The 144,179-nt window shown below is 33.7% G+C and overlaps 8 protein-coding genes and 1 pseudogene across 10 annotated transcripts in view; 4 read left to right on the top strand and 5 right to left on the bottom strand.

The window, feature by feature from the left end:
• Nucleotides 1–6,610: 6,610 nt before the first annotated feature.
• LOC129889556 (protein TRI1-like) lies at nucleotides 6,611–10,052 on the bottom strand. The gene is made up of 2 exons (XM_055964916.1): nucleotides 9,713–10,052; nucleotides 6,611–7,121 (listed from the first exon to the last, which is right to left on the bottom strand). The coding sequence occupies exons 1-2, from the start codon at nucleotides 9,938–9,940 to the stop codon at nucleotides 6,996–6,998; spliced, it is 354 nt and encodes a 117-aa protein (XP_055820891.1). The 5' UTR covers nucleotides 9,941–10,052; the 3' UTR covers nucleotides 6,611–6,995.
• A 5,738-nt stretch (nucleotides 10,053–15,790) lies between these two features.
• On the bottom strand, nucleotides 15,791–16,815 carry LOC129889558 (60S ribosomal protein L2, mitochondrial). The gene is made up of 2 exons (XM_055964917.1): nucleotides 16,681–16,815; nucleotides 15,791–16,595 (listed from the first exon to the last, which is right to left on the bottom strand). Exons 1-2 carry the CDS (start codon nucleotides 16,751–16,753, stop codon nucleotides 16,060–16,062), a joined length of 609 nt encoding a protein of 202 aa, XP_055820892.1. The 5' UTR covers nucleotides 16,754–16,815; the 3' UTR covers nucleotides 15,791–16,059.
• Nucleotides 16,816–22,210: 5,395 nt separating this feature from the next.
• Nucleotides 22,211–29,544, bottom strand: LOC129890728 (uncharacterized). Its single transcript, XM_055966220.1, has 6 exons — nucleotides 29,463–29,544; nucleotides 24,821–24,940; nucleotides 24,317–24,430; nucleotides 22,763–24,265; nucleotides 22,595–22,663; nucleotides 22,211–22,263 (listed from the first exon to the last, which is right to left on the bottom strand). Exons 1-6 carry the CDS (start codon nucleotides 29,542–29,544, stop codon nucleotides 22,211–22,213), a joined length of 1,941 nt encoding a protein of 646 aa, XP_055822195.1.
• A 3,678-nt stretch (nucleotides 29,545–33,222) lies between these two features.
• On the top strand, nucleotides 33,223–38,132 carry LOC129889559 (F-box protein CPR1-like; annotated as a pseudogene).
• A 728-nt stretch (nucleotides 38,133–38,860) lies between these two features.
• Nucleotides 38,861–47,702, bottom strand: LOC129889560 (uncharacterized zinc finger CCHC domain-containing protein At4g19190). Its single transcript, XM_055964918.1, has 7 exons — nucleotides 47,387–47,702; nucleotides 47,099–47,161; nucleotides 46,697–46,857; nucleotides 46,461–46,571; nucleotides 42,210–42,411; nucleotides 40,497–40,611; nucleotides 38,861–40,401 (listed from the first exon to the last, which is right to left on the bottom strand). Exons 1-7 carry the CDS (start codon nucleotides 47,600–47,602, stop codon nucleotides 39,224–39,226), a joined length of 2,046 nt encoding a protein of 681 aa, XP_055820893.1. The 5' UTR covers nucleotides 47,603–47,702; the 3' UTR covers nucleotides 38,861–39,223.
• Nucleotides 47,703–55,186: 7,484 nt separating this feature from the next.
• On the bottom strand, nucleotides 55,187–58,309 carry LOC129889561 (ABC transporter G family member 14). Its single transcript, XM_055964920.1, has 5 exons — nucleotides 58,037–58,309; nucleotides 57,113–57,905; nucleotides 56,588–56,764; nucleotides 56,292–56,479; nucleotides 55,187–56,083 (listed from the first exon to the last, which is right to left on the bottom strand). The coding sequence occupies exons 1-5, from the start codon at nucleotides 58,169–58,171 to the stop codon at nucleotides 55,439–55,441; spliced, it is 1,938 nt and encodes a 645-aa protein (XP_055820895.1). The 5' UTR covers nucleotides 58,172–58,309; the 3' UTR covers nucleotides 55,187–55,438.
• Nucleotides 58,310–103,302: 44,993 nt separating this feature from the next.
• On the top strand, nucleotides 103,303–114,083 carry LOC129889562 (conserved oligomeric Golgi complex subunit 6). The gene is made up of 11 exons (XM_055964921.1): nucleotides 103,303–103,642; nucleotides 103,744–103,796; nucleotides 105,523–105,670; nucleotides 105,772–105,879; nucleotides 106,831–106,898; nucleotides 109,848–109,971; nucleotides 110,057–110,203; nucleotides 110,315–110,575; nucleotides 110,663–110,947; nucleotides 112,948–113,094; nucleotides 113,488–114,083. The coding sequence occupies exons 1-11, from the start codon at nucleotides 103,433–103,435 to the stop codon at nucleotides 114,010–114,012; spliced, it is 2,076 nt and encodes a 691-aa protein (XP_055820896.1). The 5' UTR covers nucleotides 103,303–103,432; the 3' UTR covers nucleotides 114,013–114,083.
• A 7,449-nt stretch (nucleotides 114,084–121,532) lies between these two features.
• Nucleotides 121,533–132,676, top strand: LOC129889563 (WAT1-related protein At4g19185-like). The gene is made up of 7 exons (XM_055964922.1): nucleotides 121,533–122,046; nucleotides 122,854–122,916; nucleotides 123,020–123,136; nucleotides 124,217–124,502; nucleotides 128,213–128,368; nucleotides 131,713–131,864; nucleotides 132,185–132,676. Exons 1-7 carry the CDS (start codon nucleotides 121,847–121,849, stop codon nucleotides 132,366–132,368), a joined length of 1,158 nt encoding a protein of 385 aa, XP_055820897.1. The 5' UTR covers nucleotides 121,533–121,846; the 3' UTR covers nucleotides 132,369–132,676.
• Nucleotides 132,677–136,726: 4,050 nt separating this feature from the next.
• LOC129889564 (WAT1-related protein At4g19185-like) overlaps nucleotides 136,727–144,179 on the top strand; it is an 11,855-nt gene continuing 4,402 nt past the window's right edge. The window contains exons 1-4 of one of the 3 annotated variants that reach the window (XM_055964923.1): nucleotides 136,727–137,220; nucleotides 139,272–139,334; nucleotides 139,456–139,572; nucleotides 143,696–143,981. In XM_055964923.1, the coding sequence (XP_055820898.1) occupies nucleotides 136,979–137,220; nucleotides 139,272–139,334; nucleotides 139,456–139,572; nucleotides 143,696–143,981 (708 nt within the window). In that variant the 5' untranslated portion in view covers nucleotides 136,727–136,978. The remainder of the gene's footprint in view (nucleotides 137,221–139,271; nucleotides 139,335–139,455; nucleotides 139,573–143,695; nucleotides 143,982–144,179) is intronic. The other 2 variants (XM_055964924.1, XM_055964925.1) reach the window with 2 other exon arrangements.

A 144,179-nucleotide genomic window follows, 5' to 3' on the forward strand; every position in this document is an offset into this window, starting at 1 on the left:
ATAAAAAGAAATTACTTTAATGGCGGCTTTTAGAGATGCTGATGAATCAAATTCTTAGGGGCTAATTGACCTGGAAAGAAAGAGTGACAAGTTGATGCCTTAATAAGATGTTTCCTAATGTATTTTGGAGTAATTTCCCTACACAGTAAGTCATGTTTGAGAAATAGAAATATCACTTTTGTTTTTTTTTTGGTAGGACTACGATATCACTTAATTATTTATATTTTTTCTTAAAATATATTTGAAATAATAAAAATATTTTTTCTCTCCTAATGGAATAATATGTCATATTATTTCTTTTGTAAATAATTATTATAACTATTTTAAACCATCCATACTTTATAACTAATAAAAAAAATTAATTTTCCATATTGTTGAGAAAAAGAATTTTTTTATTTAAAAGTCATATCATATTTTTTAACCCCGTTTACTTTTAATAAATTTACTTTTCTTTATTTATTATATTAAAAAAATTATATTTGTATTTATCTATTTTATCATATAAAGAGAATTAAAAAAAAGAAATGTTATTTTTACTTTTAGTTATGGGATGACATGTCATATTATTCCTCTTTTAAATAATTTTTTAACTAGTTTAAATCATCCATATTTTATAACTAATAAAAAAATTATTACTTTTCCATATTATTAAAAAAATTATTGTTATTAAATGTCATATCATATTTTTAACTCCGTTTACGTTTAATAAATTTAATTTTATTTATTTATTATATTAAAAATAAATTTGCATTTGTATTTATCTATTTTATCATGTCAAGAGAATAATAAAAATGAATTTTATTCTTATTTTTAGCTACCAAAAATGGGAAATAGATAACTAAAAATGGGAAATAATTTAGAATGAATAGTTAATACTAAAAGAAAAAAAAATTATCGCTCTCTTGATTGTTAATATAGATAAATACATATGCAACTTTATTTTTAATAAAATAAATAAATAAAAGTAAATTGAGTGAAAAATATGATATGACATTTTAATAACAATAAAAATTCTTTATTTTAACAATATGGAATAGTAATAAATTTCTATTTAGCTATGAAATATGAATGGTTTCGAAGAGTTAAAAAAGATTGTCAAAAAAAGGAATAATGTGACATATCATCCCATTAGGAGAGAGAAAAATGTATTTATTGTTTGAACTATATTTTTGGGGAAAATATAAAAAGTTTGGTGATATTGTAGTGTCCTAAAATAAATAAAAGTGATATTTTAAGGCATTTTCTCAAATATGGTGATTGTTTGGGGAAATTACTCAATTGTGTGACATTGTATCGTTTTAATAAGTACAACGTTTGTATACATGGGGATGGCAATGGGGTGAGGCGGGGCAGATTTAGAGCTAGGTGGGGTAAGGCGGGTTTAGAGTTATGCGGGGCGGGTTGAAGTAATTATCATCAAAATTAATGTGGGGCGGGGCAAGTTGAAGTTTTAAGATATCAAATAAGAATCCGAAGAAAATAAATCTTTGTAATTAGTAAAAATTAAAAATAGAAACTTTTTATATTAAACTTTTACTTTAATTTTAACTTCTTCTTTTTAATAATTTAAATTAAACAAATGTTAATCAGAGTTAATTAGCGATTAAGAAACAATTGTTGAAATGTTAACTAGAAACAATTAATTAGTTGTTGAGATGTTAATTAGTAAAAAATGAAAAAAAAATTGAATTTTATTTTTCATATTAAACTTAATTTAAAAAGGAAAAAATATAAAAAAAATTGCGGGGTAGGGCTATATGTGTGGGGCGGGGTGGGTTGAAAATGAACAAAAATAGTTACGCGGGGTAGGGCGGGATCGTTTAAAAAAAAAATTGCGGGTTGAGCTCAACCCGCCCCGCACCCACCCCATTATCATTCCTATGTATACATGACATCTTTGTTCGTCATTACATAGTGTTATTTATTAACGGCCGAATCCATCAATGACCCCCTAAAGTTGGCACCAACTTTCACTTAGATACCTCAACTAGGCTTTGTTCATTCTAGACACCTCATGTCGGATCCCATTGTGTTATTTTGACATTTTTTTACAATCAGCAAAAATATATGATGTGTGTGTGTTATACTCGCGAATGACATGTAAAGCGACGAATTAAACGACGATATTTGTCATTTTTGTCAAAAACAATTCTTAAATAATGAATTTTGAGTAAAAATAACTAGTGACCAATGAATCAATGACACATGCTATTTTTGAAAAATAAAAAGATTTAAACTATTAAAAAGTTGCACACCGTCCCCCTTCTTTTATTGTCTTCTCCACATACCCCCTACCCCTTTGCAGAAACATCTGCTCACACCCCCGCACCCCACCCCCCGGCGTTCTTCTCCAAATACCCTTATCCCTTTTGATTAATGTTTTGCTGAAATAATCCCTACCCTTTTATCTTTTTCATCAAATACCAAGTTCTAGATAACTCTAGAATTTACCAATTTTTTTTTATTTTTCTGTAAATAATTCTTTTAAGAAAGAATTTCATTAATATTTAATATTTAAATCTTGAAATGGGTCTATTTCCATTAATTTTTACCATTTTGTTGTAACTATCTTCGTTCACCATTGATGGAATTTAAGTTAGCAAAAATGGTGGATGAAATGGGGAAGAAGAAGGGGAAAATATTTAAAATGGACTAAATCAGGTCTTTCACGCGCGGTCAACGAGTGTATCACACTTACTATGCCATGTAAGCAAAAAATATCAAAATGACACAGCGGGATTCGACATGAGGTGTCTAGAATGAACAAAGTCTAGTTAAGTTATCCAAGTGAAAGTTGGTGCCAACTTTAGGGAGCAACCGATGGGTTTGGCCTTTATCAACAATTTGAATGATAAATTTACAAGAAAATTAGTACATGAGTAGAGCTATTATGAAAAAGTTGGATAAAGAATAAAATGTGATTATTAAATACTCCTAAGTAAAGACAAATAAGAGAAAAATATTAAGGTTACGAACTTACGATACGATCACACCAAATCAGTCGTTTCATTATACGATACAATAAAATTTAAGTAACTATTAAATCAAATATTGTATTTAAACGAACAATACAATACTCATTCAAATAAGGTGTTGCTATTACTCTCTTTATCCCATATGAGTTGTCGCATTATTTAAAATAGTTATATCAAATTACTTATCAATTCATAAAAGTAAGATAAAATTAATTATTTTTTTTTCATTATTTTTTATAAAATTTTAAAAATAATTTTAAAAAATAAATTTGTAAAATTATTATTATTATATATAATTTTTAAAGGGAAAATTGTCTGATATACTCTTCAATTTTGTGAGTTAAAATTGATATACCATTTGTTATGAAAGTGACTCATATATACCCCTACTGTTATAAAAATGACTCAGAGGTCGAAAGTAAAAAAAATGAACAATATGAGAGGCCGAAAGTAAATTTCTTGCCGAAAGTTAATATATATATATATATATATATATATATATATATACTATATTAAGAAAATATTTATCATTTATAGCAATAACATTTTTTTCATTGGACACTTATAATATATTTATAATACAATTTTAATACATATTACTGAAATTATATATAAAGCACATATAATACAAGTTTTATTATGAATAATATATTTATCACACACTTTAATATATTTATAATACATTATGTCAATTTCTTACCAAATAGACATAATATATTTTAAATAGTTATAATACATTTATATTGCATACATAATTTACTTTTAATACTTAGCATATTTATAATATTATTGCTATTGATGATAATAAATAAAAAATATCACTAAAATCGATAATTATTTTAAAAAAAATGTTCACTCAAGTAATTTTTCGATCGTGGAACAAAATGGGAGGTGATAATGGCACAATAGCAAATTTACAACAAAGAATGGTATAGTTATTATTTTTGTGAGTATGGTAGAGATGGGAGAATGCTATTAATTTTTCTTTTCTTTTTTCAAGAGGATGATTCGAATTCATTGACAAATTAGTTTTGGCTATATACTTATTTATCATTTTAATTAAATTAACAAAATGCATTAGAAGGGGCAAATTTATCAGGTTACAATTTTTTTTTATCAAAAATAAACTAATTAAAAGATAATTGCCAAAAAAAAATGATAACGGTAATATGTGAAGTAGAAATCATATTGGCTTTATGGTGCCCCGGTAGACGCTCAGGCCGAGTGAGTTTCCGCCGATCCAAATAAGCCTCCGAGAGAAGGATCATATTTTTGGAGGAAGAGTTCGTTCTGTTTATTTAATCTTTTAATTTTTGTACATAGATTTTGATAAGTGTGATATTTGGTGAAAAAATAGCAATAGGTATAAGATCTTTTATGAAATTTACTCGTCAAAATAACAAAAAATAAATTAAAATTCATAAATTAGAATTTCTAACTTATAATTTATGAGTCATAAGTTCGTCCAAACAGACTTTAATAATCCTTAATCATACAACATAGTATAATTTTAGTTCAACTTTAACTATGTTGTTAAATTTAATTGTTAAGGGTCATTTGGTTTGAATACAAGTTATGATGAGATTAGTTATGACGGGATAAATCACGATGGAATTAATTATGATGGGATAAGGTGTGATGTGATTATTTCTTACTAAGAGTTAGGTCTGTTGCATTCAAAATAAAATGTATTATATAAATTTTAAGAATAAATTATTTATTTACAAAAATACCCTTTATGAATGTGAGAAGTGATGTATAAAAAAAGTTTAAAGGGATATTGTTGTCATTTACCTACTTTATCCCAGGATAAGTTATTCTGGTATTACTATATCATCCAAGGGGAAGGATAATTTATTCCGGTAATAATTATTAATCTCATGATAAGTTATCCTGAACTTACCAACCAAACAACAAATTGAGTGGCACTATAATTTAATCCCGGGACTATTTAGTGTTATCATTCACACCAAACGACCCCTTAGTTTCTTATCCTTTAGAAAATAATGCCTAAAATCCATACTCATTTCATTTCAATTTATTTTTTGATTTTGACTTGGCACATAGTTTTAAAAAAAATATTTTTTTGAATCTTATGGTCTTAAACTAAAGACATGTAATATGTATCAAAATATTTTTTAATCTTGTGGTCATAATCATATCAGATGAAAAGTTGAAATTAAAGAGTTGCCAAAAAAGAATATGTGCTCTTGTTGTCAGCATTGATAGATTGGAAAAGAGCCAAAAATACCCCTGAACTATAGGAAAAGGTTTTAAAATACCCCTATTCTATCTTTTGTTCTAAAAATACTCTTCCATTCATCTTTTTTGTTCACTATAACCATTGAAACTAACAACCCTATCTTTATTTTTTAAAAATATTTATCATGTGTCATTTTTTTAGTGAATGAAATAAAAATTCCACCTCTACCAAAAAAAAATTCACAATTTATTTAAGCCAAAAATAATATACCTCTTCAAAACCCCCACCCCCTCCCCTGTTCCAATTTTTTATTTTAAAAAAGCTACATTGATAAACAATACTAATTTTTTTATCCGGTTAACTAGAAAAAAAGGACTATTTAGTTCTTGGCTTGATTTTTCTTTTTTGTTTAATAACTGATTTTTTTACAATACGTATAAATAAAATAACTAAAAGTTTTTAGTTATACGTATAACTAAATTATTTTCTAGTTATTACAAGATAGTTAAAAATTATTTTAAACTAAATTAGTTATTACAAGATGGTTAAAAATAAATAAATAATTTTTTTAGTTATTACAAGATAGTTTTTAGATAGTTATTGTAAAACTAGCTTGTGATAATACGTATAACTAAAAGATTTTTTAAAAAAGTTTTTCAATTTTTTTCTAATAATTTATCTAAACCAAAACATTATACCTACTTGATGACCATAAAAAACTAAATTAATAGAAAAAAACTACAGTAAATATAAAAGTTAGTTTGTTTTTATATTTTTCCTCATAATTTATTCAAATCAAAATAATATCCTTCTTCGTGATCCCAAAACAAACTTTAAAAAGAATAAGAAAAAAAAAACTACAGTAACAAAAAACTATTAGATTTTTTTTAAAAAATAAAAATTGGGGTATTAAAGAGGTATATTATTTTTGGCTTAGATAAATTATGAAATTTTTTTAGTGGAGATGAAATTTATTTCATCCAATAAGAAAATAACACATGATAAATATTTTAAAAAATAAAAAGAGGGTTTTTAGTTTCACGGGTTACAGTAAGCCAAAAAGGTGAATAAAAAGGTATTTTTAGACCAAAAGATGAGTAGAAGAGTATTTTTAGATCAAAAAATAAATGGAGGGTGATTTTAAACTTTTTCCTATAATTCAGACGTATTTTTGACCCTTTTCCGTTGATAGATTGATGGATCCTATAAAAACTCCAAAGTTAAAAGAGTGTTTGTACAAGAATAGTACTACTAGTATAAGTGACTTCCTAAGAAGTCCTTGTGTTGCATAACCAATAAAGGATACGACGGGATGATTGGGTTTTCCTCGACTCTTAAACAAAAGTCTCGAGTTCAAACCTTTGAAATAGAGAATATTTTTGGTAAGAAGCAATCTCTATCGAATATTTAAACTGAAAAAAGAAAACACAAGTAAATAGGCTAACTTTTGTCAGCAAAATGAAGAGAACTAACCGCAATAAGAATTTTACATTTTCAACCGGTACAATTTGTGTTTCAAAAGTATGTCATCCTACATACCTTGCTTAACTTCAAATTGTGAAAGGGATAAGGAGGGAATTTTGGGGTGGAGGAACATTGATGGTAGTAGTTTACCATTACCCTGTTGCTTTTTGTTTCATCTTCAAACCGTTTGATTTAAAGAGCATCTGGATCGACCCCGCTTGATAATTCAAACTAGGGTGAAGGCAAACAGAAGAGCTACTAGAAACAGAAAGAAGCTAGCCAGCTAGGTAAAGAACAATGTCCAGCATCCAGACGGTGCCTAATGTTTACAGAAGTTACCGCCTAACTAGAACTTAAGCAGCCTTATGAAAATGCTGGGTTAATAGCCTTGCAATCTCTAGAAAACCAACCTTGTCCTTGCCATCAAATATTGTCTTCAACTTGTCGTCACAATGTATCTCTCTCTTGTTTGCAGGATTCTGCAAACCATGAAGTTACAATCACCATGTCAGTAAAACCATGAAAGAAAAGTACCATTGAACCCCAAAAAAAAAAGGAAGGGAAATCACAATCAGTTGGCAATGATCAAATTGACAAACTCAATTTCTTCTTGTACACATGAGATACAGATATCTCTTGGATCGAGTTGAGTCCATAGATGAGAAAGGCCAAACGCCAAATGCCAAATGCCAAATGTCATTTTTTATAACACTGGTGTTTGGGCCAAGTTGCACCCAATTCGACTACTCCACTAGGTACCTCCTACCTCTTACCAACATGGGTACCAGGTAACTCTATCAACCAAGGTTCAGACAGATGCCAAGAAATCACCCAACATAAATTGTCGGATACCATAAATTGTCTAAATACCATAAAAATAATTCAATGATCTAAATATTGGATACCATAACTTGTCTTGAATTATTTTTACGGTATCCGATAATTGATCTAAATATTTATTAAGTATTATTTTCACTAGACAATTTATAATATTATTACTATACATAATATTATAAATTACTTGACTATTAATTTAACTTTATTTTTATTTATAAATAATTTATTTTCAACTTTAAACTTATCCACATTTTTTATAGAAAAAATGCTTAAATTACTATAAATTACAATAATTAACAATATAATACATAATATCACATAAAATAAATAGAAGAAAATCAATTATTTTTACCTAAGCATTAGGTATAAAATAAGTATAAAGTAATGTTGATTGATACAAAAAAAAAGTTAATTAGCGTGTGTATGTATCCACAAAATTTTATGTGTGTTTTATGGAAAAGGGGGTAAAGGATTGAAATGTAAAGGGGGTGGGGGGAGATTAGTAGAGGGATATAATTTATGGAAAAGAAAAAACGAGTTAGAATGTAAAGAGGGGTGGGGGGAAGGGGATTGGGGCCGGCAGTGTAGGAAAATTGCAAAAAAGGAGGACCCACACAATAAGGAAAGGCGCAAGGCCCTGTGCGCCTTCCTTTAATTCAATTAACGCCGTCAACGGCGTAAAGGGTAAAGGCGCAAGGGCTGGTGCGCCTTTACCCTTTTGGTTTTACACAAATTCTTTTGCCGTTTTGGAATTTTAGCTTAATTTTTTTGCTCTTCTGGTGCCGGACTCGTATTGCAGTTCCCTGAAGGTAGGGATAGAAAATAGGAAGAACCCAGTCACGTGCAGCTATGACCTATGTACAGATTCCAAATTCAGAAAGTGGTGAAGAAACTTTTTTCCAGGCAATCCATGGTGATCCCAAAAACTTATTTCCTCTCAGACAAGAGACTACAAAACAATCTTTAGAAGCATAAATGGACTTGTAGATAATTCATAATCATGGCTGCCTTCATTACGAGTCCACTCAATGCTATCTTAGAAAGATTAGGAATTCTAGTCTGTAACTCATACCTATCTATGCATAATGCACTCTTTGATCTTCAACACTTATCTCGGAAGTGGGCCAAAAAGAATTTTATAGCTATATGCCTTTCTAGGTCGTACAAAGGGTTAAAATAGTTTGAAAACTTGGTGATAAGTGATAACAAAAAAGTAGGATATCATAGTATCATTGGGGCTAGGCCATGACCATTCTAGCTCTTCATCATATAACGCTATAGAAGTATGTTTATAAATAGAAAACAATCATAAAAGTGAATATACATATATGATGTTTCACTCTTGATAAATATTTTGAACCAGCAGAAGAAAACCTCGATACAACTAGCTTATTCATTAATCTGAAGTGTGCTAAATCTCTAATCTGGACCAGACACTTTTTACCAGCCAAAACAAACCCAACTCTGAGTATAATTGATAAGAAAAGGAAGAGTCTGTCATGACAAAAGTCACACTAGCCCAAACAACCCCCAAAAAAGAAGAGATGAATAATGAACAAATCAGCCCATATCATGTGTAGAGAACCTAACAGATTAGCCTCCAAAAATAATCTTAAAGCCCTAAATCTTATCAACCACCCTCTCACTTGTACTCTTGCACTCCAGCTTATGAATTAACAACTTCCCTTCTTCATTCGATACTTAAAGACCTTCAAACCATTCAAAGTAAAAAAAGGAAGGAAATAAAAATAAAAAGAAAAGCAAAGAAACAAAATCATCTCAAGAAGCAAGAACTATCAACAAATTCAAAAGAAGCCATCACATTTTATATTTTTTATTTTTGAAAATGGTAATGTATAAACAATTTATTGATCAAAAGACGCCATCACATATTGATTACTAGCCCCGATGGATGTTATGCCTACTGGATAACTAATCCAGCATTCTACTATCCATAAGTACTGTGACTGAGTCTGCAAGTATTCAGCTTCTCTAGCTAGACTATACTGTGTGTACCAAATTTAAAATGTTTCTGTACGCAAAATAGAACTATAATGTCTTCAAGGACGACCATAAAATTCTCCACCAAAGAGATACAGCAGAAATGATACGAGTTGACAATAATCGAGGATCAAAAGTTAACAGGCAAACACAATGAAGTAAAAACGAAAATGAACATTGCAACTAATGAACTCCAAAAAAAGAAAATGAAGAAATAGCAAAGGAAAGAGACCTGAAGATTCTGGGTTTTAATGTATTCCCAAACCTTCTTGACGGCATCAGCGCGGGAGGCTTCTTTAGTACCTAAGAAGCTTCCTAGTGCAGGGGAAACTGGTTGTGGCTTCAGTATTCCAGTGGGACGACCTCTGACTTTGGTCACAGTAGCTATTGCTGCGGAAGTCTTAGCAGCGGCCATTAGAGCTCGACAGCAGTAGCCGAAAATCCGAGTAGATGACGCCATTGATTACTTTTGTAAAACCCTAGGTCTGATCAAAGAGGAGAATGGAGGGTTTTGGAAAGAATGGCAAAGTGCTAAATATTGCTAATTCTTTGGGGAGAGTCAAATGATTTTTTTACCATGATTTTGTCATGGTAAATACCTTTTTAAAAATATACCAGACTTTAGAGAGTAATGATTAAAACCACATTTAATATATTATATTTTTACATGTTTCATATTTGAATTATATGAAACTATCACCACCAACTATTAATCGAAATATACCTTAATTAATATTTGAAGATGCATGGTTCCCTAATGGATTTGGATTAATATTTATGATGTCGATTATTTTTAGATGTGTGCAAAAATTGAACCGAAAAAATATTATTGGGTTATGACTATTTAATTATTGGGTTAATAGATTTTTAATGATTTTATAAAAAAATTATCGGGTTATTGATTCGATATTGATTTTTAATATTGGATAAACCGATAATTCATTAAGTTTATTACTTTAGCCCTAAATAAATATTAAATGTCAATATCAATATCTTATTAGTTACTATCTTTGTCCGTTAACCATCAATTCACATTATTGTCTGAGTTTTTTTATTTGTGTTTCACCTTGTAGAGTTCTTTTCATGTTAGTCACTATTGTTTCTATTTTATGAGTATTCGGTAAAGTTATATTATTGTATTGTTGTGTCAAATTATTGGAAAAGTCATATAATTATTTTATGAGTATTTTTTTATTGGTTAAACCGAACCGTTAAGGACCAAAATCAATAAGCCGAAAACCGATAAAAAATATTTTATTAATTTGTTATTGATTTAGCATATTTCAAAATTAAAAACCGATAAATCGAACCAATAATACATAAAATCAAACTAAATCAATCGATACATACCCCTAATTATTTTCACCGAAATGTTGATAAATAAAGAAGGTTGAGAAAATCTACGATAGACAACCAGAAATGAAGAAAAATGGTTTAAAAATGATTAGGAGGGAGAGCTTAGAATTTTAGAAAAATTAATTGAATTTTTTTTTAAAGAAAAAAATGGGTCTAACTCATAAAGTTGTTACATCATGCGGCCGAAAATTTATGGCCAAATGAAGCTGGTACACATATAGCGTCGAATATTTTGATAAACATTTGATAATAATTTTAAAAAATTCACAATTTAATAGTTCATGTATTAAACTCGCAAAAACGTGAAATTTCTAGTTGATTTTCACCATTCACTCTAATTTATGCTCCTTTCATTCATTCTTACTTGTCTACTATAGTAAAAAATAAAGATCCACTTTTATTTGTTCAATTTAAAAATCAAAAGATAATTTATCAATTAAAAAATATTTGGTACGTAGGATAAGGGATATCTCGGAATAAAATGCAAGATTATTTTATTCAACATTTGATTAGGATATTATGAGCTCTTATTAGGGGTATATAAAACACAAGATTATTTTATCTCAGTATTATCATAAAATAGCTAATAATAGAAAATATTTGAACTCCAAACCCATCAAGCATATGATTGTAATACCAGAGTCCAGAAGCCTTGGTCAACAAGCCCTGTATGGCTGCAAGCTGTTAATAAGTTGATAAATGTGACCATTGACGGAGTAAGTTCCGAATCAATCATCTTATGAAAGATTTCAATTGCTTTCTGAGCATTGCTGAGGAAACCATATGCAGAAATCATTGAATTCCAAGCTGCAATAGATCTTAAACACTGGAATACCTGACGAGCAATGTATAACCAGCTGAGGTCTTTAAAGCTAGGGGATGAATTGACTTTCCTTCACATGTCAATTCGAGATTCCCACAGGCTGGTATGATATTGACTAGAGTAATAGTATCATTAATGATATTAGATTTGAGTCTCATTGACTTTGCATCTAAAGCTTCCCAGAAGTGACCATTCTGTGTGCAGCCCGAAATCACAGTATTCCAGCTATCCACATCAGCAGTATAAGTTATTTCCTCCAGCAATTTGAAAGAAGCTACTAGATCACCACAACAAATATAAATGTACATCAATGAACTTACTAAGATGATATTGTTTACAAATCCCAACTTCACCTCCCACTAATGGATCGACCTTCCAAATTGAATCGAGTTGAGGGAATCACAAGCCAGAAGAATTCCCAGAAGAGTCGACAGGCTGCATTCTGAGTTCCCACTACGGAACATCTTAAGCAACGACTGAGCTTCTCTACACCAGCAATTCTGGGAATACCTAAAGATAATTGGTATTCCATGAAACTAGATCTTTCTGTTGCATATTCAAGAAAAGCTGCTCAGCGTCCTTGACCCTTTCGCAGTTAAAATACATATCCATGAGAGCATTCATCATCGAGTGTTCTGCTCCCACCTCTCTCCGGATGGTAAAGCTGTGAATAGGGTTATAGTGGCACTATGTTTAAATCGACTTCCCCTCCCTTTCAACCTGCCCCAACTCCCTATAATATTATAAAATAAAGGGTCAAATATAATAAATGCAGTAATCCTACCCATGAGAGCTTTCCCTTCTCTCAATAGCATGAATTCTGCAACTAGTGGAATAATACAAATTAATGACACAGTATCCGGTTCTAGGGTCCTCATGAACTGCATTTCATGAAGAGCATCAAATGCATCACTGATTTTTCCATTTAAAGCAAATCCACTTATCATTGAATTCCATGTTATTATATCTTATACTCCATTTTGTTAAAAGTACAGTCAACCGCATCAACGTACCCAGATTGAGAATACAATGAAATGAGACAATTTGCCACTGAAAGGTGGCGGTTTTCCTCATATCCTAGCTCCCCATCCATGGTTACTATATAACTAATCACGAAAGCATTTGATTTATCCCCCAAAAAAACAAGAACTATCAAGAAAGTGCTCCAATAGTTAAAGTCCACTAAATTGTGTATCGCGTAAAAGCCCTGGAAATGTGGACAAAATGAACACAGACATTTGAGCAACATTTGGGAGAAAGTACTTCAAATAATAGTAGTAACCACATGTTACAGATATGCTTGAGTTATATCTGCAAAATAGAACTATACTACAGTCTAGTCCATCGGATCAAATAAAACAATCACAACCAATAATTCTTAAGAGACAGATGGACCACAAATTTAATGACTGAAGTTTTGTTAACTCTAGGCTTCAAACACAGCCAAAAGTATCGCATGCTCTAATCTATTAGGAGCTACTTAGTGATAGGCTTATTAATAAGGAGAGCTAATGAGATAACACCTTATGAACATTTCCTATATTGTAGCTATCAATAGTTATGTTTCTTTGTTGTCCCACTTCTATATGCCATCAAACTCCCTGACAGCTCAAGGTGCATATGAAATACAAACATCTTTATCAAAATTTAATTTAGGTAATTCAGCTGTATTATTCAATTGCAAAGAAAAATATTGTCATATATAATGAGGTCTTATTTATAAGTTGACAGGTAAAGGAATAGACATTTGTCCAGAAGAAACAAAAAGACGATTCAACAAGGAGGAGAAGCACAAATTCATAGCGCTGAGTCAACAGACAATTGCTACTGCTTAATACTGTATAATAAGAAGACATGATGAATTAGAGCTTTAGTATACCAACCACTCTTGAAGAAAAACAAATATTAATTCAAATGCATCTTTTGGAAGAGTTACACCAAGTTCTTCTTGAAGCTCTCGCCTGCAAGAATATGTAAGTCACCAACAGTACAAGCCCCATCAGAAAAGCATTAGAAGTGCGATGTATGCAATCACATGAGAGAGAACATTCAGCATTTCAAGGGGGTGTAAACTTTCACATACAGACAATTATTCATGAGTTAGTCACTGGTAGAGAAAAACTCTCTTTACATGAGAAATGTGCATTACAGAAAATAACATATTTAAATATTTCTACATAATTACAGAGGTTTAGAAGTTGCAGTTCGTGCTTTTACTAGGACAGTAGAAACCAAATGAAATCGATGATACTTGAATGATCATATGCACTCCAAAATTGTAACAACTGACCATTACTTAACAAAACAAATACGCAAGTTGTAAGAGATGAGCATTTGTGAAGTGTGAAATTTCATCAGCAAAGCTACTCCACTTTACGCAGCACGCAAAGTGTTTGTATAAATTAGCTTGACAGCAAATCAGAGGAGTTATTGGTGTGTCATGTGTGATCCATTTCATTGTGAAACCGTGTCGGATACTGCATCTTTAATGACACATGATATATTTGGACAACTATGAGCTTAGATTTGTTAAATTCTGCCAGTCAATTTAATAAACTAACTATCTTGCCAAGATCCAATGCACTTTTCTACTGTTTATTTCATTTGGAAGAAACTATAACAGATGGAAAGCTGCTTTCTCCTACTCCAGTCACAGACCTGCCTTTAACTGATTTCATTTCGAGACAAAAGGGCATCTTAGTCTTTGAAAATTGTCTTCAAATATTAAGTAGAGAGAAGGCTCTCTTCCTGATTAAAACAGATTGGAAAAGAAGAGAACTTCAAAGATTCATTAATCATTATACGATGTTCGCATTCCACTCAAAATAAAATCCATAGTATCGTCCACTTTACATGAATAACAGGCAATAAACTACTTTCTTTTCTATTACTGAAGGATCACTGCAGTCACACAAGGGTTCGCACACTGTCACCTATAAAAGAGTGCTTCTATCACCAAATGCCACTAAAAATTGACAGACCAACATTCTCAACAAAAAAAAAAAATTGACAGACCAATAAACATGTAAAACCAAAACTAGCATCTCTCAGAGAAAAGCCAAAAGTATACATTCTTTTGCGGGTTTGATCCATACTTGATATCCCTAAAAACATTACGTTTACCAAACTACTCTAACTTCAACTTTGTACAAATGAAGATATTGGCAAAGATGTCCTATATACACCAAAATTTGATTCCTACAGCTTAAATAAACTAAAAACATCCACAATTCAAGTACTCCAATACTGATATCAACATTCTTACTCAGCTAACCATTTGCATTCCATTAATCTGACAAACCAATAGACACCACCAAAAGATATTGCTCTTCCCAATCAAGTGGGGGGAAAAGAGATCAAGAAATGAAGAAAGAAATTCAAAAGTTAGACCACTTTTTCCCTTCATAATTATAAAGCACAAAACAATGCAGCTATCAAAATAGAAACTCTAAGGTCCGAGAAACCAAATCCAAGCAAGTCATCAGGCATAAGAGAGTTTGTATTGAATTAGCCATTTATTATGCCTTCATGAAGTAAACCCTTCCACCTCCAAAACCTACATGACCACAATAGAGCAGGTGAGAAAGCCTAGGCTTTCTGAGCAAGACCATCTTAAGGGAAGCAAGAAGTACAACAGCAGAAATAACAGCCACTGCTCAATCCCCCAATCTAGTTGAGGAAAGGAAGCAATAGTAACTTACGTAAAATATCGAGCAAAGAACAGGGGATGGGGAAGACCATCCCAGAATTACTAAGAGAAAACACTTGATTTATTGCAGGAAAAGCAGAAACATCAACTCATTAACTACTCAGAGCAACTCAAAATTATATTGGAAATGGGAACTTCACCATCAGATGCTATGGACATGCAAAAGCAACAGAAATACATATTTATTCCTGCCTGGATGCAAACAAACACAATGGGCTATGAGAGGGAAAAAGATCACCATACCTTTATTTCCTTAAATGCAGAGCAAGAATCAATACTATCCAAGTTATCCTCCACATTTAGGAAAATAAGAACTGTACAGGACAAATAATAATAGCAGCATGGAGAAAGAAAATTATATTAAGCAAATGAAATGTAATCATCTTTACCTATTCCCAGGTAAAAATAACAAAGGAGTAATATTCAAGGCACAATAAATCCTCAGAACTTGCAAAAACAATAGCTTACAAGGTAATTTTTCTACTGATCCTTCGAGTAACCATTAGTTTGAAACAAACCTGAAGTAACACAATTTTTATCAAACCAAAAGGCAGGAAAAAACTCTACCATTCCTAAACAAATTTCAAACTTGATTTGCTGATAATTATTGTCTCCTCATGAACTTCATCAAGAAAATGTAACATGGACAAACAAGTATCCATCAAAATACCCACCCACCCCAAAAAAAGAACTACTTTTTCCTCTTAAGCGGCCCAGTTTTATACCCACCCTTAGTAGGTTTTCCCCAAGGTGTCAACGAAACTCTTCCATGACTTCCACTACTCTTACTCCTCCCTTCACCACCACCATGTGGATGATCAACTGGGTTCATCGCCACACCACGAACAGTCGGTCTCCGTCCAAGCCACCTAGATTGTCCAGCCTTCCTCAACTTCTTCGTCCCATGTTCCGGATTCGAAACTTGCCCTATAGTCGCCCTACATTTAACATCAATCAGTTTCTTCACACCGGAAGGTAACTTCACTTCACAGTACTTCGTAGAAGCGTTGGGTTCCGTAAGTATCTTAGCAGACGTCCCAGCTGATCGAACCAATTTCCCACCTTGTCCAGGTCGCATCTCGATGTTGTGAATTAGGGTTCCGATTCGCATCATACCTAATGGCATACAACTTCCGATTTGAGAACTGATGTCTAATGAGAACTGTTCCATCATTGATTCCAGTTCCTTCGATGGTTTCATTTTGGATATCATTGCTTCAAATGGACCTGTAACATTGTTTTAAAAAAAAAATTGGGTTAAATTGTAGAGATTTTGTGTTGATTGAAATGAATATAGAGAAATATAAAGTACTTGTAGAGAAAGAACGATTGATGACATTGCGAAGAAGGGAAGATGAAGCCATTCGAGCTCTGCAAAGAGCCATTTTCGTTTGTGTGTTCTTGCAGGGGTAGGGTTTAATAATTAACAAATTTGGGCCAAAATATACCTATGATTTATTTTAAAATCTTATAGTAAAATTTATCTCAAATTTTTAATATTTTATATAAAAAAAAGTCCATCTAGTTATGACTCTAAGTCAACTATTTCTTATCTACCATTTTCGACCATTTCATCATAAAATACATGCATTATATGAAGAAATTGTTTATAAAATGTGGAAAAATTATATTAAAGAATAATTAGTTATTATTGTTGTTATTGTTTATTTTTTTACTGATAAATTTTCGTAATTAATTGTGAATTTGACGAATTGTAGTAGCTAGTAATTGTGTTATTAGTAGTTTTTATTAAATATCGTATTATGATTTTAGGATAATATGTTATTAGTTTATTATTAGAATGATAATTTTGTGCCAAATTTATGGATATTTTTGAAAAAAAATTTAGAACTCACGTGTATAAGTCACGTTTCTTGATTATATTTTTTTTATATAAAAAAAAGTGAAATATGTTTTCAAATAGTATGGTCAAACACATTTTGAAATTTTAATTCAAACTTCATTCAAATCTGATGGGCGTTTGACCATAAAAATTAAATATTTTACATTTTATTTTAATTGTTTTTTTAGTTGGAGTTAGAGTTGTGTTTGACCATACTTTTGTCAAAAAATATTTAAAGATGAATGTATTTTCTAAATATATTTTATACTCCTTAATTTTTTTAATAATTGGCAGAATCACCTACTTGACTAATTTACTTGATACATACGATCAAATCTGATCTAAAAAAGATATCTCAAAATAGATAATCACATAATGTCACAGATTAAATTCTATATACGAGCTACTACATACTATTACCCAATTTTTTATTTTTTTATTTGAACCTTTTGAAGTTGAAGTTGAAGATAGATAGAATTGTGTTTGATTATAATTTTTACAAATAATATATGATTGTTTGAATGTACTTCTCCTAAAAAAAAAGATGAAATATCAGTTAAATAGAGTCATCTTTATAAAAATAAGAAAATTAGGTGAAAAAAGATTTTAGGTATTTTTCAAATTTTGAATATAATTTTTAAGTTGTATTTTAAATTTTTTATGATCAAACACTGATTCTCAAATAAAATAATATATTTTTTTTAAAAAAATAATCATGGCCAAATAAGTCCTTGATTTTTCAAAAAAAAATTAAAAATTTATAATCAAACACCAGCTAAAAATGCGACAAAGTGCTCGAACTTGGGTGATATAAATATAAATGAGAGATAATAAAAAATATAAAAAACAAGAGAAATATTTATTAAGATAGAAAAAATATCTATTATTGAGATATGAGAAGAAGAAAACACTAAACTTAATATGGAATATCCTAGAGTTTATGGCAAAAAAACGTTCTTAAACTATATTCCCAATTTAAGCTATATTCTTAAATTATCCTTCTTATCAGAAAATAATTTCAAGTATTTAAAACTTAACAATTTCTATTATTTTTTCAAAATTTGTCAAAAAATTAATGATTTTCACACAAAAACATGTGCAGTTCACACCAATCTGAATCGTTTTAAAGAAATAAACTTATTATGAAATATCCTATTTTCAACATATGGAATATTGGTGATTTCAAGTTTGGACCCTGAATCATTTTTTATAAGGAATAATTTACCTCAAAATGAGATTTTTCGATGTGAATTTGATTGGCAGTGTTCCAACGAGCCATAACACGCGCATTAGAGCATTATGATTGCCAATCAAAATGTTTTTCTTCTTGTGGAAAGTGTGGCATGCAAATTTCCTTTCCTTTGAATGACATTATGGGGAGACTTGGCCATACAATATTCCGAAGATCTTGATTTTGTAATTGATCGTGTAAGCACGGATGCTCTCGAAGTGGCCGACGAGGCGCAAAGCGAGGGAACTCGTGAAATCCCTCTTTGTCTATGGCCTATGCCAATTGGTCTTATTCGGATGAGTTGCATTTCGTTTTTCTTTTGTTAGTTTATCAGTTAGGGCCAAATCCAAGGGGACCGGCCAAGGCTTCGACAGGACCTGCATCTCGAATGAATCTTCCGATGTCAATGAGGTCGAGATCCCCCTTCTCGGGCAGGAAAGAGAACGAAAATGGACCACAGATGGTAGTCGTGGTTGATTTTGATTCGAGAATCTTACGGAAGATCCTGCAGTAGTATATTCAGTTGTTTGCGGTGGAATAAATTCAAACGTCCAGGCCAACAGATCCACAACAAATAAACATTGGAAATCATGAATTGGACGAACTTAAAAGTACAAACAACTTAAGTTGATTTTTCACGTTTTTTTTTTACTATTTCGCCATTTTTAGCAGTCTAAAAACATATCCATTCTCAATTTTGGATTTTGATGAAAAATACTGTTGAGATTGTTTGACCATCTCCAATCCACCTCTATTTTACTCTCTATTCTCTATATTTGAAAAGTAAAATAGAGAATGGACACTCCAACCACCCTCTATTTTACTCTCTTCACTCCAAATATAGAGAGTTGACTAGTAGTTCTCCAAATTTGGAGAACTACTATTCACACTCTCTATTTCACTTTTTGAATATTTTTTCATTATAACTCCTAGTCACACTCTCTATTTCACTTTTTGAATATTTTTTCATTATTGTATTATTTTTCTACTTCTATTATACAATATTTGTAATTAGCATATTATAAATCATATAATATCATTAATTAAATCTTTAATATTCATAATTCTTTTTTAATGTAATACAACATTTTAGAAATATATTATTTAGTATATATTACTATCATTCCTGATTAATAATTTTTGTTATTTTTTAAAAATTTCCATCACTTTAATTTTCGTCAAATATTTCAAATATATTATTCGATATAATTGGATTAAGGAAGTACTACATGATATAATGACTACATGTATTATATTGCACAACATGATAATCGAGGATGAACGTGATCTTAATGCACCAATTCAAAATGTCGCAGAGGCTCCAACTCCAACGACAAAAATGGTGATAGATGAACAATTTTTAGCTAGACATAAAAAATTAAGAACGAAAATGCTCATTTTGAACTCAGTAATGCATTACCAGAGCATTTATGGGAGCAATGTAATAATCTTGAAAATTGAGTATTTATGTAATATTTATGTAATTGTATTTCATTAATGATATCACTTTTATTTGAATTGTCCGTTAATATGTATATTATTTAATATTTTCTTGCCATTTATGTTATTTAGAATTTTTTTTAAAAAAATTATATTAAATATTAAGTATTTGAAAAAAATATTATATTATATGAAAATTAAATATGGTGATTATTTGAAAAAAAATGATTTATATTATGAAATAAGAAAATAATAATGAAATAGAAATAATAATATAATATTGAAGAGAGAAGAAGATTCATTTTTAGAAAGTAAAATAGAGAATTTGATTGGAATTGATTGTCATCGATTACTCTCTATTTTCTATATTTGGAGAGTAAAATAAAGCGTGGATTGGAAATACCCTTGATAAGTCCAAAGCGTATATCGAACACTGTATAAAAAAAAAAAGAAAAAAAAAGACAAATTATCAAATATTTAACAAAATCAAAAAGCTTAAGTCATCTACAACCCCTCAAAGTTATTTGCATAATTCATTTAGACACCTCAATTAGGACTACTGTCTATTAGACACTCTAATATTAACAAATATGTGTCTATTGGACATAAAATGATAACTAGCCTTAAAAAAAATTGTGCGTGTAATTTACACACATTGTGTTAAAAAATCACGAATAAAATTATGACATGTGGCACATGGGCCCATCTAATAGTAAACTATAAATCTTCAATTTTAATAAAATGAAAAATATTTTCAGTTTTAATCGTCCAAATAATTAATTGACAAAAAAAAAAAAAAGGAAAATCTCCTTCCCCCTCCCCACACAACCTCACCCACCTATTTTGCCCTTTCTTCTTCACCATCAATATCTGGCGATAACGATTCTTCCGGCAAATAAAAAGAACAAAAAAGAAAATATCTTCCCCTCCCGGGCTCAAATTCACCCACCTAACCCTTTGCCCCTTTTTTCTTCCCCTGTAATCAGCTATACTCTATTACTTCGATGATTATTGAGGTTTTTGTGAAAATAAATCAACCTCAACAATTTTTTTTGAAATCGACGGTGAAGAGAAATCAAATGTATATTGAATTCTTTTATATTATTTTTAATAAGTTTAATGAATGATAATGTTTGCTCGATCGGAGTGACGAAAATAGAGATGGAGAATATTGGTCAACTTTCTTCACTCTAATACACAAATTTATTTTTTCTTCTTGGAAATTCAATTAACAAGTTCAATTTGTTTTTTTTTTTTAAAAAAAAGAAGAACCAAAACAAAATTAAAGTTGAGAATTTTAAAATCTTTATAATGATGGGTTGAAGAAGAAGATGAGGGATACAATAGGTGTAGGGTGAGGTTGTTTTCTTTTTGAATTAAGAGATTAATAATGTTGAATTAAATTATTTTTCTAGTTATTTAGGTGATGCATGCCAAATGTTCAAAAACTATGTACAAACTTATCTAAAAAAAATAAAATTGAATTCATTCACGCTCTCAAATGCAGTGAGGTACACTTATTTTGTCATATCAATATTTTGTATTTAATAAACACATATTTTAAATAATTTAAATATTTAATAGGTATAAATTCTAATTAAAATGTCCAAGTAAATTATGACCACAATTTAAGGGCTATATCACTTCAGCTAAATCAAAACCTTCATTTCCAAAAACGGTTAAAGAGACGTTTTGATTGATTTATAAGTTGTTTTCAGTTTTTTTTTAAGTATTTAACTGATTAATTTAAAATTATTTTATGCTTAAAGTAAATCCTAATAAATAGTTTTTTTTTTTTTTTTTATGGGAACAGACCCTACACGAGGCTCCCACCTCTCGTGCACAGTCAGGGGTTAAGCAACACCCCCAAGCCTTAACATAAATAATCAAAATAAAAATACAAGGAGGGGGACATAAACCTTACCTCCGATCTTATGGTGGTTCATAAGTCGGCTAACCTATTAAGGTCGGCTAACTCATCCCCGATACAAAAAGAGACTAACTATAACTAGAAAGCAGTAAACCTGTGAGAGGACTCCTCCCGGTACAATTCAACTATGAAAGCATAAATGAGGGAGACTCTCCCCTTCCATGAGAAAAAAGAAAAGTAACCTACACTAGTCCTATTCCAACTATGCTACGTACCAGACATAGCTACATTGAAGAAGAACAAGTATACGAAACTTCTATCTCGCATGGGATGGGAAATTCTTTTCATCTTTGCTCTTTTTAGTCTTGTCGTACCAAGAAAATCCAGGTGAAATATGCCTTTGTATCAGTATCATGATTACCAGCTAAGGAGGCTGAAAGGATAGGAAATATATGGAACTATAGTAGCCAACAACCTTTGATTTGTTGTGGAAGAAAGTGTAGCTGTGCACCTGCACAGACAGACAAAACCAGAAACATGCACAAGCAACCAAGTCTGGAGGTTGCTGTACGTGGGTGTGTTGGTTTTGGCCTCTGTTGTTGCTGATGCTGTTGAACTTCATCTTTCAATTCTGCACTTTCAGCTTCAGCTCTGTGGTTGAGTTGTTGTTTGGTGTGTGGCTGAGTAGTTGTTTGGTGTTGTGTTTCCACAGTATGTATATGGAGTTGATGGAGGTGTATCATTCTACAGCTACTCATGATATTGTTGTTGGTTCTTGGATGTTGTCTCTGAGGGTGTTGGAGTTCCTTCTGGGTTCCACTGTTGCCTGTATCTCCAACAACCATTAGCTTGTATTTGTTCCTTATCTGCTTCAAGTTGGTGTAGCTGTTGCAGCTGTTGATGGAATGCATCTGATATGTATGGAGAGGTGATCCATGCTTTAGTATCCAGTTGTTTACAATTATGAGGATCTGCACCTGCACAGACAAACAACAACAAAAACAACAAACCCAAGGCTGCCAATCTGCAGGTTCTGATGGCTGCAGTCTCCCTAGGCTGCTTGTTGGTCTTTGTTATGAGGTGGTTAGACTTCTTGGAGTACCTGTACAGAAAAACAAAACAAACAAACTTGTATATGTTTCTTGTCTGCTGCAGGTGGATGGAGTTGTTGCTGGGGTGACTGCTCTTGGGGCTCAATGCAGCTTCAAGGAGGAAGCTGCAGCTGGGGTACCTGCATAAATCAAAACGACTGCACCTCACAACCAAGGGGATCTGCAGGCTGCTGTACCCATGTTCCTTGTGTGCTGCCAGTTGGTAGAGTGTTTGCTGTGGTGTGTTGATGTTAGAGAGTGTGGATGTCCCTAAGAAAAAACAATCAGCCAAAGACAAACAGCCAAACAAACACAAAAACCAGAAGGAAGTTGCATTTCTGCATAGTCCTTGTGGAGGCCTCTTAGTAATTGTTTTGGTATTTGTTTTGGTGGTTGTAGCTGTGATGTGTTCTATGTAGGTGTTGGGAAGACATGTTGATGAGTCCATCCTGACATCTGCATCTACACAACAAACAAGAACCAGCAAGAAAGGAGCTGAGGTTAATAGAAAAGATCTCAAACAAGTGTGCATCTTCTTGTTGCTTCCTTTGTGATTAGGTTGCTTGTTGGTGTCAGTTACACAAGAATGGATGTCCTTTGTTGTGATCAGGTTCAAATTCTTGGAGTACCTGCACAGACAATCAAAACCAACAAACCACACAACCCAAGAAATCTGCATGCTGCTGTAACCAATAGTAGTACTATTAGGTTGTATTTGTTCCTTGTCTGCTGCAGGTTGGTGGAGTTGTTGCTGGGGTGTGTTGATAATAGAGAGTGTGGTTGACCAGCTGAGTGTGTTGCTCCATAGAAGCCCCAGGACATTGCATCCCTCATAGCAGTTCCAAAGAGGGCCTGCATAAGTGGACAAAGGCCATGTCCAAAAAGATGGAGAAGAACAAGGCCAAATACTGGATTGGATGTTATGGGATTGTGTCTGTGAATTCCTGGTGATCAACTCCAATTTCTGATGGAATAGCTCCCCAGTTTTTGATGTCCCTAAGCAAAAACTAACAGCCAAATACAAACAACCAAACAACCACAAAATCCAGAAGGAAGTTGCTGCTCTGCACAGTCCTTGTGTAGGACTCTTAGTGATGGCTGCAGGTTCCCTAGGCTGCTTGTTGGTCTTTGTTTTGAGGTGGTTAGACTTCTTGGAATAGCTCTCCAATTTCTGATGGAATAGCTCTCCAGTTGTTGATGTACCTGCAGCTACACAACAACCAGGAGCCAGCAGGACAGGGGTTGTACAATGGGCTGCTGCAAGTGTTGAGCTTTTAGAGAGTTCATGGATGGAGTGGAGAAACTGCTGAAGGTTTGTGTGCAGCTCCAATTTTGTGTTGGAGCATGCTTCACAGAATAGAGGATCCTCTCTTGTGATCTGGTTCAAGTTGCTTGTGTGTGGCTCCCCATTAGTTATTGCACCTAAACAAAAACAAACAAAGGAATACATACAACCAAACAAGTACCAAAAACAATAGGGGGCTCCATTTCTGCACACTCCTTTTGTTTCAGTCATGGAGAGTCCTGTAGCAGTGTTGTCCTCCATGTATTTGTTGTTAGAGCATGCTGGTGTATATCTCCAACAACCTGCAATTACACAGCAAATAACCAAAGACAAGCAAGGACCTGTACAGGTTAATAGAAGAGAAAGGATCTCAAAGAGAGTTTTGGAGCCTGTTAGCATTTTCCATGTCGCTCGACTAACGTCTCCTCTTATCCGTTTGAGCTGGAACTTTCTGAAGTTTGCATATATATTCTCTCCTTTATCCATGCAAAGTTTGAAGGCTTGTTTCCCAAGATGGAGCTTCAATTTAGCAAAATTCTTCCTTTTTAACTTTAAGACAGCTGATTGTTTCAAGCTCGCTCGCCTAACGTTTCTAATTGTCCGTTTCAGCTGAAATTTCTTGGGCCTTGTCAAAAAAACATAAGCTACAATCCTGCAAATTTTGGGAGCCTTTGGACAGGCCCACATGATACCCCTCACCCTGCACCTGCTGCCCTGCTGAGGCTTAGAGGCTGCAGGGGGTTTGGAGGATGTATTTGTGCTCTTCTCTATGTATTTGTTGTTGAAGAGTGCTGCTATATCACTCCAAACACCTGCGGTAATACAGCAAACAAACCCAAACAAGACATAATATACACAGACTAGCAATAGAGAAAGGACCTCATTAAGAGCCTTGGAGACTGTTATCATTTTCCAAGTCGCTCGACTAACGTTTCCAATTCTCCGTTTGAGCTGAAACTTTATGAAGGTAGTATATATATCCTCTCCTTTAGTCCTGCAAAATGTGAAGGCTTGTTTCCCAAGTTGGAGGATCCAAATTACTAAAGACCCTCTCTTTATGCTTAAGGCAGCTGAATGTTTCCATGTCGCTCGCCTAACGCCTCCGATTATTCGTTTGGGCTGAAACTTTTTGGGACTTGTCAAAATATTATATTCTACCATCCTGCAAAGATTGGGGGCCATTGGACAGGTCCACATGTTACTCCTCACCCTGCACCTGCTGCCCTGCTGAAGCTTAGCGGTTGCAGGGTGTTTGGAAGTTGTTTTTGTGCTCTTGTCTATGTATTTGTTGTTGAGGAATGCTAATATATTACTCCAGACACCTGCAATAATACAGCAAACAAGCCCAAACAAAACATAATATACACAGACTAGCAATAAAGAAGGGACCTCAGTAAGAGCTTTGGAGAGTGTTATCATTTTCCAAGTCGCTCGACTAACGTCTCCAATTATCCATTTGAGTTGAAACTTTATGGAGTTAGCATATATATCCTCTCCTTCAGTCCTGCAAAGTTTGAAGACTTTTTTCCCAAGTTGGAGGGTCCAAATTACTAAAGACCCTCTCTTTAGGCTTAAGGCAGCTGAATGTTTCCATGTCGCTCGCCTAACGCCTCCAATTATCCGTTTGGGCTGAAACTTCTTGGGACTTGTCAAAATAATATATTCTAACATCCTGCAAAGTTTGGGGGGCATTGGACAAGTCCACATGCTACTCCACACCCTGCACCTGCTGCCCTGTACCATCCTGCTAAATCCTAAATCTATTGGTAAGGAGATTATCCTATAAGAGCAGTAAATTAGGGAGACTCTCCCTTTTTCAATGGACCTAATTATCATTATTAATATCAGTTAATAACTCAATGTATGAAGAAGTTCCTTCAATGTGGTTGATTGATCTTCTTCATCTTGGTTCTCCTGAAGCTAGCCATGCCAGCTTTGTCCATTTTGTAATGTCCCTTGGTCTCTCTTGGAAGCTGCTGAAAGCTGTAGTAGTGTTGTGTATAGCTTTTCATGTGGCTTTCCTTTGAGAGTGAATCTGCAGTGTAATTAGCTTCCCTAAAGATATGACTGAACTGGAAATTCTCCAGTTTGCTAACCAATACCTGCAATTCAGTAGTATAAGCAACAATGTTCCATGGAGGTTTAGCCTCTTGTTTGAGCCACTTGATTAGAAGTTCAGAATCCACTTCAAGGGCTACCCTGCTGTATCCATGTTGTAGGCACCACTGAATACCAATAATTGCTGCCTGCACTTCAGCTTGGTTATTAGAACCACAACCTAGTGGAGATGCAAAAGCATATATTAACACTCCATTATGGTCCCTTAGAATGCCCCCTGCCCCTATCTTCCCTGGATTGTTAAGGGCACTCCCATCTGTGTTTAGCTTGATCATTGTAGGCTGTGGTTTAGTCCAGCATACTTTGGTTATTCTCAATTCATGTTGGCTTTTTTCAACCATGGTAACCAAATCTGCCCAATTACTTGGCAAATCAATATATGGATACACAGTGGAGATAAGCATATATAGATCTTTGGATATTGAGAATATTACTCTAGTTGCATTAGACTTCTTGCCCCCATACTTGCAGGCACATCTATTCTTCCATAGATTCCAAAACACAAAAATGGGGGTGGCCTGCATTACTAACTTATGTAGCTCATTGTTAGTTTTGATTAGCCACCACCTCATCAATAGGTTTTTTAGATGAATGTTGCTGTGTTGCAGACCCCAGTACCCTGAGAAGTGCTTCCATATGTGTTGTGCAAAGTAACCTGATACAAAGATATGCTCTATATCATCAAGACCTGCTCTATAACAACAGGAGCATGCTGCAGGAGCATGTCCAAATGCTACTATTCTGTCATTTGTGGGGAGTTTAAGTTTGAAAGCTCTCCAAAGCAGAAAAGAGGCCTTGAAAGGAATACTATTGTGCCATATGTTGCTGTTAGTGGTTGATCTTGTCTTTTTCTTCCTTACCAACTCCCAGGCTGATGAACAAGTGAAATTACCATGAGAGTTAGGCTTCCAGTAAGCTTGATCCTGCATATTTGGATTGTAGCTGATGGGAGTGCTGAGAATTCTGTGCACCAGCTGAGGGGGTGCATGTTTTCTTACTTTCTCTTCATTCCATCCTCCATTTTCCATGAATTCTGATACAATAGAGTTATTCAATCTGGGGAGACTTTCATTGTGGTAAGCTAAGGGACCTACCCCTAGCCAATCATCCCACCAAAAGCTGCTTGTTCCAGACTTAATCCACCACTGTATATGAGGTTCTATATCCTTTTTGTTGCTCATCATATGCTTCCACATTAGGGATTGTCCTGTGTTCCACTTTTTAATGACTGGATGAGCCCTTTGGCAGTATTTTGCTTTAAGGAATTCCCCCCATAGTGTCTTCTTTGATCTGAAAGTCCACCACTGTTTGTATTGGAAGGATAAGCACACATCCTCTAATTTTTTAACACCTATACCACCCTCCTCATAAGGATAACTGAGAGTATCCCAAGAGGCCTAGTGATATTTTCTTCTTTCAGTATCCCATCCCCAAAAGAAGTCAGCAATTAGTCTTCTGATCTGATTCATGGTGGTCTTGGTAGGACTGATAGCTGACAGCAGGTGTATAGGAATGGATTGCAGCACTGTTTTCACCAAGGTGACTCTACCTCCATAGCTTAACATTTTAGTCTGCCATCCCCTAATCCTGCTTAGAACCTTAGAAACCATACTAGAGAAGTATATGATCCTTTGTCTTCCTATATATAGGGGGCAGCCTAGGTAAGTGATTGGGCCATGAGTGCATTTGTATCCTGTGATCATGCTGACCCTATCCACCACACCAGAGGGAGTATTTAGTGGCATCATGATTTGACTCTTATCTTTATTGATAAGTTGTCCTGAAATAGCTTCATACAGTTTAAGAGTTTTGGTAATCAGTGTAAGTGAAAAGTTGCTGGTAGATGTGAAAATGATCACATCATCTGCAAAGCTCAAGTGATTTACTTGAGGACCTCTTCTTTCCATCTGGAATCCTGTGTATAAATGATGGTGATGAAGATTGTTGAGAAGCCTAGACAGAACTTCAGCTCCAATGATGAATAAGGTAGGGGATAGGGGGTCTCCTTGCTTGAGTCCTCTTGTAGAGTGGAAGAAGCCATGCCTTGCACCATTAATGATGACTGAGTACCAATTGTTTGACATAATCCTCCAAACCATATCAATCAACACTTCTCCAAACCCCATTTTCCTCATGACCATACAAATGAATGACCAAGAGACCCTATCATAGGCCTTGGCCATATCCAGCTTTATCACCACATTATCCCCAGCCTTTGGTCTCTTAATATTGTGGATGATTTCTTGAGCTAACATTATGTTCTCAGCAATACTCCTACCTTTAACAAATCCAGATTGGTTATCTGAGATTAGCTGAGGCAATATAGGAGCAATTCTGATGCTTATCAACTTAGAAATGATCTTGTTAGTGAAGTTGCTGAGAGAAATAGGCCTGTATTCTGATAGGCTGCTGGGATGCTCATTCTTAGGAAGTAGAGCTAAGCATGCATGAGAAATAAACTTGGGAATACCATGTCCATTGAAGAAATACTGGACTAATCTCAGTAGGTCTTCACAGATGATATCCCAGCATGAATGAAAGAATTTCCCATTCATTCCATCTGGTCCAGCAGCTGATGTAGGGCTCATAGAAAATACAACTTTCTTCAGCTCATCCATAGTAGGTAAGGCTTGCAGGCTCTCATTCTGCTCCTCTGTAACCATCCTTGGAATGCACTTAAGAACATCTTCCCTGATCAGTCTCTCTTCTCCAGTGAATATTTTTTCAAAGTGTGCTGTGGCAGCTCTTGCAATATTGTCTTCACCTTGAATAGTATTGCCTTGTTCATCACTAATCTGATGGATGAATAACCTTCTTCTTCTTCCTCTGATAATAGCATGAAAATAGCTGGTATTGGCATCTCCATCTTTGAACCAATGAAGTTGACTTTTCTGCTTTAAGATAGCCTTCTCCATCTTCAGATATCTGATGTACTGAGCATTGATCTGATGTAGCTTGGACCTGTTCTCTTCAGTATTGTCACTGATTATTTTCTCTTCAGCTTGTCTCACCTGCTCTTCATATTCTTTTACTGAAGCAAAGATGTCCCCAAACTCATTTCTTGACCACTTACTAAGAGTATTAGAAACTCTTTTCAGATTTGGGTTCCCATTGGATTTCCTTCCACAGGATTATCCCAACATGCTTTTACAGTGCTAAGGAAATTGTCATTGTCTGTCCAGGAGTTTAGAAATTTGAAATACTTGATAACATTACCTTGTTTTGCCCTGCTTTCCATCAATAGAGGGCAATGGTCAGATCCTGTGGAGGCTAAGTGACTGACAGTTGTTACAGGCATGACTTCTAACCAAGAATCATTAACCATGGCCCTGTCAAGTCTTTTCCAAATTCTAGCATCTTTGTCCCTATTGTTGCACCAGGTGAACTTCTGCCCACAGAACCCCAGATCAGTGAGTCCACATGCTTCTATCACACTAATAAACTCAAAGCTCTTGTTCACATTATATGGCTGGCCCCCCATCTTTTCTTCAACATCTGTAATAACATTGAAGTCTCCAATGGTGCACCAAGGCTTCTCCTTACTGGAGAACTGCAACATCTTGTCCCATAAGTCTCTTCTCATGTAATCCTTGCACTTTGCATAGACAAAGGTAATGAGGTAGCTATTAGGACAAGCCACATGATTGATCTCACAAGTGATCTGCTGCTCATCCTGGTCCAAAATGTTGCAGGCAATGTCTTTGTTCCAGAATAACCAGATTTTGCTATTGGAGTTGGACATAACATTATCCATACCTAGCTGAATTCTGTGGAACTGAATTTGAGATTTGTTGGAAAAAGGTTCCAGCACTGCTATGATAGACAGCTTATGAAAGTCTTTCAACCTTTGTAACCTATCAAGGGTCCCCTGAGTATCAATACTCCTTGCATTCCAGCAGATTGTACTAATCATCAGGGTTTCTGAGTTTTGGACCTAGTGTTGATGTTGCTGTTGACAACAACATTAGCAAAACTGCTGATGATACTTTGTTTAGTCTTCTTCTTTGTCTGCTTACTTTTAGAGGGTGGCTCCTTCTTTTCCTTGTCTTGCTGACTTTCCTTCTGCAATACAGCTGTCATTGTAGATCTGAATGCCTCCAGGTGATCTTCTTTTTGTGCCTCTTCCCCATGGTCATGGTCTTCCACATCTTCAGAATGAGTGACCCTATGTGCATCAGATGATCCCTGGGACTTAGCAACCAGTTGGACCTCATCCTCATGCACCTTGTCCCTGGATGGGCTGGAAGCCTTAATTTCACTCACAGCATCCTCATCCTCAGAGTCAGTCATTGGTTGATAATCACTGTCCTCTTCATCTTCCAGAGGCTGGTCATCAGAATCTTCCTCATTCTCAGACTCACACACAGCATACTCATCTTCTTGTATGTTGAGGGTGTAGGTGAGCTGAGGTAGATCAGTAGCTCTCTCAGTGATGATTTCAGCTGGATTTCTGGGAGATGTAGGAATGCAGTGGGCTTGGAGAGGAATGATATTCATCCCCACCTGGTCATCATCTAAGACAATTTGTTGACACCCCTGCTCCCCTTGCTGTACTATCACACTGTCCATTTTGGGAGTTTGACATTTATCAGTTGAGTTCATTTCTTTTATTTTCTTTTTGATGGCTTCTCTTCTTTTCTTGCTCAGCTTATTCTTCTGAACAGTAGTACTTTTACCACTAGTACTGGGATGAGATCCCAGATCTTTGGCCATGGCACCTTTGCTAGCTTGCATGGTAAGTTCAACAATACTCTCATGCATAGCATGAGGGGGTACCCCTCCCCTATTGGTTTCCCCATCCTGCATGTTAGTGGGGTTCTCATGTACACTTCCAGCCTTTCCTCCTTCAACTACCAGATCAGCAGCAACAATATTAATCTTTGGGAGGTTCAGGGGTATTGGGAGTGATAAGTCAATACCTGAGTTCCTTGCAACATTGTTCCCTTGAGCAATACCTGTTAAGATAGTACTTGTGCATTCAATATGGGGGGATGGGGTTTGTGGGAGAGATAAGTCAATACCTTGTCTCTGATTTGGAGTGCTTTCCTGCATTGTTGATGAACTCCTCACTATTGAGTTCTTTTGAATGTGTGTGTTCCCTGCAATTTGGTTAGTGGGTTGGTCTTGCATAGCAAGATCAACATGAACATTTGGAATAGAGATAGAAGTAGTAGTTTTACCTGGATTTACTTTGCTTTGCTGCACTGCAACATACTTACCTTTGGTTAATACTCCTGCAGCTCTTATTTCTTGGTTCAGCTGGCCATTAATGTGTCCTTTGTTCTGTTTCCTTCTCTGAGTTTGCCAAGCATTTTCCTCCTTGCTAGTCTTATTGTTCTGTGACTGTTGTGGTATATTGGATGTCAAAGGATTTTGGTGCACCTGTAAGTTGTCAGGTTGAGGTTGGTTGTGCTCTTTGCTCTCTCCCTGAGTTTGACTTGTATTTTTTGTTGTATTTTCAGAACTTTTCTTTTTCATTTGTTCTTCATCTCTTCTCTTGATATTACACACATGCACCTTGTGCCCCTGATGCTTGCAATACATGCAGTACTCAGGTACACTCTCATATAAAAGTTCCTGCCATCTTCCTATTGTAGGATCACTTTTGTCATGCCCAAGCCATACATGATGGGGTCTTTCTTGTGTAAGGTTGACCTGCACTCTTACCTTAGCAGTACTTCCCCTAGTCTTCTGAATAGAGGCTGCATCCATGAAGAGTACTTTCCCCACAGGAGCAAGGAGAGTGGTCAGGAACTCCTTATCATAACAGTGCCAGGGGAGTTCAGGAAGGGCAACCCAGACTGGGACAATGGGAGTCTCCTCCTCAGGCCTAAAAGTTGGAGTCCATGTTTGTATCCTCATGGATTGGCCTTCAATGGTCATTCTTTGCTTGGTCCACACAGTTGTGTAGTCCAATTCATTGTCCAAGTCAATATACACATGTCTGGCATTGAAATGGGCAATTTTAACACCCCCTACCAATTGAGTTTGGAGAATGAAGCTTCTCCTTATTAGCTCCACCTTAGGCATAGTGTTGCTGAATTTTCCAACAAGGGTATATTTACACTTTTCAGCCAATTTCACCATGAAATCCTCTTTGTCATAAATGACAGCTGGTAGGCCTTGTCTGGTGGTGTAAATAGGAGCAGACAAATTAAGAGGGATATCATTTTTTGCTTGGTTCAGCCTCAGTTTGGAAGCAAAGGTTTGGATGACTGTATATGGGGCTGGCTGAGGGACCTGTTCCTTTCTATTAGGGAACTGGTTCTTTGGGGGATTTTTAGTCATGCTTTCTATTGGCTGGGGCTGGTTACTAACAGGTTTGGGGCCCTGGTTAATGGGGTTAAGCCTATCAAAATTGGAGGAGACTTTAGGGAAGCTATTTTGAATACTTACAGGCTTATGCATTTGCATCATGTTGTTGGCCCTGTTTTGAGAGTTGGTATTAGGCTGGGGATTAGTATGCTCAGTAACCTGCATGACCATACTAGGAGCAGTACCAGGGAGTGCACAGGCTCCCCTGGAGTTCAACAAGTTAGCATCAACAATTATAGGATTAGAGGGATGCCCATCTGCACTATGCTTACCAATGTGATGGCTAGCCTCATTAACATTAGGCACCACATTATTATTCAAACATTGCACAAGATTATTAGGATTCTCAATATGCTTAGACTGTATTTGCATATACTGACCCTGCATATTGAGTTCAAGAGAGTGAGAGGACTTACCTTGTGCTCCTGTGGTTGAGCTGCTGCTGTGGGGGTGGTTCAATCCTTTTGGCATTTGATTCGTTTGATTATTTTGGGATTGAATACCATTGGCAAGGTACTGAGATTGATAATTTGCCAATGTAATCTCCTCAGTTCTAACATCACTGTGACTGTAGTTGGATTAAGTTGAAAACAGGTAAAAAAAAATAAAAATTGTCTGTAACTTTTTTTTTTTTTTTTTTTAGTTATTAGCAGTTGTTTTTAATTAAATCCAAACAGGCTAAAACTCCGGCGTGATCATTTCATCTCCGATCAACAATGTCCGCCGGTCCGCCGGAAGTAATCAGTGAAATCCTTACTCTACATCCGGTGAAGTCATTACTGAGATTCAGGTGCGTATCAAAATCATTCAAATCCCTTATCGATAGCCCACAATTCATCAAAGCTCACCTTAACCAACACACGCTGAAACCAGCTCAGATATGAAGCTTATGCTCAAGACTCACAACCTATTCTCGCTTGACTTCACTTCAATCTGTAGCGGAGACTCGACCCATCATCCAACAGAGCTTGAAACACTCACTCAAGCAACACTATCGACCATTTGAGGTACTGGGTTCTTGCCGTGGTTTGATTTTGCTATCTAACAACTTGATTAACAAGGTTTTTCTGTGGAATCCATCTACTAAGATGTTCCGTAAATTGCCTGTTTGTCAAATCAACTCTCCAAGTAGAATTCCACAGAGACAGCGTCCCGGGTTAGCCCAAATTTGTGGTGGTTTGGGGTATGCTGCTGCTGCTGCTGATTATAAGGTGGTTAGAATATCCCAATGGTACCACCCTGATGATCAATCTTCCCTAATCTCTGAGGTGATGGTTTATGGTTTGAAGTTGGATGTGTGGAAGAAGGTTCAAGACTGTCTTTACTGGTTGGTTAGGGAAGATAGTGGCACGTTTGCTGGAGGTGCATTGCACTGGATGGCAACTAAGGAACTATTAGTGAAGGGGAGCTCTTTGGTTCTTGTTGGTTTTAATCTTGTAAGTGAGAGGTATGCCATTTCCTCAGAATGTGGGCAAGCCATTCCAATTGAATTTGTCGGTCTTGGGAGAATGTCTTTGTTTGATTTTAGGTTACGTTACTGATGCAAAGAATAACGTGTTAAATCATGTTGACATATGTGATGGAGGACTATGGAGTGAAAGAGTCTTGGGTAAAGTTTTCAATTGAGCAGTTAGAAGGTCGTCAACATTTCAATTATCTAAGGCCAATATCATATTCAGTGACTGGTAGGGAAGTTCTTCTGGAAATGGATAATGAAAAGTTCCTATGGTATAATCTTGAGAAGAAGGCACTCAAACATGCTAAGATTAGTGGGGGATTGGACTATTTCGAGTCCTTTGTCAGTTTGGGAACCCTTGTCCCCCCTTATTTGGAGGTGGAAATGAAATCATGGAAGTTCAAAGTAACCGAAGAGAAGTTAGACAGGTGAGTGAATGCATATTTTATCTTATATTTCGGCTTCATTGTTTCTTCTCCCGGGCAATAAAAACTGAGCATGCAGTTGCAGTTTGTTTGATTAACATGTATAGTGGCAATCAAGTTTCTGCTAACTGAATATGAGGAAAGGCAGTATAGTTCTAAGTCTTGATTGTCTTTTCCTGGTGTTTGTATAAATTGCATTTTTTCATTTGTATTTTACTAGGTGATTTGGCGCAGTCTGATAGATTACGGGACTTTGGGTGCTGTAGGTGTATTAGGGTTGAGGAGGTTAGATGCACTATTAGCAGGATGAGAAGGGGAAGAGTGACTGGTCCTGATGAGATCCCGGTGGATTTTTGGAAGAGCACAGACAAAAAAGGTGTAGAGTGGTTGACTAGGTTGTTCAATACTATGCTTAACACAGCAAAAATGCCCGACGAATGGAGGTAGAGTACAATGGTTCCTTTGTACAAGAACAAGGGCGATATCCAAAACTGTAATAACTACAGGGGTATCAAATTGCTAAGCCACACTATAAAGGTCTGGGAAAGAGTGGTGGAGGTGAGGGTGAGGAAGTGGGTGTCTATTTTTGAGAATCAATTTGGATTCATGCCAAGACGTTCGACTACTGAAGCCATCCACCTTATGCAGAGATTGATGGAGAAGTATAGGGAAAGGTAGAGGGATCTTCATATGGTGTTCATTGACCTTGAAAAAGCGTATGACAAAGTCCCGAGGGACGTTCTCTGGAGGTGTTTGGAGTCTAAGGGTGTCCCGATGGTGTATATTAAGGCGATAAAGGACATGTACGATGGAGTGCGAATGGTGGGAGGAGACTCGGAGCACTTTCTAGTGGAGATGGGGCTACACCAGGGATCAGTCTTCAGTCCTTAGTCCTTTCCTATTTGCCTTGGTGATGGATGAGTTGATGCAATCTATTCAGGAGGAGGTTCCTTGGTGTATGTTATTTGCAGATGACATAGTATTGGTTGATGAGACGCGGGACAAAGTTAATGCTAGGTTAGAGGTTTGGAGATAGACTCTGGAATCCAAAGGATTCAGGTTGAGGAGGACCAAAACAAAGTATTTGGAGTGCAAATTCGGTGGTGTGGTAGATGAAACAGACGCAGAAGTGAGGCTTGCCACACAACCTATTCCCAAGAGATAAAACTTTAAGTATCTTAGGTCTGTAATCCAGGGTAGTGGGGACATCGACAGTGATGTCACACACCGCATTGGGGTAGCATGGACGAAATGGATGCTTGCGTCTGGAGTCTTGTGCGATAAGAAGGTACCGTCCAAACTTAAAAGGGAAGTTTTACAGAGTGGTGGTTAGACCGTCCCTATTGTATGAGATGGAATGCTGGCTAGTCAAGAACTCTCATGTTCAGAAGATAAATGTTACGAAGATGAGGATGTTGAGATGGATGTTTGGTCATACTAGGAGCGACATGATTAGGAATGAGGTTATTCGAGAGAAAGTAGTAGTGACCCCTGTGACGGACAAGACGAGGAAAGCGAGACTGAGATGGTTTGGACATGTGCGAAGGAGGTGCGTTGACGCCCCAGTGAGGAGGTGCAAGAGGATGGTTGTAGGGGGGAATCGGAGGGGTAGAGGTAGGCCGAAGAAGTATTGGGGAGAAGTGATTAGACAAGATTTGGCACAACTCCATATTACCGAGGATTTGACCCTAGATAGGAAGGAGTGGAGGACATGTATTAGGGTAGAAGGTTAGTAGGGGGAGGGAATTAGTGGAGGATCAACATTTTGTGTATGTAGTGTGTCTATATTATCACTTTTTTTGCCGTGAGTTGTTTCTTCATTGTAGACTTTCCTATTAATTGCTATGTTGTATTTATTGTTTATTATTCTGTTACTTGGGTTTGAGGCACTTGAGCCGAGGGTATTTCGGAAACAACCTCTCTACCTCCTCGAGGTAGTGGTGTAAGGTTTGCGTACACTCTACCCTCTCCATACCCCACTTAGTGGGATTCCACTGGGTTGTTGTATAAATCTTATTAACCTGCTCTATTGATGAATCTAAATGCAAAGAGCCTGCTGTCTAATTTCCTACTATTGGTAAGGGAGAGTTTGACCTCCCTCTGATTACGACCCAATGTTCAAGTTATACAATTTTGGTTAAGGAGGGTATCACGTAAAGCTTTGCCTTTTAGTTATCACATGTTATACATTTGACGCGTGAGTATGTAGCAAACGTTTTGGTTGTTTTGTCATCATCCGTTCTCATCATTACCACCGCTTCCTCTGTCTTCTTTAAGCCAAATTTTGATATTTTCTGGTGGATTCTTTCTGTGTTTAGCTTTGCTCTTCTTCCTCAATTTTCTTGGTACTTACTGATTTGCCTTTACCAGCTTTTGGGTAAGTTTAGTTCATACTATATTGATTTCAATTTCTCCCTTTTTGGTTTTCTGATCTGTTATATTTTTGTTATTAACAATTTTTTCAAGGTATCGGCTAAACTGCTTGGTCAAGCGAGAATTTGGAGACAAGTTTTTTTTTTTCTATTTTGTGGGTTTAAGGTTTAGAGTAAAGAAGTTATGATGCAGATTTACTGAAAGGGGATATGACCTTATTTTTTACCCATGAAAAAAGCTAAAAGACATTCAGTTAATAAGTAGCCCCAGCTCAATAGCTTAGCCCATGGAGAAATAGAGGAAGTTTGCTTGGCAAAAGTATGGTGCAGAGAATAAATTTTACCCATAATTAGAACCCCTGTCTCTCTCTATATTTGTAGGATTATACAAGTTATGTTGTTGTTGTTTCTATATGTAATAATGTGTACTGTTCTACTAAATCAATCAGAAGGCGTATTGATAAAGTTTTGACAAGAGAATGGTTAATAGTTTGCAGAACTTTCTATTTCAGTTTTCAATTTGTATTTTATTTGCACTGTAGAATAAGAACCTATTACTGAAAGAGTAAAGGAGAACAATTAGTTTCTAAATGAAGCATTAGTATTACCAAAATCAATGAAGCTGGATGAAATGTCATCTCTTTTGATGTCTTGTTGTATTTTCATGCTTTACCTTCGAAGTGTGTTTATATTTATTGTAGCTTTGTTAGTCCTTCGCACAGCTTACAAATTTCTTCTTGGATGTCATTACATCTGTTCTATTTGTAGATTGCTTGAATGCATTACTATGGAAGTTAGGTAGCTTTCTTGCACATTGCAGTTTTCATTCTGAATTTGTTCACCTTACCATTCCCTGTCTTGATGACAAATTGGATTTTGTGATGTCCAGAAAGCATGTTATGTGAACTCCTGTAACTCATTCTTCTTCAAATTATTAACTTCAGTTCTCTTCCTTGGGTAAATAAATCTACCTACAAAGTACCAGATTATATGATTGCATTCTGGCCATTCATCTCAACTATTTGATATTTTATCTTTGTGATGCACTATTATATTAGCTTCTTATCTTTTACATTGTTTGGCCATATACGTTTGAGGTATAATTTATTTTTCCTTTTTCAGGTATGAGAATGACCGAGATGTCCTAAAAAAGTTTTTGGGTAAAGCAATGTGTTTTGTTGTTATACTATAAGCATGGTTCACCAGTGTCCACCGAAGGCAATGTGGAGGTGACTTGTGAAATGTACTATATGTTTTGGCTCTTAAACGTAAAACTGTTACCAGTTTTATGCTTATTGCACATAAAAATGTCTCACCAGATACATCGGATGAACTCTCTTCATTTCTCTTTTTGCCTCTTTACTATTTGTTTTACAAAGAAGTACAGTAATAGAAGTTACTATCTAGACAAAGATTGATGGGTGTCCAAAAGTATCGAAGCAGATATCTCTCAAGTAAAAAGGGAACTCAACAAAGATCCAACTCCATTTGAAAACATGCTACTAATTCAAATGCAAGTTTTTGTGCTTAACACAATGTTATGAGTTAAATGACCAAAACACGAGCTAGAAAATCAGAAATCATTGGGGGGCTATTAAGAATGCACGGTGGACAGATTGAAATTTTCAGACTTGGCCAATGTTTAAGGTCACAACTGGTACATACCAAGTAGTTTCTGCTTTCCTGCAAAATTTATTGCAATGATTCTCCAAATTCCTTAAGCTTCTTGGCTATATCAACTCCCATTCTTTCTCCAGAAAGCTAGCGCATCAATCTTTCTTATACAACCACTGTATACATATAGATATCATCGCATAGCAAACTAACTTCCACAGTCGTTTTTACTTGATAAGAACTCAGTTGAGGGGATAGCGATAATAATATCACTGCTTGATTGAAAGCTGATTATAGCTGGTCAACCAAACAATTCCAGAAATAGAACAAACGCCACCCACAAAAAAATTGGCATTATCAATTTGACAATCATAAACTGGAGGTGTTTTATATTTTTAAGAATATTGGGAGGATCTATGCAGCTTTGTTAAATAGAGTGACAAGAGTCCAGTAAGTAGCAACCTCTTAACATTACTTCTGTTGAAAGAATCACATCACCTCGGTATTCAGAGACAAACTACATTAAAAATTCGCATTCACTTAGCCTATAGGAAGAACAGGACTGGTAACCAAAAAAAAACTAAGCCAAATAATACCAAATTGATAGCCATACGAAATATACACTTACGCATAGACAGAGGTGCATGGAGCTAACTCCATGATTGGACTGATCACTTTCTTTTCACTGGTTCTACACGACCATTTCTTCCTTTACCTGTTTTGCATCACAAGTGGACCTAAGAACTCTTAATAGGAGGAAACACCTACATACTATAACTTCATGGTCATGAATAATCAAGAATGATTGTACTGCTGCCGACTGTGATGATGACGGTGGTGATGATTCTTCTTCACGTGTTCCATATCTTCAGGCTCAGGTGACCTTGATCGCGAACGTCTGTGTCTGCTACTCCTTTTCTGATGCCTATCATTATCATCGTCATCTCTGTCATGATAATGGTGGTGATGATTCTTCTTCATACTGTGTTCCTTATCTTCAGGCTCGGGTGAACGTCCGCGTCTGTTACTCCTTTTCTGATGCCCATCCTTATCATCGTCCTCTCTGTCATGACGATGGTGGTGATGATTCTTCTTCTTACAGTGTTCCTTATCTTCAGGCTCGGGTGAGCGTCCGTGTCTGTTGCTCCTTTTCTGATGCCTGTCATTATAATCATCCTTTGAGTCGAGATAATGGTGGTGATGATTCTTCTTGCTGTGATCCTTATTTTCACGCTCGGGTGAGCTTGACCGTGAACGTCCGTGTCTGTTACTCCTTTTCTGATGCTTGTCATTATCATCATCCTTTAAGTCGTGATAATAGTGGTGATGATTCTTCTTCCTGTTATCCTTCTCTTCAGGCTCGGGTGAACTTCTCTGTCTGTTACTCCTTTTCTGACGCCTTCCATTATCATCGTCCTCTGAGTCATGATAATGGTGGTGATGATTCTTCTTCCTGTGATCCTTCTCTTCGGGCTTGGGTGAACTAGACCGTGACCGTTTCTGTCGGTTACTCCTTTTCTGAGGCCTGTCATTATCATCATCCTCTGAGTCATGATAATAGTGGTGATTCTTCTTCTTCCTGTGTTCCTTATCTTCGGGCTCGGGTGAACTTGACCGTGAACATTTGTGTCTGTTACTCCGCTGATACCTGTCATTATCATCGTCCTCTGAACTCGACTCAGAATGCTTTGCCCAACTTGACCGTGGATGCCTCTGTCTGTTACTTTGTCTCTGATGCCCATAAGAATCATCAGAAGACTTCGATTGCTTTAGAGACTTCTTGTGCTTTTTCTTCTTCAGTGTTCTTCCTCTATCATCATCCGAAGATGAACTAATTTCTTTATCACCACGTAAATCTGTTCTGGTTGGTGAAGACCGCTTTCTGTTCTTGTTTTTACTGGACTTCTTTTTCTTCTTTGGTTTGCACGATAAGCTGGCCAGCAAATCAGGTACATTATCCCCAGTAAGAAATCCTGCTCAACAAACAAGGGATTAGGATTCAATGTACCTAAAACACTAATAAAGAAGTTAAGCTCAACAACCATGAGCCACAGAAAGAAGAATTTACCTCCGTACTCATCAAATATGTCCTCAGCAACTATCTGTTGGTTGGGGTCGTCAAGTTCGAAGCCACCCCTTGGAGGACTGATTCCAGGCTTTTGTTTGAGCTCCCACTTCAAAGGCTGCAGAGAAGGCCGCACAACAGACAAATGAGACATTAGGATCTATTAGTTTGGTGAAAGAAATTTACACACTTTTTCTGAAACACATAGGAAGAGAAAGTCCCTTCCCTTGTTTGTTTGAGTAGAAGAGGAGAACGAAATATTAATGATAAAAAAAAACTATTTTTTCCTCTGAGCGCCTAAAAAGTAAATTCATGAGAAAGTCAAATATTTCCCGTTTCCCTAACTTTCCAATCAATATTCATTCCTAGTTTCCAATTATAGGTTGGACTCTGTATCAGCTTTTCTTTCAAACATTTCCCATTCAATACCATCAGCTTTTCTTTCAAACATTTCCCATTCAATGCCCTCTGGGATTGCAAAAGATGTTTTTCAGCATTTGTTATTAAGTCATCTTCCCATACCAGCTCCAAATGACTTCTCTAAGAAAGTTCTTGGCATCACTAACTAAAGCCCAAAATATTGCAAAAATGTATATTCCGTTATATATTTCGTTTCACTTTGGACCGTCTCAAGGTGCTTGACATTGTTACATTTCTATACAAGTTAACTTTGATGTGATATTCTTTTGATAAGCCATTATATTTTCTCTATCAAAATAAAATATTTGATTATTTTATTTTAATATTATCTTCCACAATTACTAAAATATAATATAAGTCAAATTACTATCTCAGGTCCGTGCACAATCATATCACTCAGACAAAACAGGATGAAGGGAATCCATATCTTGTAAAAAGAGAACATATACTATAGCATTGCAATTCCAAACTACGCAAAATAGGTTATTTGCATCCATCTGCTGCACAAATGCAGTCCCTATGCTCAAGTGTTCTTGTGCTAGACAAACTTCATGCAACCAAATAAGATATTGGGGGCTTGGTTTTTCCACAGAATTCCTTTCCAATTCTCACAGGACAGGTTCACCCCTTAATTAAGAATCTTTATAATTACTGAAGTTTAAGACACTGGTTTTCCAGGACAACTACACAATTCATACATTACTTTTACTCCATTTCCTTTAATTTCTTTTGATGAGCTTGTGGAAAAAATGTAGGTACCCGACCAAAAACCTCAAGCGAATAACCAAAGCAGATCAAGACCTTTATAAACCCTTCAAATCGTTGAGGGCCCTAATATACCCAATGTGGGATATCATATACTTCAACATCCTCCAGCACATGGAACCAAATTTTGAGGTTCACGTGTGGACTTGATGGTAAACAATAAACATACGCGTCTGATTCCCACTTCCTTCTAGTGACAAGTTCAACAAGTTATTTCTGTTTGAAAAAGTGAAGCTTTCCAGCAAACTGGATAATACCTGATTCTTAATCTACCTCCATTAAGTTCACTGTTTTAACCAATCTCCCCCAAATTTTTCTTCTTTCTGGGAGGTCAGCTGGTCAAGTCATAAAGGCTATGTTAGACATCGGTCCATTACCTCTGTCGAACACGCAATTCTTTTGGCATTGGACCCTAAGAATTTGATCAAATTTCAACAGATAGAACGAGACTTGTGTGTGTGTTGGGGGGGGGGGGGGGGTTACCAAAAAGAAAGAGTACATGCGCACACACACATACATAGACCACTTTACCTCAGAAGCATCTGTCTGAGCCAGGATAGCAGTTAAAGGGTCATCTCTTTTTATTCGACTCTCTTCATTTGGCATTATAGCATCTTTCAATGGACATTCACGATCACCACTCTGGTGGCCAAAGGTTCCACATCTGACGCACTTGACATTACGTATCTCAATTCCAAAGGGTTTGGCCCTTCCAACTACACCTGTTTCCAGCCTAGAGGTGAAGAACAATCAATTGTATTAATATATCTTGGTAATCGGAAGGCAAAAGATGCCATAAGTTTAGTTACACAATATTAGATAGAAAAAATAAAAAAGGACAGACGAAAGATGAATATCTGTTAACAGGAAGATCTCAAATCACACAATCACATTATTTGCAGTATGTTTTAACTCAAAAGAAAAGAATTGATCATGCATTGGAAAGTATTATTTGAGTAACTACCACAAAGGAAGCCAATCAAAGACCAGAAAAAGGTTAGGACAACAACTCTGTTTCTTTTATCCTCTAAGTGTGCTGGTTGTAATTTTACCGAACATGCTCATTTCTAATCTTATCAAATCTTGTATGACCGCACATCCATCTTAACATAAACACTCTGCAACACTCATCTTATGGATACATTGGACTTTAGATGCACCACACTCAGTCTCAGATACGAATCAGAGAACTTTTGAAGATAAGAGAAGGTCCTGTGATAGTGTAGCCAGAGAGGTAGCATACATGTGTAATATGAAGGCTCCTATGGCCATTGGCACTAGACTTGACCATCTTCTGTTTAAGTTTCCTCCCTTAGAAGAGGTTGATGTCTTTTGAGTTTTTACTCTGTTTGGATAACAAACTGTGATTAGGTTTGTTATGGTTTTGTATATACTGCTTGGTGATTAATGAAAAAAGTTAGTTACTGTTAGAATAGGAATAAATGTACATAATCCTACTTAGAATAGGAATAGAAATAGGAATAAGTTATAGTATCCTACTTGGAAAAGGATTGTTTTATAGTGTCTATAAATATGATCTTTGTGTAATAATGTTCTTATGCAATTCAATAATATTTTTCTCCTATATTTTTCACATGGTATCAAAGCATTGGTGAGAAACTTACAAGAAAGAAAACCTAGTCAGTTTCGGTGACCCTCAAAGGCTGGTTTGCGTCGGTTTTTGTTTTGTAAGTGTTGTGCGAAAACCAACCACGAGGTGCGGAACACTCAGGCGAGCCACAGATCTGCATCGCCACGCGCTTCACGAGCCGGCGCGTGTGGCAGTTTCTGGCCAGTTTTTGACATATTTGTTTTTTCCAGTGAGGTCGTCTCTGCATCCCGAGGCTGACCATATATTTATATTTTGATTCCAACCAGTTTCCGACAGTCAGATTTATCTTCCGGCGACTGAACCTTCTTTTCTAGATTTCGGTAGTCAGATTCCTTTTTTTTCTGTGAGAATTGTAATTTCATAATATGACTTTCGAATTGATATTTTTGGTTCCAAAAAGATCGGAAGTTCAAGCCCTATGATTACTTCGGAACCATTAATAGGAAGCTCAAACTATTTAGCTTGGGCTTCCTCGGTTGAGCTGTGGTGTAAGGGTCAAGGCATCCAAGATCACTTAACCAATAATGTTTTGTGTGGTAAATGAAAAGGCAAAGGCTAGTGAGGAAGATGGAAAAGCCAAAGCACAATGGGTGAAGGTTGATGCTCAATTATGTAGTCTCCTACGGTGATATATCGATTCCAAGTTGATGCCCTTGTTTCACCCATCCCAGACATGTTATTCAGTTATGGAAAAGGCTCGCGCTTTATACACTAATGACATATCTCGATTCTACAATGTGATATCTCGAATGACCAACTTAAAGAAACAAAAATTTGATATGCCTACTTACTTGGGACAGGTACAAGTAGTCATGGAGGAATTTGAAACGTCGATGCCAGTTACTACGAATGTGGAAAGACAACAAGAGCACGGACATACGTTGTTTCTAGTTCTTACACTTGCTAGACTTCCTATTGACCATGATTCAGTGTGTGATCAAATTTTAGGTAGTCTTGTAGTTCCTACAATTGATGAATTATTCTCTTGTCTACTTTGTCTTGCCGCACCTCCCAATCACAAAGGAGTTTCATCACCCACCATTGACTCCTCTGTTCTTGCATCTCAACCGCAGAAAAACGAACATATCAATCTATGGAGAATCGACGAGGAGGAGGGCATTTTTGGGAAACCTCGATCCAAGTGTAGTCATTGTCATAAACTTGGGCACACTCGTGACATCTATTATATTTTGCATGGTCCACCACCCAGTTATGATCCTATTGCTCTAAAGGAATATAATGAGTTCCTTTGAAATCGTGCAAGTAAGCAGACATCTCCATAAGTAGCATCTGTGGCTCAGCCTACTCAGTCATCCAATAATGCTCATATTGCTCATACAGAATATGATGAATTCCTCCAGTATCGAGCAAGCAAGCAAATGTCTCCACAAGTAGCTTCGATTGCACAACCTGATGTTTCTGTTACGGGTAATTCTTTTGCTTGTGTTTCACAATCTAGTATTCTTGGATCATAGGTGATGGACTCATGCGCTTCTAATCATATCTCTGGCAATAAATCACTTTTGTTAAACTCCTTTGTTAGACCCATTGACACTCCTATGATCCGAATGTTAAACTCCTTTCAGAATAGAGGGAGCCACTCAGTAATCCCGAAAGGTATAGATGGTTGGTTGGAAAGTTGAATTATCTCACAGTGACTAGACCTGACATCTCTTTTCCTGTGAGTGTTGTAAGTCAGTTTATGATTTCTCCTTGTGATAGTCATTGGGATGCAGTTATTCATATTCTGCGATATATAAAGTCAGCTCCCGATAAAGGACCACTCTTCGAGGATCACGACCATGAGCATATCACCGGATATACAGATGCTGATTGGACAGGATCACCCTCTTATGACGTTCTTCATCCGGATATTGTGTTTTAGTAGGAGGTAATTTGGTGTAGTGGAAGAGTAAGAAACAAAGTGTGGTTGCTCGATCTAGTGCAGAAGCAGAATATCGAGCAATAGCTATAGCAACCTGTGAGCTAGTTTGGATCAAACAGTTGCTAAGAGAACTAAAATTTGGAAAAAGCGATCATATGGAGCTTATGTGCGATAATCAAGCGGCCCTTCATATCGCATCAAATCTAGTGTTTCATGAGAGGACTAAGCACATTGAGATTGATTGTCACTTTGTCAGAGAAAAGATACTCTCAGGAGATATTGTTGCAAAGTTTGTGAAGTCAAGTGATCAACTTGCAGATATCTTCACCAAGTCCCTCACCGGTCCTCGTATTAATTATATTTGGAACAAACTAGGTACATATGATTTGTACGCACCAGCTTGAGGGGGAGTGTTCGAATAGGAATAGGTGTACACAATCCTACTTAGAATAGGAATAGTTTATAGTATCCTACTTGGAAAATGATTGTTTTATAGTGTCTATAAGTAGGGTCTTTGTGTAATAATGTTCTTACTTCTTACGCAATTCAATAATATTTTTTTCCTATATTTCTCCCAGTTACCAAAAAAGAAGTGGAATGCCTCAGATTCTCATCACCCTGTATAACACTAATTTTAGCTCGGATCCTAGTTCCAAAACCAGGAAAGTAGAAAAGCAGTAGCATCATTGATAAAAAGGAGGTGAAAACTGCTTACGCAATAACAATGACAAAGGCACGACAACAGCAAGCAGATTTAGTCCATTTAAATAACTGTGCCTAAGGATAATAACACCATCTTGGTGAAGAAGTGATGAGTAGCTTTCACTTATTACAATGAGTCAATGACAACAAAAAAGTACCTACATAATCAACATTTGAGAAGTTGATAGCAAGAAAAAATACTCCATACATGTCTTGTCAGTATCTATTTTCCTCCAAGTTCTACAACAATCCAATTAATGTTTGAAATTCGATACTGCAAGCTAATTGAGATTTAAGGGAGAACTGTTCCCTTCTCCGGCTCACAAGACAAGCATTTTTCCTAGTTTTGATGCCATACAGCTCCTTGAAAGGGAGAAAGAAAAGACAAAACAAGTATGAAGTATAATATAGCTCATCAAATTGCCACAACAACAAGTGGTTCTAAACAGCTTTAGCAAACCAAACTGGTAAACTATTATAGCTTCTCAAATCTCAACTCACAATCAAATAGCTTAAAACTGAAAAATTGATGTCACAAATAACTTCACAATTTGGTTATCAAGCCTGAGGAAAACAAACATACCGTGGAGCGTTTTTAAGCACTTCAAATTCTTCTTCTGTTGGCAAAGGACGACCATAAATATCCTTTACCCTTGGTTTTTTTTTCTCCTCAGCAGGTGGCACTTCAGGTCTCCTATGAAAGATTTAAAGCAATCAAAGTGAGTCCAAATTTTATAATCATGATACCTGGCACTTCAGTCTTTTTAACAAAATTGAGATTTAGAGTCATCTAAAACTACATCAGCTTAGCAGCATTACCCAGAAGTGGAGGCCCCTGCTGCAGATGTGTCTTGAGAAGTGCTACCATTCCCCTGCCCTTGATCTCTTGCTTCGTCAGCAATCTCGGCAGCTTTTGCACTTTCTGGATTGTAGCCAGGCGGTCGAACATACATAAAGCTAACAGCTTTCATTATCTCCATCTAACAACATTGTCACACAACCAAGTCAAAATCCCCCCAAAAAAACATCCGGAAACACCACATATTCAATCCACATTTACAAATAGTAATTGTTTCATATCAATTACAAGCCTGAAGAGAATATACCCATGATTCTTTAACATCTTAAGACACCCAAAATCTTATGCCTGTTTGTTTTGGATTATAAGACTGATTCTAAGTCATTAAACAAGTAATTAAACAACAGTCGTTACTGGGCTACCTTTTCTTTCTCTTTCTTGGAGACGAGAGCAGTCTGACGAAAAAACTCCTGTTCTTGAGCATACTGAAACACACCCACCCACAAAAGAAACAGTTAGCTAACTTAAGAAATTTGAGAAATCAATCAAACTGAAACAAACCCAAATCACAATAACAATAGAACCCAAATTGAAATATGTTTTAACAAGCAAACTAACAAGAACCCAGATCGAGAAAATCGCAAATGACGAGAAGAAAATCATGAAAAGGGAAATTGGCTATATGGGTCGGTTGAAAATAGAATAAAAACCTCGCGGGAAATCTCCTCAGCTCGTAGTTCTCTCTGGGCATGAGTCTGCTCGGCAATCCACTTTCTACGTTGGTTTGGGTAAGAGAGAGGATGCCAAGGCTTCTGGTTAAGGAAAGAGTGAGACCATGCTGTACCAGCTTTGGTTTTGTAATCAACTTCTCCTCCTTTATCGGAAAATCTCTTGCTTAGCCGGGGTCCACCTACCTCTTCCTCCATGACGGCTGAGTTCCGGCTTGGGGTGGACGGGAGCTGGTGTTGGAATGTATATGGTCCTTCGTAGATGAGTAAAGGTGCAATAGAACCCTCAAACTTTTTTTTTTTAATTCTTCCTATTAATATTTTAGTCCCACTAATTCAGATTCACGCCATCAACTTTTTATTATTGATGTTTACGGTCAATTCAAATTTCAAAGTAATTATTTCAATATATTTATGGTAATTTTAATTCTTTATATTTGTAAAAAATATGCACTTTTTTTTTTGTCAAGTATTAACAAACTGTATGGTAGATTTGAAAGTAAATGTGAAAATATTTTTTTTTAAAAACACTAAAAAAGTACCATCATATCTTAGAAATTCCAATATGCATAAAAAATTATTAAAAATTATAAATAATGTAAAATGCACAAACTCTATGAATAGAAAAGAAATCATTTAAAAATACACCTTCAAATATCAGTTTCTTGATTTTTATTGTTTATACAATTTTATAAAACCTAAAAAATATTAATAAATTAGAGAGGTTAATTTAAAAGTTTTGAAGTACGTGTGAATCCATGTGACAGTAAATAGAGTTTGTAGGATATTTGAGCATACTTATTTATTAGTTGGAAAGGTTTATGTTAGACAACTAAATACATAGCTTATAAAAACTGAACTAGGTATGAAGCTAATATAGAGCCCGTTTGGATGGACTTTAATTGGTCAAAACTAATTTAAAATTCTTTTTTAATTTTTGGACGTGTTAGCCTAATGCTAATTTTAAGCCATAAAGTTCTTAAAGTCAGTCAAAAATGAAAAGTTAAAATTCCTAACTTTTTTTTTCTAAGTGTTTAAAGTCATTTTCTTTGACCATGGAAATTACTTTTATATCCCTTATATTTTAACTAAATTTCCAAACTACCATTTTTGTTCTTTTAATCCTAAAATTCACACTATTTTCCTCATTTAAACATTTTTATCCAAACACTCAACTTCTTATTTATAAAAATAACTTTCAGAAGAAGCACTTTATACGTAAAAATTATTTTTTTAAGTCCATCCAAACGGGCTCATAATTAAACCAGTTATATCATTATGCCGATTCAACGTCATAATTAATAATGGAAAGGAAACGTTGAAGCTTTAGAAGGACTTTAAGAATGCAGATGGGCTATGAGCACGATTATCCAATTTTGTAAATTTTGAAGGTGAAAAAAAATGAAATGCCTACAATGTTCAATTGTAATTAAGTGACACTTCATAAATAGAGAAAAGTGGATGAGTTTTGAGTTAATTTTTTTTTTATATAAGAATAGGTTCATTTTAATCTTTTAAATATAACTCTAAACATATTCTATTTTTTAGCTTAGCTAAAGTGGAGCACTTCTGGTCTCTAACATAACAATGTTAATTTTTTTTAAAAAAATCTTATGTTCTTTTTATTAAAGATTTCATTTTACATGTTTATTTTTATACGTAAGACCTCTAAAAAAATATTAATTTATTCTATTCAATTTGTAAATGTCATGTTACACCATATATGTGTAGAAATATCATGTCTTGATCATCAAATATTTTTAAAATTTAAATAATTTATCATTCTATTGAATGTGTAGATAATTGAAGCATAGTCAATATATATAAAGAGACTTCTTCCCAATGTCACATTTTTACAAATTATTTGTGCCATTTTCTACTGTATATCATCTTCATTTATAACCTCAAAAATTTTACTGCATTAAAATTTGGAGAAATTTAATGATCTCAATCTAACAAGATCCGTAAGACTCATAAATTTTTTTAATATTGAACACTTAATTAACTTCAATTTCAAGAATAACAAGACCAACAACAGAAACACATTAATTCTTGGACTACAAACATAAAAATTCAAAAATCTAAAATACTATTCTTTTCATATGTCTCCACATAGCACAAGAGAACCTCACTATTAGCAAACATCAAAGTTCACTCCTACCTTGCCGTGCTTGATTTTCTTTTAAAAAATATTTAAATTTGCCTCGTCTCATTTCGAGCAATGATTTTTATAATTAAATATTTGTATAATAATCATCCTCTATAACAATACTTTACTATAACAATCATGTTTAATTATCCTCTGATCACTAATCCATAGCTTAAACTTCTTCGAAACTATCCAATACATCATAACCTGAAATTTTTTGATTTCTTTTGTCAATACGAAAAACATATTCTTAAAAGTGCATAATCTAGCTTAATTATCATCTTTGCACCTTCAAATTTTAGAGGGTCATTCGCATAAATGCCCCTATTTTGAAATGATATTTTATTTTTTTTCTTAAATTGGTGGTCTTTAATTTTTTTTTCTTGACATTAGGTTATACTTTTGTATCATAATATAACACAAGTTATATCTTACAAGGCATAACAAGCTATGCCGCTTATTCCTACAACACTTATGTCGTTAGAAGCATAAGTTCAATCCATAGCCCACAAGACAAAAGTTCTCTAAATTTATGCCGAGCGAATTAGATACTACACAACTTATGCTGGACAACTTAATTCTTACCCAACATATGACAGACAATGCAAAATTTCTCTAAGCTAAATCTTATGAAATCAGGTCATAGATAAAGACACTTTGATCCACAATTTTTCATTGAATGAGCATCAAAAACAAAAATTAAAGATTAAAATCACCCCAAAATAGTGACAATATGTGCAAGAATTGGGCTCCCAAGATCTTGAGGAACAAGAATGTACAATATATATATCAACTAACTTGTGAAATAATTTGAATGTAGCATTGTTTTGTCATAGAAAATAAAAATAATGTCCAAATTCGTTGTTAGTCGCAAAGCGTGGTTCATTCATAAACAAATTCAAAATAAAAGTAACTAATTAGTGATAATAACAAGAATATGATAATAAAGTTGAATTTTGTGGGTTCAACCTTATAATCATTATTTTTTTGTTGCTCAAATCATGTATATATGCATACAACAACAATGTTCATATAAATTTCAAACAAATTAAAATTTGACTATATATAAGAGAAAAACTATGTATGCATATGAATAAATTAGAATAAATTCACTTTGAAATCGATTAACTCTAGATACTGGCTATCTCGATTGAATCAAAAAAGATTTTGTTGCTCAAATTGATTAAGTATGTCTTATGTGGAAGACAATTGTAGACATCTTGACTTAAAACTCCTTATATCTTCAAGAATTTCTAGTGTGGCGATTGCAATTGCCAGCTTGCCCGACCTCTTAGATTGTTCATTGATTCAATGATTTGCCAAAGGAACTTTGTTCTCCAAATGTAGATAATTTTGTCTAAATTCATAGTTATCTCCAAAATTCAACAACATTTGTCCAGCAGCCACTGCATTTCAAAAATTACTAATTGTCACTTGCTTATTTTTTGATGGCAAGTTGGCAACACATCAACATAACTATTTTTTGGTGAATCATCTGAAAGAGGATTGATCTTGAAAGGGAGATGAAATCTTTTATAGAACAACACATCACCTTTATTTTCATGTCTAACAGCTTCTAAAGATGCCTCCATGATAATTTTGTGTATTAAACTAGATTTGGGTTGGCACAAAAAGCCTAATAAATTTGTTTCCATTTAAGTCCAAACTCCAAAATTATCGAAAAATAAAAATTCAATCTTGATTCAACTTACTTGACTTGAGTAAGTTTGAAGCATGTTAATCATTATTTGTTCGTTTATAATATATTCGATTTGAATTACACTATTCTTGTCGTAGATAAACACCCCAATAGGAATTCCTCTCCTTAAATTATTATTGTCTCAAAATTTAATCTTCTTATTACCTAACATTATTGTATTCTGGAATGAAATTAATACCAAATTTTCATATTTAAAACATATACAAGCACAATTATTTTCACTATTTATACATAATTTTTTTAATATATACATGTAGTAATGTTAATTATTTTTTATTTGTTTGTCAGTTTGCTTTTCTTATTTTAAACCCCTCAATAAATTTTTGTCACTGTCACTTATTGCACCAATACATTCAGTTAAAAATGGAGCAACATTTCTGTCAGGCTTAACTAAGGTTGATTGATAGTATTCAATATTCAACATTCATGATTCATCTTCATTCCACTGAGAATTGGATAGCTACTATGGCATGATATGTTGTTTCTTTCAGCACACAGTAGTTTTTGTTCGGATCCTACCATGCCAAGGCCCACAAGTAATTGAATTTCCCACTTCGTTTGTATTTAGCCCTAGCTACTAGTGGGAAATTGTGTATCTCATAATAGAAAAGGACAGTGTTAATCATAAACAAGTGTCCTTTATAGAGAAAAAAATGTGGATGGGGGTAAGTGAGTTGAATAATACTCAATGTTAGAGGATTTTTTTTGGATCTGATATCTTGTTCCTCCACCCATTTTAGTGTTTTCAGCACCAAATGGGGCTCTGCTCTCTTACGTCGCAGTTTTAATAAAATCTTCATCTGGCTGCTGCTGTTGTATCACATTATTTGATTTTACTGTTATATATCTCTCCTTGATGTCCTGGAGAATGTTCTTATTGCATCATTCTTACCTGTGCTTTCACTAAGGAAGAACAACTATTGCATATCTTCGATACAGTGGAATTCAGTTTAATGGATAATTTTCCAAAAGGGAGAAAATGACTTCCTTCACTTGTGCGCAAAACTTTTTTTTTTTTGATCCGGACTAGCTTTTGCGCACATTTAGACTAATTTCACGATATAGATGGATATCACCTGGTGGCTTTTTGGCTCTGTTTAGATTTGAACATGAGACCTATGATTCTCAATCAATTTCATTGACTATACTAGATCACACCATTGGGGTGTGTGGGTGAAACTAATTTTACTTACAACTATCTTTTAACTTTTTATTTCATATCATTTGCTCCAACTAACATTTTAGATTTTATTATCCATGTTTCTTCATACTCTCAATGAACTCTTATTTGCTCAATTTATAGAAGTTGTATATGGTGAGACATTTGAAAAATAAATGGGATACTAATGTTTATCACATGTGATGCCATGCGATAAGATGTCACAATATGTGAAGATTTATACTATGGCCTAAGGCCATCATGTGAAATGCCAAACTTTGGCACAAGAAATCTTTTTAAATAAATAGAAGTATGGCAAAGATTTTATCCCTGATGAGTCAAAATCCACTAATGGCTATGTGTTTATCCTTGGTGGTGGTGCAATATCGTGGAAATCAGCTAAGATGATCATTGCTCAATTGATTTTATAGTCCGAGTTTGTAGCTTTGGAACTAGCTGATTCTGAGGCTGAAAGACTAAGAAACTTCTTAGCCAATATCCCTTTAAAGAAGGATGTGTGGCATCCTGTATCTAGGCATTGTGATTGTCAAATGACAATTACTATTTCAAAGAATAAATCTTATAATTGTAATAACAAACCCATGAAATTCAGACATGATGTCGTAAAGCAGTTGCTGAGAGATGGAATAATTTCCATTGATTATATGAAGTCAGAAATGAGTTTGGCCGATTCTCTAACTAAACCTGTGGGAAGAAAATTAATTATTCAAACCTCAAAAGAAGTGGGGTTAAGATAGATATGATTTTCAATAAAGATGGTAACCCACTCTATGTGATTGGAGATCCCATTAAGTAGGTTCATATGGGTTCTAACAAGTTGATATTGACACTGCGCAGTAAAAAGAGAGTGTTTGAACTGCTACTAATTGTGAGGATGAGTTATTAATTCTTAATGAATTCATAGTCCTTAAGGATGGTGTATCTAAAGCAGTATACACTTGATGAATTCACCTAGATGAGAAGTGGAGTGGGCCGCTCCTATGAGATTTTGGACAAGTTTCTAAAGGTCTCATGAATAATAACCAGGCATGCGCATGGCCTATTGACGCAAAACTGCGTTGAACGACAAAATGTGGAGGTCAAATGTGACTGGTAAAATCTTTGACTTACAATAAGTATTATTGGTTCATAGAAATATTACATTTCGTAATTTTGTAAGTTAAATTTTATCGATCTAAATTTGGTTCATAGTCCAAAAAAACCCAAACCTATTGCATTTTGATTATACCAATTCAGCAAGTCTTACCTCTAGACTCCAATCTTTTAAAATCTGTGGGGATTGTTGAAAATATATTTATTTTAAAAGATTTCTTATTGACAAAGTTTGGCATTTCATGTGACATGTTGTGACATGTGAAAAACACTAGTATCCCATTTGTTTTTCAAATGCCTCACCATATACTGCTTGTATAAATTGAGAAAAGAAGAGGTCACAGGGAGGATGAAGAACCAAGAAATTTACTTAGTAGCTTAAAAGCCATTTTTCCTTCTTGCTGATTTTGTAGTAATTATATTTTGTTGTTCATGTTCCTCTTATAAAGAAAGCTTGTTTAATATTGGGGAAAAATTTCACATAGCTAAAATAGTTTCTTAGGAAAGTGCCTAGCACGACTCAAACATTGTCTGTACTCACTTATAAATAAATATTATAAACTTATTGTTGTAATATTACCCGTGTTTCCCAACATGCTTTTGGGTTGAGTTAGACCCAATTTCCATTTCTTATCATAATGTGGAAGTTAGGCCCATCCAATACTTGTTTCACCCGAAATTCATCCCCATATTATCTTGTCCAAGCTCTAATTGCCAAGCCTTGGCATGCAGGGTGTTAGTAGTTCCACATCGGTGTGTGGGAAGACAATTTGTCTCCCTATATTGTCTTGGACAATCCTCATCTTTTGAACTAGCTTTTTGAATTGAGTTAGACCCAATTTTCATTTCTCATCAAAATCCGATTTGCTAATACTATTATTGCTATTTACTATACTGATTTTTGGAAAAAAAGTATTTTTCTACAAAATAGTTTTTATAGAAAATGACTTTTATCGTACCAAACAGACACAACACATTAATTATCTTACTCAATACATGTTGATTGTTGTTGTGACTTCCATATGCAATTTCTGTTACTTCTTCCTCTTTTCCTTATTCTTGAATGTTATTACTTAAAAGGTCCTTGGCAAGAAGAAACTCTAAATGCTTTGTTATTAGTGAAATTTTGTTCCACTATAGCTCAAGATATTTTGTTTCATTTGCAAGTGCTGGTTCAAACTTGACCTACCATGTAACAAAATATAATGTTATTTTGATTCTTCAAGAATCTCACCAACCACTTTGCATGTGTAAGATCACAAGAATCCATGTTTTGTTCTTGATGCTCCCACAAAGATGTTGGTTAAGATGTTCTAGAAGCTCTAAATAAATCCCCAAGCATTAAAATGGAAGGTAGAAATTGATTCTGAATCAGACTTTCCATATTGCTATTATAAAAATATCACCATGAAATCATAATACAGAGAAAAGGAAAGGCACTGAGAAGAGGAAAAAAAGAAGCTCATTTAGTGATCTAAACAGGTGCTGTCTTTATGTGGTCAATGCACTTGTAGAACTCATTAAATTATTGCAATCTTCTTGTTTTAGAGACCCCACAGAGATATTCCTAAATCTTGTTGTGTGCACCAGTTATTGCTTTCTCTTTTTCTTTTAGCAGGGATACAAAAAATGAACGTGATGTTTGCTTCATTGTACACTAAGCATATTTATTCAGTTCAAGATGTTACAGATTTTATTCTTCCCAAGCATCTGAAGTTTCCTAAGTCAGTTAGGTAAAACATTGCCAGAGTGGTACTACATTGGAATTTTTGGTGTATGTGATCAAAATCTGGCAATGGGATCATAATCTATATCTAACATTATTACTCTTTGTTGTTGTTGGCCGAAAAAAACCTTCGATTTTGCTCTTGAAATGGTTCCCTCCGCACGTGTTCATCGTACACGATTGAGTGCTAGATAAGCAATTAGTCGGTATCCCACTAACATTAGAGCCATGATGAAAACATCCATCCACATATTGTTCAGGCCCATTGATTTTATGGCTGGAAAATCTGCAACCTGGCAATAGACACCTTTTGAACACTCGTAGTAGTCGTTGTCATTGTATTGTACCCCTAGAAGCAACTTGTAGCAGTAGAAGCTATAGCTCAAATATTTTAGCCAGACTATGAAAGGAGGAATTTGCTGAATGTAATATCCTCCAGCAATTAGGAAGACTAAAGTTGTGACTGATGCTAAGGTAGTGGCCTGTTTCACATCCATGAGCATGGCACCATACGCTAGACCGAGACTCTGAGAAACGAGTACGCTGTAAAGGACTACTAGAAGAGATAGAATGAAGGTGGCAGGGTTGGCTTTGAGCCCACCCATCCAATATAGGATGAAGGTAAATACTGTTGGTAGTGCCAGTTCCAAGGGAAGATCCCCCACAGTTTTAGCTAGAAAATATGATGAGAGTCGGTACATTCCTGATGATCTTTCTTTGATGAGCATCCTTCTTTCTTGGGGAAAAGTGAAAACTGCATTGTAGAGTGGATAGAAGCCCCAGAATACCGCGAAGAAGAATACCATTGCAATCTGCACGAGGAAGTCAAATTATAAATATCAAGCAATTGAATTTTGCTATTCTATGTTGATGCGAAATGTTATATGATCAGAATGTCAATATTAACATAGCAACTTGGAAATGGTTTTATATAATAAGATATCGTCATGTTGGCTGTAACTACGAGTCATCTTGAAACTTGTTTTCGTCCTAACATAGTCAACATATAAAAGTTCTTACTCTGTCTTCAATGTGGGATGTTGGAGTGTTCCACCATAACAATCCGGCAAGAAATGCTACACTAACAACTTGGAAGATTCTAAGCTTGTTGAATGTCTCGTATCTTCGTTCTTTCAGCCCCCTTAGTAGCAGCACCTTAAATTGATAGCCCCAACTCGTGCACCAGTGTTCTGACTTCATACCATTTCCTGCATGAGTAGAGGACGATAGAGCTGGAATTAGTCACTAATTAGGTGTAGAGGAACAATTTGATAGTCAATTAAAACCATCCCTTTCTTCACAGTTAGGAATCTTACTTGTTGAAACATCCTTTGTGTAACTGTAATTATTGGTATCTGAACTGCATAGCTCAGTTTTCAACCTTGTAGAAATGTTCTTGTCATAAGCAGAGATGAGAGCTTCTCTCACAGATTTCTTCTCTTGTTCAGTATTGTCACCTTGCTCAATTGCATGCTTGCAATCAGGTCCAATTCCTGAAAATTTAAAGATAGATTTTAAAGAGATGTTTGACACCATATACATGATTTTTAAATGTTTCAATTTTTCAGCCTTAACTTTTGCATATCTTTTACTCCTCTATATACAGTAATTGTCTAAAAGGAAAATTAAAGAATTTAGATCGAGATTTATTGATTAAAAATAGTAGGACAACTTATGAGTGGATTCTCTTTTTACTCTACTTAATGGTATTGAATAATTTACCATTGCTTATCATCAAGCTTAGTGACTCATCTGACTTTAACAAAGCCAAAAATGAAACTACGGACCTCTAATAGTAAATTAAATTGATTTGCTAGGAATGAAATTTATGTTTGAATTACCATTGGCAAGATCAAGCAAGAGATCAGCAGGATTGATAGTGATGGATGTGGAAAAACCAACAGAGGAGAAGTACTCGAGGGCAGTTGATGCAGGACCATAGTAGATAGGGCAGCCTTCAGAAAGCAAGACTACCTTATCAAACATATGGTAGAGCCTGCTTGATGGCTGGTGGATTGTAGTGATGACAGTTCTACCACCGTCAGCTAGGCGCTTAACAGTAGTTAGAATCCTCAGAGCTGTAGTAGAATCCAAACCAGAAGTAGGCTCATCTAGCAGTAGTAAACTCGGATTAATTAGCATTTCTTGACCAATACTGACCCTCTTTTTCTCCCCACCTGATATCCCTCTAAATAATGGTCCTCCTATCATGCTGTTTCGACACTTGTTTAACCCAAGCTCTGCAATAACATGCTCCACATGCCTTTCTTTTTCCTCCCTGCTTAGGCTTTGGGGAAGCCTTAGCAGAGCAGTGAAGAGAAGAGTTTCTGTTACAGTTAGATGAGGATATAGAACATCGTCCTGTGCCACGAATCCAGTACGACGTTTGATAGCTCCTGAGAATGGCTGGCTGTTGTATGCAATTTTCCCAGATAGTTTACCCGATAGACGACCTCCTAAAGCTGTTAGGAGGGTAGTTTTTCCACTACCTGATGGACCTAACATTGCTAGCATCTCCCCTGGGCACACAATACCTGTCACTCCATTAAGTATAGTCTTTTCTTTTGTGTTTGATGGTCCTCCACAACACATTCCTTTTGTTTCTTGCTTAATCTTGTAGACAACCTCTTCAAACTGCATAACATATTTGATCAAGATATCAACAATAATGAATCATTGAATATTATATGAATCCATGTTCTGCAAATAAAGAAACAAAATTGAGCACTATTATTCATGTAACTAACAAGTCTATAGAGGGAAACCTTCAAAGTTATGGGAAACAAGGCCCTTTGTATAAAGGACTCTGAGTTCATCTCTGGTTTCGACGAATTAGTCGGAGCTGCCATCAATTCTGTGCCAAAGTTTTCTGGTTTTGGTGCTACACAATGAAGAGGCATTGGCTAAAATTAGTTTAGCAGTATGTCTACTGATGAATACTGAATAGGGGAGAAGTTATAAGAAGGAAGAGAAGTTAAAGAGTTGCTTTTAACTTGAGTTTCCCCAAGAGAAGTGAACAACCATATAAATACATAAACTGAGAAAGACACAGGAAAAAAGACAAGTATCTATTGTGTGTGTTAAAGTCTCCATGATGTAGTCCTATCCCTCCCTTTCTTTTTTCCTTTGTGGTTCCCACCTTTTTCTCTTATTAAAGTAATTTAACACTTTCACTTAATCAAATTATTTAAACTATCTCTTTTCATTTTAGTTCTTCCTCATAATGATCCCCTCTTTTCATTTTAGTATCTTCTTTCTTTCTTTTTGTAGTCATCACAATAAATTTGAATTTAGCTCACTAATTTTAGACGTCTTAAAAAGCGTCCCAAGAAACATGTGAAAGTGTTTATTTTAAAGACGTGACATTTTTCTGTGCCACATTAGTAGATCTATTTAGAATAGCCAAATTAAGGGTTCATAGATCATTCATTATCCAACAATAAGAAGTGGGTAATGAGAAACATGCCACTGAACAGATCATTTTTTCACCTGCCTTACAAGTTACAACTCTCATTGAAAAGAAACTTAGATTTTGACATTAATTATCTTTAAAATGATTTCTTTTAAGCAAGTTGCAATATAAGAAAATGAAAATCTAATGTGGCAGAACCCTATGATTTATGGATTTTGTAGGTTAATTTTGTCGGATTTGTGCTTTTTTCTCCTTTCTTGTTATTTAAGTATTCTCATGTCTTGATGATTTATATATACTAATATTATATTGATTTTCACCATTCACCAAAAAAAACAGGATTTTGATACGAAATAAGTCGCTAAATAGGCTCATAGCTATCATATTTTTCCGATAGTTCATTGTTAAACGACAAAAAGTTATATTTTAGCTTGCTTGGTAGGTGAGTACCTTATTTTCCAAGTTACTATTCTCATTTTTTATGAACGATCACTTATAATTATTTGATAATATAAAAAATATATTACATTACCAGCGTATTGAAGTAAAACTCTTTTTCTTATTCATTTGAATTCCTTAGAAATTTTTTATGTACTTCTTTATATAACACTGATAGTGCTTCCCACCTTTAATTCAATAAAGCTCTATTATTTTTGGACTTTTTTTAAAGTTTTCTGCAAATGGGTTCTCACATTATCTGCATGTCAACTCTTGTGCATGCTGCACCTTTTGTTTTTTGGCTTTTAATAACTTGTATATATTTGTTTTTCTACCTTATGCACTCCTTTCTTTTTCTCTTTATGTTATGCGTCTTAACCACCCAGAATTATGATAAGATGAATATGATCCCTCTATTCTTAATCAAAAATCTTATGTTCGAATTTTGAGAAGGAAAATATCATAGTAAAGAGCGTTTCCCCCCCTCCCTTTTAATAGGCTTTACACAACACAAATTCAAATTAGTCGGGCCTATCAAGTGGGAAACCAAAAAATATTATGCTTCTTAGGCTCTATGATTCGGAAACAACCTGTGGTAAGGTTCGTGTACACTCTATCCTTCTCCAACCCGCCCACTTATGAGATTTCACTGGATATGTTGTTGTCTTAGGCGAAATCTAATCCATATGATAAGTTTGATTAATACTCATTGACATTTGATTAATGTTTTGGTGCTCTTCAACTGAGGGAATCTACAACGTAAGGTCACAGATTAGTAAGAAAAGCAAAAAGATGCCAACTTTACTGTTTTCAAATATTCATAAAATCCTCACTAAATAATTAAAAGAAAACTAATTTCTTTTCTATAAGAAAAAAAAGATCAACTTATTTTGGTGATTTTGTCAGTGGGGATTGATGCAAAGCTGCATTTGCAGGAAATATTCTGAAAATATATAGAGTAACATGACTAAGCTGAGACTTTGAGTCAGTTGAGTGGTGGCCTGTTTTTGGACACGGTCGTACATTATTATATGTGATGAATATATTACAAATTTTGAGCGACGAGATCTCAGTAGTTCAATTGATTGACAATTTAAATTTTCATCTTGTTGGTGCTAGTTTGATTTCCCTCCTCTAATTCCCCCTCTCCTAATCCGATGTAATAAACATCTTCTTTTTAAGTACTCTTTCTTTCTAATCTAAGACTCTTTTTTCCCAACCTATTTGACTCTTTGGCCGTAGCTATTTAGGTGGTATATGAGATCAAGAAAATTGTGGTAGCAGCTGTAACAAGAGCTAAATATGCAACAAAAATCCAAGGTCGCATACCCAAACGAAAACTTAGCTCCCACTCATGACCCATAAAATAAGTTACGCCAAGTAAGAAGTATATAGAGTAATTAGTTCATAAGAACCATTGTTTAATTGATCTCTTGCTTGAATTGAGGGTCTGTTAGAAACATACTTTCCATATTCATAAGGTAGAAATAAAATCTATCTACATATCTGATATCAAACTCTCCAAACTCTACTGGTGGATTACATTAAGTATGTTGTTGTGATTGTAGTATTTGAACCACTAATTTGTTAAGTAACGATGAATGTAGCATATGACATGCACATATTTATTCAGCTTTTCCCTTATTTAAACTATTTCCTCCTTAAACTTCTGTTTGCTGTATTTATTTAGTTAAAATAGACATATAGTTTATGTCATCATAGCTAGCTAGCATGCATTGTTGATCTAGATATTATTCTATTTCTTCTTTTGTAGATATTAACATGTGCAGATGAAGCCAATACTGTACTAATTTGAAATTATGCTTTCTCATAGAATTTTATGCTTTAATTCTCAAGATAAATTTAGAAAATTGGGAGAATCACTAATCCAAACTTGTGCATTTGTCACTTTCCTGTTAAAAATTAAAGGATATACATGCCACTCGTGGGGAGCATTTATGCTCATCTCCAGTAGCAGTATAATAGAATTTCACTATTCTAGTAACAGGAAAATAAGGTGGAAAAGGATCAATTCTGATACTCACTGGTTTTAATTTGTTTGATATAATTTGATCCGATACAAAATTAAAGAAAAAAAATGAAGATTTTAGAGCACGGTCTTTGAGTATTTCATAATATTTATGTGATTAATAAGTACCACATGTTAGTGTGTGAACATTTTAACATTTTATTAAATTGCAATTTTTAGCAATTGTCCATTGATGACATTTAATGTCATCTTTATTATTCTTTCTTTAGTGCATAAAAATGTCTTTCATTATCATCTTTATTTAGTGCAAGACTAAATCATTCCATTATGTATTTTTAATCTAATTATCACTAATAAGTGGTGCACTAAATCATATTATTATGTATTTTTAATCTAATTATCACTAATAAGTGGTGCACTAAATCATAATGGTGCACTAAATCATAATGGTACACTAAAATATAACTTTCTTGATTGCAAGCATGTTTTAACTCCTTTTGATTCAAGTGTACACTTGTTTCCTGTTCAAAGTGAAATTGATGTGATAAATCAAAAGAAATATGCTAGCGTAATTGGAAGTTTGAGATATGTGACTGATTGCACTAGGCCTGATATTGCATATGCAGTAGGAGTACTTTGCAGGTTTACTAGCAAGCCAGGTAATGAACATTGGCATGCTATAACAAGAGTTATGAGATATTTAATTGGAACAAAAACTTGTGGTTTGTTCTATAAAAAATATCCTGCTGTACTTGAAGGCTTTTCTGATGCAGATTGGAACACTCTAGCAGGTGATTCCTGTTCTACCACTGGTTACATTTTTACATTGGGTGGTGGTGCTGTTTGTTGGAAATTAAAAAAACAAACTATAATTGCTAACTCTACCATGGAGGCTGAACTAATTGCTTTAGCTTCAACTAGTGAGGAAGCGAATTGGTTAAGAGATTTATTATTTCAAATACCTTATTTTGAAAAACCAATTCCTCCAATTTTAATTCATTGTGATAGCACTACAACAATTGGTAGAGTTCAAAATCGTTATTACAACGGTAAATCCAGACCTATAAGGAGGAAACACAGTAATGTAAGATCATATTTGACAAGTGGTACCATTAATGTTGATTATGTCAAATCTTGTGAAAATCTTGCAGATCCTCTTACTGAGGCCTTAACAAGAGAAAAGGTCTGGAGCACATCGAGGGGGATGGGATTGAAGCCTATAAATCCATGAGTCATATATGAGGAAACCCAACTTGGAGACTAGAGATCCTATAACCAGGTTCAATGGGAAAAACGAATCATATGATGACTTGTTGTGAAAAAAATGCACTATTTTTATTCCCTCCCTATGATGTGAGTGCATTGTTTCCTGTAGTGAATTGAGGAGGTTGAGTTTAAAAAACTCTTAATGAAAATCTGTAGCCCGTATGGGTGGAGTGTTAAATTTACAGGAGCACTCTTGATAGATTTCACCTATGTGAGTATGGAAGTAGGCCGCTTCCTATGAGAATTAGGCTTATTCTCAAAAGCACTCATAAAACCGGGATAGCACAAGGCCGTAATATGCTGGCTTATAAAGCTCGTGACAATACCTTGATTACTATGTGTGAGCAGTAATATTTTATGTCCCTTAAGCAGTCATAGTTCAAGTCTGAGACCACTACGATTCTGGAGTAAAAGTTATTGTTTCACTAAGTGGAGGTTCAATGCAGAGCACACCTTCATTATGTATAGTAATCTCCCTTCAGCTGATAAACTCTCTTATACAATATTAAAATGAGTGGGGGATTGTTAGTGTGTGAACATTTTAACATTTTATTAAATTGCAATTTTTAACAATTGTCCATTGATGACATTTAATGTCATCTTTATTATTCTTTCTTTAGTGCATAAAAATGTCTTTCATTATCATCTTTATTTAGTGCAAGACTAAATCATTCCATTATGTATTTTTAATCTAATTATCACTAATAAGTGGTGCACTAAATCATATTATTATGTATTTTTAATCTAATTATCACTAATAAATGGTGCACTAAATCATAATGGTGCACTAAATCATAATGGTACACTAAATCATAATGATACACTAAATGATGATAATGATGGCATTCTATTATTTTTTCATCTTTGTATGATTTTCTCTCCTATAAATAGAGAGGTCTTTTTTGTTTTGAAATAAGAATAAGAGAAGAAAAAATTGAGAGAGTTAAGTTTATATAAAAAAGAGAGTTCTTATTAGTTGAAGGGAGGTGTTCTTTGTGTAGAGCTTTAAACTCAACTCTTGTCCAGAGTTTGTTGAGTTACATTTTTGTGATAAGGCTGTTGTATCCTGGAGGGGACAAGTCAAGAGGACTACTGCTGGACCAGTGAAACGATTTACTGCAGTGGGCTTGAATCTCCTTAAAGAGAGCGAGATATCCGCGCCTCAGCCAAGAAGTGAAGTTAATTTCTTCATTTTATTTTTCAATTATAATTTATAATCTTATAATTTCACCAACACCACATCTTCTCAGTTAAATAGAGCTATCTTCATGGCGCCTTAACGATCTCGATGATAATATTCTAATGGATGTGATCAAATTAAAGAAAGCTTGTTATGGAGATAGATTTTCGTAAATGATCGATAAAATTGAGGACTCTGTCGGTTTAAATAAATTAAAAACCCGCATAAAAACTTTTAAAAGGCCTGACGGACTCTGTCTCTTTTTCAGAAATATAGGGAAAAAAAATGTAGCTACTAGCTTGAAAACGAATCAAGGTACTTACTATGACATTGCACATATGCTTTTTGATGAAATACTTCTATCATTTTTATTTATACTCCACTGCAATTTTGCAGTTAAAAAACCGACGGACTTTTTCGATTTTCATAAAAAAATTTAAAAATCGAGGAATTTCGTCGGTTCCTTTAAACAATTAATTTTTTTTATAATTTTTATGTTTTTTTGCGTGAAAAAAACTGATGAACGTTTATTCATTTTCTTTAAAAATATTTGTTTTCTTAAAAACAAAAACTATGGAATAGATCAATTTCCCCTCGCGATTTTTGGACTAACTCAGTCCATTGGTGTTTGCGCTATTTTTAATAGTGTAACCTGCTTATTAATGAACACAACTCATTTTAATTCGTCCAAAGTTAAGTCAATCATCCATTTAATACCTTTATTAATGTAATACTAGCAAGCTAAGAGAAAAGATTAACAAGGAGATAAAGGTAACCAACCACATATTAAGCAATTGAAAAGCGAAAAGCTATGGTTTCTTTTTCCTAGTAAAGCCATTAATTGATTCTTATATTCCACATTCCTTTTGATAGAAAATTGAACTGTAATTTTCAATATTCGTATCAAGCAAATCCAATATCACCATTTTCTATAATTAGGTCGTTGATTTCTGTAATATTTATTAAAGAAATTCATGATAAACTAAAGTTGATTAGGTTATCAATTTCTTGATTCTCTCGTGATAATGAATCCCACCTTTTTCGATTAATAATGAAAAGTGTTATATAACTGAGAACATTAACTTGAAGACCTATATGATTTAACTTTTGAATAACTTAGGTACAAATAATAGGAAAAAAGATTTTTATTGTCCGTGTATATAAATTAAATAGAAAATTAAACCTGATAATGTTCATGGTAATTTTACCACCTTTAACGAGAATTCAATTTGTCTCCATTTAAACAACAAAAACAGAAAATTTCACAAGTGGCACTAGTGAGATTTTTTACTCCTCCCCCCCTAATTTTTTTTTTTAAATAATAATAATATAGCAGTATTTTTTTCAAAACGTTGTAAAATATAATGTACTAGATAAATTGTCTGTGCTTCGTGCTGGAGTGAACCGCCCGATTAGTTAATTTGTAACATTAGCTCATAAGAATTGATATTAGTCATAGTTTTGTTGCTATAAGTAGATGTAGTCCCTCATCAACGACAAAATAATAGTTCTATATTATATTCAATAGCTATTCTAATAATGATGAAACTTAAAAAACGTGTTCTTATTAGATGGAACTATAGTAAGTTCACACAATTTCACACAATAATGGCCAGCCAAATAGTTACACCGACAGTGTTATATTAATTTATATAAATACGACACCTTGTAGGCTAATTCATTCGGTTTGTAAAAGAGTATTTCTTTGTACTTCTGTGTTGTCTTAAAGTATGAATTCTGTTATTCTTGACTTTCCTTGACTTCATCGTGGGTTTACTTATTTATATTTTGATATTCTTAGTGAAAATTCTAACTTTGCCACTGTCACGCTCCGAGAGGGTACCCTAGACGTAACCGGCACTCAGAAATCATTTCTGGCTCCCAAGCGAACCACATAGCCTGATCAGACATTCGTTTATCCATTCAATCAGCAGAAGATTTAAAATAAAGAGAATATTTGGCGGGCAACTCAAATCATCAATCTAACTCAAAGGATAAAGGCTATGGGCCAACAAATCAACTCCAATATTTGTCATTTAAAATAGTTTGACAAGAATAATTCAAGGAACGAAATACTCAATCGACTCATCACTGTCTAGTCTATGAAGCCTATATCACTACTATCTAATTGGTGCCAATGACATGTTCATGGCTACCTCAAATCAAAATGAAAAGGGCTAACTCGATGCAAGAATGATATAAGTGGTGTCCTCCGGATGTAGGGAAGGACTCACCAATACGCTGAGTGTGTATAGATCCTCAATGGTGCTTCTATTGACGATCTCTTTAACCTGTCTCTGCATCATGAAACGATGCAGGTCCAAATGGACGTCAGTACATGGAATGTACGAGTATGTAATATGACAGAATGAAACATACCTCAAGAAAGAATAACGTTGGTTCAAATATCTCAAAATCAGAAAGATAAGAGAGACTCAATTAAAGTATCATAAGTCTAAAGTAAGAACACAATTAGACAGAGACCAATCATAAACCATCCAATCCAGTCTAATCATGTACGATACAATTCAATTAAATCATTCAATCCAATTCAATCATATATCATCCGATCCACTCCAATCATATACCGTCAACTCGAAGTCAATCACACATCATCTAATCCAATCCTATCACATATCCAACCAAATCATGTACAATCCAATCACAATTCGTCTAACCCAATCCAATCATATACCATCAACTCAACAATCAACTCAAAGGACTCAACTCAATAAATATGCAAATTAAACTATGCAATGTTTTACAATTCAACTCAATCATCTACAATCACAATAAAGCCAATCATATCAAGCACAATCCATTCAATTGGGAGTTTCTCTAACCGACAACTATCACCATATGAGCGAGTGATAGTACAACAATCCGACGTTGTTGCCATGTTCGTCCATACTTTGCCAGGGTATGAACGATCAACCAATCATGGATCCATAACCAATCAAGTTCTATCATGTCAGGACAATAAAATGGGAAACATCTGACTTTAACGGTTCGATCCCATGGGAAGCATCCGACTTTAACAGTTTAATCCCCTCCTAAGTTTGTCGACGTAGTTTATTGGTTCGAGTATGGACTATACTCTTACCCAATTTAGTGCTCGATACTCCTCCCAAGACTCAATATGCTCATATCTATCAAGTGAGTAAAATACTCAAAATACTCATTTAATCTCATTGGACTCTTTTCAAATCAACTCATTTAGTCTCATTGGACTCTTTTCAAAACTCAATCAAATCTGGCCTCCTTGGACCTTCTTTCAAATCGACTCATCTCAAATCATCAAACTCTTTTCTTTAAAATTTATACAATCTCAACTCAATCTCAAAAATCGATATTTTAAAGTAAAAATGCTCAACTCATTTATACTCAAAATACTCACGTTTCAAAATAATTAAAAGACTTCTCAAATTCAACTCATGCTTAAACTCTTTTTAAATCATAGATGAAAATAATCATTCTTTAAAACTCAAAATAGCATATAAATAGTTTATGCAAAAATGCTCACAATCATTTATTTAAAACTCATTCTCAAGAGATCATTTATTTTTAAAATGCTCATAAGACTCCAATCAATCAATTTATGCAAATCACATATCACATAATCACATTAGACTCCAATCTACTTCATCACACAACATCCTCATCAACATAACCTCTTCATTCACATCGTCGTCAAATATCATCATTCACATCATCATCAAACACCATCATCGCATCATCATCAAATATCATCATTCACATCATCATCGAACATCATCATTACATCACCGTCAAACATCTACTCCAAAATCCTTATTTAATTCTACATTCTATTTATAGAAACAAAAGTGACATTCTAGCTCTACCAATGTTTTAATTCTTTTTATGCCATTCACATTCATAACTATTCCAATTCATTCTTCTCATTCCAATCAACACATATACCCAAACCATCCATCTCAAACTCAAGACAAATTATGAACAAAAAGAAATCTCATCTTGGGTTCATGTGAATGAATACATGAATCCATACTCTCAACAAAGTCAACTCAAGAACATCATTAACACATTTTAGTAATATTCTATAGTTTAGGAAATTTCAAGAAAACCTTCATAGGAGGTTCAAATCTTTCACAACTTCTATCTAACACATCTATGGGCATATGGAAGAACTCAATTCATATTTTAGGTTAGCCTTATATACGTGGAAATGAAGAACATCCCACCGAAAACCAAAGACATGACTTGAAGATCTTGAATCCTTGAGCTCTTGAGGACAAATCTTGTTGGAGATGTTTGGGAGAGAAGAGAATGGAGATTAGCGTTTTTAGAGAGAGGAAGGGGGCTGAAATAATGGTCCAAAACTTGACCAAATCAGTGTATATATAATTTGGGAAAATACTCACATTGCCCTTTCTCGAAAAATCTGGAAAACAGGCTAAAACGCTCCTGGCGCGATAGTGGCGCGTCGCGCCACTGCGGCGCCAAGTCAAATTTAGGCTTAAAACCTGCACATCTGATAGTGGCACATCGCGCCAAGGACCAAACTACTGAGACTGTTTTATGGCGCAATAGTGGCGCGTCGCGCCCTTACAGCGCCATGCCTATATTTTCTGGGTTCTGGAAAATAGGCTTGAAAACCCTGCACATCTCGTAGTGGCGCGCCGCGCCAGGGACCAAACTACTGAGGCTTGTTCCTGGCGAGATAGTGGCGCGTCGTGCCACTGCGGCGCCAAGCCCAGGCTTTCTGCAGTCACAACCTAGGCCTGAAATTCCGGCAATACCAGTCCGTCTTAGGAGGGTCATAACTTTTGACTCCGGACTCCAAAATTTACAATCTTAGCGGCGTTGGAAAGAAGACTCAAAGACCTTTAATTTGATAGGTCATGGGCGATCCAATTCATCCTATTTTAGGAGACATGGTCATTTAAAGTTGACCCTTATACTAATTCGTTTGAAAACTTAATCGATTGGAATTCTTTGGACTCAACTTGGTGTTAGAGATCCCTTATGACCCCTAAACACATCTAACACACTTCAATTACTTAGGAATTAATCCTAGCTCATGTGTAAGATTACAAGTCCTCCGGTCCGAGACTACCCACACGTGAAAAAATGTTCGAGTCTTTGCGAAAAAAATTACGGGGTGTTACAGCCACTACTCCCCATAATGAAAAACAAAATTCCCCATAAGAAAAAGCCAAAATAACATAATAGTTTATTTTGTTTGCTGGCAGTAAATCAACTCTAGTTCAATTACTTTGATCGCTTGTGGTCTAATGATACTTTTTCTAGTCCGTATTTCTTATTTCTCCTTGTATCACCCCTCTCTTCTCTTCCAGATCTTTCTTTCTCCCACTCCAACATCAAATAAATAAGGACTTCTTATGTTCAACTAATCAGCTCCTAAATGGAGAAAAACAATGCTCACTATGTTCCTACTGATTTCAGATAATTAGACAAAGGGGATACCTGTTAATGCCTCATCAGATACTATATCAACAGTCCTTTTTTTATATACCTTCAAAATCTTTTAAGAAACATAAATAGAAAGGCATTTCAAATAATAACATGTAATATTTTGCATTCAGTGCGACAATGTTTTAGAACAAAAGTATATATAGATACTAAGCAAACTCTGAATCAACTTTCAGAAACTAAAACAACTGACTTGTGGACTCAAGCATCTAAATATGAATGAAGAAGAACTAAAGCTTAAAGACGGCCAGTATTCATTGTTGAAGTTCAATACAGGGCTCCAAAGGAACATCAGTGAGCCCTATATGTCCTATTTTCAACAAGTTTCAAAATCTCTCGACAGAACTCCATGCCAAGTCCAAAACATACAAAATATTTATTATTCAACTCTAAAAAATATTAAGATTTCACTTCAAAACTCAAAGATTCGCCCCCTACTACATCTAAAATGAAACAAAAGGGGACATACACCCTCAGGCTTCCATAAATAAGAACTTTAATCAGATACGAAACATGAAATAGGTAATTTTTTTATGACAAGGAAACCCAAAACCACTATCCTTTGGGTGCACACAGGGTAAACCTCACTTCTCACTGTTGTGCAATAGCTCGCAAACCACACAGAAGTAAATCACACTAAACAAGCGCGTGCAACAAGATGAAATAGCTCACTGACACATTAATTAAACCAAAAAGGTGAAAAAGCCCCCCCTTTTAAATATAAGTAAAGAAAGGCTCTCATTTTTTTCAATTGATGGTCAACCCGTTTCACAAATTACCAGGCATATAGAACAATAACTCAGAATGTTCACTTACCAGGCAAATTTATTCCCAACAAGTGCCTTTTTTAAAAAAGTGTAAACAATCTATATATATCTGTTAATCCTCAGAATGTTCAATACGAAATTTCTGAAATAACATCTTTTTCTTCTTTCTGTACTTCCTAAAACTCGTGTGATATACAATCTTCAAGTGGTTCGCAGTCACCAAAGATTTGCAGTACCTCTACTTTGATGAGTAAATCGTTCTATCCTGGGAGGAAAGATTCCAAAACCTCGGATACTTTGAGGGGAATAATTTCCTTAAGATTGTTAGTAAACTGTATTGAAAAATATTCCAGATTCTGTTTTTTTTTTACTTTCATAAGTTATTGTTACTGTTTAATATTTTTCAATACAGTTTACTAACAAGTGACATACTTGGTTAATGACGTACTTGATGCGGCGTTGAGCAAAACTTCAAACACAGCGGTGGAGAACTTCTGGATTTGACTGAAGTGGGATTTTGTAGTAGAAGGAAGGCACAAAAGTGGAAGTTGGTGAGTAGAAGAAGGGAGATGATGTGAGAATAGGAAGTAATTTGGAGAAACAGAGTAGTCTGTGCTTTAATATGTAAGGAGATGGCGATCGATGTAAGAAGGTGCAATATTTTGAAGAGCCACTATCACCGGGTTGATGATTCTCTTTTATATATATATATAAGATTTATTAGAATACAAAATCTAATCCTAACCGAAACAGCGTGGATATGCAATATCTGATTGTAACTATAAGTCTGATCAATTGTATATGCATGTATGCGTTTTCAAAGCAGAAACTCAATGCATGTGTGAAGACATCAACTATAAGCTAAGTGTGACCAGTTCTGGATTCCATGTATATGTTTTCAACTTAGTTAGTGCAAAAAAACTTTCAAAGAACGATGTCGATATCCGACAAAGCAACATCGATTTTTCAGCACCAATTGTAACGCCGACGAAAGGTTTTGGGTGGACAGTGACGACTAAGATTTTCAGATACATATTTCACTTATGGAGAATTAATACAACTAACATTTAGACCTAAAATTAGACCAAATTAATACACCTTTTTAAAAAATTAAAAATTACCTATAAGTACTATAAATTGTTCACACACATCTCTCTCTATCAAATGGTGAAATAGAAATATATTAAAATATTAATCAAAATTTATTTAATTTGAATCTCGAAAAATGGAGAAAGCCAAACAATATAAGCCAGAGCGAGAGTATGACATTTCCTCGTCCCCTCCCTTAAGAAGTTTCTTTCATTTAGGAGTGTGTATGAATAATTAAATAATTTCCACTATATTATAATAAAGTCAGAGTCAATCTACCTTAGTGAATTTACATGACACAAAGATTTATTAATCAATATAAATTTTGAGAGTGGGTGGTTGATAGCCATTGCCTTCTTCTGGAGGCTCTCTAATCGATAACCCTTTCTCCGATCGAAAAAATCTCTTCACTTTATCTAATTAAATATCATGAACGTCGTTAAAGTAATTTGTTACAAACTCACAGGATAAAACAAAGGAAACGTAATCTTCTATGATACTTAGACAAAGTCGAATGCATTTCTAATTACAAAAAAAAAAAAAAAAGTTAGTAACTTTTCATGATACTAATTTAGATGATCACCCATTAAAATTACCTTTTTTTCTTATTACTAATCCTTGCAATATCAATTTGTTTAATATTTTGTACATATGAAAGAGATTTTCTTCCACTAGCTAGCCGGCCCTTTGCTTTTTTGACAAATATATTTTGAAATGTTCTTTCTTGCTTTCACACCTTTTATAATTTATCTTGAGCCCCATGTTGCATGGGAGAAGATATTCTTTCCCTATTCTTCCTAATATATAGCATCCATACTTAAATCATCTTTGACCAATTGTAACCCTTGAAATTCACACTGTGCAAACTTTTTTATACGTCTTGTTATGTCAATCATGTCGATCGAACATTTCATTTTTACTAACATGATTATTAAACTTTTGTATAGTCACGTTTGAATGTTTTTTAAGCATTCCTTCCATTTTAATTAGAGGTCTCGGATCCGAGTCCTAACTCTATGAAAAGATATTTCCCCTTAAATGATCCTTACTCGACGTGAATCTGAATTAATCGAGACATATATCAATGCAGATGTTGGATACTAGGTGGAAAAAAAGAAAAAAATGTCATTCTGGTCGAACATTGCATGTTCAAGAATGTTAAACTTTTGTATAGTGATCACGTTTGAATGTTTGTTTTTAAAGACTAGCTAGGTCTCTACACTACTCTCTAGTTCATTTGAGAGCATCTAGGATTTGTTAGGCCTTCTTTAATTCTTTTGATTAATTACTTAGTACAAATATAAATCAACTTATAATCTTATCAATCTCCTTTTAAAAAGTAAAGTCTATATACTGCTAATCTGAATTATTCTACCCATCTTGTTGTTGTCTATTTGTCTCATGCAAATTAGTTTCTTCTACCTTCCGATTTTTTTTTTATACTTTTGAACTGTCCTTGTCTTCTTTACTGATTCATATATAGAAAACATTTATTGGATAGATCTTGATTCAAATTTTGGACCATCCCTCTTGTAATAGGGCTATAAGGAGCTAGGTAATATATAAAATAAAGAAGTAAAATTCATGACCTTCACCTCAATTCCAATTTTCCTTTGTCCAAGACCTCTTAAGGATGGAGAACAGCGCAATGAATGTGCGAATAAAGTCACATATTGTAAGTTGGTGAGGAAAAAATATGAGATCATTTGAGAAAAATCATACAGGTTTGCGATTTGAAATGGATAATATATAACACCATGTTAGGATATATTTTAATTGTTTTAGCCCAACAATTAATATTAAAATCAACATATCGACAATAAGAATATGAAAATGCTAAAGTGATGATGTCACGTGGGTCCGTTTGACTCTACGTTTGCCACTTGCACCCCAATTTACTACCTTTACCAGTAACTTAGAGACTCGTACACATGAAAATAATTTCTTGATTTTGACGATCATAAATACTATATTGATGTAGGCGCCATACCATCAATCTCTAAATAAGTTTATAAAAACTTAGTGATGGGCCATATGGATGTGTCACATCCCAAATGTGGTACTCTTAATAATGTGAGACATTTTTGAAAATTTGAAAATCGTATAGGTTTATGGTCAAAGAGGACAATATGTCACCATATTAAGAATATCTCTAAGTTGTTTTAGTCCAGCATAATGGTCACTTCATACGTAGAATATCATTAGTTGAAAAATTATACTATTAAATCTTAATTAATAGTTGTAATGATCTATTCAGTCGTTATTATAAATATCTGCGGTAAAGGTGTACGAATCTCATTCATCATAAGATTAGGATCAATTCCTTGGTATGCGAGTGCATTAGTTATGAATTAAGGTCGTAAAATTCTCTTCTCTCAAAGTTGAGTTGAAAGTGTCTTTCCGATTTAGTTTCAAACTTGAGTTTAAACTAAGGTTAAATTCAAATGACCATAGATATCATCCTATAATAAATTAGGTGTTCCATAACCTATCAAATTAAAGTTCTATAAGTCTTCTTTCCAACGCCATTGAGTTTTCCTCATTTAGAGTTTGGAGTAAAAAGTTATGCCCATTTACTAAACACTATCCGAGCTTAGGCGCCATGGCGGGATCCGACGGGCCAAAATTAAAAAGTGGCATATTTTTATTATCTCCTCCTTTCCTTAAGTGCCAAAATAGATGAGGATTACCCTAGAAACCCCCAAAAAGCCGCTCTAGACTTGAAGAGAAGGGAAGAAGGAAATTCTAGCGCAAGGAAGGCTACAACCCACGAATTTTAGGCCCATCTCCGTAGTTTCTTCTTTCGAAAGTCAGGGATCATGCTATAATCCTTCTACAAGTACTTGACACCTAGGTAGTCTAGATTTTCTCAATTGAGTAGTTATAAATTCATTCACACCGCTTACTATAATGTAGATTGACGGGAGATTTCATGCCTAGGCCTTCGGGCACAGAGCCTGGATGGTTAAATGATTGTCAATAGTTGTTTAGAGTGAGAATGTATGATGTGGGTCATGATATTCATGTGACTAGTGATAAAGGTTCAATGTTTTAATGTTAACCTTGGTGAAAACTGTTTAGAAGGCCAATGACTCTTGTAAGAGTAAATGTAGACAATTGCTAGGTTGTTATGAGATCCCGAGACTTGTGAATTATGGCTATTGGGGTGCATATAGGGATAGTCTTATAAAATAATTATGTGTGTTCATGTTGATTATTTCCTGTGAATTAATTGAGTAAGTGAATCATGAAATGCCGGGTGAGTGTGAATGGCTTTGTATTGATAAACCTCATGCAAATAACCTAGTTGACTATCTGTGGCTGTAGGTGATGGTTTTTTATTCTTGTCTTTGCTACATGTGCTTGTTACTGTAATTGATAGTATGGCCTGCATGTGTGAGACTAGAAAAGATGTACTAATCTTAATGAAATGAATTTTGAGATTAATTACATGCAATGAACCTGTTACTTTACTGTGTAAGTATGTGAATTATTCATTGTGGATTGTGATTGTGATTGTGATTGTGGTTGTGATTTATATATATGTATAGGTATCAAGTGTCACGTGTCGATACATATATATACAAGCATCGGGTGTCACATTCCGATACATATACATACATACATATATATTAATCGGGTGTCACATGCCGACACATATACATATAGAGATCGGGTCGGGTGTCACGTTACACACACATATATATAGGGATCGAGTGTCATGTGCCGACACATATATATATTGGATCGGATGTCGCATTTTGACATATATATTTATATATAAATATTGAATCGGGTGTCACATTTTGACACATATGATAACAATTTAGAAATGAGTTCCATGAGAGGACCAAATATGTGTTATGGTTTCATGAGAGAATCAGTTGGTTGTTGTAATTATGATTAAGTATGCCCGTGTAATAATTGTTATGAAATGACTAAAGATTCAAGTGTTTACCATGTTGACTGTTAGATTTGAGATTGACACTGTGGAACTTTTATTGCTCTTGAAATGGTAATTTGATAATGTGTTTCTGTATATGCCTGTTCGAATTATGTTATGGTTGCTAGATGGATAAGTCCGATGACTCAGAAGTAATGCCGACCCAATAGTTACGCAGCTACTACCGTGGTTGTTGCCAATGGCCGTTTCTCGGCGTAATATATTCTCTACCACCACCACAACCACCGACTCCTCCGGCCGCAGTGGTGGCTTGATCTACCTAACCAAAGCCACAAATTTTTAAGTCAGATTTTTTAGGGTTCATACATGCATTGATCCAGTTGAAGATTCTTTGAGATCTGTCACCATAGCCTTTTCCTTTAGCTAGTGACCTCTCCATTTATTTTCAAGCTTGCTCTTCAAACTGGCCTATCGCCAAACCTTTAACCATTTGCTTTTCCTCGAGAATGTGATACTTCTCACCCTCTGTAATCGTAGATTGACGCCTTCAAGCCTAGAAAGCAAGAAGCTCTTAAACCCAATTTGAATCTTATCTAAACTGCGAGAATAACTGACTCAACTCTCTATCTTTCTAACCAAACAAGGATTTTCAGTCCAGCTGAGCTACCTGATGTGCTTAGGCTCAAAATATTCTTCTTTTATACCCAAGAGTAGCCCGATATCGTAGGTATGAAGTCGTGGGTAAATAAGTGAAAGTAGTTGATGTGTTATTAAATGAGATCAATGACTTAGAGTTAGATATTAGTAGTATCCTATTAATGCATATGTAAAGGGGGGATTGAGAGAGATTTCAAAAGTTTTGCCTTCGGGCAGGCTGTCCTAGCGGGAGGAATCCCATTATGGCGAGGTCGTCATAGCGGGTTTGGTCCCACCATGGAGGGTCAGTCAGTGACGGAGCTAAAATTTCATGTATATATATACATGAAAAATATTTTTATCTAGCTACACATTGTAATTTTTTGACTAAGGGGTGTCAGTAGACACCCCTCAATTGTATGTAGCTCCGTCACTAGGGCCTGTATGTTTAGAAGATAAGCCTAGTCTATCTTAATGTTGCCCTCTTTCAAGTGAGATGATAATTATTCTAGGTCCAGGTATTGGTGTGAAAGCTTAAATAAAGTAGACTGGTTAGATAGAGTTAGTGGTGGCTCGTAGTATGTTAACTCCTCTATGTGTTAGAAGGTCTGGACTTGATCTGTATTAGAGATGGCAGCAGACTAACTAGAAGGGATAAGTATTAAGCTTGAATGACAATAAGGAGGTAAATGGGAATGATAAGAGGTTATGCATAAATGTTTGACGGTGTATTTCCTCAAGAGCATATTTTCTTCTTGTTGATTTCTTTATATTATGTGATGGGTATCGAGTTGACCTATGATGCCTATCAGTACGTATTATTTTGTATTGATACTACTCTTGCTATGATGCTATGCTTGGGTGTTACGACCCTGACCTGTCATGACTGGCACACATGCTAACTCTCCGGTAGAAAAACCACTATTTTATCCCAAACTAACAGTACTCATAAGAGATAGACAATTGCAAAGATTGCAAAGCAGGTTTAATAAAGAAATAAGGTTGAGTTTCTATAAAATCAGAACAATCTAGTCAATAACCCAACATGAATAATTTTACTCCTAGAAACTGAAAGTCGATGTATCAAAACTCTAATTAAACAACAAGTCTAGAAAAAGGGATGCAACCCAGAAAAGTCATAAATAAATAAACAAGTCTGAAGTCTAAGTCTTGAAAGAAGGACCAAGATAAAAATAGCTCATGGTAGCCTAAAGAACTGGCTCACCCTTGAATTTTGGCAGCTAGTGATCTTCTATTCGAGGTCTCTCTACAGCCGCCTGAATATGTCCTGTACTCAAAAATGATAAAGCAAGTTTAGTAGCAGTACATAAAGACAATAGTGTACTAGTAGGATCACGCGGCTAACCAGTAATTGAGACATGAACAAGTAATTACAACACAATATCACACACACACATATATATATGTATATATACAGAATAAACTTATACATTATCATCTCATAACCAGTACTTAACATGATCACAGTCTTATAATCCCAATTATCATGCAATTTTACATAAGGATCTGCTCAGGGAACCTACAAACACCTATTTGTATGTCGAAACGTGACACTCGGTTCAAGATTGTGTCGGAATGTGATATCCAATCCAATATATGTGTCAAAAAGTGACACCCAATTGAATTATGTATCGGAATGTGATACCCGATCCAGCATACAAAATCAACCACAGTCACAGTGAATAGTTCAACTATCATAGCTACCAAAAATAGGCTCATCACAAGTCAAGAACAGTTTGTAGTCACTTCACATGGTTCATTTCCTTCTTCCTTAGTTATAAACACATATGCATACAACAGAGCAATTAGCAAGAGCATGCATCACATACGGGAAAACAAAACCATCACCTACCTCAAAATCAAGCTTTGACAACTCTAAAGTGTAGGAGCTTTTCCCTTCCGGATTCGTTCAGCTTGTTCTTGGTCTAAAATTAGTAACATACATACAAATGATCAATACAATGATCTAATTCACATGAATTATAATATAATTCTCCTCTGAGTCCAAACCAATGATCATATCCCCTATATAGGGCTATTTTCAAATATTACTTTAGGCCAAAACCCTCCCGCAATGATCATCAACCATAATTCTAGGTACTAGAAATCGAAATAAAAGTAGGAGAGTAATAATCTTACCTTTGGCGCGAAAATTCGTGGAAAAATGATCAAAAGTGCCATGGGTTTCCTCCTAACCTCTTAAGAACAGTTTTTATGTAGAATATCATTTCTTGCGATTTTTACCTCGTATGAAGTCGCGACTGTCCCTCCACTGCGAGACCATCCTACTCTGGAGGCCCCGCCTTAGCGGGATTATTTATGCTCTAGTGGGATACGCGGAGACAAAGAGCCTATAAACAGTATCCGAGTCTCCCATATCACAATATACCCTCATCCCAAGATGCCTTAACATAAATTCTTCATGCCAAGTTCAATTTTGGGAGTTTTACTTGTCCGAATATGACTCCATAAAGTCATATAGGATCCGTATCATCTTGGATTACTACTAAATCAATCAAACTATAGGGTCAATCCCTCATCCATTTCTGGATCTCCCTAGACCTCACGTGACTTAGATTTCGTCAAAGTCTGGCCTAGGCTCGAAATTTTCCAAGTCACTACCCGAAGTTTTCTTGCCCGAATTCCTTCCCATTGTCTTGTCCGTAACGACGAGGACAAATCATTATATTAGTATAGTCTGTTGCAGAGTCAGCGATGTTTCTTAGGTGAAGACGAAGATGATATTCCAACAACTTCTACTCTTCCTTTCTTATGGTGGGAGCTATGTCATTGCTCTATTTATACTATGTATCTTTAGAAGCTCTTGTACCTGTTTAGACTAGTATCCTTGGGGGTGTTAGAATGTTTCTTGTAATCAACCTTAGAATTTTTATTTAATATATAGTGATTTCATAACTCTTTTAAGTTGCTGTCTTGATATTTTGTTAAACTTTCGTATGTTATACCTTTTTGGGGATTAAGGATTTTTCTTCTTAGGTGTTAGAGTGGATGTCCGCACGACCCGATGAGTTGGGTCGTGGCAATAGCATGATCCCTTCGTCCCTTCGTCCCCTCATCTAGATTGAAATTGAATTTCCTCCACTAATCTTTTCTCTCTCAAACAAACATGCATTATTTTGGACCATTGATGTGTAAAGTTCAAGAGTAAGTTTGTCGGAAAATATATTCCTTATATGTTAACATCTAATGAACAAAAGGCAGGTTGTTCTCTTTGATCTCCATCCTAAACCAAACAAAGGGAAGTCATGGTATCACTTCTTTCCTGTTATGTAACAACATAAAGAACCAATACTCACACAATAGGAAGTTTTTATCGTTCATAGATTGTAAACATAAAACAGCCTATCAAATTGTGCCAAAATATAATAGAGAGATTCCAAGTTCGACTTTTATTGTCACTCATAGCTAAAAAGATTTTTTATGTGATTGACCAAAATTTTTATTGATACTTTGTATTTGAGGATAATATACTTCTAAAAATAGTTCAAATATTGAGTCATAAATCATAAAGACCAAAATCAGAATTTATAAGTAACTAATGAAGGGACCAAAAGTGTTGTTCTCCCACGAATGAATTACTCCCTCTGTTTTTAGTTCGTTTTAAAAAATATCTTTTTTTTTGTAACAATTCTTTAATTTCAACTTTTTATTTGACATGTTTGAGACCACAAGATTAAAGTGTATTTTGATATATATATTTGACATATTTTTAATTTAAGACCAGAAAATTCAAAAATCTTCTTAAACTTTGTGTCAAGTCAAAATAACGCAAACAAATTGAGACAAAATGATAAAAAAATTTCGAGCCTTTTTTTTTGTTGGGGTGGGGCAAGTCACACATTTGGCTGATCGGTTAAAAATAATAACATTCCCTAACTAAATATATATAAAGAGAATATGCACCATTTGTATAAAAATGTACATTTTCTGGCTATTATTTCGATGGGCTGCTATTTATATATAAAACAAATTCAATATTTCAAAGAAAGTTCCACAAACAAATCCCTCACTCTTCCAATATATATTCTTAGTAAAATCAACATTTTTTTCTGTTCTTATTTCTGCATGTCATCTTTGACTTATGCTTTAATTAAGTAACTCAATTAATAAATGAATCTTAGAGAAAATTGATATATCGTATTAAAAATTGACATGTAATTCAAAGCTTAAATTGTCGAATATAATTAATAAGTTATTGGGGAATCCTTATCACTTTGATTCTAAACTTTTCTATATTCAATTCATAAGTATAATTCCTTTAGTTTGTCTAAATTGTCTTCAACATGATGACTACTGCTTTTATATTTTTCTAATTAAATTTAGTATATTCCTTTGTGATAAAGCGACTAAAATTAATGTACAAATGTTTGTTTTCGGCGCTGATTAAATTGGAATAAAGATAAAAATTTATTTTTTTAATCACTATTCTAACTTTTTTAATTGACTCCTTTTTTTTGTTGTCCCTTTTAGAATAGGAAAAGGTAGAAGATAAGAACATTAATATATTCACATGATATTTTTTTTATGGGTAAGCATATTACCGTTAACTTTATTTGGAATATATCTTAGAGAAAAAGTTGTGTTCAAGTATATATTTTTATTTAAAGTCTACTATGATGAGTGACATGAAGCAAATTTAAAGTGTTTTAGATTTCCTCATCACAATTTTTTTTTTCAACAGAGACAAAAATTTTAAGTGATTTCTTTTAATTTTGATGGATAAAATTATCTGATATTTATTATTAACGGATGATGACAGATACAAGGTGCATGAAAACTGACTCAAACAAAAATGTATATATATACACTTATTATTTTTGGTTTGTTAATGAAAGTTTTCGTCTAATAAAGGTAGGCTATTTGATACAATTTATGTGTAAAAAAATATTTATACAATCTTATAATTTAAAGCAAATGATAGGTAACTTGTAGAATGTACGTTAATTGTTGCTAACATGGAAAAAGGTGATAAGTAAATTATTATAACTGTTTAAATTACATTACATTAATCAATAATATAATTTTTTTGCTCTATAAGTACATACAAATTAAATTCGTTTTTATTTGATATAGACATGTCATGGGTGATGTTCTCACTAATTTTATAAAAGATGTAGCGGAATAGAATTTAATTTGGATCAAGTAATGTCTAGAGTTATAGTTCAATGAATGGTTGCCTACCTGAAAAAGTTTTTTATTGGTTTCATATGATGTTTGATATCTGAATTCAAATTCAATCAAATATTGATTTATATGGAAATGTTTCATATTATGGGTAAAATCTTTCATAATAAAGACGATTCTTTACATAGGAGAATCACTACAACAAAAGAGACATTTAGTGACAATAGGTTTTCCTTTTAGTATTGCCGTAAAAATATTTAGTGGCAGTTGAGTTAATGTCATTACGCAGAGTCACTAAAATCTTTAACGATATTTTTTATAGAGTGTTGGTTATAAATACTCATGTTTATTATTGCTGCTAAATATAATATAGCAATAATTATATCATTTCCGCTAAATAATTGCTGAAAAATTCTTTATTTGTTGTAATGATGGAGGCCTGACTAAATTCGGATTCATGCTAGAAAGTCTCACATTAGGGGATAAAACGCTTTCTAATAAAAATGTCTACGATCCGTTTTAGAGGAACTCGAACCCGAGACCTCCGTAAATAATTGTTTTAACCTTTTTTTTAAGGTCCAATGTTGTTTAACCTAATTTTGTTCTAGAGAAACTCAAACCCGAGACCTCCGTAAATGATTGTTTTATCCTTTTTTAAGGTCCAGTGTTGTTTAACCTAATTTTGATTTCACTGTATAAAGTTGTAAATTAAATTTGTGGTAATAGAATATAAATCTTTTTTTCTGTAAAGCAATGTATTCCAACATCATCTAAAATTTGGATATTCCTATTTGGAGGCATTCCAAATTCTGATACTAATTACAGTAGGTCAGTCCAGACAGTTGGAAAGTTATAAGAATCTTAAAAATAAAAAAATTATTAAAGATGAAACCTTTCTTCTTTAATTATGTTACGTCGATATTACTCTATATGCTTAATTTAATTTGTATGAACTAATTATTTTTCTTAGCTATATATGGGAAAATATTTAATTTGTTGATAATTGATGGCTATAGAATTAATTAACTCAAAGCTACAACCTTCCTGTTCTCTTTTTATTCAATTTTTTCTTGTGTGTGGCTAAACATGGTAACACATTAATGATGGTCAGTTTATATAAAAATAAAAAAATATTCACTCGGTCTCAATTTATATGGCATAATTTGAATTTCAAGAGTTAAATAATTTAATTTTGATTGTCAATTCGGACATGAAATCTTATTATTATTTTTTGAAATAAAATTTGCATATATAGTTGAAAATTACATAAAGAGTACTATTAATTATGATAATTGATAACTCAAAATATTTAAAATATTATGACCAAAAAAAATTATTTGAATCTCAGAATTCCAAGATATCATATAAATTAAAATAAAGAAATTAGCTAGCAAGCTAGAGCAGAAATTTCTATGAAGTTATATTATAATACATATATGTGTGTGTAATGCTAACAAAAAACATAAAATGGTTTTCGTTTTGAGGGAATTATTTTTTACCATTTCATGTTCGCAGCTAATAAACCATTAAAAGGGCAAAGGTTTCCTATCAAGAAGTTTTCTAGACTGAATTGAAGATCTTTAATTAAAAATAAAGAGCTTTTAATCATCGATTACATTGTAGGTTTATTTGTATCCAATAGTTATTTATATACGCATGTTTGTGTGAGAGAGAATCCACTAAAATCTTAACACGTTGGATTTGAATAATTAAACTCATAATTATAACAATATAATGAATTCATTAAAAACTTTAAAATATAATACTTAGTAGTATTTATCACTTTTTAATCTTTGTGAAACTTTAAAATATAATACTTAGTAGTATTTATCACTAAAATTTATAATTATTATCTTTTGCATAACATCTTGCTCGACTTCTTTTTTGATTTTACTGAGCTGGAAGTTTTTCGAAAACAGTCATCCTATCTTAATAGAAGTTACGTCTGCGTACATTTTATTCTTTCCAAATTTCACGTTGTGAGATTTCACTAGATCGTTGTTGTTTGTTGTTTTGCATAACATCTTGTCATTTTGATCTCAATAAAAAGTTAGTGATATCAATAAAAGGAGTTGAGAAGCCGCAACGTGGTATGCACTCTGAGCTTATGGTGGGTTTTTTGAGATATCATTTTGTCAATATTGTAATGGATTTTATGTTACTTATAGTATAATATAAAATATAATACTTAGTAGTATTTATCACTTTTTAATCTTTGTGAAACTTTCAAGGTGATGATGAAGGAAATCATGTTTTTATTTGGTGGATTATTATTGTGGGCTGTCCCTACACAAATTAAAGTGTGTAGTACTCAATTCATTATCTTCTCGATCCATTATTATATGGACTTACATTTCATACACACCTCTTTTTTTTAGTGACTATATCTAATAATTATTAGTATTATCTCTTTCACTCATTTTGTCCTAATTATTGCCACTTTAACAACCTTAATTAGTTGTTGACCCCTAATCCAACCCTCCTTTTTTGAATTGATAGCCACCGTCCATCATCTCTTTAGTACCACACCTAATTTGTTATTTTTTTTTAAAAAAAATACATTTTAAAAATAATATATATATATATATATATATATATATATGAAAAAAGCAAAGAAAAAAGTTAATATATAATAATGATGATATCATAATTTTCTGGTTGAAGATGAATATTCTTAGTGAAATCTTCCTAATAGGGACAACTCATCCATGAAGGAGTTCATGTGGGTTTTTTTCTCTCTCGCGCTATGTATTGATATTTAAAATTCACTAATTCGATTAAATTCATATTATGTATAGTTATCAGAGAAATAAGACCCTCTTTATTAAGATATTCCACGGACATGAATTGCTTTGACGTTAGTCTCTCAATCCAGCAAACTCATCGATTCTTATTACATGTAATTTAAAATTACTTTTAACAGTATAAGGTATTTTTGATCTGTGCACAAGCTCGAACATTCCCGACTAATTAATTTTAGTGTGAAGATTTGATTAACTTAGTTCCTATTTGATAAAATATATTAGAGTACCACCACACCTTACATATAACTTCTCCCCTCGAATTAATTAAGCTCCATGTGACTCATCACCTCATGGACTTATCCAAATATTAATTATGTGTCACCCACATCAAAGACGCTAAACTGAGCTCCACGTCATCACTTCGCTATTTTCATAAAACCGCTATGATATCAGTTGTTGGACTAACACAACTAAAGATACTCTTCCTAGGTGACGAGAGATCTGCAAGTCCTTATCAACAGTTAGTGGTTATAGATCATACTGTATTAGGTTATGATAGCCACTCTTTATTGAGTAGTAACTAATGCTAATCTACTTTTATTCCACACTTAATCCTTTCACTTTCTTTATCCAAAAGAATTGGTGAACGTAATCCTTTGTTTTGGGCTTATTTGTGTTGCTAATGACACTTACATTAATCACCTCATTCAAATCCCAATTAGTCACAATTGCAGCATGACGCAACACATCAACTTTAACTTCTTTCTTCATTCCTAGTTAATACTTAAATAGTATTAGTATATACTTTTAATCAACACTTCCTTTGGCCTTTTGTGCGTGAGCATTTTAGGTAAGACTAGCTCATCAACGAAACTAAATGCATTAAGTGATCGATCGGCAGTTGACTAGAATTATGCATTTATTAGTAATATAGAGATTAGTTATAAGAATTTTATGCAGAAGTTATTCATGTATTTGAATTGTACAAAATAATACATATATAGATTCCCTCGTAACTTAATAATACATGTATTAGTTATGAGGGTCACTAACATTACATCAAAAATGATCTTTAGCAGCAATTAATTAACGGCAATAACTTAAGTATCGCTAAATATGTTTTTTTAGAGGCAATTAGCACTCTTTGTAAATATCCTTAAAGCCTCTATCGACATTGCATCTAATGATATTTAACTAATGTCGATAAAAGTTTTAGCACTCTTTGTTGATGTGGCCTATTTATTGTCGTTAAAAGTTGTTTTTGTTGTAGTGCAAATTGCAAATCAAATATTGTAATCTCTCCATTTAAAAAAGAATGGTCTAGTTTGATTTGACACGAAGTTTAAGAAAACAAAAAAGATTTTTCCATCTTGTGGTCCTAAACTAAAGTTATGTCAAATATACCAAAATACTCTTTAATCTTGTGGCCTTAAACATGCCATATGGAAAGTTGAAATTAAAGTTTTACCAAAAAAAAAAAAGTCATTCTTTTTTAGAACAGATTAAAAAAGAAAGAAGGATATTCTTTTTGAAACGGAAAGAGTATTAGTCTATTAGGTGTGTTGAATTTTATACATAACAAAAAAATGCTACCAAACGTGATATTATTTATACAAAATTTATATCAGCATAACTTAACTCCTAACTAACTACCAAACAACTCCTGAATTGTTTGATTTTTCGTATAAGATAAAATAATCAAGGCACTAATTTCTAGTATAAACTTTCTTTGAGAAGACAATATTTGATTTTCATCACGAAAAATCAAAGTGGAATAATGTTTTTGTTAGTTTGATTTTAGATGAAGATTTTTTTTTAATTCAAATTTGAATCTTGGAAATAAAAATTGATCGAAAAATAAAAGATTCAAATTAACAATGCTGGATTAGCAGTTAAATTTTCTAACGTCTAAAAAGAAAAATGCAAAGTTTACTTTGTCTAAAGCAATTTTATGATATATTATATGAAGTCAGAGTCTAGGAATGCCAAAAGAAATGGGCACACATTGAAAGGATTACACGTTTCTTGAAAATCTCTATATATCACAATCAAAAATATTTGACAAATCTAATTTTGAGCGATTTGATTTCTTTTTGCATTGGATGAAACCTTTACCTAACTAGTTAGCATGCTAGTAAACTAGGCTTGATTTTAAGTTCATCCATTGGAATAATGAAATTTTTTTAGAAAATATTATTAATTTATAGAAATGCATATATGACCTTTGAACAGGGGCAGAGCTAGTTAGGTCGTGAGGTTCATCCAAACACTTTTTGATGACAAATTATATTATGTATACATGATAGATATATATTAACTTCTTCATATTTTAAATTCCGTAATGAAAATTCTGATTTTGCCTCACTTCATTCTTGATCCTATAGTCCCCTACATAGGGACTAGTGCTTCTATTAAGTGTGTCTACAATCTCCCCTTCAACATCAAAGAAAGGGACAAGTACGAGGTCCATGCATTGTGGATATATATATATATATATATATATATATATATATATATATATATATATATATATATATATATATATTGGGTACTCTTACTTCTTTTCTTTTCCCTTTTTTTATGAAAACCTTAAAGATATTGTGTGCAATATTGATTTAACCCAGAGAACGGGGTCAAATATATCTTCGAACTATTTTAAAAGGGTCGGTTTCACTCTTCATTATGTTTTTGGCTGAAAAAAAACCTTTATCAATACGTTTTGGGCTTAAAAATATCCTTCAACTATCAAAATAGTTCAAATATATACTTCTCACGAGCAGTTGCTCCAAAATAAGGGAAAATGAGTCAGTTTTGCCCTTAACTATTTGAAATAAGGCCACTTTACAAAAAGAAAAAAGATACTTGATAGCGTAAAAGTTTTTTCTCTTATTAAAAGAAATCTTTTTATAGTGTTATTGTATAAAAGAAATTTTTTTGTATTTGATAAACACAAATATTAGTAGAAGGAATAGCTCCGTTGATTGACTATTTAAATTTTTTACGGTTCGATTCTCCACTTTTTCCTATCCCCAATTTTTTCAGTTGATTCTTCTTCTTCTTGGACACCGTATAAAATTATTTTCTAACTCATTTTCACTAATCAATTGTGATAGTTTTCATCTGCGGGACATTCAAAGATATATTATTGTGTGTCATCGCTCAAAAATAGTATTGATTTAAAACTAATATTGAGTGAAAATTGGAGCAGATACGTTGAAAGTGAGCACGAGTTACAAATATTGAAGTCCTTTTGGGTTAAAAGTATTGGAACCCTTTCGGGTTAGAAGTAATATCAGAGCGCCTGCCCCTGCAGACTAAAATATGAGCCCTTTGTAGGGTTAAAAATAAGTCCTTTATTACAGGATTCAAAACAAGCTAGCCTTTTGAGTTAAAAATGAGCTATCTGTAGGGTTATAGTAAGTCCTTTACAAGGTTAAAAATAAGGCGGCCCTGTAAATAAAAAATGATTGACTTTTTTTCTTTGAGCAAAATTTCTACATCCATGAAGATCAATGAACTCTCTGATACCACTATTGCGAAATGGAAGAGACACATATAAGAGAGAATAAACAAAATTCATTGCACTGATTCATTACATTGCTTCTTGCATTGAACATAAAAGACTACATCACTATTGGGAAGAAGCAATCAATATAAAGGGTGTGTTTGGTATGAAAGGAAATGTTTTGAAAAATCAGTTGGTTTCTAACTTGTTTTCACATGATTGGTTGGTGCGTGGAAAATATTTACTAGTAAATGATTCATGAATGAAAAATATTTTTTAGAAAATATATTTTATATAATCTGACCCCGACCCGAGACATGCTCTTACTTGAAATTCGGCTCCGACCTCAACCCCGAGACCCCGTACCCAACCCAAGGCCCTGATCCCGACCTCGACCCCCACCCTGACACTCGATCCGAGACCCGAGTCTCGACCCTGACATCCAACCCCGATCTTGACCCGAGATTCGAGACTAGACACTCGACTCCGACTCTGACCTCGACCTCGATCCGAGACTTGACTTCAACCCGCAAACCCGACATCAGTACTCAACTTTTGACTCTTGACTCCTCATCCGAGACCCAACCCTAACACTAGATCCAAAATTCGACCTCTAATCCTAACTCGAGATCCGATCCTGACTCAATTCAGAAACTCGAGAGTTGAGTCTCCAATCGAGGTCGAGAGTCGGGTCTCGAATTGAGAATCAAGAGTCGGATCTAGAATTAGTATTGTAAATCAATATCCGAGACTTAAGTTAAAATGAAAAGTTGAGGTATTGGTTTTGGAAAATGTTTTTCTTAATTTTTTAAGGAAAGTTATTTTCCTTGAATTTGAGGAAAATAAGTTGATTTGAAAAATATTTTCCAAAACATTTAAGCCAATCAAACATGAGAAAATTGAAAAACATTTCCCTTCCTACAAAACACACCTGAAATATCATTAGTAGAGCTTGTTTTTCCTACTTTAATTAAGGAGCTCATTTTCATCATGTTTAAAGAACTTATTTTTCTAAAAAAATATATTTTTCAAAACATATAACCAACCAAACATGAAAAAATTAGAAATTTTTTTTCCTACCGAACACATCCTAAATTTTATAAACACTTCTAGATTGCCTCTTTTCCTACATAGCCTCTAAGTTGTAGACAGTAAATTAGGTAAATAGAGTATATATGGGTTAGTGTACCACTTAAAATTGAGGATAGTTGAGTTTTATATATATCTTCAATAGAATGGGCACTTTCAAGTTTCAACCACATGGAGACCAAACATTTGTTCATCAAGTAGCCAATACAATAGTTGCGCTACCCTTCAACTTTAGCTTTAATTATGTGACTATAATAACATGCTATGCAAACTTTAAATCTTGAAAACCGACATTATATATTCCACCCAATTTCTAGTAACCGACTAACCTATGATGAAAGTAGTAGTTGTATCATTTTAATAAAAAAATATCTTGTTAGATCAATTGAGTGATAAAATATGATTTCTTAACTCATTTTCTATTGAACCTAGCTCACTTGGAAAATATATGATGAAAATTAAATTTTCACAGAAATAATGAGGACCCTTCTGATAATTTCGTATGAAAACATTACTATTTTTTTTTTACCGATTTAATCAAAATATATGTGAAAATAGTCAGTAAATATTTTTCAATAGAAAATTTCAGTAGAAAAATAGTGATTATATGAAGAAATATTCTAATTCAAATAATGATCCAAAATAGTGAAACAATATTAATTTAAAGGAAAAAGATTTTGTTAAGTCTCCCACGTTGTCTAAGAGATGAAGGACTTGATCTCTTTATATAACTTGGATAATATTAAATTAGTTTTTGAAGTTAAGCTAGACTTGATATTCATTCTCTATTAGGTTCAAAATTATCCATATAATTTGTGAAAAATCTAATTTTACCCTTTGTTTATAGTTTGATTCAACCTTGCCCTCATCATTATCAAATAGGCATACATATATAATTATATATGTCCTTATTTTCTAACTAAGCTAATAGAGTTATTAAGAAAAATATAAAAATATATGAAAAAAGGTTTATAAAATTGTCTTTGTGATTTGCAAAATAATTACTTTTGACCTCCGTTTAATAATTTAGACTAATATATATTATGTTTTTTTAACTAATGGCTCCATTATGGACCTTAATTTGTGCCTATTAAAACTATAACATGCCACTTGGCTAGAAGTGGACATAAATATCAAAACATAAAAAATCAAAACGGAGGTGGACATAAATATCAAAACATAAAAAATCAAAACGAGTTGAATTAATCTGGTTCTCTGGTTTTTCGGTTTGATTTGGTGCTTTTATTTTTCAAAAGTACGATTCTTCGATTTGGTATTCGAGGTAAGGATCTCGATACTTCAGCGCATCAAAGAATAAACTTTTATTTTAAAAAAAATAAAATTATATATATATTAGATAACTACTGATATATGTGAATTAAAAAGAATAATTCAAAAACTAGAACAAATATCACTTTCATAAGTGAAGAAGACATAAATTACAAAAAAAATATTAGAATATACAATAAAATTTCACACTGAACCATTCCGTCAAATCAAACAAATAAGGTCATACTAAAACAGAATAATACGATAGTAGCTTTACTAATAGAGTTAAATATAAAGATAGATAAACTAATTAAATAAAAACAATTCGAAAACCAAGTACCTAAGAATATAGAAATAGACGAATTAATTACTCAATTAAAGAAAGTTGAAATAACCCCACAAAAAATAACTAGAAACCACAAAAATGGACTTTCTTTCAAATAGATCAAGAATACCCATCGAAGAATATAAGCCAAGAGTAAGTTTTTCAGACAATAGAATTGGAAATAACCTTATTTCTAGAATATTATCAAGGAGACACTCGAATGAAGAGCAAAGTCTAATTAATGTTTCTCCTTTTGAACTAGTATACATTAAATGAGCTTCTAGTGCAAACACTCTAAATTTGTCTAAATTCCATTCTAATCCGGCATATTATTCTGAATTTATTTTTATTGGTTTTATTAATTTTATTCCTTTGTTTTCCATTAGCTCAACTACAACATTTACTTGGAGTTTAAACTTTGTATTACTTCTTAGAGTCATTTTTTCTATAAAATCTACACACGTTAATAAATTATTCTCATTATTCATCTCTTCATATCCCTTGGTCTGAATTCCTATTTTAATATTTTTTCCAAATTCTTTTAGATTTATTAAGAAGTCTGGGCTAATATAAAATATTCCTCCATTATTAGTCATATCTACTTCTGTTAAACCAATTATAGATTTCTTAGGTCTGTCCATCTATCATCATATAATACTATTAAAATTTAGATCCTAAATTCTTTATAGTTAGTCCTTTAATTCCTATGACTAGTAGCCCCATATGCATTAATATCATTCTTGAATTTCTTATTCCTTTTAGGGATTCAGGGTTTACTAAATTTAGGGTTGAAAAGTTTTCTCCTATGGCTGATATCTGTTCTTCTCTATAATGTCTGTATAATTGATTTTCTCTCGAGAAATATTTTGCATTATATAATGTCTTTGGATTTAACAATTTTAGTTGATTCTACTGGAAAATTTGTAAATCTTTGTCTACATCTATTATTTTATTTAATTCTTGACTTTGCTCTTCATTCGAGTGTCCTTGATAATATTCTAGAAATAAGGTTATTTTTAATTCTATTGTCTGAAAAACTTTCTATTATCTGAAAAACTTACTATTGGCTTGTCTTCTTCGATGGGTCTTCTTGATCTATTTGAAAGAAAGTCCATTTTTGTGGTTTTTGAGTTATTTTTTGTCTATTTTTTTTATAGAGTTATTTCAACTTTCTTTAATTGAATAATTAATTCATCTATTTATGTATTCTTAGGTACCTGGTTTTCAGATTGTTTTTCTTTAATTTGCTTATGTATCTTTATATTTAACTCTATTAGTAAAGCTATTATCGTATTATTCTGTTTAAGTATGACCTTATTTGTTTGACTTGACGGAATATGTTTTGAAAATCTTTCTAGTTCGGTGTGAAATTTTATTGTATAATCTAATGTTTTTTTTGTAATTTATGTCTTTTTCACTAATGAAAGTGAAATTTGTTCTAGGGTTTGAATTATTCTTTTTAATTCACTTATATCAGTATTTATTACTTCTACTTATTCTATGATTTTTATTACTACTTGAGTATTTTTAATTTCTAATTCTTTAGGCTTTTCTGTTAGTCTTAATCAATTTTTCTCTTTCAGTTTTTGTGGGTATTTTTTCTAAAATAAACTTTGTATTTAAGTATTGAAGTTGCCTATCTATTTCTAATTCTTGTGATTTTAGGAAATCAAAGTTTTGGTTCTAATTTGTCTAATACATTTTTCTGCTTATTTTGAGTAGCTTCTATTACTTCTAAGAGTCTTATTATAGTTTTATCATGTTGTTGAACTTTATCACTAAAATTTATTATTAAGTCTACTAAAGTATTATATTATTTGTTTTCAGAATGTAATATATGTTCTCCTCATGCGAAGTTACACTTTATGATACTGTTTTCATGCAATGATCTATATTTTTTTTCAGGGTGAATTCTTAGATCTAAATATTCAAGGTATTTTAGAAAATCTATTTTGTGATATTATCCTCGAGGACTTGTAATCGTACAGATCTTTTTGTAATAATTTATTCTATTAGTACAGTATCAAATATCTAATTCAATATTATTAATTTTTTAATTAAGTTAGCTTGATGTCTTGTAAGAGATTCTGTAAACAAGGTTGTAAATATATCTTTGCTCAATTGTTCTTCTATCCAAATCAAATGTTCTTTCAAACGTTTTAAAAATTGTCTAAGCTCAGATCTATATTGTACTTCGTCGTATAGCCAACTATATCTTAATCTATTCTCGTCTTAAATACTCCTATTTTAGTGTAATATTACTCATTTCTAAGGATGCTTTACTATCTATATCGTTTTGAACTATTCTTTAAATATTCTTGCAAACTTATCTCTGTTTTTGTTAACTCTGATCTATGTTTCAGTTCTTCGTCGAGCCACTGATAAAGTTGTCTTAGTCTTTGAAATACTGGTAATTTTTTTATAAATTTATCCTAGCTGAAATGCTTTTTATTTAATACGTTCTTGTATAAATTTTATTCGTCTATACAGTGTTTTATGTTACTCTGACAACTATGTAATTCTCACTTTAAAGCACTTATAAGTTCTGAATTTACAACTTTTTCTTTTCTAAATTGATTATACTTTTTATCTAAGTTATCTACTGTTTCGACTATTTTTGAATATTGTTGTAACTTGTTTTGTACTTTTATAGTAGTCTGTTTTGATTTATATTCTTGGTATGAAGAACAATATCTAGATCTTATATCGTGATAAGTCGGGTGTCTTTTCATGAACCTTTTCTTGTTTTAAGATTTCCCAAAAGCTTCTCGCTCTGATACCAATATAAAAAGATTTAGATAAAGAGATAAATAAAGATGTTTTAGTATCAAAAAGGTAGTAAATCGTACTCAATACTCCCTCTCTCATTTAGTCTTACCATGTTTTTGTCCTGGAGGTTGTTAAATATTATCCTAAATTTCCCCATTTTACTCTTTTTTTTTAACTTACCCCGTTCATCTCTCTCTCTTAACTTATGTTCTTGACAATTTCTTCTTTAACCACACCCCGGATATCTGTCTGGTAACAAACATGTCCATTGTTAATTAGGCGGACTTTCAAGGCTAGGGTTCCTAGGAACTTACTGGTTAATTCGTCATTGTTATTAAGAAGTTAAGAGGTTAACCATGTACTAAGGGTAAAACATAAAGAAAAGGAAATTTACATATGAAAATAATAATTTACACATATGAAAGTATAAACATGTTTTTGAGGGAGAAATTAGGGTATAAAACATCATAAAGACTTACATAACTCAGTACCCCATTCATTTACCATTTCCTTAACAAAAATACAATTTAAGTCTACTAAATTCAAATAGTTAACTTTAGGTATAAATTCTCAAGAGAAATTAAAATATGTTTTGCTTATGTACGTCATGTAAAGGAATCCGTCTTCGTCCTTATTTTCCTCGAGCAATAGTCGGAGGCACAATATTTTTGATAAAGATAAATAAGGTCTTTTCAGCATAATAAGTGTTCCATGGTGTGATACACCATTACTTAACATGGTTTTAAAATTTTAAGTATCTTATACTTTGATTTTGTCATCATTTTATTTTTCATTTGCACCAAAATATTATTTTAAAAACACCGAACTAAATCGAACCGAAGTTGAAAAAGCCAAATCTAATCAAACTAATTTAATTCGATGTTCGGTGCACACTTTTTCAATACTAAAGAAGCAAATCGATGTTTGGTAAAATAAAATCGGAAAATCGATGCCCATCCTACGGCTATTAAACTCACTCTTATTTCGATAATTATTTTATGAACAATCCTTTGTGGAATTGGTTTTTTCTTTAAACTTGCATAATAATTATAAAAAAAAAACTAGAATCTATATAAGACTAAATTGGCCAAATCACACAACATGAACATTTTATAAGTAATTAATATACCTAAATACTCTGTCCTATAATTAATTAATTATGACGTGATTAATTGTTGCACCTCCTTTGAAACAGAATACACACAGAAAAGGACACACTTTTGTTAGCTTACATGTGCAAAGTGAGGTGAATTGGTTAACATGCTTCTAGATAAGGGTAACCACCAACCTCCTAATAATTGATAACAAGAAATCAATTCCTTTTAGTGCTATTGAAGGACAACTTAATTCACAAAAGTATTGCTCCGATCCCTCAGTTCATTTGATTTTATTTGACATTCTTTCTTTTTTATTCTGTTTTAAAAATTATTTTTTTTGTACATTTGATAAATTTTTAATTTTTAATTTTACGTTTAATGTCTTTTCGGTCTTGAAGTAACTGAATTAGAAAAAAAATTAAAGAAATGAGATAATTCTTTCTTAAACTAAATCATAAACGGATCTTCGATTCTTCTTCACATCCAAAATGTTCTTTTCTCTATTCCTCTCATATATCATTGTAATGCTTTATAGTCACAAAAAATATCATGACATATTTAATTAAGATTACAAGTTCTAAAGTTAACTTGAATTCTGATGTACACATATAAAAAAATATATTTTGTAAACTGTATAATCAATTAAACATCATCACTTGTAGAAATGACATAATGCTAATCCATGTTCCACACGGCCAAGGAAGCATCGGTTTTTAATCTCATTATGACTTGGTCGTGCGGAACCCAGGTGCTACACTAAACTAGGCGTTACCTGGGGCCGCATGACTCAGGAACATATAAAATGAAGCTAAACTTGGATTACTTTAACAAGTCCCATACGTTGAATGGATAGTATTCTATCAGGGTTGATTCTCTATGCGTGTTCTTTCAACTAATGATTATTTTTCAGAAAGTGATCATATTTCTTCCTGATTCTAATTTTTATTCAATAAAATAACTATTTTTTTGAGATAATAATCATTAATTGATTGACTATGTGATAATCAAACTCCTTCAAGAAAGTTGAGAGTATCCAATCAAATGATAAAGAATAGAGAAAGAGCAAAATCTTTTATATAATAAAGTGCATATTAATTGCCTCCCTTTGTCATATTCCATACACACAATTGGCAAGTTTATCTTTATGACTAGTTTGCGTCAACCTTGTCATGAAAATCAATGAGAATAGTACTACACAAACACAACTTTATTATGACAATCTCACCAGCTACACCTTACTTAATAACGTTTCAAATATGTTATCTTAATTTTGTTAATGCCATCTCATCAACTACCTAATAATGTTTGTTAAAGTCATGATGAAATCGGTGATTAAATCTGTAACTTAAGAGATATAATCAGAATGTTTTTATGCAACTTGTCTTGTTGCTACACGATGGACTAGTTAGAGATAATGATTTAATAAAGCTTAATTAAAATTAGCCCATGATTTGGTCCTTTAATGTATAACTAATTCGTTGCTTATAATAATTATCGACTACTCGAAACTATATTATTCAACAAGTGTACCACTTCCTTATTTGGTAATGAATATGTCCTTTACACTAAGGTAAAAAGTAAATATGGAGCAACGTTTTCATGGCGCATTCGCTACATATTCATTGTTGTTTTTTTATTTTATATTGATTTGTTGTACTCGAGTCGAAGGTTCTCCGAAAATCTCTATCTCCACGAGATAAGAATAAGGTCTGAGTACACTTCAATCTCTTTAGACCTATCTGTGAAATTTCACAATATATGACTATTGACTATGTTGTTATAATTTTTTCTTTAAGATAATAGAGTTGCAAACCATTTTTTCCTATTTTTATTTATAGAATGTGAGTTAATGAGTTGAGAAGTAATTTAATTTTGACTTTTCACTAGAGTATAAGATTGTATATCCAAAAATAATTAGAGTTATGTAGTCCCAACATAATTAAGGAGTCACTCCTTTTCCTCGACTCCATCTTTAATTCCTCAAATAGGATAAATAATCTCAATTTTCACAGTATTAATTTACTGCATAAAGCAGGAAAAGTCCACCTTTGGGAAAATTACATAAATTGGACCCATTCGTGAAATTTTATTATTTACGTGCCTGTGTACTCCATTTATTCTTTTCTTTTTTGCACATGATGTCAGCATCACTCGACTTCATCTTTAATTCCTCAAATAGGATAATTAATCTCAATTTTCACAGTATTAATTTACTGCATAAAGCAAGAAAAGTCCACCTCGAAAGTGATTGGGAAAATTACATAAATTGGACCCATTCGTGAAATTTTATTGTTTACGTGCCTATGTACTCCATTTATTCTTTTCTTTTTTGCACATGACGTCAGCATCACAACTATGAATTAATCCTCTGTGACACTCCATCGATATATTGATATTATATTAGTATCATATAGGACTGAGTTTAATCCTCTGTGATATTCTACCGGTATATTGATACACCATCGGTATCATATATGATTGGATTTTTTTTTAAGAAATAAATGAGAAACAATTAAGAAAAAATTATAAAAGTCACAATCTTATTTATTAAACTATAAATTAGTAGAAAATATATTTTTATAATTTTTTTTCTCTTTTTGCAAATTTTTCAAAAGATTGTATCTAAATTATGACTTTTTTTAAATTAAAATATTGAAGAATTGAAACATACATCAATGATATCATAACAATATATAGATATACCATAATGGTATCATGGATGATTGAGTAATCTCATCGAAAGACTGAAATAAAACTCAATAAAAACACTACTCAGTTACTCTTTAGTTTGATACCACCAGAGTATATTATACTTTGATGGTATCAAAGAGGAAGAAACAATCCTTCAATGAAGACAATGCCCAGTTACTCATTGAAACCATCAGAATATATTCATATACCGTAATATACTATGATGGTATCAGAGAGAAAAAATGGTGGGTGCTGACGTCAGCGAGGGGATTTACAATTAAAAAAAAAAAGGGTATGAAAGTAATGGAATATTTAAGGATAAATATTTTACTTTTGGGGGGTATAAGTGTTCTTTTATGAAAGTCATTTGACCATGAGTCCATGACATAGGCCCGTTTGGACATTATTTTGAATTCAGTAATTTGACATTAGGTTAATTTGAAGATGAAATTTTGTTTAGACATGCAATTTAGATTTGTTAAATTGTATTTTTCTTACAAACATGAAAAGTGAAAACACCTTATAATTTGTAAAAAACTATTAAAAATTTCTTCAACTCTTATACAATCTTACCAAATGAACAAATTGATCATAGTTTCTAAGCAAGACATTAGAATATCCTAAGGCGCCGGATTAATAAACCATACTAAAAAGATCTTCTTATAGAAATAGAAGAAAAAATCAAGAGCTTCGAGCCATTAAAGAGTTAAAGACTAAGAGCTCGTTTGGATGGGCTTAAAAAGTAACTTTTATGTATGAAGTGCTTTTAGAACTTTGAAGTGCTGAAAGTTATTTTTATAAATAATCAGTTGAGTGTTTGGATAAAAGTGCTTAAATGAGGAAAATGATGTGAATTTTAGGGTTAAAAGAATAAAAAGGGTAGTTTGGGAATTTAGTTAAAATATAATGGATATAAAAGTAATTTCCAAGGTCAAAGAAAATGACTTTAAGCACTTAGAAAAAAAAGTTAGGAATCCTAACTTTTCATTTTTGACTGACTTTAAGAACTTTATGGCTTAAAGTTAACATTAGATAAACACGTCCAAAAGCTAAAAAAGACTTTAAATTGGTCAAAACCAACTTAAAGCTCATCCAAACGGGCTCTAAGAAGATTAACTAGAAACAATTTCATTCTGAGCACCATTGTAGAATTCGTCACAATATATCTCCATGTTCTTTTTATAAATAAATTTTTGTAATTACATATTATTACAAACTTTCAATGCAAATATATAATTTTACAAAGGTACACTGGTCCAATAAATCATTAATAGTAGTAACTCACTATTCTTTGAAAAAATCCTTCCACATAGTACACAATAATCCCTTCATGTCGAGCATGAACCCTTTTTTGCAAAACTCAAAATTATGGATCTTTTTTTTAAAAAAAATATAAATTTATGGGTCAAATTTATAAAGAAAAATTTCTAAATCTTACTTTTTGAAGAATTTGAAGTTAAAATTTTATGGAGATTTCATAAACAAACGCTAATATACAAACCAAAAACTCAATTCTATGGCCAACTTTCCGATGTGCTTATATGATAGTTTTTGTTTTGTTCATTTATGCTCTACCTTTAAAAAAAGATCATAATTAAGCCATAGAAAGAAATTAAAAAGGAGTATGATTCTTAAATGAAGTACTATTTTATTCCTTTGGATGGAAGGGAAGAAAAGAAAAAGGGAAGCTAAGTGGGGTGATGTGGTGAAGAATGACATATCTGCAAGCAATATAAAGCTTATTAGGTTTAAGATTTGAAGACAAGAGTACCCACAAACTCACGCGTGACCCATGTATTTTGATTCTTTGCTAAGTTGTACTCCCACTTCAACTCTTAAGAATAATTTTAAAAAAAATATGTCCCAAGATAAGAAAGAAAGAGAGGGTATACTATCTTCAGCAACCACGACTTATATCACTAGTTATCGGATTACGAGATGGATGAATTTTCTTTTGAATATGTAAAGAGTTGGTGTGTTGATTACATATTCGATCCAACCTAATAATTTTTATTCAAACTCTGAATTTATAATAAGAAATTTATGAAATATGTACAAATTATTAATTTAGAACTTAATAACTTGAAATAATTAGAATTTTGAACTTCAAATTCTGACTCTGACTCTTCTAACCATCATATTATAGTGGAAAACATTATATTTTCAATGCATGTAATGATATATTTATACTTTTAAGAATCAAGATTTAGAAGAAAGACAAGATAATCGATTGATCAGCACCCTTTATGACCAAATTATAACTATTTTCAATAGAGAATTTTTTGAAAAAGATAACAAAAAGAGAGAAGGAGGATATATATGGATATTTAATTAATCACTTGTCGACGTTTAACTTTAAACGATGTCCTTAGAAGCTATAATTATATATGGCAAGAAGGTTCATGTTATTTATGTAAATACATATTGCAAACGTTCATATGATCATAATATTGTCGTTATTTCAGCTAGTGCCTAGTGCCATACGCAAAGTTTTCAAGCTAATTAGGTTTGAACCTCCACCTACCTCTATGGGCAAAATTCACCACAAATTAGCGACGGATTAAATTTCATATCTAAACAGTAAAAGTCTCTTGCTAATTCTATTTAGCTACAGATTAACAATGAATTATAAAAAAATAATTAACTAAGAGCATTTTAGCGATAGATTAATTAAGAATTGCCGACGAATTTCATAGCTAATTTCATATTTTCTTGTAGTCATTAGACACTTAACCAACTAGTCCAAGAAACAGTACTTGCAATCAATTTCTATGTGTGACTTTATGTGATAATAATTATAAATGATGCAGCTTTTGGAGGACTACATACAACCAAGTTTCTCTTTTACCACTTTTCAAATGATCTCATAATTAATCACTAGGCCAACTAACACGTATAATCGTAAATTAATTGAAAACGATATCTATAATTGAAACATTAGTGAACTCCATTGCTAAATGCAAATGTCAAGAATTTATAATATTTCAAATCGAACATATAAAGAGAAGAAAAGATCTTAAGTTACTTTTTTCTAACCATGATCTTCAATTAATGATTAGCTTGAGGGATGTAGAAAATAAGTAATGATAGTTTAGTTGTTAACATTTATTTAGTTATAATAATTGACTGTGAGAATTATAAAAATGGTAGGCGAAAAAGGTCATAAAGTTTTAATTAAAATCTCCAAGTCTCAATAATTAAGCTATTTGCAAGTGGAAGAAAATATGATACTAGCTACTTTGGTGTCTTTGTATGTCTTAAATAAAAACAATATAAATTCTGCCTTAGCTTATGCTTACAAAGCACGCATACAAAAGTTTCATTCTCACGTAAGCATGAGACCACTGCCAAAGAAAGAAGAAGAAAAAAGGTTTGTGTGTTATATTGATGCCTATTTAACAGTATATTTTTTCTAACTCATTGTTGGTAAAACTAAACTTATCACATAGAATTAAGGGAACTTAACGGGAATGTCCACACGAAACTAGAATTATTTATCAAAAAAGAGTACTCGTTTTTCAATATTGTAATTCATATTTATTTAGAGTAAAAATATTTACCATTTTTTTCATTAAGTATATACAGTCAAACTTCTCTATAATAGCGTTGTTTGTTTCAAAAACATTTAATAGTTATAAAGAAATATTGTTATATAGAACATATAATATAAAATAACAACAAAATCGATGTTACCAAAAAAAATTTGAACATTATAATGGAATATCGTCATAGTGAATAAATATTGTAAAAAGGTTGAGGTTTGATTGTACATTGTATACCTTTAGATATACAATTCACACATTATATATTGAGAAAACTACACAAATTGAACCCATTAGGTAAAGTATTTATCCAAATTGGACTCAATCCAAACTATTTAACCGAATTGGACCCATCACCCAAACTAGTTACTCGCCTGCCCCTTGTTCTTCATCCTTGATACCATCAGAGCATATATATATTCTGATGGTATCTATATACTTTAATGGTATCAAGCAGTAATTGAATGGTCTTTTCACTGAAACACTAGCTGTTATACATATACTCTAATGTTATCATGAGTAACTAAGTAGTGTTCTCTTTGATACCATCAAAGCATATATATACTTCGATGGTATCGAGCAATAAACGCGAATTAGCAGTTAAAAAATGCGTGAGGAGTGGAGAGGGGGTATGAAAGTAATTAAAGGGGTAGCCGTTTGTAAAAAAATTTCCTTTTAGAGGTACAAGTGTTCTTTTTCCTTATATATTTCAATAGTACATATACGACTCTCCTCCATTTTAATATTTAGTTTGATTCAGCACTAAATTCAATAATTAAAAAATTCTTTTAAATTTTATGGTTTTACATTAAATATGTGCATGATGTATCAAAATGCCCTTTAAATCTTATGATTTCAAATATTTCATATAGAAATGTTGCATTAGATGTAAAAAGTTATTAAATATAGAAAGTGATATTTTTTTATTAAATAGATTAAAAAGAAAAATTAGATAAATAAATTGAATCAAAGACAATAATATTAATTCAATTATTCTTATTATTAGTTACATATCTATTCGAGTTATTGAAATACATAGATCTTTTCAAAGTTAATTTATCACATTCAGTTTCACAGACCTAATGGGTGGGGGTGTAGATGGGAGGGGTGGTAATTATATGAAGCTACACATTCATTTGTATGCTTTAGGCCCAAATAATTTGTTTTAAGTTTTAAGATTATTTTGGGCTGTTTTAGTTAAACCTCTAGGTACCCCAATCAAATACATCAAGAAACAAAAGAAAAATGAGAACAAAGTGATGAAGACAGTTAGGAAAATACAGAATTAGCTATGGAATTAGTTGGTAATTCTCAGTTAATTCGTGATAAAAAAAATTTAGCTAATTGAATTTTTTATAATCTATCGCTAATCCGTAGATAAATGAGATTAGCATAGAATTTTTATTGTTTAGCTTTGAAATTTTGTTTGTCGCTAATTTCTTATTGGATTATTTCTTGTTCATGGTTTGATTCGGTGTATTAAGGATCGTCTTGTTCTTATCCATGTATTAATAAGCCTTTGTATTGCTAACGTCATGATTTTCTATATAGTAATTATACATCTTATAATACTAAAGAAGGTGTATACAATACATGTATTAGCTATAGATATTATACATAGGCAGAAAATCCTATCAAGAAAGAAATTAACTAACATCATGATTAATACATATATTCGATTTTCTAATACATCCTACCAAATGACCCACGAGTGTAAAAATAAGGTGGGTCGGTCACTTTACAGTCTATAATTAAAAAATAGTTATGATGTCAAACATAGTGAAAAGTGGCCATTTTTAATGTAGAAATAAAATTTGGACAAAAAATATCCTTAATCAAAATATTAAAATACTATTTTAAAGTGCGATACCGATGAGAACTCCACGACTAATTATAGAGTTAGAATTTAGGAAAAATTATCAAATTACACACCTTTTATTTCTATATTTTCAATTATTTCCTACCATTTGTAAAAATTTCAAAAATTCCTCTTCTGATACATATGAATGACGCTGATACATCGTGATTTGATATATAAGTCATTTTCATGATACATAACTAGTTGATACAAACCAAACACACAATGTATCGGTAAAACATAAGTTTTACTGCTATTTTTGTTGTGTTCATGATATATTAGGTATTATAAACTGATTCATAAGTTTTATTGATATTACAATGTTTGGTGTATCAACTAGCGATGTATCATGAAAAGGACTTATGTATCAAATCGCGATGTATCAGCGTCATTCGTATGTATCAGAAATCTGGAGAAAAAAAAAGAGAATTCGAGTAATTACCAAAAAAGTCGGGATAAATTGTAATTGGACTTTTTCACTATGAAATTTAAGTAATCATCCCTAGAATTTATACAAGTAAAAATTCTAAATTTTCAATTTCTATTTACAAAATTTCAAGACGTTATCTAGAGCCTCAACTTCAATAAAAAAGAAAGAAGAACTATTTGCAAGGGAACAACAAAAATTTGAACCGATCCTTGCTATCTCTTTATCCGCAGTATATTGTGTTAAAAATTGAAGTTTTATTTGTAGAAATTTAAACTTCAATACATTATTTTGGAATTTAAACATATAAAAAATCAAACTCCATAATAATATTTTGAAGTACGTCCTCTTTTAGCTTATTTTTCAACATCATATTTCAAGACTTTCAAGTTAAAAAAATGAATTTAAAACAGTCGAAAGAAATGAAAATGTGAAGAATTGAGCCTCTTTCTTATTATTAGGTTGGAAATGTTCTTGTCCAAATATTATTTCCGCATTAAATTCAATTTATCAAACTAATTTTTCTAAGAAAAAATAACAATCACTTAACTTTCACTAAATGTCCTAAAATATCAGTTCGAGCGAAAACATCTGAAAATTGAAATTCATCCAAGCATATTTTAAAAACATTTTCTTAAAGATTGTTTTAAACTAAAAAATCAAGTCTGAGGTGAAGGTAATATTTAAAATTTAAAGCTTCACAATTCTATATATCTTTTTATATTATTGGGTTCTAAGTTATAAATATGTACATATAAAATTTCCTATTTTTTTGTGATGTTGCTAGGAACATAAAATGGTTTGATTCTATTGGAGATTTAAGTTTTTTCTTTTTCACCATTGAATTGCCTTTTTAAAGCTATTTTTGCCTTTAGATACTCTTCACTCATGTTTTACTAATAAATATATTTTTATTTCAATTTATCCCTTATAATAAAGTACTTTGTAGTACATAAATTTCATTTCAATTTTGTAATTGGAAAATAATTATAGATTTAAAAGTTATTAATGATACTGTCACGAAAATCAAACTTAAAAAGTAAAACTCCATCACAGTATCTTGAATGTAAATCTAAGACGCAATTCATGAAGTTTCACTCTTTTTAAGTTCAAAATACATATGATAGTATCCTAATTTTTTCACTTATTTAAGTTTGAAATTCATGACATTTTTGCATTAAAAAATAACTAATTCTCAATAATTTTTTAAATAGTGGCTATATTTCAAAGATTGATCCGAAAGTTACTATCCCATAAAATTTTTCACCTCGACTCACAATATGGATCAGGTTTGACCAAAGTTATTAAACAGCCCAAACCAAAATATTATATGGCCCATCTGGATGTTTTTGGGTGTTAAAGCCCATAATTATTTCTACTCTGTTTAACTCTTTTTTCCATCTTTAGGAAGAGGAAGAGATCTGTGCAACTCCGATCACTTCATATGAAAAGCTTTACATATACATACGAATTCATATATCTATAGATTACAGCCGGGAGAGGAAATCGACGGTCACCGGCGATGGCATTGGCACCAGGGCTGTCTCGGAAGCTGAAGAAAGTGTTGGAAACTCGAACAGACACGCCGGATCTACTCGCGTCGCTGAATACTCTCTCCGAATTCTACACCGAAAACACACCTCATTCTCGACGGAACCTCCGATCCACTATTGAGAAGCGTTCTCTATCTATCAATGATGAGTTCCTCCTTTCCTCCACAGCTGCTCAAAAGGTTGAAATTTGAATTTTTCCTTCGTTCGTTTCTGTACAAGTTCTTAGTCTTGTAATGCTCAGGCGAATTAACTTTCTTTTTTCTTAAACGGATTTTGTTAGTCGCTGGATCAAGTTGAAGAAGAAGTTAATGAGATCGTTGAATGCTGTGACAAGTAAGGAATTATTAAGTATTACTCTGCTATTTTTTGATGTGTTCCGATTAATATATTTGGATGAAGTTTAACTTCCACAGGTGTAAGCTATTTTAAAACTATCTGGTCACCCATGATAAGTGAACTAGTTACTTGGAAAATTAGGAATGCAACATGCTACAACTGGTTAAATTACTAGGATAGCCTAAAATTTGTTTGTACTGTTGGCGTATATAAGTGAAATCCATTTGGATTTTATTGGCTTGAGAATGTTACTTACACATTAGTAGTTTTGATGTGTGTTGATAGGAAGTTAACTAGTTATATTCTAATTTCTAAGGAACTAAATTTTCTTTATCCTTCTTTCATTCTCTTGTTTTGGAATTGTTGAGAATGAAATGCTGCTTTTTTTCTTTTTTGCTGTAAATAGTGCATGTGATGTACGGAAGAAGTGGAGGGGATTGTGATGTTCTTAGGAGAGGAAAATTTGGTGCACGATATTTCATGTTCTTTCTCTTTAAAAGACCTGATAATAGGCATGTGTATTTAAAAAAAGGGTGGTATTTTTGAGGATAGGAAACCTGGTTTATCGTATGTTGGACATTTTATTGGAGATGTATCAGATGTGTGTGGAAGTGATTCCAAAGAAACCATTCATTACAAAAGTACATGTTATCCCAGACAATGATATTTTGTTTTTAGCCATGATGACTATTTTATCTGAAGGAATATTTGGACTAAATTTTGACTTGCTAGTGGATAAGGTATTTGAGATGTGAGGTATCTACTAAAAAATAGAAATTATTTTGTAGTAAGCCTTTTACAGTACTGGGTTAGTTGAGTCTTTTAGGTGGTGGCAAAATGAAATGATCTCCCTGGAGTAGGCTCCAGTTGCCTGGATAGCTGATAAGAAGTTGAAATATGGAGTTCATACACTCATCTAGAATAAGATATTGTACAGAGTATCATGGTTTGGTGAAACTATGATTAGCTGGACGGATAGGAAATAGTCAAATGGACAACAAAGGTATACCACTTCCGAACTTCCCGTAGGGAACTTGGTTCCAAAACTAATCTGATCATGTTGATTAAGATAATTAACTTGACAGCATGGACATTTTTGCACTAGTGAAGAAAAAAATATCATTTTGAATGAATTTATTCATTGGAAGTTACTTGTGAAGGTGAAATCCTAAAGTCATCTTAAGTGAACTTTTTCCTTGGATGAGTGCTTGCGAAGGTGAAGTCCTATTGTTGGAAGTTTTCTTTGAAGGTCTTAGTTTTAAAGTTTGACAATACTTTTGTACACAATAATCAAATGGATAGAGCGGAGAGGGATACCTTTAGATGGTTTGTGCTAATTGCCTATTTGGATGAGTAAAAGTTAATGTTTGATTGAAAAGAATCCTACTAAGTAGTAGCTGGGTGTTCTGTACTTAGCAACTTAGCCGAAAAGAATCCTCTGTTGTTCAACCTCATCTTCTTGAGCATGTTTCCCTACAAACATGTCTACCTATCGTGTCAGACGGCAACTTCCAAATACCAATTAGGCAATTATATGATAAATGCAATCAATAATTCATGTATTGAGTTTCCCCTCTTTTGCATAGATATGATAAATGAAATCAATTATCTTCCGTAGATGGTATTACAAGGACTTATTATGTATTACATTCTCTTGCCGTTACATCAATTAAAAAGAAGTTGTCGTGCTGAAATGTCTTCTTGTAATGCCTGCATTTTCCAGAATTGCAATGGCTTTAAGCAGTTGCAATGCCACAACAGGCGATATTATCAGTACCACAGAACGGCTGAAACAGGAATTTGAAGTTACTACACAGAGGCAAGAAATTGTGTCATGCTTTCTTCGTGATTATCAGCTATCCCCAGAAGAGGTTTTAGTCATTCCTTTTGAGTTGAAGCCTATATCACTCATATATTGCATATTTTTTTTGTGTTATTAACATACTGCTTTACAACTTTTATGTTGATGTAGATTAATGCTCTAAGAGAAGAAGACCTGGATGAGAATTTTTTTAAGGCACTTGCTCATGTGCAAGAAATCCATGCCAACTGCAAAGTGCTTCTCAGGACGCACCACCAAGTAAACTTCTCTCTTTATGTCTTTAAAAGTGTGACATGATCTGATCTACACTACATGTAGTTTGATCCAGCTTTTGGTATGGCAAATGAAGGATCCTGATCTTGATTGATGAATTAAGAATCCGTTATTTACTCATGGAATAATGGGACTCCATGCAGGACATATATTGAGATTCATTTTTATTTTCTAATCCCACTAATTATAACAATTAACCAATTGCAAACTACAACAACAACCACGTTTCAGTTTGAAAAAAGTTGGGTTGGTTATACGAATCCTCACTAACCATGTTTTGCAATTTGAATTTATCTCAGGCCAGATTAACCAATTACACTGATATATACCAAAAGAAGGAACATATTTACCAAGTGCTCCTGCAATATCTGCTCATCTATTCTAGAAACTTTTAGTTATCTAATGTCATGCTTTCCCAATCACTTAACAGTTGTGTCCATCAAAAGGTGTGTTAGCTTATAGAAGCAAGTCTAACTTAGATATATGTGATAACTTTTTTCACAAAAAAATAGGTTGGAAAATTTTGCTGACAAAAAAGTGGCACCTTGTACAAGAGCTATAGATCATTGAAATATGAAAGTCTAAATTTTTATTAACAAATCACTGCCAATTGTCTATACAAGTTGAACTACATGAGTGACCCAAAGGATTTATGGGAAACTTCACAATTAACTGAACTGGAAAAAGAGCATTTTTTCGCTTCAAGAGCCCTTACATGATAGGTAAATGAAAAGAGTTCATTCATCTAGTTTCAGTTATATTTTCCAAATGATAGCCTAGCTTTTTCCAAATGTTAGTATTGTATACAAGACAAGGACACTGTTACCATTCTCAAAAAAATAATATATATATATATATATATATATATATATATATACAAGGCAAGCACAAACGTGATTTTTTTTTTTGCTAAATTGACTCGAATACTTTCGCTAGCGTGCTGGTTTGGAGCTCATGGATATGATGGCCATGTATCAAGAAGGAGCATATGAACGCCTTTGCAGGTTACTCTTCTGTCTCAATGGACTCTTGAACTTGGGACATTTCATAGTATATTCCTGTCATAGGATCCTCTCATTTAAGTGCCTATCAGAAAATGTAACTTCTGTGGTGGTCAGCTGATGTCTGGAACGTAAAACTGTATAGCTATCTGGTAAAATTCATATTGTGTGGCAGGGTATTCAGACACCCATTTGTTTCTCGTATAATCTATGTTTGTCAATCTGCTCCTTGTGTGACTGGAACATCTATTCTGGGCCTCTTACAACAATACTAATCTATGGTTACAAACACAGTCTACAATTAAGGGTCATTTGGTAGGGTGTATAAGAATAATGCTAAATAGAGTGTATTAGTAATGCATGCATTACTAATGCATGAAATTATTTCTTATGCAATGTTTGGTTTGGTGTATTAAAAATAAAATGCATTGCATCTTTTATAAAAAAATGTTTGTTTACAAAAATACCCTCCTCACTCTTTAGCTTTGGGAAATGGGAAATGTCTTGAGAGGGATTTGAGGGTTAGTTATGTCATTCATCAATCTAATGCATGTGTTGAAACCCTTTGTATTACTAATACATGAAAATCCATGGTATTAGTTATAAACACCTCAATACATTATAGAGTGTATAACTAATGCTTTATACATAGGCTAAAAAGTGTATCAAACAAGGTATTAATAAACGACCCAATTTAAGATCGTGACCGGTACTAAGGGGGAGAGTGTCAAAACAAGCCTTACCAGAATTCTATAGAAAGTCGGGCAGACTTTCTTCTGTTTTTGGGTCTATCCAAGTTTTTCCTGTCTCAGAAATCAACAACACAACTAAACAACTCTAAATCAAGACACCATATCCATCAATAAACCAATCGCCACGCAATAATACCAATTCATCTCCAAATACGAAAAGAAGTTTGAACTAATCACGCGTCTTTGATAATAAAAGTATACTCATGACTCAAATAAATGAATGACTTTAGAGCAACTCTAAGAGTTCAAAGAAAGGTCTACAACAAATAAATAACTTGATGCCACGCGAACAAGTGCGGGCTTACCATGAATTGCTAACTCGTTAGCTGTAGTTAATGAAATCCTCGCCAACGCCACTTGTGTTCTCTGTAAAAACATTTAGCGGGGAGTGAGACGCTAGTTCAGTGAGTAATAACACTTAACACAACCGTTTTAATGAAGAATAAGTCAGAGACTTGTGTGATAATCAAAATCATGAAATAAAGGCCTTTTCAGAAAAACGATAACAATATTCAATCTTATTTGTCTCTTGTGAGCAAAATCAATGTAAACATATAGTAATAAACTCAGCAAAACACTTTCATATCAAATCTTATATTTGGGAGATTTTCATGAATGAATTATGTAATTAATGTGGCCCCCTCTTAAAGGAGTCAAATATTCATATCAGTAGATCCCTACTCGAGGGATATCAGTGACGGTATGCTAGTTCTAGCTTCCCACTAGCAAGGGCTATATCGGTAATCTATAACTATAAGGTGCACCAGGTCTAACGAACTCGCCGTCAGCTACGGAATCCATCAAGGTCTACTCCCACTTATATTTTTCTTTATAATCAGTAGAAGCATTTTTCAAATAGATCAAGACATTCAAGTTCTTATCAAATCACATTATATAATACTTAAACCATTAAAAAAACATATATCAAGATACTTACTTTCAAGTAAATAATAAATCTTTTCCATAATGGTAAATCATATTTCAATTAACAATAAACAAGTCTTATAAAAGTGAGAGCATCTCACCTAACTGTTTCAATATCATATTAAATAAAGACTTGTCCCATATGCAAGTTCAAAACATTCGGTAACACATTCACTTTATAAACTATGTATAAATCATGAGAGTTATAAAAATGCAAATTGTGGTAAGATTACTACTCACAATACTCGTGTTGAAATACCAAACTTGCCACCTCCAGCAATCCATAAGACTCACTTCAATCAATCTATAATCACACATATCGATCTCGTGTTAATTTCCTTCATGTAAGGCTAATTCATACTAAAATTGAATCGTCGAATCCTATCTATTCATGTTATGAATAATTCAAAAAGTTCACATCCTTAGCCATTTCAACCTATTTATACCATTCACTCATTCAATTCCTCACCAAGAAGTGTACCAAACTAGTGCTTAAGACTAAGAAACAACACCTCTGCTTACTGTTTTCTAATGTCATCAAATTTGCTTTGAACCCAATATAAGCCATAAACATAACATAAGAATTTAACATATTTCCTCTATCTCTTTAACCCTTATTTTCCTAAACTCTCAACCCCAATTTTATAGCCATGGAATTTGTAAATCAAATCTATAAACTAAGTTCAGAAATTTACCTTTCCCTACGAAATGAAGCTTTATCAATTTTATCTTCCTTGCTCTTTCCCTAAAAATTCAGTAGCTTCACTTTAACTTCTTTTTTTAAAAAAAAAACGAAGGAGACTGACTAAGGAATGGGAAAAGGGTCAGCAATAGGAGCCCTTCCTGAGCAGGAAGTGGCTGCTGATCCCTTTTTTGTTACTTCTTTAATTCATTTAAAAAAAAAACACACAAATTAAAAGTTGTCTCCTTTTCCTTTTTTCTCCTTAGCTAAAAGACATATCTACCCTTGCAATAATTATGGGTATCACATACACAAAGCTAATGCATGCATTATTTTTTCTAATACATTCTACCAAATGACCCCTTAGTGCTCTCTTTGCTTATGCGTACCTCTGTTTTGTCTGAGTGACTGATGTCTGGGGTATTGTGACTTAGTTCAGATTGGTCTGTCTACTATTAGTTAGTCATATGATTTGTCTAATTTCTTAGATGGATAGTTAAAAGTGCTTAAGCAAGTGGTGCAGTGGTCATCTGAGCTTTCTGCGTCATCTGGCCTTTCTGCTATGTTTGACATTACGCTGGTTTTTCTTTCTAGGTGGGTTCAGACAGAGTGTAGGAGACTTGGTGACGTTGATAACCCTGAAGTTGGCGAACTTCTGAGAACAGCAGTCAGGTGTCTCAAAGAAAGACCAGTGCTTTTTAAATATTGTGCAGAAGAGGTAAATTAACTGAAAACTAGAATAATAATTTAACAAACTTCGCAATGATATATGCATTTCATATTCACGCAATCTGAAATATTAGGTGGCAAACATGAGGCACAATGCATTGTTTAGGAGATTTATAAGTGCTCTTACGCGAGGAGGACCTGGTGGACTTCCCAGGCCAATTGAAGTGCATGCTCACGATCCTTTAAGATACGTTGGTGACATGCTGGGATGGTTGCATCAGGTGATAGACTTAACATAGAGTTTAAGTTATTCATCCTGTGAAGCACAAAAAGGGTCTTTTGCGCATTGACTTGCTGCATCTGATTTTGAACATGTTTTTGCTTTATGACAGGCATTGGCATCTGAAAGAGAGCTTGTCCTTGCATTGCTTGACCCAGATGCATCAGATACTAGACCAACTAGTCATAACTACTCCAAAGGCGTAGATAGCGAGTCTGAGAAGACAGAATCTGACTTGACTTTTGTTCTAGACAGGATATTTGATGGAGTTTGCCGCCCTTTTAAAGTTAGAGTGGAACAAGTTTTGCACTCCCAACCTAATCTTATAATTTCTTACAAGCTTAGCAATACACTGGATTTCTATTTCTACACAGTGAGTTGAAATCTGCTGCTAGTGAATCCAGTCTTCTGGCACCCCCATTTTAAGTACTCCTTGCCCTCTACTGTTTTTCCAATGCAGATATCAGATTTGCTGGGGATAGAAACATCTCTATGTAATACCTTATTGGTTCTCAAGGAAGCAGCCCAGAAAACATTTTTTGACATACTAAAGGGTCGAGGCGATAAGCTTTTGAGGTATCCTCCATTGGTAGCTGTTGATCTTTCTCCACCACCAGCTTTAAGGGAAGGAGTTTCAGTGCTGCTTGAAATTATTCAAACACATGATGGCATGATGTTCCCTGCATCAGGAAAGAAGCCCGACTTTGATCCAGTTATATCTGCTTTGCTAGACCCTATTATTCAGGTTAGTGTCATCAAGCTACTTAAAGTAAACAATTGCTTGGAAAAAAATGAGTACTAGTTTACGAATGTATTAGTTCCTTGTTAGTTCCTGGTTTTTTTTTTTGTTAAACAAGTAAAAACTGCATGATCCTCTTAATTTGGTTGGTCCATTTAATAGGAAAGACACGTGAGGATTCTGCTTTTAGGCCTCACTGGGAAATGTTGCTGTATTTCCTAAGGTAATGCAATCACCACTCAAACCTAAGAAAGGAAGACTTTCCTTGGCTTGCAATTTGCTCTAACTGCCCCAGTATAAGAGACTGAGAGCTCTCCAGAAGTTTCTTTTTTCTGGAGCTCGATCCCCTTGTACTGCAATTACACTAAGGAACCTACTAGGGGTGGCAAATGGGTGGATGAGATTGGATTTTGATGGATTGAATATAGATTGAGTTTAAATGGATTGGATCACAATCCAACCATATAAAATATGGGTAAATATGAATTTGGTCAAATATGGTTTGGATAAAATAGTTGTAATCCACTTTAATCTCCTAAAGCCAAAAAATATTAAATCAAAGCTAATTTGTTCATACCTCAACTCCTACTACCCCACCCCCACCCCCACCCCCACCCCTATGTTATTATTATTTTTTAAATAAATTTTCATACAAAAGAAGACATTTAATTTTTATTACTCTGTACCCCCACCTCCCACCCATCTTCCCCTCCCCCCAAAAAAAAAAATCAAAAAAATAAATATCAATTGTACCATCTATCTGAACTTGGAATTCTTCAGAAATATCAAAAGATTTATCCCCTGTCGTAAAATAAATCTTTTGAGAAACATTCCGGAAACAAACACCAAAGTTCGAAAATCTTGAAATAAAAAGCTGAAAAATAATAATCACATAACGTGAATATCACTGTAAGGAAAGAAAGGATTCAAATCCGGTAAGCAGTTGCCAGAAAAGAGGATTCTGCTCTCCTAAGAAGTAGGAGAGTGAAAGATGTTGGGAACTGTGCCTGGGAGCCTTTTTTAAATCTTTGACCCCTGTTCTGCAGGAAAACAATCAAAAGAAAAGGAAGGAAATCTAGATACAGGATCACTCTAATAATCGTTATTGAATAATTTGTATTAATCATATATATTCTTTTTTGTGTTTGAAAAAAAAGGAAGAAAAAACATCTAGATTTCATTACTTTAACCCTACTAACAGTGCAGGGCTAATTTATTGCTAGATGACATTCAGATGTCCTAAAATAGCCATAGATACCTGTAAAATGTTGGACACCCATGACAATAGCTATGATGTGACTTCTAACAACTGACACCCGCTGTTAATGGTTCTCTTTTTTTCTGGGAAGCTGTTGATTATTTTTCAAAAAATAAATAAAGAATTGCACCCAAATGATGTGGCCTAATGATCAATGAAATGGATTGAGAACCATGAGATTTGGTTAAATACCAGCAAAGGTAAAAACACCAGGTCATTTTTCCTGTCTGTACCTGGGTGTCTGTGATGGTGAGAGGTAGTTAGTACCCTATGAAATTAATTGAGGTGCGTAAGCTCGCCCCGTACACTACAGTTGTAGAAACAGTTGCTTACAAGAATTAGAGAAACAAAGGTAGCTTATTCACAGTTGATGACTTGTCTTTCCATTAAAGTAAGACCAAATATTAAATCATCTTACGTACATGTCAACCTTGGTTGATGTTGATCGCGAGAATGAATATGTTTTCTGCTGAATTCTTAGCACTGTTCTTTGTTTCTCGTGTGCAGCAAAGAGGAATATGTTGGGGAAAGTAAGTTAATTAGTTAGTTTATTTGAAAAACTGAAGTGCATCAGCTATATACATCAGAAAAACTAGAATTCACTATTGATTTCATTCTCCTGTTTGAGTGATTTCAGAATTTAAGATTGTTTGTATTGGAGTTCTTGACGTGTGACAGACTGTAAATGCATCATTGCTGATTTTTCTGCAGCATTGCCACATCAGACTTATTATGCTTTTCCATGCAGATGTGTGAGCAAGCAGCAGAGGCGCACAAGTCAAAAGGTTCCATGCACTCCTCAAGAAGGAGCAGAATTCCTTCTGATCCAAGTCAACAGCGCAGAACATCTGTGGATGCTCTTTTGGATGGCAGCAATTCAGCACCTTTACCACAGGTATTTTAAGTCTTGTTTCCCTTATAGGTCAAAGTCCAATTAGGCCTCTTGTGTTGTAATCTTGGCTGATGAAATTTCATTCCCCTTCTCTATCCTCCATTAAAGATAAGAAACCAAACAGAAAGAAAAACAAGAAACCGTGGAGTCATCCTACCATCTGACACATTCCAAGCTGTGTTTGGGACATTTTACTCTAACAATAGTATTTTTTTCGAGTGATTTGCTGGACCACCTTATGTTAGATGATTGACTGAAATCTTGATTTTGCGTTTATTCCATGTCTGCTGCCATGAGTAAACTGTCAATTGATAAGGGTGGTATAACATAGTATTATCAGACAGTTGCATTTTGCCTGCTATGCCTAGCGTTAACCTTCTGTTTTGTTTTATGCAGACCAGTGAAACTCCGGCCAAAATTTTCCTAATCAACTGCTTATGTGCGATCCAGCAACCACTTTTTGGACATGAAGTTGCAAGCGGCTATGTGAAGAAGCTAGGTGTGATGATAGACAATCACATAAATGCTCTCGTGGAAAAAGAAGTTGAGGCTATTCTAAGAAGATGTGGTTTATTAAATAAGATGTCACATTTCCGCAAGTCATTAGAAATTAATGAATCTGGCAACTCCATAGCTAGGACACCATTAGCAGAACAAGAGGATACATCTCCGGTTTCTGTTGCCGAGAGTTTGAAGGCTTTATTTGGTCTCATTTTAGGCAGTGAAACTGCCATTCCTGAATTTGAGCAGATGCAAGCTCCAAGATTGCGATCAGAAACAAGTGTTCAGGTAGCTAGGTCGCTTGCCGAAGCCTATGAGCTAATTTACAGGGCTATCATGGACCCTGAGAATGGCTACCCAGATCCAAAGTCATTGGCTAGACATCCACCTGATCAAATAAGAACAATTTTGGGAATTTGATAACCGAGTTATCCATGTATTTTGTAGTACGTTCAAAAGTATGTATGATATTTGTATTTTTCACTCTTCTATTTCCTTTTTCAATTTTTGGTTCATATTTTCTTCCTCCTTTTCTTGTTAGAGTGAAAAAACAATGTCGGCATTAAACTTTATACTTGTATGCGTAGAAAAAACTGCAAATTAATTAAATTTGAATTGATTTCTATCTAATATAAGTTTTTCTCCATTCTCAAGACTTGAATCTAAGTCTGATTAAGGATTGAGGTGAAATAATTTCACCATCGCATTGCAATTCATGTTTGGTAATACATTGAGCTTACTGGACAACAAATGTTGTAGTGTCCTTATTTTTTCACCCCCTTCAGGCCTTCACCACATAGTAGTTACCCAGCGGTCCTATATCAATGGTATTAGCATCTCCGACCCACTCTTTATTTACTCCCCCAAATATAGAGAATAGAGAGTATTTGGAGACAACTAACTCTAATCCAATTCTCTATTTTACTCTCTAAAAAAGAATATTTTGTTTCTCTCCTCAATATTATATTATTATTTTCATTTCATTTTTATTTTCTTATTTCATAATATAAATCCTTTCTTTTTTAAAAAATAAATAAATAATCACCATATTTAATTTTCATGTAATATACAATTTATTTTTTTCAAATTTTTAATATTTAATATAATTATGGAAACAACCTATCGGATTACTAAATTATTGTTGTGATTTTTCAAATTATTATGTTATGTATTGTGTTTATAAATTAGAATTTTCATCTTATCATTTAAATTTGTGCATTCTTCATAGTGAAAATTAATAAAAATTCTAGATTATATTACTTAAATATTTGACGAAAATTAAGAATAATATATTTGAAATATTTGTTTTTGATTTACCAGAAGAAGGAATACTGGTTTATGTGTTTGATTTGCAAGAAACACTTTTTGTCCTATGATATTTCTAAGTTTTTCACGATACAAAATGGTACAATTTTGAAAACATCAAGTTAGTAATTTTGATGTTTAATTTTTTACAATGTTATATCATGTTTGGCATAATCCAATCATATCGAATAATATATTTGAAATATTTGACGAAAATTAAATTAATATATTTGAAATATTTGAGAAAATTTAAAATATTGTGTTACATTAAAAAAGAATTACTAATATTAGAGATTTAATTAAAGGCATTATATTATTTATAATATGTTAATTACAAATATTATATAATAGAAAGTAGAAATATATTATAATAATAAAAAATATTCAAAATGTGAAATAGAGAGTGTAAATAGTAGCTCTCTATATTTAGAGTGTAGAGAGTAAAATAGAAGATGGTTGGAGTGTCCATTCTCTATTTTACTCTCCAAATATAGAGAATAAAGAATAAAATAAATATGAGTCGGAGATGATCCGTACATACAAAATCAGCAACGTTAATGGAATTTACTACACAAAACAAACAAAGGGCCACATGTTTGGATAAATTATCCCACCTACCACTTGGAAGAACCCTAAAATTAAAGACAAATTCAAATAGGGACCACATTCTGTCAAAACAAAGACATCAAAATGTTAGAAAACTGGAATCAGAAGAAAATATTACAAACAAATTGGTATAAATGGATTGAATTGGTGGATATTTTAATTCAATTGGGTTATATGAGAGCCAATAGAAAAGTTACACGTCACCCGAGCTTCTTGTAAGGGCAAATATGAGGCCAAAAAAGAATAGAAGCATTGATGGACGGTTAATTTGTGGTCCTTTTTCGTAAGGATAGGGAACAAATATAATCCTTTTATCCTTTTTTATAATAAAAATAATACATTTAAATATTGGTTTTTGTTTAAAACATTTTTGTTCCACAGTTTCTGTTAAATTTAACCGAGAAAGTTCATTAAATATTTGACAAAAAAATGTTTACTTTCGATTAGAAAATTATAACCGCTCAAAGCATATTTAGGAGACCAGAACTTTGCACTTTAATAAAATAAACTAACTTAGCAAAATAAGAAGAAAAAAGTAAAAGAAAAAGAGAAAGAAAAAGATGTGAGAATTTCGTGTGTGTCATTTTCATTGCAAAACTATGAAAATTTATAGACAAAGAGGAGAGAAAACATAGGGAGACAAAGATAAGTAAAGGAAAAATGAGGAGAAAAAAAAGAAAAGCAAAAATGGAAAGGGACATCCACTTTCACAACAAAGAGATTGTTATGTATGGATGTATCTATCCAAGTGGGACCCACTCACTTGGATAGTTTGGCAAGTTAGGCAACAAATTGACTCTTCCTTATGCCTATATAATATGCACATTCTGTGCAAATGAAGTAGTGAAGATATACAGAAAACACGCACAAAGAGCAATTATTTTCTCCTCCTTATTTCTCTTAATCTCTCTTGTTATTATTTTCTCCTTCTTAAATTATTAATCTAGTCTATTTTACAACACGTTATCAGCACGAAGTTCTGCTATTTATTCAAGGTAACAAAAGTGGTAAGAGTTTTATTTTATTTTATTTTCATAAAATGACAAATATTTCAAAAATTGAATTTACTACTCTTGATATCTCTGGAAAAGGCTACTCATCATGGGCACTTGATGCCGAAATTCATTTAGAATCAATGGGTCTGGCAGACACCATTAAAGATGACAATATGACATCCAATCAAGACCGTGCTAAAGCCATGATATTTTCCGTCACCATCTTGACGAGGGGCTAAAATTACAATATCTCACATTAAAAGACCCCCTTAAATTGTGGAAAAATTTAAAAAAAAGATATGACCACCTGAAGTTGGTCATGCTTCCACAAGCTCGTCATGATTGGCTAAATCTGAGATTAATGGATTTCAAAAATATAACTGAATATAATTCTGCTCTGCTTAGAATTATAGTTCAGTTAAATTTATGCGGAGAAGAGATCACTGAGCAAGATAAACTTGAAAAGACATACTCCACATTTCCACCCGCGAATATTCTCCCGCAGCAATATCGTGAAAAAGAATTTAAAAAATATTCTGAATTATTTCTCACCTTCTGATTGCTGAACGCCATAATGAACTATTAATGAAAAATCATGATAGTCGGCCCGTTGGTTCTTTGCCCCTCCCTGAAGTGAATCAGACAAATTATAACCAACGAAAAAGAAGCCATGGCCCCAGTCGTGATCGTGGTCAAAGAAAATTTTTTAATTATGATACTCGGCTGGCACCGAGAAATAATCAGCAATATAAAAGGCAGGGTAAAAAGCCAGAAGCTTTACCGAAGAAAAATTCAGAAAGTGTATGCCATAGATGTGGAGGTGTGGGGCACTGGTCGCGGACTTGTCGGTCATCAAAACGTTTGGTTCAACTATATCAGGCATCTTTGAAAAGGGCAAAAAATAATCTAGAGATAAACTTTATCTCTGAAGATAATATTGAGTCCATGCATTTGGATATAGCTGATTTCTTTAATTTTCCAGACGAAAATATGAATATTGACAAGACTAATAATATGTAAATATTTTTTTATCTATATTAAATATGATGTTTGTATTTTCCTAGTCAATGTAAATAAATAAAATTTGTGTAATATACCACGTGTTAATACTTATTTTATTTCTTATTGAAGAAAATATGGAAATGACTCAAATCTTGTTTGGATTAATGATAAATCAAGATGATATTTGTGTAATTGATAGTGAAACAACTCATGCTATTTTTAAAGATGAGAAATATTTTTCCAATTTGCTTAGAAGAAAAGCTAATGTTACTACAATATCTGGTAATTCAAAAATGATAGAAGGCTCCAGAAGAGCTACTATAATTCTGCCTAAGGGAACAAAAATTGTTATAGAAGATGCATTATTTTCTTCTAAATCTCCAAGAAACTTGTTAAGTTTTAAAAATATCCGCAGAAATGGATATCATGTTGAGACACTAAATGAAATAAATATTGAATATCTTGGTATAACCAAGAGTGTCTCAGGCCAGAAATATATTTTGGAAAAATTACCAACTTTGTCTTCTGGCCTATATTATGCAAAAATTAGTGCAATTGAAGCACATATGATCGTAAACCAAAAGTTTACCGATCCAAATATATTTATGCTATGGCATGATCGAAAAGGTCATCCTAGATCAATAATGATGAGACGAATTCTTGAAAATTCAACTGGACATCCGTTAAAGAACCAGAAGATTTGTACAAATAATGAATTTTCATGTGCTGCTTGTTATCAAGGCAAATTAATTGCCAGACCATCGACCTTGAAGGTTGACATCGAATCTCCTGACTTTTTAGAGCGTATACATGGATATATATGTGGACTTATTCATCTACCTAGTGAATGAAGATAAATCTAGATCGATTAAAAATTACGATGGATAATGTTTTTGCATATAATATTGCAATTAACCTCATGCAAGATAGTGAAAGTCTTGAGCCTAAATCCGTCGAAGATTGTCGACGTAGATATGATTGGCCAGAATGGCAAAAGACAATTCAATCAGAATTAGACTCACTTGCTAAACGTGAGGTCTTTGGATCTGTAGTCCAAATCCCTGAAGGTGTAAAACCAGTTGGCTATAAATGGGTTTTTATACGAAAATAAAATGAGAGAAATGAAATTGTAAGATACAAGGCACGCCTTGTTGCATAAAAATTCTCTCAAAGACCCGGGGTTAACTATGAAGAAACATATTCACCTGTTATGGATGGAATAACATTTCGATATCTCATTAGTTTAGCTGTACATAAAAAACTTAGTATACATCTAATGGATGTAGTTACAGCTTACCTTTATGGTTCACTTGATAATGAAATTTACATGAAAATTTCAGAAGGATTAAAATTGCCGAAAGCATGTAATAAGTCTAGGGAGATGTACTCAATAAAACTGCAAAGATCACTATACGGTCTGAAACAATCAGGGCGTATGTGGTATAATCGCCTTAGTGAGTACTTAATAAATGAAGGCTATATGAATGATGTTATTTGTCCATGTGTTTTTATTAAGAAAATGGAATCAGAGTTTGTTATACTCGTCGTTTATGTTGATGACATAAATCTCATTGGAACTCCTAAAGAGGTCCAAAAGACAATTGAATATCTAAAGAAAGAATTTGAAATGAAAGACCTTGGAAAGACAAAACTTTGTCTAGGTTTGCAAATTGAACATTTAGCAGACGGGTTTTTTATCCATCAATCTGTCTACACTGAGAAAATCTTAAAAAGATTTTACATGGACAAAGCATATCCATTAAGTATTCCAATGGTTGTTCGATCACTTGTAGTGAAAAAGGATCCATTTCGACCTCCAGAAGAGGGTGAAGAAATTCTTGGTCCTGAAGTACCATATCTCAGTTCTATTGGTGCACTTATGTACCTTGCTAATGCAACTAGGCCTGATATAACATTCTCTGTTAATTTGCTGGCAAGGTATAGTTCATCCCCAACGCGAAGGCATTGGAACGGTATCAAACATATTTTGCGATACCTGAAGTGTACTATTGATATGAGTTTGTTTTATACTAACAAAGGTTGCACATACCTTATTGATTATGCAGATGCAGGTTATTTATCAGACCCACATAAAACTCGATCTCAAATAGGCTATTTGTTTACACACGGAGGGACTGCTATATCATGGCGATCTACAAAGTAGTTCATTGTTGCTACTTCTTCAAATCATGCTGAAATAATAACAATTCATGAAGCAAGTAGAGAATGTGTGTGGTTGAGATCGATGATATAGTTCATCAAAGAAAGATGCAGTCTGAAAAATGATGTTAAAGTACCCACAATTATATTTGAAGACAATGCCACGTGCATAGCTCAATTAAAAGGTGGCTTCATAAAAGGAGACGAACGAAACATATTTCACCAAAATTATTCTTCACACATGATCTACAGAAGAATGGTGATATTGATGTACAACAAGTTCGTTCAAGTGATAATCTTGCAGATTTATTCACAAAGACATTACCAACATCAACTTTTAAGAAATTAAGATATAAAGTTGGAATGCGTCGTCTCCAAAATATCAAATAAAGCTTTCATCAGGGAGAGTAAAATACGCACTGCACTCTTTTTTCCTTAACCAAGGTTTTTGTCCCATTGGGTTTTTCTGGCAAGGTTTTTAATGAGGCAACATTCACGGCGTATTACCAGATGTGTGTACTCTTTTTCCTTCACTAGACTTTTTTCCATTGGGTTTTTTCGAGTAAGGTTTTAACGAGGCACAACATATATGGATATTGAAAATAACTATTTATATTATCTCTTATAAAATTGTTAAGGAGACACATTATACATGGACATCCAATGGAGAGTGTTATGTATGGATGTATCTATCCAAGTGGGACCCACCACTTGGATAGTTGGGCAAGTTAGACAACAAATTGACTCTTCCTTATGCCTATATAATATGCACGTTCTGTTCAAATGAAGTAGTGAAGATATACAGAAAACACGCACAAAGAGCAATTACTTTCTCCTCCTTATTTCTCTTAATCTCTCTTGTTATTATTTTCTCCTTCTTAAATTATTAATCTAGTCTATTTTACAACATCATTTTTTCCTTGTTTTCTTATACCGTCAATCCTTGTTATAGTAATAATATTTATTTGAAAATTTTATGACTGCAAAATAATGTACTGTAAATTGATATTTAATGTTCAGATCTCATTTAATTGCTATAAATAAAAAATACACGAGAATTAAGTGTAAGAATTTTGTGTGCAAAGAAGAAGGAAAGTATATGTTAACCAATTTAACAAAAATATAGTAAGAGTATGAATATTAAAAAAAAAAAAGACAAACACTTGGGTCTTTCTTCTTGAACTCATGATTAATAACTGATGGACATTATTTAAATTAGAATTTTTTCCTTTTAGATTTTCATATTTAAAATTTATTGTGTACCCGATATTAATGATGATTATAATGAATATTATAATAATTTCTTTACTTTTATACCTAATATATTTCTCACATAATATTATTATATAATATTTGAGTATGTTATTATAGATGAGACAAGAGAGAATTCGGATGGTAAGCACGCTCGAGCAAAAAGCAAAGAGGAAGGAATAAAAATAAATTTAAAAAATACTATTATAAATGAATAATTTTAGGAAAAAAATACCTATTTTGTTACAGTGAATTTTTACTTTGTTATGCTTTAAGAGAAATAAGAATCTGTTTGAATATGTTTATTTTAAGTACCTTTTAAGTTAAAATAACTTTTATTTTTTTTTATGATATTTGGATAAATAAAAAAAGTACTTTTGAACACTTATTTTAAAACAAAATAATTTAAAAAAAATAAAAAATAAAAAGCTAAAATTTCCAACTTAAAAAAAAAAAACAATTTTAAAAAATCTTATCCAATCTCTATACTAATATTCTTCCCCTTTAATGTTTTTATACGGAAAATGGCTGTTGAAAAGAAGTTTGATTGCACAAGTTACACGTTGTAGAATTTTCTTATTAGAATCAGACAAGAAAACAAATAGCATGTGAGAGAAGAAAGATCCAATTTTTTTATTCAAGAAGACACAAACTCAGTAGAACAATGTGAGGTCCAGGACTCCTTTCTTTTATCCAAAATAAGTAGTTATTATAATCAAATCATTCTTTCCCATTCCTCCTGAAAAATGAAAGTCTTGCAATTTGCAATATAATAAGTGGCCCTGACCAGAGACCCCGTCACCACCTACCCCTGAGATTAAACTTGTTGGGCTGCTATATAAGGGGGTGGGTGGGAAAACCCCCTCACCACCTACCCTGAGATTAAACTTGTTGGGCTGCTATATAAGGGGGTGGGTGGGTGTGGAGTGGATGAAATGAGCAAAATGGCAGTAGGAAATGGAGGTGATGTATGGAAAGCTCATGGTGCAATGGTTTTGGTACAACTTTTCAATGGTGGTTACCATGTGATTACTACAGTGGCTCTCAATGTGGGCATGAATGAAATTGTATTCTGTTTGTATAGAGACCTTCTTGCTATATCTATTCTTGCCTCAATCGCCTATTTCCGTGAAAAGTTAGTTCTTTTATCTATTTCCATGTATCTCCTATTTTTTGTTGTGTTTCTCTTAAATCTGCAATCCAAACTGTGTATTCTTCTTTTATTGCTAATCTGCATGATCATGTTGTTACATATATGCAATACCAACTAGTTGAGATTGAGGTTTATTTATTGTTGTTACATGTATATTAAGATTAATGTTTGATAAAATTCTTTTAATTTGATTAAATATTGTATTCAGAAAACCTTTAGCTTTAGAGAATCCTTAATTCTTTTAAGAATCAATTTATTTTCCAGTATTAAAATGGAATGGGCTCGAATAGAGCTAGGCGGACAGAGGTTCATATAGCAGATCCTAATTATTTTACGAGTGGTTGTTTGAAAAAAATATTTATTTTATTGACTATTTGGTAGTCCAGAATAATTGATGCAAAGACTATAAATGTTTCTTTTGCTACTCTTCCGATTGGAGATTTGACTGAAACCACATTACCAGTATTAGTAAAAAAGAGATTTGTGTGTAAAACCTTGATATAGTTAGCTAAGTAGATACCATTAGAACCATGTCTAGCTTTCTAATGATGATGTGTGATCTGGGTTCGTGATGATGTGTAGGGTTGAGTTTGTTAAAAAAAGCATTATCATTGACCTGGTACCTGTTAAAAAAAGCATTAGTATTGATAAGTTGTATATTATGCAAGCTGAGGGTCTTATCATATGCTGCATATTGTTTTCTATAAGTTCTTTCGAAAGTTAGTTGCAATATTTGGAATTATATGAGCATCACTCACAAATCTATGTTTTATGTTTCTCTATGTATAGGAGATTGAGGCTTCCTCTGAATAAACGGCTGCTACTGTCATTCTTCATTTTAGGATTAACTGGGTAATTTTTGATGTCCTACGCATGTTAATTTGAATTTGTTTTCTTATAATTGATAAAAGCTTATTGCTGAAAATGTCTGTTTTCGCCCTTGGTACTGAGACAGTATTTACGGTAACCAACTGTTGTTCCTTCTTGGTCTTGGCTACACAAATCCGACTTATGCTGCTGCGTTGCAACCTGCAATACCAGTCTTCACGTTCATACTTGCTGTACTTGTGGGGTCAGTAAACATTCAACCCCCTTCATCTCTTGATTCTGTATTTGTTTCCACCACTCCCATCTCTTGCATGTCCTGGGTGTTGAGCGAGTCTTGTGTATCTGCTTAACTTTGTGAGCTTTATAAATCATAGTCTTCTATCAAGTATCAAATGTTGTTTTCTTAATAACAAAGTTGTTTTGTGCTTTAAATTGGAGCAGTCACAAGTATTAGCATGGCGGACAGATCATAGAATATCTCGAAGGATATACATTAAGATATTCTCGATATGGTAAATATGTAAGAGATATTATAAATACTACATTTAGTATAGAATATCGTATAGCATTAGTTGTAGAATATATGTAAGAGATATTCTAGATACTACATTAAGTGTAGAATATTGATTTATGTGGTGCTGTTTTGGAAACATTTGAGGTGAAGGGGTGTTTCTGTTTGCCAAAAACAACATAGGTGTTCCTTTATTTATTGTAATGGCCCAACCCCCTAGTGATATTGTTTGCTCTGGTCCTAGACCCTCACAGCTTTAAAACGCGTCACTAGGATTTAAGGCCTGCTTACTTATATACCCTCAAGATCTCTTCTGTGTTTTGCCCATGTGGGACTCTTATCCTAAGCTAGGGGTGTCACATTTATTTTAATAGTGCACCATTTAAAAAGTAATTTTATGATCAATGATAGAGTATAGGGTGTTGTTCAACTGTCAAGGTAACACCTGAAGTGGATCACAGAGAACATGGTGCTGTTGCATAGTATTTTAGTGGAAATGAGATGGACATCTATGATTTGGAAAAACTTTTATGCCTTAATTTAGTTAAACTGTGAGCAGGTGCTCCATGGGAATCTCTTGATATCAAAAACAATTAATGGAAATGGAAGAGACAGGCTTTTGGAAAAAGTGTTCTCTGTGAATTAGTCCATGTTCCCTGATTCTTAAGTCATCTAAAGTCTTCCATCATCACAAGAAGGAACATGGGCCAGTCCATTGTGCATTTCTAGTATTGTCACATAACTTATCCGTCGCAGTTATTGACCTTCTCAACATCATTCATATTGTGTAATTCACGTGTGTTATTTATGCAGTACAGAAACTGCGAAGCTTCTTACTGTGGAAGGCCAGGCAAAAGCTGGAGGTACCATTGTTTGTGTTTCTGGGGCGATTTTAATGGCTGTATTCCGTGGTCCAGTGGTGTTTGGAGACGGCACATCAGCCTTAATAGCACAAATTGAGATAAGTTCTAAGGGTCAACCAGAGCCTGCTGGATTGCTAATGTCTAGTTTTCTGGAGTTAGGACTTGATAATTGGCACCTCGGCGTCTTATGCTTAATAGGGAACTGTATGTGCATGGCAGCATACTTAGCTCTTCAGGTAACTAGATAATCATTTCAATCGTTAATGCAGATCGACTTGATTGGAATAAATAGCATACTGTTCTCAATGACTATACTGAAAGGCTATGCACATATATGTATCTAGTCATCCCTAAAATAGTTCGCCCCAATCTTCCTTGTATATAGATCCTTTCACAATGAACCTCCTTCTCTAATAATATGCTCATGAAGGTGATTTTTCATGCTTTGGGTGAGTGGCCTGTGATGCACTAGCATTTGCATGGGGGCCTTTGAAATTGTGAAATTGGTATTGAGTGAATTTTTACAACTGATTAAAATATGATAAAAAAGTTAAATGTATTGCTATGTAAAATACAGATGTAACTTACCTTGTAAAAGATATTAAATGTAACTTAATTATGTCTAATACTGCTTCCATCATTTTCTTTCTTGTCTGGGATTTAATTTTCACTCACTGGTTCTTAGGAAAGGCTGGTAATGGTTTGTTGATTCCTCTCGATTGTTGACTGGTTTTCTTTTGTGATATCTCAACTATAGTCTAGTGGGTTTCTTGCTTTCTTTTTCTATTTTCTTCTTTTGTTGGGGGTGAAGATGAAGAAGAAGTTGCTTAAATTTTGAATTGCCTTTTATTATCACTGTTTGCTTACAGGAACAACTATTATGCCCTAAAATGAAATGAAACCTCTATATCTAGATGACCTCTCAATAGGAAGTAAATAGTAGAATAGCACAATTGGGCAGGATTTAAGTCTAGACCAACAGGAGGAGAACTCGTTAACTTGTTCATACTCTTATATAGTGTACAGACATATATAATTGTTTCAAGGGGCTCACTGTCTTAGATTTAGTTCAGAGCAGAAGTTGCAACCACTGCACAGAAATGATCTGTTAGCTCGTGGAGTGAGTTAGGAGTAAACAGAACATAAGGATGTTGATTTGGGGCCTTTTACATAGTTAGTTAGAATTTTCTTTCCAAAGTCTTCAGACAGTCTAGTTCTTGAATGGAAATAGGTAGATAGGTGTACTAGTTCGACTGCAAGTGTCTTCAGTTCACACACAAACTCTTGGAGTGAACTCTCCTTCTAAAAAGGTTTGGATATAGTACTTTGATAAGTGTTTTAATTTTTGAAGATTGGTTATATTTTCTTCAAAAATATATGTAACACTCTCCAAATTGTATGTTAGTTTACCTGTGTTAGACTTAGATGAGCTTAAATGGGCCACATGGATGGTGGAGATTCAATAGCTGACCCCAAGGTTCAGCAGTATGGAGATTCTTACCACTAAGTTTGTGTTAATAGATGAAGTAAGTGCGGTGGGAGACTGTCACATCTTCTAAAAATTTGGGAGGACTTGGAGTTAAAGATCTAAAAGTATTTAATAAAGCGTTATTGGGCAATTTATGGAGGTTCGGGGTGGAGTTACAACCTTAATGGAAGGGGGTGATAGTGGACAAATATGGGATTACGGAGGGGGTTGGAAAATTAGAGATATTGTTTTGCCTTTCGGTTTTGGGTTTTGGAGGAATATCATGAAGTGATGGGATTATTTCGTGGAAAATATCTCGTTCAAGGCAGGAGGACAGAAATGGAGTGGGAACATATTATTGAAAGATTCATTCCAAATTTTGTACAGCATTTCTTGCCAAAGAGACTTGACAATCCGACAAATTAGAGAGGGCACTAGGTGGAGAGATTTTTTGTGGTAGACTTAGTTAACAATGGAGTGTTCTCTGGGAAGTCTTTTTATGAGAAACTTTTAGTCAGGGAGGAGAATGATTCACGTGATGCAGTGTGGGTTCCAAGTGTGCCGAGGAAGGTGTGCTTTTTCTCTTGGCTAGCTACTAGAGGGGTGATTTTGACAGCAGAAAATCTTAGAAAGTGGAAAGTTGTCTGCATCAGTTGGTGTTACACGTGCAAGAGGAGGGCGAGGACGTGGACCATCTGCTTCTTCATTGTGGAATTACCATGTGACTATGGTGGGAAATGTTTAAGTGGTTTTGCACCTCTTGGGCAATGCCAAGAACTGTGAAAGAGTTGGTGTTCAGTTGGAAGAACGGGAGAAGGAGGAGAAGAATGAAAGGCTTGGAACATGGGTTCCTCTTGCATTGATGTGGTAGTTTGGAGAGAGGGAAATAGAAGAGCTTTTGAAGGAGTAGAATCGAGTCTCCTTTATTTTCTTTTGGTGGAAACAGAAAGTATCTTGTTGTATAGATCTTGGGCGGAGTTTGTTGAGAATCATATTTTGTAGAATCTTTATTTTATGGTATGCCCCATGTATATGTCCAGTTTGGCCATGTTTATGGATGAAAATACCTTTACTTGATCAAAAAAAGAGCCAATGTGTGGAAAATATAATGCGCTTTACACTTACATGTTAACAACAACAACAACAACAACAACAACAACCACCCAGTGAAATCCCACAACGTAGGGTCTGGGGAGGGTAGAGTGTACGCGACCTTACTCCTACCAAGGTAGGACGGCTGTTTCCGAGAGACCCTCAGCTCAAAAAAGGCATAAAAAGGGGGTCAGATAAGGTTAAGAAATTCAAAGCGCTATAGGAAAATAAATAACGAAGGCATCACAGATAAAATAGAGTAATCACAAGTACTGGAAGTAATAAATAGTAACAGAAATAGCAGAAATGAGAGCACAAGGAATTGTAATGTGCTAATGCGCCTACGAATAGGGAAGAATAACGAGACTATGTACTAGCCTTCTACCCTAATGTGGGTCCTCCACACCCTCCTATCTAAGGTCATGTCCTCGGTAAGCTGTAACTGAGCCATGTCCTGTCTAATCACCTCTCCCCAATACTTCTTCGGCCTACCCCTACCTCTTCTGTAACCATCCATGGCCAACCTCTCACACCTCCTCACTGGGTCATCTGTGTCTCTCCTCTTCACATGCCCAAACCATCTCAGTCGCATTTCCCGCATCTTGTCTTCCACGAGGCCACTCCTACCTTGTCCCGAATAGCCTCATTTCTAATCCTGTCGCTCCTGGTGTGACCACACATCCATCTCAACATTCTCATCTCGGCAACTTTCATCTTTTGAATGTGAGAGATCTTAACTGGCCAACACTCTGCCCCATACAACATAGCCGGTCTAACCTTACATGTTACCATTTCAAAAATAAATGCCCTTTACCCTTTCCTTATTAAAAGTTATCACATTCAGTTTCATGATATTTTCTCCTATTTGGTTTCTTCTCTTGTGAACTTTGATCTATCAATTGCTATTCATCTGAAAGAGATCAATTTGCTCATTTTGCCACTATGCTGGACACCTTTCACTTAATCTTAAGCATGTGAAGTTTTGATCGTGTCAAGTAATCCAGATTATATAAATTAGTGATCATTTGATAATTGGTAAGAAAGATGACTTAACTGAACAAATAGCTATATACCAATTCTAGTCAACAGAATCGATGTATTAAAAGACTGATTTATTTTTTTTGTGAAATAATCTATACCCAATAGGCCAAAAAACAAACATACTGATTATTTTGTGAAATAATCCATAGAAACAATCTGGTTTTGGCTGGTCGCGTGACCTACAGTCAGGGTTGGTACAAACAGTTTATTCAGAGATATCTGTGACACTTCAGATCTTGGGCTAGCTTGAAGCATTATCTGGAAAATCCTTGAGTTTGTCAGTGTATGTGTGTATTATTATGAAATGTCTGCAGAGTTGAGTGAGTTAAAGATTTTTTTTTGCAGGCTCCAGTTTTGGAAAAATACCCAGCTAGCATATCATTGACAGCATATTCTTATTCTTTTGGCGTTCTATTAATGATAGGGACATCATTCTTTATGACCGATGGATCAACAAACTGGTATTTGACACCATCTGAAGTTGTTGCTGTGTTATATGCTGTAAGATTCTCTTATGTCCTGATCTTCATTTTCTCTGATGCATGAAATGAGATTTTATTTATCTTTGATCAAGTCTCAAAATGATTTATCTCAAATAAAAAAGAAATCTGAGACAATGATATACAAAAATTCAAGAAATGTGATACCAGGTATAATTTGCTTTTTTTTTTTGGTAAGTAAATATTTATTCATCACCAAAGTATTGATTTTACAAGACCACAGCCAATTAACACATTGGCTGTCTAAGAGCAAAGAAACAACAAAAACACCCCTGTTACAGAAGAAAAGCAAACTAGACTCACCTCCTAGGGAGGGTCTCTAATTCATTTTAGAGAACAGGTAACTCAACTACAAAGAATAGCAAATACACTGGGGATAGTTCTAGAAGTGACACTGATGCAGCAGTTGTTGTATGGGAGTTGAGGCTCGAATATTACAAGTGAAAGCAATAACCCTGGCAATGCTTTCCATAGATTGACACTTATCTTCAAATACTCTTTGGTTTCTCTCCTACCAGACAGCATGTACATATTTTGCACATACCAGCTTGAAAACAGGAGCTTTGTGAGATCTCCCTTTGGCCTGCGTAATTGCACAGTGCATATGATCAGTCCAGTCTCTTGGTCTACAAGGTGCTGTATGGAGCCATCTTAACAGTCTATCCCATAGACTCTTGGCAAAGGGACAGCACATAGAGATGATCTCTTGTTTCTAGTGTTGCTTGACAAAACACACACTGAGGGTCTACTTCCATGTTCCAATTGATCAATCTATCCTTTGTGAGCAGTCTACCTTCGAAATTAAGCCACATAGTGAAGATAGCTGTTGCTTCATTCCTGAACATAAACATTTTCAAGGCACTCTTATATTGTCCCCTAGCAGGTGCAGATACACTTGTCCAATAAGACTCTTCCTTTTCAAATTCTGGAGTTGACTGTGATTCACAATACTACTTGTTTCAATGATGTTCTTCAAAATATTATCAATTTGCTGACCCTTTATGTAAAACATATGAATCCACTTCATCCGCATAGCATCTTGTTTGTGTGTCAAATCCCAGAAGCTCTCGAGTAGGGCAGCCTTATTCCAGAGCTTGGGATTGATTAGGTTCAGCCCCCCAATACACTTAGGAGTGCAGATTCTATCCGAAGAGACCGGAGCTCTCTTTGTAATAGTATTGGTCCCAGATCAAATGTAGCTTCTACATTGGGCTTCAATAAGCTCCATCACCTTGGCAGGAATTTGAAATAACTGTGCCCAATAAGCCTGTATCCCAAATAGCACAGATTGAACTAGTTGATTCTCCTAGCAAGGAGAGTTGCAGTCCAAGAAGATATTCTATCCATCGGTTTATCAATCAAAGGTTGCCACGGCATGCTAGACAGTTTCTTAGTTGCCAGAGGGACTCCTAGATATCGGAAGGGTAATCCATCTTGGCCAAACCCCTACTCCTCAAGAATCAGCCCTTTATTTATAATGGAAATCCCCCCAAAATAAACAGCACTTTTGTCCATATTCTCCTAAGCCCAGAAGCATTAGAGAATTTTAAGAAACAAGCATGTAAAAGGGAGACATATTCAACATCACCTCTAGCAAAGAGCAATAGATCATCAGCAAAACTGAGGTGAGTTATATTCAACTTAGCACATCTAGGATGGTAATGGAACCTCTTATCAGCTTTTACACCATTCAAACATCTACTTAGATACTCCATAGTCACAGCAAACAAGAATGGAGAAATGGGGTCTCCCTATCTCAATCCTTTAGCTGCATTAAAAGGGATAGTTATCTCTCCATTAACAAGGATTGAGTAGTTTGACAGGCCGTAGACACTCCATGATCCAGTTTGAAACTTAGCAGGAAAAACAAGGAGATCTTAAGCCTATGATCGAGAAATAGACTTTCTTAAGGTCTATTTAATCATACATCTAGAAGATATGTGTTTCTTAGATCAGCTTGGAGATGTTTTCTCCAAATCCCTCACTAGTCCTTGTATTAGTTACATTTGTAACAAGCTCGGTACATATGACTTGTATGCACCAACTTGAGTGTAAGTGTTAGAATAGGAACATGAATAGGACTAGGATTTGTATATACTATCCTACATGGAAAATGATTGTATTGTAGTGTTTATAAACAGAGCTTTGTGTAATAATGTAGATACACAATTCAATAATATTTTTGTCCTCTAGTTCTCATAAGCATCCCCGTGGCTCTTTGATGGTCTTGTAACTATTTTTAGCACCTTTTGATGCTGCTTTTGCTATACATACAAGATGTTGCCTTAATTAAAAAAAAATCAACTATTGAAATGGAGGAACCTATGCCTAGTGTCCCCCAAAGTGTCCGATCTTGAACTTTTGTCCACGCTTAATAAAATCTTTTAAAAATGACCTAAAATTGATAAAATTCGCTTGGAAGAATTTATGTTGCCCATCAGACATAAGTTCTAACGTTTGCCTATAAGACAAAACTTGTGCGTCAATTGAATAGATGCACTGTCTTGAAATATCTTGAACGTCTGCCTTATGGGCAAAAGTAGAACTTATTCCTGATAGACAACATACGTAAGTTCTAACTTTTGCCTATAAGACATAACTTCTCGTCAATTCAGCAGGTTCATTGTCTTAAAATGTCCTTAACATTTGCCTTATGGGCAAAAGTTAGAACTTATGCCTGATGGGCAATATACTTAAGTTCTAACTTTCTCCTATAAGGCAAAACTTCTGGTCAATTGAGTAGGTTTACTTTCTTAAAAAATCTCCTTAATGTCATTCTTGTGGGCTTAAGTTAGAATTTTTTGAAGCGGAGACTATTTTTTTTGAAAATTGTTAAGCGGGCCAAAAAATCAAGACCACCCCTTACAGAGGCCATTTTTGTTAGATTTTTCTTACGGGGACAAAATATCAAGACCAACCCATCTGAAGGCCATTTCTGAACTTGACCCATTGAATTGTTGTTGTTAAAATCATAATGAAGTATATGGTTCTCTCCAACAACTTAACTTTTTTCATGAGTTGGTCAAATAATTTAACATGGTATGAAAGCCAAGACCTATCCCTATAACGTGCTCTTTTTTTACAAGTGAAATGATCAAATTTTCTCTTGAAATGTGCAAAATGATCCAGATTTGCCCCTGAAACTTTGAAGAACAGGGTCAATGCTGTTCATACTTCCTTCCACTAATGGTTCATAGTGGATTAAACTATCTTTTTAATGGTTCATAGTGTATTCTCATTCATCTTTCTATAACATCTCATCCCATATGGTAAGTATGTAGATGGACAAAGTTTTTAGTTGGAATAAAATGAAATAGTTTTGTCACAATGGTTAATGTCTTTCAGGGAATTGTTGCATCAGCGCTGAACTACGGACTTATGACATGGTCCAATAAGGTTATTGGCCCTTCTTTAGTTGCTTTATACAATCCGCTTCAACCTGCTGCATCAGCAATTTTGTCTAGTATTTTTCTTGGGAGCGCTATTTATCTGGGAAGGTTAGTGCTCTGATTTATTCTGAATGTAATCATGCTCCAGAAAATATTCCACATTTATATCCGTGTATGTTCTCATGTCTTTATTTTATTCTTGTTTTGGCACAATGAGGACCAAAAAAGACATGAGGGTGATGTGAAGCTCTCCTGCTGGAAATTTACCATGTTTTCTTTCTGACTTGCTTTCTTTTGGAGATTGATTCTTGCAAAACTATGAACTATTCCACTTGCTGAGTGTATATGATTTTTTTCTTTCTAGTTCATCTTCTAGTTGTTCGTTGTTAGCCATTGTTCTAAGATATCTCCGTGCGTTGTGATTGCAGCATTTTGGGAGGACTTCTCATTATAGCTGGGCTTTATTTAGTAACTTGGGCATCTTACAGAGAGATGCACGCAGCCAAGGGAACTGTTCCTCATGCTCCTCGGATGACGGATCCCCTTATTCCATATCAGACAGGACACATTTCCTCTGTTCCTTCTTCCTCAATGCCAAAGATCATTGAATAGATATTGCTACAGATATCATTTGCATGTTCTTTTCTTCATTATAATATGTAAGTTCACTGCTAAAAAAAGAATGACAGATATGTATTGCAGTTCTATCAAGTTTTTTTTTCCCTTCCCCAAAAGGAAAATCTTCCTGGAGAAGTGAGGAAGTCTGCAGAAACTTTCTTCTCATGTTCCAGTCTTGTTTCACTGCCAACAATTTTATTTCATTTACTAATGTTTACTCAAGTCACCAAATTCTACCAAAACATGTTTGATTGTCACAATAATTTTGTGGTGAATGAATGCTATACTCAGGCCATACTTAATATCTCTAACAGAATTGGGAAGTGTGAAAGCTAACTTCATCCAAAGATGATTGTTGTTATTCTACTGGAACTTTACAATCCCAAAATATTATAGTCTGTAGTCATCATTTATATTCCTTTCCAAGAGAATCTGAGTTAAAAAAAGATAGTTGCAAGCTGTAATTGGCAGTTGCACAGTAATATAGTTACATATACTCAGAATGGTCCTTCACCATCACTCGATCATAGATGGTTGAAACTCTCTCTCAAAGGCCTCTTGATGCGATGATAAAAGGGTAATTTTATAAATATGCAATAAAGTAATTTCATTTGTACCAAATATAGCCAAATTTATATATATATATATATATATATATATAAATAGCCCAAAATTAGTGATATATGTACAAACAATAAAAAATATTTTCAACAAAATGGTCATATAAAACAAAATCATCATTTAATATTTATGTTAGTTATAGTACTAATTAATCAAGATAAAAATTTAAAAAATAGCCATATTTCAAAAGACATTTATCTACGAAACTGATAAACAACATGCTCAAAGGGTTTATTTATGTTATAGTTCATGGACTTCTTTTCACATTTAGTTAAGTGTTCCTATTGTTCAAAAAATCTTTTACCAAAATGATTAAAATTTGTTCGGATGACGTGTGAATTGCAGTATTGATTTTTTGTTTTAATTATCTTTTATATAATATATTTGTTAACGAATTATTTATTTTTTACTGAATAATATAGATATTGACCGACATAACATACACTTTAAGTTGATTGTCTTGCTAGCAATAGGTTTCTATTAAAAATGATATTTATAATGTTCAAATCTCGAATTTGCCTCTCTAAAAATAAGAATTGGGTCGTGAAAGAAAAGGAAAGGAAAGAGAGATAAAAAGGAGAGAAGCAAGAGGTAACTTAGTTCCCGATAGAGATACAATCAATACAACGCTAGGGTACAATGAATATATAACTAAAAATACAAAGACAAAAACATCTTTGCTCGTCTATAAAATTAGTCTTAGAATACGTGCATTGTACGTGTGAAACCGCGTGTGTCCTTCTTATATAGTTCTTCCAACATACAACAAATATTCAAAGGGACACTTTCATTATTTTTTGATACAACGTCGGTAATGTTTGTAAATGTTTTACGTTTTAAAGTTTGTGTATAGTCTTTAAGAAATTTTCCTCCTTTTTACAGTTGTATAAATGCATAATAAGAAGTTGCCGAATGAAAGTAGTATTTCATAAAAGTTGAATTAATATTTGATCAACATGTGTCTTTTTAAGATATATATATATATATATATAGCTAGTTTATCATTATCAATTTCATGGAGTACACCTGATAAAAAAAGTTGTAACTATTTTATGATAAAGATAGTTAATAGTTATTAATATCAGAAAATTTAATTGACATGTATAAATTATAATTGCACGTTCACGTGTCATTTCTTTGATTCAAGATTATGATTCATTTCATATAGGAGTAGCAAATGAGTGGATTGGATCGGATTTGGATGGATTGAATATGGATTGAGACAAAATGAATTGGATTACAATCCACCCATATAAAATAGGTAAATATGAATTTGGTCAAATATGATTTGAGTAAAATGGTTCTAACCCATTTCAAACCTTTTTATGCTTCCTTGAGTAAGTGAAACTGGGAAAACTCCCTTATCTTCTCCATAATGATATTCAAATGTAAAAGCAAACCGCCATGAGCAATTGAATCCTCAAACACATAGACTTTGAAATTTTTGACAACAAAAATCTTAACAACTAAGAGTCTAAGACAAAAAAATATATAGAAAACCCTTTCACAGAACCCCTTTTGCTATGAGAATTGGCTTATCCAACTCCATAATTTTCACTGCCAGTGGCTATAATGAAGCAGCAAGATTAATTATGATATTAATAATTTTTTCTGCTTTAAACTGAAACACACAAAATACAAAACATTAATTAAATATTAAATCTTAATATCAAGATTAAAAGCGAGCGGTGTCTGATCCTCAACTTGCGACTTGCGTTTTGTGGCAACAGGCAACTCAATTAGGAATTTTGCAAAAAAGAAGTAAAAGACCGATCTATTATGAGTCTTAAATGGGTACCCATTGTTTACTTATTTTGATCATATTTGTTTGGGCTTTTAAAATTAGCTGAAGTCCATATTTATTCATTTAAAAAATAAAAGAATCAATCCCTATTCAAGCACAAGAAACTTGAAAAAATTAGAATAAGCAAAATATGTTTTTAAAAAAATATCAAACGTAAATATCCTGATAAGTATCAGAATAATTTCTCAAAGGACAAACAATCATATACCTATAGTTTATTTTTATGATATTATTTAATTCATTTCAATGATTAGAAAATTTAAAATGATAATCGGTACAGTTTTGAAAACAATTGAATAAGAAACAGATAGAGAGACAAGCATTCAAGGCTGAATAAAAAACTGACACTAGAAAATTATTCATATGGTTCTGCATATTCACCCGATTAAAAAGACTAAAAACTAATGGCTAAGGGGTGGTTTGGTTGGGAACAAGTTATTTCAGAATTAATTATTTTGGAATAAGTTATTCCATTATGTATATGAGATAACTTATTCCATCACTAAAGTATAAATGGTGGGATAAATAATCTCAAGACTGTCTAATATCTCCAATTAAATGCAGAATAAAATACTCCACATTTTGTCTCTGGAATTATTATATCTTATACCTCACGACAAACGATTCCTAAGAAATATGAAAAGTTCACACAATTATCGGAAGCTAAAAGAAAAAAAAACTGGGAGATGAAAGATTTCTTTCAATTAAATGTAATTTAAAATACTGATAAGTAAAATTTATTAAAGGGAATAAAATTGTCACTATATTCGAAATTTCAGGGAAATCCACAGCTGCAACAATCTCTGTTCTTTGGGTGAGGGCTTGTGATGAGCACTTCGTGTGCATTAGATAAACCCCCACTATGTAATAGCCTGAAAACAACACAAGAAATGTAAACCGCATTAGGAGCCTGTTTGGATGGGCTTTAAGTTGGTCAAAACCAACTTAAAGTTCCTTTTTAGTTTTTGGACGTGTTTGTCTAATGTTAACTTTAAGCCATAAAGTTCTTAAAGTCAGTCAAAAATGAAAAGTTAGGATTCCTAACTTTTTTTTCCAAGTGCTTAAAGTCATTTTCTTTGACCATAGAAATTACTTTTATATCCCTTATATTTTAACTAAATTCCCAAACTGTCTTTTTTATTCTTTTAACCCTAAAATTCACATCATTTTTCCATTTAAGCACTTTTATCCAAACACTCAACTGCTTATTTATAAAAATAACTTTCAGCATTTCAAAGTTCTAAAAACACTTCATACATAAAAGTTACTTTTTTTTAAAGTCATCCAAACGGGCTCTAGATAATTTCTGTGCTACAAGCTTGATTTAGAAGACATTGATGGGGGATCGATCCGGATCATCCATGTGGATTACCACCCTCCAAACCAACTGAACTATTCCGGAAGATCCACTAAATCTTTAAAGGGTATTTTTATAGTTCAACTTTCAATTATGAAGCTTTCCACGTTTAGTATAGTATGATATAAAAATAAAGGTCCATCGTTAAAAATTATTAAAAAAAAAGAAAAATAACAATATGCCCAGACATTTTGAGGGACACCAAGTGTCATTTTATGATATTTTAGGGATTACTTTTAAACTTATCCCCAAACATAAGGAATTACTTTCTAACTTAAGTCTAAACATAAAGGGACCATTGCTATTTAGGTCGTTTTAATTTATTTATTTGTTTTATTTTAATTTGATACAAAGTTTAAGAAATTATGTTTTTTTTTTCAAAATTTTGTGATTTTTAAATTACAGATATGTAGAAAGTATGTAACAAAATACTCTTTAATTCTATATTCTTAAATATATCATGCAAAAAATTAGAATTAAAAAAATAATAAAAAGAGAAAAGATAATTTTTTGAAACACATTATAAAAAGCTCCATCAAGATATCTCCCTTGTTTGGACCTTTGCCAATATCAGAGAAGGAAAAGACAAATACATTTTCGTATGTGGGAAAGCTTAAAACCTCAAATTCGTTGAAACATTTTCCAATTTTTTTTTGTCCAAAATCTTCCTCAATGTTTTGTGCAGAAACTCGGTAGAAGAAGATGAGGTTCATACAAAAAGTCCACTCCTTTTGTCCGATTCTTGAATTCTTTAGTTTTTAAAATCAAGATTCACCCTTACCATCATCAGCTACCCATTATTAAACATGGTGGACTGTATATATGAGGGGGTGGGTGGGGGTTGGAGTGGATGAAGTGAACAAAATGGCAACAGCTGCAGTAGGAAATGGTGGTGAGATATGGAAAGCCCATGCTGCACTGGCTTTGGTACAGCTTGTCTATGGTGGTTACCATGTGATTACCAAGGTGGCTCTCAATGTGGGCATGAATGAAATTGTCTTCTGTTTGTATAGAGATCTTCTTGCTATATCCATTCTTGCCCCAATTGCCTATTTCCGTGAAAAGTTAGTTCTTTTATCTCTTTACCTATATTCCCCTTCTTTATGTTTCTATTAAATCTGCAATCCAACTAGTGTAGTCTTGGTCTCTCTATCTGTGCAGAACAAAAAAGAAAGAGATTTAGTTACATTCAGCCACTCTGTGGATAGACAATTGAATTGATGTTAGAAATTGAGCCTTGTGAGCTCAATTGAGATGAATCTTGCAAAGCACAAAATTTAGAAGAAGATATTTTTTCAATGGAATACTTCACTGCTACATTGATGGGTCCTATATAGCCAAGGATATAACCGACTTAAAAATGAGTGGGATAAAAGACTAATCTTCTCTTCTAGTCTAACTGCACTAACTTTCCCTTCTAACTGATCTTTTTTTGAGAAGGTAACATTTTTTGTATAACTATTTTCTGCATAAAAACTACAGCTGCCCATACTTACAAGGGAATATAGGAAGATATACTAAGCTATAACCTACTTACTGTAACGCCCTGCAACTTCTAAACAAAGATGCTAACCATCTTTCGTATGCATATAGGCCCGAACCCGATGACTTCTAAGTTGTGCATATATGTTAAGGTACTTCCCTAAATATTTGAAGGGTATTGGATGTGGTTTAGGGTCATAAGGTACCTCAAACACCAAGCTAAGTTCAAAGTATTTCTATCGACCAAGTTTTCGCATGAGTTCATATAGGGTCAGCTTCAAACGACCATATCTCTTAGCATATAAAGAGTTAAGTGACTCATGACCTATCAAATTAAAGGTCTATGAGTCTTCTTTCCAACGCCACCAAGTTTGCATCATTTGGAGTTCGGAGCAGAAAGTTATGATTGTTTTACTGGGATATGTCTGAACAGGACAATTCGGCGATCTCACCTATCAATTCAGCGACTTGCAGAATTGCATTGCCGAATGGGACCGAAAACCTTCAGACTCTATAATTTTTGGCATAATTTTTGGCAATCTTAAGCCCCCTTTGGGCAATCCGCCGAATAGCTCCACGATGAGACCTCCAGAGTGCCGATTTGGCCGACGGGATTTATTAAAAGGTCATTTTCTTTGATTTTTATGGTCTTCTTACGTTCCCAGAAGGGTATTCTTGACCTTTTACCCTCAATTAACTTCCCTAAGTCCATCTTATAACCTAATAACATCCTTATACATATAGAAACTCTCAAAATCCCTAATTCTCCTTCTCCCAAAGATCAAGAACTTTAAGAAAGGGATTTCTCCAATTTCGCAAGATCTAAAGGCTCCATATTAAAGACATAGATCATCTAATCTTGTGCTGCAAGGTAGGATCTCTCTTATGTGGGAGATTTTGAAATGTTTCGGATTACAGTGGATGCTACTAGGCATAGTGAAAAAGGCATTATTCAACAAGTCCTTTATAGGGAGGAGAAGACGGAGGGAGGGTGATGTGGCTCCATTAGGACTAATATGGATCATGTTCAAGGAAAGAAATATGAGAGCCTTCGAGGGTATAGGAAATGATCTTGTATATTACAGGAATAACCTATTATTCCCTAATTCCTAGTATCTTTTTGGTGCTGCTGTGAAGTTTTAGTTTGTATAAAAGGCTTGGCGGTTCTTTTTAACTGGAAAGCCTAAAACATCATGGAATAAAAGACTTTGTGACTTTTGTGCAAAATCATATTCTTTTGTAGATTCTCTACCCTTTTATTTTTTGATGAAGTTGTAGAATTTGTACCTTTTGATATACTGCTTGTATACTGGAGACTTTTCTATTGTTAATAAACTTATTTTACCTTATAAAAGGAGTAGGTTAGTCTTGATCAAATGAAGCCACTTCATGCTGCAATGAAACTATTTTGTGTGTATTAGAGAGTTGTGGATTGCCCCTTGTAAGTTCCACTCAAAATTGTGCCAATATTGCATCTCGAAGATTTGTGGTAAGAGCTAGTTTTTTTTTGGGGGGTATACAGAATAGATTTTTGTTAAAAAATTGTCAGTCAACCTTGGTTAAAGTAGCTATTGTTAGTATTTTTTGCGCTTCTATACCATTTAAACCCTATATACAATTTCTTTATGTATAGGAGGTTGAGGCTTCCTCTGAATAAACGGCTTCTACTGTCATTCTTCATTTTAGGATTAACTGGGTAAGTTTCGATGTCCGAAGCATTTATATTTGGATTTGTTTTGTTAATTTCCTTAGTTTTGTTATACTTGATAAAAGCCTATTCCTGAAAGTTCATTTTCTCTGTCTTGGTACTGTGACAGTATTTTCGGTAACCAACTGTTGTTCCTTGTTGGTCTTGGCTACACAAATCCGACTTATGCTGCTGCTTTGCAACCTGCAATACCAGTCTTTACTTTCATACTTGCTGTACTTATGGGGTCAGTAAGGATTCAACCGCTTCATCTCTCGATTTTGTATCTGTCTCAATCACTCCCATTTTTTGCATGTCCTGGGTGTTGAGTAAATCTTGTGTTGCTTAACTTTGTGGCTGTATAAAATCATAGTTCTATCAAGTGTCAAATGTTGTATTCTTAATACCAAAATTGTTTTGTGCTTTAAATTGGAACAATCATAAGTACTTTATTTTGTGTATAGAATGAGAATAATTACTATCAATTGTATAATCTATATCCTCCAAATTGATACAATATAACCCGAGATAAATCTCATTGACTATCTTGGAGTATTGGACCTTCTTATGAACTAAATTGCAGAAACACTTCTAGTGTGGGGATAAAAAATGACATGATAAAGATGAGACAGATAAAAGAGGGATTAATTGAATTCCAGAAAAAATTGCTAACTGATATTGTTTCAATTTACGCACCTCTCTTTTGAGAAATGAAATTACATTTCAAATCCCAAATGACCTTCCATCTAGATTAACGACCAACTAACTATAAAATCCCCCCTCCCCTCCTGACGGCACCTAGGGATGGCAAGTGCAGAGTAGGGGTGGTAGGGCAGGGGAGCACTTAAGCGAGGTAAGGAAGGGCTGGGCGAGGTAAAACTTAATGGGACAGAGTAGGATAGTGGGTTGGTCAGATGATCTAAGGAAATGATTCTTTTTTAGAAGGAAAAAAAGGTTTTGCATTGCTAAGTGGGCTAGTCCATTTTTCATCCCAACTACACTTTTGAGTTCCCAAAATTTTGTCATCTTAACCTTCCTTCTAGACCCTTTTTATTTTATTGTCATCCTCTCACATGGCGTTCATAAAGGGTAGGCAAATAGTAGATGCTTCATTGATTGCTAACGAATGTGTTGACTCAGACTAATGCAGAAGAAAATAGACATTATATGTCAGTTGGGCATGGAAAAAGCTTCTGACAGTGTCCACCAAGAGTTTCTTATCAGCATGTTGAGGTTAATTGGTTTTGTTGAGAAATGGATAACATGTATATCTTTATGTACCTCTACAATTAAGTTATCTATTATTATCAATGGGGCTTCTAAAGGTTTTTCATGGCCAAAAGAGGGTTAAGCAAGGAGATCCACTCTCCCCTTTTTTACTCACACTCTTTATGGAAGGTTTATTTAGTGATAACATAACAACAGGGTTGGATAAATATGGCTTCAGTCCCAGTGTTAGGGAGCAAGGCCCTCCACATTATACACCTTTGTGCTGATGGCTCTCTGATCTTCTTTGAACCAGAGAAGAGCAAATGCTGCAATTAAGAATGCTCTTACTGTTCTTCAAAGCTGTTTCGGCTTTGCATATCAATCTTTCTAAGAATGTTATTCATCCTGTTAATTAGGTATCTAATGTTTTGGAGGTGGTAGACATAATGGGCTGTAGTGTCGGGTCCTTTCCTGCCAAGTACTTGGGACTATCTCTTAGCAGTAAAGCAAAAGCCTTATCTATATGGAATGAAGTTTGGATAAGTGTGAGAAAAAGCTCTCAAGTTGGAAGAGAAATTACCTCTCATTGGGAGGTAGGCTGGTATCGATGACTGTGTGATTTGTTCCCTTTCTACTTATACCATCACTATAAGTCTATTTCCTTTACCTGCATCAGTGACCATGAAGTTGGACAAGACTCAAAGAGACTTTATTTGGCAAGGAAATAGAGAACAAAAATCCTTCAACCTGGTAAAAGTGGGTAATAGTGTCCTTGGATAGGAAGATAGGGGGTCTTGGTGTCAAAAACTTGAAGCTCCACAACACTAGTTTGTTGCAAAAGTGGCTTTGAAAATTCAGTCAAGAGAAAGAGGTATTGTGGTGAGTAATAATTGCTGCAAAATATTACCTTCTCAAGTCCTGGACTACCAAATTCCACAGTTCCAGAGCTTTCATGGCATTTGAAATATATTAGGGTCCTTTGTGATTCTTTTTTCTTTTCTTTTTTTCAACTGCTGCACGTCAAGTGGGAAATGACGGAAAAATTAAGCTCTGGATGGAAGTTCAGACAGGGCAATCCACAAGGTGCAACACGGCAACACCGAGTCCTTTTCTCTATGGCACAAAATCAGGAGGTTATTGTTAGTAATTATTGGTCAGAGAATGGTTGGAATCTCAGCTTCAGGCATATTCTAAATGATTGGAAAGTCGATAGTGTTTCCTCTCTTTTGTTACTACTGCAGAACCTCATCCCTGTGCACTCCAAGTCTGATTCCTTATTATTGAAAAGAGATGCAACAAGGAGATTCCAGGTTAAATTCTGCTATTAACACTGTAGTACTCTTGCACACATTCTGAGTCTCTCTTAGTGGCCATGGAGATGCATCTGGAAGAACAGAGCACCTTTGAAGGTGGATTGCTTTATATGGCTGGTGGCATTTGGTCCTTGTCTAATTTCTGAGAATCTTCAAAGAAGATGGCTTTCTTCCTGTAGTAGGTGCATGTTGTATGAGACAAAATGACTATGTTAATCACCTCTTCATCCATTGTGTCTTTATCTAATAAATTTGGCATTTCATTCTCAATAAAGTGCGGTCACTTGGATGATGCCTAAGACTAGTAAAGATCTTTTGCAAATGTGGTATATGAAAGGTCTAGAAAAGGACAAATTTACATCTTGGAACTTCAATAGTGTCAGTCGTACGGTGGATCATCTCTGTAAAGATATGATCTTGGGCTTAACTTAACCTCAAAAGCTAGCTCGGGGGGGGGGGGGATTGCTCAAGTTCATATAAGCAAACTACCTGACCATTTCCCAACCAATGTGGGACTTTAACCCACTTTAATACTCCCCCTTCACACCAAGGCCCAATTGGAGCGTGAACCAGGAGTCCAAATGAAAATGGACCTAATTCTGATACTATTTGGATCTTAAGCCTAACCCAATCCCAAAAGCTAGCTCATGAGGGGATGATTGCCTAAGTCCATATAAGCAAACTATCCGTCCATCCCAAACCGATATGGGACTTTAACCCACTCTACCCTCCCCCTCCTCCTCTTCACACTCGGGCCCAACTGGAGCGTGGATTGGGAGCCCAAACGGGAATGAACATAACTTTGATACCAATTAAAGAAATGGATATTAGGTCTAATTCAACCCCAAGAGCTAGGCCTAAGATTCATTTCCTAACAATCTGGAAAGAAAGGAATGCTAGAATTCTGAAAGCCAAAAAGAATCAGTCATTAGCATTAACTATATATGCATCTCTTTAAAGTTTTTTGGGGTGTAACATAGGATTTGTAAATGACACAGAAGCCATGATAGATTCTTTGGGCTCATTGCACTTTTTGTGATGTAGTAGCTTCCTGTAATTATTTGCAGCACTTCGCTGCACATTAATAGAATTATCTTTTACCGATCAAAAAGAATGTTGCGGTTGATGTTTTAAAGTAAAAGCAGATGCTTTGCTATTATAAATTTTGAGCTTTATAGGAATCTACTTGGCAAAAAAATAAAAAAGAAGAAGAATTGGTTTCTAAATGTCTAGATTAATTGAATTATTTTCATTTTTCCAAAAGCTATAGTTATTCCCTGTAACTGGGGAATGCTTAAATGGATCTCAAAAGGGTAAACTTATCAGGAAATTGGTTTATGTGGTGCTGTTTTGGAAACATATGAGGTGAAAGGCTGTTTCTGTTTGCCCCCCAAAAAAAAAACCAAAACCTAAGTGCTCCTTTATTTATTTTAATAGTGTTCCATTCAAACTGTAATTTTATGATCAATGATAGAGCACAGGGTGTTGTTCAATTGTCAAGGTAACACCTGAAGTGGATCACAGAGAATATGGTGCTATTGCAGAATAGTATAGTGATGGGCATCTATGATGTGGAGAAACTTTCATGCCTTAATTTAGTTGAGATGCAGGCGGGTGCCCCTTGGGGATCTCTTGGTATAAAAAAAATGGAAATGCAAGGGATATGCTTTTGAATAAAGTATTCACTGTGAAATAGTTCAATTTCCCTGCTTTTTAAGTCATCAAAGTCATCCGTCATTACCGGAAGGAACATGAGCTAGTCCATTGTGCATTTCTAGAATTGTCACATAACTTATTCGTCGCAGTTGTTGACCTGCTCAACATCATTCATATGTGTTATTTATGCAGTACAGAAACCGCGAAGCTTTTTACTGTGGAAGGTCAAGCAAAGGTCGGAGGTACCATTGTTTGTGTTTCTGGGGCGATTTTAATGGCTGTATTCCGTGGTACAGTTGTGTTTGGAGACGGCACATCAGACTTCACAGAGCAAATTGAGATAAGTGCTAAGGGTCAACCAGAGCCTGCTGGATGGCTAATGTCTAGTTTTCTGGAGTTGGGATTTGATAATTGGCACCTTGGCGTCTTATGCTTAATAGGAAACTGTATGTGCATGGCAGCATACTTTTCTCTTCAGGTAACTAGATAGTCATTTCAATTGTTAATTCAGAATGACTTGATTGGAATAAATAGCAGACCGTTCTCAATGATGAAACTGAAAGGCTATGAACATATATAAATTACATATGTATCTAGTCATCCCTTAAAAAGTTTGTCCCTGATCTTCCTTGTAAATTGGACCTTTAACGATGGACCTCCTTCTCTAATAATATGC

This window comes from Solanum dulcamara, chromosome 5 (genome assembly GCF_947179165.1).
Source record: "Solanum dulcamara chromosome 5, daSolDulc1.2, whole genome shotgun sequence".
Taxonomy (NCBI): domain Eukaryota; kingdom Viridiplantae; phylum Streptophyta; class Magnoliopsida; order Solanales; family Solanaceae; genus Solanum; species Solanum dulcamara.

Excerpts from the sequence above, each read along its gene's own strand:
- LOC129889556 (XM_055964916.1), bottom strand. The coding sequence starts at position 9,940 with ATGGCGTCATCTACTCGGATTTTCGGCTACTGCTGTCGAGCTCTAATG. Across the intron at positions 7,122-9,712 it reads TTAAAACCCAGAATCTTCAG|AATCCTGCAAACAAGAGAGA; the intron begins GTCTCTTTCCTT and ends CATGGTTTGCAG.
- LOC129889558 (XM_055964917.1), bottom strand. The coding sequence starts at position 16,753 with ATGGCTCTTTGCAGAGCTCGAATGGCTTCATCTTCCCTTCTTCGCAAT. Across the intron at positions 16,596-16,680 it reads CAATCGTTCTTTCTCTACAA|GTCCATTTGAAGCAATGATA; the intron begins GTACTTTATATT and ends ACAATGTTACAG.
- LOC129890728 (XM_055966220.1), bottom strand. The coding sequence starts at position 29,544 with ATGCCTGTAACAACTGTCAGTCACTTAGCCTCCACAGGATCTGACCAT. Across the intron at positions 24,266-24,316 it reads CAGAAATGGAGCCCCCTATT|GTGCAATAACTAATGGGGAG; the intron begins GTTTTTGGTACT and ends GTTTTTGTTTAG. Across the intron at positions 22,664-22,762 it reads CTGCAGATTGGCAGCCTTGG|ATGCATTCCATCAACAGCTG; the intron begins GTTTGTTGTTTT and ends CATACATATCAG.
- LOC129889560 (XM_055964918.1), bottom strand. The coding sequence starts at position 47,602 with ATGGAGGAAGAGGTAGGTGGACCCCGGCTAAGCAAGAGATTTTCCGAT. Across the intron at positions 46,572-46,696 it reads GCAGGGGCCTCCACTTCTGG|GAGACCTGAAGTGCCACCTG; the intron begins GTAATGCTGCTA and ends AATCTTTCATAG. Across the intron at positions 42,412-46,460 it reads GTGCTTAAAAACGCTCCACG|GCTGGAAACAGGTGTAGTTG; the intron begins GTATGTTTGTTT and ends CTTCACCTCTAG.
- LOC129889561 (XM_055964920.1), bottom strand. The coding sequence starts at position 58,171 with ATGCCTCTTCATTGTGTAGCACCAAAACCAGAAAACTTTGGCACAGAA. Across the intron at positions 56,765-57,112 it reads CTTGCTTGATCTTGCCAATG|GAATTGGACCTGATTGCAAG; the intron begins GTAATTCAAACA and ends TTAAATTTTCAG. Across the intron at positions 56,480-56,587 it reads CACAAAGGATGTTTCAACAA|GAAATGGTATGAAGTCAGAA; the intron begins GTAAGATTCCTA and ends CTACTCATGCAG.
- LOC129889562 (XM_055964921.1), top strand. The coding sequence starts at position 103,433 with ATGGCATTGGCACCAGGGCTGTCTCGGAAGCTGAAGAAAGTGTTGGAA. Across the intron at positions 103,797-105,522 it reads ATCGTTGAATGCTGTGACAA|AATTGCAATGGCTTTAAGCA; the intron begins GTAAGGAATTAT and ends TGCATTTTCCAG. Across the intron at positions 106,899-109,847 it reads GCATATGAACGCCTTTGCAG|GTGGGTTCAGACAGAGTGTA; the intron begins GTTACTCTTCTG and ends TTTTCTTTCTAG.
- LOC129889563 (XM_055964922.1), top strand. The coding sequence starts at position 121,847 with ATGAGCAAAATGGCAGTAGGAAATGGAGGTGATGTATGGAAAGCTCAT. Across the intron at positions 122,047-122,853 it reads ATCGCCTATTTCCGTGAAAA|GAGATTGAGGCTTCCTCTGA; the intron begins GTTAGTTCTTTT and ends CTCTATGTATAG. Across the intron at positions 128,369-131,712 it reads TTGTTGCTGTGTTATATGCT|GGAATTGTTGCATCAGCGCT; the intron begins GTAAGATTCTCT and ends AATGTCTTTCAG.